The sequence below is a fragment of the Anopheles gambiae genome, chromosome 2, assembly GCF_943734735.2.
Source record: "Anopheles gambiae chromosome 2, idAnoGambNW_F1_1, whole genome shotgun sequence".
Lineage (NCBI taxonomy): Eukaryota > Metazoa > Arthropoda > Insecta > Diptera > Culicidae > Anopheles > Anopheles gambiae.
In genome coordinates, this window is record NC_064601.1 from 31,172,665 (window position 1) to 31,283,573 (window position 110,909).

The 110,909-nt window shown below is 46.1% G+C and overlaps 7 protein-coding genes across 30 annotated transcripts in view; 2 read left to right on the top strand and 5 right to left on the bottom strand.

Moving 5' to 3' along the window:
• LOC1272915 (organic cation transporter protein) overlaps positions 1–2,333 on the bottom strand; it is a 17,112-nt gene extending 14,779 nt beyond the window's left edge. Inside the window, exon 1 of the mRNA XM_311838.6 lies at positions 596–2,333. Coding sequence (XP_311838.5) covers positions 596–1,072 — 477 coding nt within the window. The 5' untranslated portion in view covers positions 1,073–2,333. The remainder of the gene's footprint in view (positions 1–595) is intronic.
• A 3,457-nt stretch (positions 2,334–5,790) lies between these two features.
• On the bottom strand, positions 5,791–40,773 carry LOC11175761 (organic cation transporter protein). 11 transcript variants are annotated; one of them, XM_061646646.1, is made up of 12 exons: positions 40,430–40,773; positions 34,257–34,685; positions 32,187–32,809; positions 13,180–13,634; positions 11,688–11,834; positions 11,206–11,461; positions 10,859–11,126; positions 9,207–9,507; positions 8,777–8,957; positions 8,546–8,691; positions 8,348–8,472; positions 5,791–8,274 (listed from the first exon to the last, which is right to left on the bottom strand). In XM_061646646.1, exons 3-12 carry the CDS (start codon positions 32,515–32,517, stop codon positions 8,247–8,249), a joined length of 2,238 nt encoding a protein of 745 aa, XP_061502630.1. In that variant the 5' UTR covers positions 32,518–32,809; positions 34,257–34,685; positions 40,430–40,773; the 3' UTR covers positions 5,791–8,246. The 11 variants fall into 11 exon arrangements, with proteins under 11 accessions (XP_061502630.1, XP_061502636.1, XP_061502632.1 ...); XM_061646652.1 differs by having other exon boundaries at positions 40,185–40,773; XM_061646648.1 differs by having other exon boundaries at positions 32,936–34,685; positions 40,185–40,773.
• Positions 40,774–43,129: 2,356 nt separating this feature from the next.
• On the bottom strand, positions 43,130–57,347 carry LOC1272911 (organic cation transporter protein). 2 transcript variants are annotated; one of them, XM_311836.6, is made up of 4 exons: positions 55,585–57,347; positions 44,848–45,220; positions 44,610–44,753; positions 43,130–44,516 (listed from the first exon to the last, which is right to left on the bottom strand). In XM_311836.6, exons 1-4 carry the CDS (start codon positions 55,658–55,660, stop codon positions 43,511–43,513), a joined length of 1,599 nt encoding a protein of 532 aa, XP_311836.5. In that variant the 5' UTR covers positions 55,661–57,347; the 3' UTR covers positions 43,130–43,510. The 2 variants fall into 2 exon arrangements, with proteins under 2 accessions (XP_311836.5, XP_061502641.1); XM_061646657.1 differs by lacking the exon at positions 55,585–57,347 and adding an exon at positions 50,705–55,466.
• An 805-nt stretch (positions 57,348–58,152) lies between these two features.
• LOC1272910 (ribosomal protein S6 kinase 2 beta) lies at positions 58,153–86,932 on the bottom strand. 3 transcript variants are annotated; one of them, XM_061646642.1, is made up of 9 exons: positions 85,355–86,858; positions 75,029–75,072; positions 62,844–63,458; positions 62,453–62,761; positions 62,210–62,371; positions 61,813–62,135; positions 61,452–61,737; positions 60,783–61,358; positions 58,153–60,697 (listed from the first exon to the last, which is right to left on the bottom strand). In XM_061646642.1, exons 1-9 carry the CDS (start codon positions 85,392–85,394, stop codon positions 60,353–60,355), a joined length of 2,700 nt encoding a protein of 899 aa, XP_061502626.1. In that variant the 5' UTR covers positions 85,395–86,858; the 3' UTR covers positions 58,153–60,352. The 3 variants fall into 3 exon arrangements, with proteins under 3 accessions (XP_061502626.1, XP_061502628.1, XP_061502627.1); XM_061646644.1 differs by lacking the exon at positions 75,029–75,072 and adding an exon at positions 74,119–74,204 and having other exon boundaries at positions 85,355–85,496; XM_061646643.1 differs by lacking the exon at positions 75,029–75,072 and having other exon boundaries at positions 85,355–86,932.
• A 207-nt stretch (positions 86,933–87,139) lies between these two features.
• LOC1272909 (RRP15-like protein) lies at positions 87,140–88,285 on the top strand. Its single transcript, XM_311834.6, has 2 exons — positions 87,140–87,294; positions 87,364–88,285. Exons 1-2 carry the CDS (start codon positions 87,267–87,269, stop codon positions 88,242–88,244), a joined length of 909 nt encoding a protein of 302 aa, XP_311834.5. The 5' UTR covers positions 87,140–87,266; the 3' UTR covers positions 88,245–88,285.
• On the bottom strand, positions 88,268–89,864 carry LOC1272908 (RAB6A-GEF complex partner protein 2). Its single transcript, XM_311833.5, has 3 exons — positions 89,633–89,864; positions 89,326–89,546; positions 88,268–89,262 (listed from the first exon to the last, which is right to left on the bottom strand). The coding sequence occupies exons 1-3, from the start codon at positions 89,758–89,760 to the stop codon at positions 88,322–88,324; spliced, it is 1,290 nt and encodes a 429-aa protein (XP_311833.1). The 5' UTR covers positions 89,761–89,864; the 3' UTR covers positions 88,268–88,321.
• A 487-nt stretch (positions 89,865–90,351) lies between these two features.
• LOC1272913 (ribosome-binding protein 1) lies at positions 90,352–106,322 on the top strand. 11 transcript variants are annotated; one of them, XM_001688295.3, is made up of 9 exons: positions 90,352–90,712; positions 98,700–99,337; positions 99,417–99,590; positions 99,685–100,596; positions 100,666–100,741; positions 100,818–101,203; positions 102,404–102,496; positions 102,665–103,249; positions 103,347–106,322. In XM_001688295.3, the coding sequence occupies exons 2-9, from the start codon at positions 98,867–98,869 to the stop codon at positions 103,467–103,469; spliced, it is 2,820 nt and encodes a 939-aa protein (XP_001688347.3). In that variant the 5' UTR covers positions 90,352–90,712; positions 98,700–98,866; the 3' UTR covers positions 103,470–106,322. The 11 variants fall into 11 exon arrangements, with proteins under 11 accessions (XP_001688347.3, XP_061502622.1, XP_061502617.1 ...); XM_061646633.1 differs by having other exon boundaries at positions 90,480–91,239; XM_061646632.1 differs by having other exon boundaries at positions 90,480–90,748.
• The last annotated feature ends 4,587 nt before the right edge of the window (positions 106,323–110,909 follow it).

The window sequence follows — 110,909 nt, forward strand, 5'->3', positions numbered from 1 at the left end:
TAAAGAAATTGGGCAATGCAGTCGTACTTCTGGAACTGCTGTAATAAGTGATCACATACTACAGTCTGCTCCCGAGTTACGCCGTTCTTGGTGATTTTAAATTTTTATAATCTTTTGAGCAAATTGTTCCCATCTGATGCATGATATTTAAAATGTTAAAATAAATGCCTTTTTAACTGGACAATATTTTTTTTAATGCTTTTTTTTTAGCAAAAACTCTGTCAATTAATTTATCATTAATCCTCATCATAATCATCCCTTAGTTAAACATATTTTAGTGGAAAATCACAATATTTGATTAATTTAGATATTTAGATAGTTATGCTAAAATCCCCAGAACGCATTACCCGTGAAACTGTAGAACCAAGTGTACCAAAAAGTAACCAACAAGGTAGGAATAACCATCAAAATTATGTAGGAAATATAATGATATTTTCCTCGATGAAAAATATTCAAATTATCATCATTAAGCATAATCTTGTCGTATCGTCCGTAACAATTTGATACAGATAAAAACTATTAAACGCACCGGGCTTATCGCTTATCTGAAACTAAGCACTCGAAAGGCAATGTCCTTCGCCCTATCTTCACTCACCTGAAACACCAGACAGAAGATGTGAAACGTCGTCGGTATCTGGAACAGGCACAGCAGGAACGTCCACCCGAACTGCCACCGGCCGTAATGCCCGATGTACTCGGATATGATATCGCTGTCCTCGTCGTTGGCCGTCGCGCTCAGATTGCTGCTGTTATCGCTCTTATCGTCGAAGGACGGATCGTGCACCTTGCCACAGGGTGCACTATTCGACGCCGCCGCCGCCGACGCCATCCGGCCACCCTTGCTACCCGCTCTGTCCGGCTGTTGGTAAATATTAACCGTGCCAAAGTCAACGGTGGACGCTTTCGGTGGCAGCTGCAGAACGGAGGTAAAGGTAGCGGGCCCGGTCGGTGGCACCTCAACCCGCGACGGCACCGTGACGGTGTAGCTGCCGGCCGTATCCGTGCCGGCCGATTCGTGGGCCAACCGTTCCTGGCTGTTCATTTTCTGCACGTAATAGTGTCGCTTCATCATTTTGCACCCTCACACAATCGGCGCATGTAAACACGCACGCAGCAGGCTGTGGTTGTTTTTTCTTCACCCGAGCAAAATTTGTTACATTGACACATACACAGACACACACACACGTGGGATTGTAAACAAACACGGGGTAACGTTTTTGGCAACTGCTTTACAATGAAGTGCCACTTGCACGGAAATAAAGAACACTACCGTCAAGCGCTACTACTGTACCGGTCGCCTTACCAACACTTTAACACCGAGCTTCGAAAAAAACCAAACCAAAGCTGCAAAAAGCTGTTTTCGATCGTGTCCGTTGGAGCACCGCGCACGCGTTCACCAGTCGACGGGCGAGTTCTAGCTCGCAGGAAGCGTTACTAAACACTGAGCGGATCGTGCGCATGGACGCAAAGTTAAATAGACTATCGTGGGCTGACGACGACGACGACGACGTTCAGCGATCTGTACCCGCGTACACGTACAAAGCGACAGCCCCTGCCGGCACACACCGTTTCGCGTGTGTGCGCTTTTCTCTACTCGCGTCAAGTGTTACGATCTAGCGGCGGCATCGTTGACATTTCACCACTATCATATGCGCCCGTCGTCCGTTTGCCGGTTGATCGGTGCCTGAAGGCGACCGGAAACCCGGCGGAGAAGTAAGCTCCCATTTTGGGCCGATGGGTTACCGATCGTTCGGAGGTTCGGGGTGTCGTGGCGCACCGCGGCAGTTGTTTAGAATGACCGATCAAAGCGAACGCGACGATTAGGGGTAATAAGGTGACCAGCGAACCACCAAACCACCCGGCACGATACAGCACCCGGGGGAGGGCGGACCATTTACCACCGGCAATCTATCAACTATTCTCAAGAAGGTGGAAGGGTCAGACGGGGGAGAGGGTTTGTAGGAAGGGAGTCTTACATGCACCTTTACAAACAGAACGCGCACCACCACCACCGGCGACTGACTGCACGGGGTGAAACGCTTAAAACGGTTGATTGTTTTCTGTTTCACTTCACACTTGCTACTGCTGCTTTGTCACCCTTGTTCGTTACATGGCAGGAACGATTAGTAGCGTTTTATGGCTTGCTGTTTTCCCTCCGGCGCTACAGGCATGTTTCCTTTTTCTTTATAAAACAATGACTGTGCCCGTCTTATTATTGTTATTATTATTTTTGTAAAAATAAGCTACCTCCCTATACAAACCGTTAATGGTCTCTGGGCGATAGTGTCGGAAGCAGTCTGGAGCAGTTCAGTATGAAGCCAGCTTACAATGTCTACTGCGAACTCACTGTAGATGGTGATTGCAAAAACGGCCTATCGAGACAATCATGCACGATGAACAAATTTAGAGCGATCGTGGTGCTAATCAAATGTCAACGCAAGCAAGCCATGGCGTGGCTGCCAAATCGGCAGGTGTAAAGTGTTACATCGTCACCTACAGGTAGGTAGGTAGGTAGTGATGAGCAGTTGATCCAGCTGTTTTCTGCGTGATGCTGGGTGAAGCGTGCCTTTACTTTGTTTTGTTTTGCAAAAAACTGAGCTAAAGCGTTTGGTTAAGTTGATGCTTACAGTCGTTGTATAATGCGTGTCGATTAACACATTGGTGGGGAATACATATTTTAGAAGCTACAGGATCGTATTATTTCGGCTCGATAGTCGCTTGCCTTGGAAGATTTTGGGAGTCCTTAATCAAGTTGTTGGATTGTTACTAAAAACCAACCAGTTTCCAAAAAAACAAAAGAAAAAATAGATGAACTAATAAATTAAATAAAAGAAGTTCGTCCCTAAGTCTTCAAAGATTTAAGTCTCGTAAAATCATTAATTTACAGACTAAGCCGAGAGATAGTAGTGTTTCAAAAATGTTTTGTGATGAAATGTTGTGTGATTTTTTGTAATTTTCAGATAAATTTCAAAAAATAAACAAAACACTTTGCTAATCTCTGCGCTGGGCAAGTAGCGGAACTTGGGGCAAGTGTGCCACCTTAAGCATTTCAAGCTATAACTCACTAAAACGAGTTTTTCAAAAGCCGATTTAAATCTCATAACCATTTTACATCTATTTCCTCACTTATAAATGAGTTTCGCTTGAAAAAAGTGCAAATAAAACAGTTTTTGAAGCGTTTTAAAAAGGGTCCAAAAAGACGTTGTTTTTTGGGCTATGGGGCAAGAGTGCCACTCGTATGGGGCAAGACGGCCACCTGGTTAAAATAACCATATTTCTTAGATAATAGGAAATAATTACGTTTGTACCACTAGTGTATGTATTCCTACATGTATTTAGTCACCAATGAACCCTTTTTGACCACCAACTGTACCACAATATGGTTTGTTACTGTTCTGTTTTTCTGGCGTGGAATCCGCTCACAATAGCGCACCATTCCGCAGCACGCTACAACAATGTTTACATTTTTGACAGCTCGCGCCTATGAAAGATGGTGGCACACTTGCCCCAAACAGAGATGGCACACTTGCCCCAAAAGTTGTAACTTTTTTGAAATTGAATTTTTCAGTGACAAAAAGAAAGTTTTTTTCAACTAACCCCACAAAAAATTTCACGTTTTCTCAGCTATACGGTGGTGTAAATATTTTCTCTCTTGATTGTTTGCTTGATTTTTGAGAGCTTATCTGATTGGATTCAAAAATTATAATATTCTGATCAATTTTGAAACTCAATATAAATCAGTTCAAAACAATGGGGAATATCGATTGGTCTATATGAAATTCGGCTCAGTATACCTAGTCATTGGAAAGGAACCAACTGTATACACAATTGATCATTAAACTAAAGTTTTTAAGGAAAAATGCTTGGTGGCACTATTGTCCCGTATGGCACACTTGCCCCAAATTCCGCTATTAGCTAGAATGCTTCAGATAAAATAAAAACAATATTTGGGCAAAACAAAACAATTAAATTGTCTTGTCTCCGAATCCCAGCATTATGATTTCCTCATCAAAAAAGGAACGCTATCAAACGAATATCTTGTTCGAATCTAAAACAATAACAGATTAGCCAAAACAACAACTTTACAGCTCTTTGTTTGAGCTGTTTTGTGTGGTTTCCTTTGATTGATAACTTCAATCGCGTCGTTGCAGCCGTCGACCGAAAGGAATGGCTTATTAAATTACCCACACGTGCCACTGGAGCCACCAGGAGAAACGGTTCTGGATAGAGCCTGGCGTGGCGGAAACCAGAACATATCCTTGAGCGTAAAGCCATTCATTTTCGTCTGTCCGAACATTGCTGGAGGAACATTTTGAACTGCAAGTGTTACGTCTCCCCATGCAAGCAGTGGTAGCTTTGGAGTGTCGGTTTACCGTACTGAACCACCACAGCCCAGCACCGTACGACATCCGACACGAACAAGGTGCAAATGTTCAAACCCAAATGTGGGTTTCGGGTAACACTTCCTACTGAGCATTAACGCTTACATTTAAATTATAGATGTGACGAGCTTGCTAAGAATAACAACTAAATACAACGACGAAAGAGAACGAGAACATTAATCGATCATTTGGTACATTTTATTCGCGCGCCTGTGTTGTGCTGTATCGTAAAGACAGCCGGCAGGCAGACAGAAACCTATCAGCAATTGGAAGCACCGTAATTGAAGAATTATAGTCTACCGGCACCTGTCCCGAGGTTTTGGCGGACAGAGCGCTACAGAGTGGATAACATGAGCAGGAAACGGTTGGTCGCCCCCTCGTCAAATGTCGATCCAATTCAATATCTGGGTCTCACTGCCTGTGTGTGTGTGAAGTAGTCGCTGAGTGGCTCGACTTTACCTCACCCGTTTATCAAGCAAAAGTTCGCCCCGGTGGTTAGCTTCCAGCCGGTGGTGACCTCCACGCTGGATCGGATGGGTGCGTTCTAGTGATCGTTCGTTTCGTTCGTTTTCAGCTCGATTGTATCCTGCTGGGCCAGGGCTCGGTTCAGGAATTTAGCCGTAACCTTCACCGTCAGCTCCCTACCTGTTGCAGTGCATTCGATTCTGGGCCAACGCATTCCCAGCCGGTATCGTTCCAATTCTACGCCAGTTCCCAAACGAGCATCGAGCACGAGTGGCTCGATCGAGCAGGAGATCCCACTTCGGCGGCACGCGGCACCACGGCACAACACAGAAGTGTCAACCGTGTCGCTGGTGGTGATCATTTCGTAGTGACCGCGTCTCTCCAGCTACGGGTATCCTCCGATCTGTTATTCTTTTTTTTTTTGTTTTACCACGCTCCGGAACATAGAAATCGTGACCGAGCAGGCTGCATCAATTAACATACAATTAACTTCCCCGTTCTTGTTGCTTGGAGGGGTTCTGTTGTTGTGTGGTTGTGTCTTAACTTTCGGACTTAAGTCTCTGCTGCAAAACACCGTGCTCTTAGAGCCTGTGCATTCGCTTCCACATTCACTTACCGCCAATTGTTGCTGTCCCACGTTGCCCGGTGGTGAGAAATTGAATTCGAAAGCGACACTCGGCTTGCACACGCGGACGCGAAGGTCGTTGGTGCGTGAAAAATGCTGGTGAATCACTGAGACCTGCAGCTATTAGACAATCGTTTAGGAAGAATGCTGCTTCAAATGACTCCGTACCCTCCGTCAAGCCGATTCTCATCAGCTGATGAGCAACCGAGTAAACTGTCACGTCTAATGTACTGGGCAACTAAAGCAAACCCGTGCCGCTGCCGTTTTTCGGATGGCTGTTAAACGTTGCCCAGTGGAGCACGCGAACTACACACACAGTACGGTAATTGTACCACATTTATTATCTCTAGCGTGTTTGGAACTACTCACACACTCGCCTGCGGAGCGGTTAACGACGAGGTTCGACACTCATTTACTTCGATAATGGTTACTCGCGCTCACTGTATCATCCTTTCGCGCACGCCTCTAGCTCGCCACCTAGTACTACTACTGCTCGTAGCTTCTTTGTTGGAAAGGATATTTACAATGATGATTCAACCACAATCACTTACACTAGCACCTAACACGCGTAGTAGTAGTATTTATCTGTTCCGTTTTCACTATTGTTCTTGATTTGCACTGCAGCTAGTGCTGGATCTTTGTGTGTATGGTTGTTTGACTGCTTGCTTGCTTGCTTTAATACTCAGCCTCAGGACACTGGCACACAGACTGCCGTGTCGTGGACATTTAAATGCTCTATTATATCTCCTTTTAGTATAGTATCTTTACAACTGCTGGTAAACCAAATTACACGATGCCGGCAAACTGATGCACTAACGGAGATAAGTGACACGAGGGCGAGGGGCCTTACTTTCCAAGTGGAAGCGAAACTTTCTTGCTTAAGTACGAGTACGAGCAAATAAATAAATAGAAAGCTTTTACACTCACACACGGCTTCAACAATAACAATAGACAGAACTGCTGCCCGTTGCAACACTGCGCTGCACCGATGCGGATGGTATTACTGTAACGCATCCCTTACACACTGTTCACTAAACATCTTCTCTACAACAACCACAAGATGTAAAGAAGATTACCTGCTTACATCTTACATGGTTTCTGTGCGCTAGCTTAGTATTATTTGCCCTAACTTTTTATCAATATATATTAAATCTCATTCAAATTCCGCCGACCCGATCTTCCTAACACAAACCTTATTTCAACCCGACCTAACCTTCTACTACAATTTGCTCAACATTCTCGCATTGAACTATTTACACGAGTTTCCTTTATTATGTGCGGGAGCTTTTAAACTACTGTCTGCCGGTGCTTGCCCTCGTTTTGCTTTGCCTTTTGGGTTGATCGTCGTCCATAAACAGGACTCTACATTGACACATGAGAATATATGACACATTAATTACGTTTAAGTACGGCTAACATAGACGAACAATCTTTCAGCGCGAAGGTTACGGAAACAGCGGTGCTAGGCCAGCAGATCTGGAGAGCTTTCGGGAGAGCTAAACTACTGCTCAACTGATCCTGTCTTGCGTGATTCTTTTGTGGGATATCTCATACTCCTCTGCTGTAATAGAAATTTTACAGAGAGAGAGAATGCGTGCGTGTATATAAGAGAGCCTTTGAATGGTTAGTATTCCTTTACTTCCGGTACTTAAATTAGTATTTCCCTTCCTCCATCGTTTCCAGTTTGATATATCGATACACCATTTTGATGCTCTAAAATACACCTAAAGCGTTGCTAATTCTGTTTTGTTTTTGTGTTTTGCATTCTTTCAACAATGATTGGCATAATAATATGTAAATATTGGATGCTGCTTTACAGATGTGTGATGCCGCTCAGGGCAAATGCTACTACACAATTTACCGTCCCATCCGAGGACGTAACGATGAGTAGCGGGTAACGCACGTGTAGGAATCGTCTAACACCCGAACCCTATCAATCTATCAAAGTTCGAAGATCGGCCCAATAATGCATGTGGCTTAGTGAATAATGTACAAAAATCTCTTAAAACTGTTGGATCAGTCCCAACACTATTGCTGGCTGCTACTGCTGCTGACTATAACTATTGTTTACTGTGTGTAAATGAGCGGAGTGCTTTGCTTTGTGAACCGGTCACAACGACATTCGCTACTGGGGGGCGTCGGGGCCTTTCCTGGAACCAGCCAGCCAGTGCCCAACATGACGGGACCCGCGACGTATCGAAATGTTTGCTTCCTATTGAATAAATCTGTTCCATTATACTTAATTCTTGCTTGGTTTAGGCCAAGGTTGTTGGCTCAGAAGTAAAATCATACTAAATGCTACCACAGCTATTTAGGCGGGCTGTTGGAACAAACCCTCCTCCGGAGGACACTCGGAAAGGTTGGCATTACAGGTACACACACTGTACCGTTACAGCGGTGCTTTGACGAACATTGAACCCCTTTTCAAAACTGTCTCATAAAATTGACCATTTTAGATATTAAAAAAAACAACCAAATCAACGACCATTGGTCGCTCTCTGGCGAAAGTGTTCGGTACAGGATTGAGGTTAGAGTTCGGTGCGCTTCGTGTACTACAAAACTCGATTAGGGAGTAGATATGGCAGTTGCAGTTGATTGATCGTTGATCATGTCGGTCGGATGATACTTCACTCCAGCTCCACTGTGGTGGTGGTGTGTTAGCCGTCGCGTAACAGTGGGTCCAGCTGAGAGAGGGCTCGCATCCACGCACTATACCAACCAGGTCTTGCCTCGGCAGAAGGATTGATTAGGGAGAATGAGTCGCACGGTTTCGCTTAAGCTGGTACCTGTGTATCGATTTCTCTGTGGATCGAATGTAAAAAAGCATCACAAAATTAAGAGTATGGCTCACGGCGGCAAACATGCTGCAACTTACTTATCCTCATCATGCTCCTCGTGCTCGTGGTGCTGCATTGCTTCCGGCAGGAAAATGATCACAATTGCGCCAAAGATACACCAGGCCGTTAGTAGCGTCATCAACAGATGGACTTCGATTTTTGTCTATCGAAATAAAAACTCACAGAAACGTTAAGATGCATCTAACAGGCTACACGATTAACGGTGTGCTACTTACCAGCAACGATAAGTATGGTGTCAGGACGAGCGCAAAACCAGCCGCCAGGTTACAGGCTCCGACACCGACGTTACGGATTGCGGTCGGATACAGTTCAGCCGTGTACACCGGCATAATGGTGTTACCGGCGCTGATGGTGAATTTACCTACAAGAGGAGGGTCGTTATTGTGTCAGTTTTTTTTTAATAAAAGACCTTCAAACAGTCGTTCTGTCTTATCGTCGATTCTTACCGATCATCACGAACGTAATTTTCATCGCCAACAACTCCGGTTTACCCTCGACGATGGCGGCACACAGGCAAGCAAGTGCGGCTGCAAAGAACGTCGCACAGAAGAGCCACTTTTTGCCGGTTCGATTGATGATGTACATGGCCAGTGCGATGGCGGGAATCTCTACCAAACCAGCCAGTGCCTAAAGTGGGTAACGGTACGAAACAAATCAAGTCAAGTGAACCGAGTTTTGCACGGGAAGCATTCGAGCAGTTCGGAGTGTAATGCGGATTGCAGCCCATCAGGCGTGTAGCGAATATTTATAGCAAACCAACTGGATTTACACCGAACTGCACGTACCCAACGCGGAATTGTGTTGTAAAATGAAACCTATAATTGATTTTCATCCACAAACCCCCTTCTCCTCCCTCAAATCACCAAATTGACGTACCGAGTTGAGATAAATGTTGCCGCCAAAGCTGTTCATGTTCAGTACCAATCCATAGTAGACGAGATTCATCGTGAACCAGATGCACAGGAAGCAAAAGGTCACCAGGCGAAGATACTTTGATCGGAACAGCTCGCAAACACCGGCCGCCGTTTCCTCCTCGTCCACCGGGGGCTTCAGCAGCTTGTCCAAATTGTCCGGTAGCGGGCGCTTGTTGAACGCGGCCGCCTTGCGGATGACTTCCTTCACCTCGGTAATGCGACCTTTGCACAGCAGCCAGCGGGGCGATTCCGGCAGGACGAACCTAAAATGAGCAAATTCTACTTTTAGGTCTGACTGTTTTTTTGTGTTACGGTGATGTTTTACCGATGTTTTAAACAACAGCTCACGTAATTCCCGAACATATTTAGTGTTCTTAGCCCTACACTTTCTCTAACAGACTGCCGCATTTCCCACAAAAGCTGCAGCCATTGCCAACCGACATTCCGATGTCAAACCACAAGCCATCGACCCGCGGTCGGAAGGATGCTTCACCAAGCACTAACCACTAATTACCAATTTGCAGTGGAAGCACAAAATTTCCCAACTCTGCGCTTCACATTACCTGCTCTCAGACAGATAGAGCATCGGGGTGTTCCTTTCACGTGTACCGGGGAGAAAGAGAAAGCAGCTCCTCAACTCCCTTTACCAACAGAAAAGCAAATGCCAAGCGTGAACCTGTGAGTGAAATTGATGTAAACATGGAAACGAGCCGAAGGTCGAAGCTATTTTCTACGCTTCACGTTGTTTGTCGTGTTGTGCTCGAACGACGAGGAATTGGAATTGTTTTGCAAGCTTTGCAGTTGGTGTGTCCATCTTCAACGGTGCTGACATTATTCGCACCAAGGACGGCGGGGAGCTAATCGAATTGGTTTTTATTTATTACTACAAAGGTCCCGTTTGCCATCCACAACACATCCTCGTCGCCAACAGGAACTAGAGGATTGTTGGGTATGGTTTGGCATCTCATTACTGGTGATGATTTTCGAGGCTTAATTAGCATTGTACTGACAGGCTGACAGGGTGCTCAGCAAATGTATAGTGCCACATGCGACACACACTCTTTGCGGGTCAAGACAGTGCAAAATACAAACAAACAAACACGCTCCCCAACATAGAAGGAAGCAAACTATTTTAAGCAATTATTTAAGCGCATGTTGTTTGCTTGAAGAGCTCGTGGGCGAGAGTACATTCTTTCCGGGCGAGCGTAATCTGATACGGACGTAAAATTAATGTGAACTCTGTGGTACGAGCAGCAACAGCAACCTGTTGCAACGGACAAGTTGGACGCTACGTACTGCTCATCGACCTTCAATGGTCTGTGAAATGGGACGTTTGCTTTAACAGGTGGTCCAGGTTCGTCAGTGGTTTAATTTATCACTAGCACTGCAGGATGAGCGAAATTTCACTCGCAAGAGGACGTACGTATGGGGTTATTCGCTTTCATTGCGTCGGAAAATCAAACACATCCAAAAAGAAGCAGATCACCGTTGCAGGGTGATCACTGCAGGGACTGAGAAATTACTTTTGATATCCTATATTGACCGTAAAGTGATTAACTTCATTACCACCCATTAACGTGACTTGTTAGATGGTTGGTTTTCATACATACATACCATAATAGGCACAGAAACACACCCGGCAGCCCGATGCACAGCTGCAGATTTCGATAGTCCTGCGTGAGGTACGCAATGCCGGAGATCATGATGTACGACACGGGCAGCGGGAACAGATTGTACATGCCGGCGATCGTTCGCCACTTGCCGTCCACGTACTCGATCGCCAGAATGAGCCCAGCGTATGTCACCGACACCGACACAATGCCCAGTAGCGCACGCAGCACCAGATAAAACTCGAACGAATCGGCAAAGTAGAGGGCTAATCCTGTGGATGGCAGCATAGAAAACAGCAGAAATTAGTAACACTCAGCAAACAGAGACGTTACACGATCCTTTCGTCTTACCAAATATCGACTGCAGGACGGCAGAGATGAAGAGCATCATTTTGCGGCCAAACTTGTCCGAAAGCACGCCGGACGTGATGCCGCCAGTTGCAACCCCGGCGAGGAAAAACATCTCGGCCACATTCTTCAGGTACTCCTTGTCGCAGACGAGATTCCACTCCGAGGACCAGGTGTTGCCGAGGTTGTCGTGCACGTCAAACTCCCAGGCGCTGCATGCAACCGTGTCGGTTACGTTCTTCGGCAGTGAAAAATTACTCTAAAATCGTTGTCCATAGTAAAGTTAGCTTTCAGTTATATCCTCAAGCATTTTCTTCTCCAACTGTTGTACTGTCCTTCCTATCCACGCCGTCTTATGCCCAATTGTTCTAATCCGCACCGCGGGGACAAAAACAATTTGCAAACGCAGCGGCAGAGTACGGAGTACGGACAAACAACAAAGGGCGGAAAGAAAGCATTACACAGCCAGCATTTTCGCTACTTACCATCGACAGCTGGGCGCTCGTTAGCGCATTCCAGTCGTAATTCAGCATCCTGCAATTTTCCACCGAACTCGACACGTTCCGCCACCGGTCGATGGGGACGTCGTCTAGATGTGTCGGCCGTCGGCACCAGAAGCTTTTATCTGCTGCCTGGGACGGATTGATTATGCGCAACATTAACCGGAAATGGGACACCGTATGAATATTGAAACGGTTTCTTGGTTTGTCCCTGTCCCCCGTACTCCGTACGGGCGGGAGACGGAGCAAAGTGGGAGAGGGGCGAGAGAGAAAGACAGAGAAAAGGCAGCAAGCGAGAAAGAAAAGGAGACAGGGCGAAACGCGCGGGCATTCAATTGGACTAATTATCGTGATCTGAATTCTTGGCATGCCGTAAATCTTTGTACCTGCTTTGATGGTTGGAAAAACGTGGCGATGGGCAAAAGTGATGGAGGGAAACAGGCAGGCTGGCATGGCTGTGGTATGCGGTCGTTTGAGGGACTTTTATCGGATTACAAGAGTGAACAACAGCACGACAGGATAGTAGTGAATGAAATTTGCTACTAATATTCTTCTTGCTTTGCTTCCATAGCGCTTCAATCTTCTTCTTATATATCTGAGACTAATTGGTTCACCCACAGCAGGACAGTCAGTTCTCATTTCTTCCAATTGCTCTGATTGAATTTCCCAGAAAATTAAAAGGAAACTATTCTGCAGCTGGAGATTAAAAGGATATTGGAGATTTCTTTTCAAATCATTTCTTTGTCAATTAAATAGCTTCATTCAGTTTGGCTTCTATAGCAGCCATGATGTTACTAATTTGTCTAAAGATAACTATTCTTTGCAGGATATGTCTGTGGGAAACAGTATGAGATACAGTGAACCCTCTCTTATTTGAGAGGCGATGGGACTGTCGAATAAGAGGGGTTTTCAAATTACAGAGGTGGAAAGTGCATGAAAGGTCCATCCAAACAAGAAAGAGACAGAACATTTAGTATGCAGCCTTAACTGTTGCTATAGGAAACTGCGAACAGGATTGCCAATTTGAGCATACATCATTCAATAACCATGGCAACACCATACACAAATAGAAGGGAAACAGATTTCAGAGGTTTTCCAAATTAGACGAACAAAAATGTACTGAAAATCAAGGGACTGTGCAAAATGTTCAAATAAGAGAGGTTTTTCAAATTGGAGAAGTGTCAAATAAGAGAGGGTTCACTGTATTTACGTTTAATTCCTTAGTTGGTGACTGAGGAAGCGAATTCAGTTACACTGGTAATTGGTGTTGGTAAGGACTTACGTATGAAATGAGCATCTATGGAGGTTTCGATTTGGACATGGATTTTGGAACTAATGCTGGGATGCAATTATGTTCTGTTAGAACTTCTATCGTTGCCATTATCTCTTCCCTTGTTTTTTCTCTCTCTTTCTCTCTTTCGCATCTTGCCCATATCTCTCCATCCGTTGTATTCCCCATTTCTTTCCCAAAACCTACCTGAAACGTTGGCGAGTAGATGTGGAACGTGTTCGGCACCTGGAACAGGGAGAGCAGAAACGTCATCACGAACTGCCACTTGCCATAGTCCCCGATCAGTTCGCCGATGATGTCGCTTTCCTCGTCCGAGCTTTTGCGCTTTTTCGCTCCCTTGGAGCCGCCCCCGTCACCGGCATTGCCCCCGCCCTTGCCGCACGGTTTACTGCTGGCCTTGTTGTTGCTGCTGCTGCTGTTGTTGTTGTTGATGCTTTTGAGCGGATTGGGGTGGCCGAGCGGGTGCGTTGCGGAGGGTGTCGGTGACGGGGTGGCGCTCGCTTTTCCCAGCATCGCGCTGGGACTGGTGGCCCGTGACGAGGGGTTCAGCGTGATGTGCATCCCGCTGCAGTCCTGTTCGGATTGGCCGGGCGGTGGGGACGGTTCGTTCGGGGAGGTGGTTTTAGATTTGAACATCTTCACTGCAAAGAAGGAAAACACACACACACACACGCACACAAGGGGGAATAAATAGTTGATAATATTCGAAAGTATAATAATTTTGGAAAAATCTTGGATGGTTTAATTTTTATTTCACGTATACACATCAAATAGTTTCGTTTCGTCATTTGAGAACCAAAATTCATTAACCCAGCACGAAGCACACGATACGCTACACTTTGGTCGCTCCACAACTCAAGCCCCGAACGGTGGGTCAACGAGTTTTACCGCACGTGCTCGTGCATAATTTATGTGTACCAATGCGCACTTAATCCCGATACCGTGCACGGACAAAGAGACCCATAGATAGAGAGAGAGAGAGAGAGAGAGAGAGAGAGAGAAAAAGAAACTACACATCTCCATTGTGATCTTCATGCATCTCACATCCAACACAACCCAGAATGGGGGAAGAATGAACAGAATGAACAGTGCACCTCTGTTTGCACTAACATGAGATGTCTTTGATGTTTTCACCTCTAACGTAAATGACGTCACAATTCGGCGACTGCTGGCGACAATTTGGTGACAAACTGCTTTAACACTTTAACTTCTCGCACGATCCAAACACGATCAAGTCTAACGCACAAATAACCGAATGGGTGTAACAGCGTCAATATTAAAAACTAAAATCAGTTATGTTATGTTACCACCTCCTCACAACCCGCAGTCCTGCCCCGTCAGATAGACATACCATAGATAGATGGCCTTGGCCTTGTCGAAGGAGAACAAAACGACTGCACTCGATTCGGTCATTCGATCGGCCGATCGGTTCGGGGTCGTCAGTGAAGCACATTTTACGGATTAATTTTTAATTTATCGTAAAGTACGGGTCGAAACGAATTTGCCTTTTTTTAATGCTTTAGTGTAGAGCCCACCAACGAAACTATTGGGGCAAAGTTGCATCTTCTAGTGTGATTATTTCTAGCTACTATAGATGCAAAAATCCTGCATTCAAATACAAATTGAGCGCTTGTTAAATGCCTTCAGGTCGGGCACAGGAACGAGCAAAGATGGCGGATTATTATCAAACAAGCATTACATTGAAGTAAACCCTTTATTGTACTGAATCGCAAAAAAAAACAACAATGTATGATTGCAAATTTAAATAATTTTACGATTAATCTCTCATAATCGATGTAAAACAACCCACCAGGCGCAACGAATGAACAATGGCGACAGGGCGTTCTGTAAGCCTGCAGCAATCTCGACACCGTTAAAAAAGGTGCCATAAATGTAATTAATTCGAATTAATAATTCATATTGCACGTAATCTAAATAGCTCTCTCGTACCTCTCCCTTTCCACGCCCGGTACAAAGCGGTACACAGCAAATAAATCGTACTTGTAACCCTTCCCTTGTTTGTTCTCCATTGCCCTGCCGTTCGGAGCGTTGAAATAATGTTTCAATTAAGTCACGTTCGGTGAATCCATCAATCAACACGGCAATCCACTCGACTCGCTTAATAACGATCGTTTTCACCGATGAAGCCATCAATTATGATTCAGTATCAGCGTGTTGTATAGCGATGTACTCGTGCGGGGAAAAGAGTATGAAAAAACGTGCCAAATTCGACGATAAATAAAACCTATAACCGCGATGTACAAAGGCAGGCGAAAGGGGTAAAAAATGCGACTTGTCACGCAATTGTACTCCTTTTTTTCTCTCTCTTTCATCGCCGGAAATTACATCAAACAAACCGGAATGCTGCGCACACTGTTTGATTGACGTTTGAATGAACGACATTACGCATCGCGTCCATCCGCCGACCGGGCCAACACTAATGGGAAGTGACACATCTTCAGAAGCACGGCCGGCACACGGTTAATCTCCATTCTTACGTCCATCTATCGCGTTCGGGGCGTACCCGGGCTGACCACTGGGGGGAAAAAAGGATGCCCCACTACCACTGGCAGTATAATGCAGTTCCATTAATCTTGTGTGCGGTTTCAATCGCCGTTTCGCGATCGTTAGCGATCACAAGCAGCGCGAGCCCGCCCTATTTATGCAAATTCCGCAAACAAGTTGTAAGCGTTCAACTCAAGTGCGATCGGGGCGGGGTAGCAATTTGATTGCAGCAGCCGCACAAATGGGAGGAGGTCGGAGGAGTTGGTCATGTTTGTTTCAGTGAAGCACATGTTTCCGCTGTTTTTTGCTTCCTTTCGTTTCGTTGCAAGGGGGTGCTTTTTTGTGTTGCATGTTGTGCCAAGCGTCAGAGCGTCATCCGAGTGGCTACAATGTTGCAACGATCGTAGATTGAAGCAGCTAAATATAATCATTAATGAGCGGGTGAGCTATCGAAAATACCATCACTGTGTAAGATACGAGCGTTTCAAGAGGTTGCTTTAGTTATTGCAAATGAGTACATGAGGAACAGATGTTTCTTTCACTGTAGCTTGATTCACATAAAAGCTACATAAAAAGCAAAAAAAAAACACATTATTCTCGAAATGTATTCAATTCAAATCAACTCGAAAGAAACACATGACAGTATCGACCCTTCATATATATCCCTTTGAATAAATATCTATCAATATGAAATTGAAGATCATCACTAATGTTTAGATATACTTTAACGTTTGCAGGTTACAAGGGTAAACATTATTAAAAGGCAGAGAGCAAGCAAATCGGTGCGCAATGTTTGCTTTCACTCATCAAAATCAAAATCAAAGTGAAAATTATTCGTCTTTAATCCTTCTCGCACCCACACTCCCCATCTGATGCCCACCCGTGATCATAGCGACAAAGTCAGCGTATACCGTTTCTTCATCCGCTTTCCCCTCCCCCCTTCTTTTAAATGCGCCACAACCCATTCAACCAGGTTGGCCATGGACGCAGCATAATCATAATCACCCGTCAAGCTTTCCAATCCAGCCGGCAGCCAGCCGAAGCAGGTTGCGCTCAGAATGTTGACTTTTAATTTGCTTTTCCTTCCAGGTTGTCCGCGGAATGGTATTCTGTGGCGGGCGCGATACACAGCTTACGCCACATCAAACGAAGCGTACGCAAGGAGGGAACTGTGATTTTCCTTACACAAGTGTCACTGGCGGCTGCTTGCGGTTTTCAGTATCGCTATGTCAATTGCAACCTCACTCGCCGAGCGATGGCTAAAGTTTTTCGCTCTAATTGAAAATGCGCCCGGTCGAGGTTGGAAACCCCAAGCGGTGGTAAACTAATAGATGTTTTCCTTAACGGCAGGGTTTGCTGGGACGTGTTGCTTAGTCTGGTGGGGCGACGTGCTAGCAGCCAGCTGATTTGCTATGGGAAAAAGTTGTTCCCTACCCCCAGCTGTATGAGGGGCAAGTAACAGGAGCAGAACTTCTCTTGGCCATACTCAAAGTGGGGGGGGGGGGAATGTTGCTAGCATTTTCGATTAGTTTACCACAGCTACCGCACCGAAGGGTTACCGCGCATCCTTTCGCGGGACATTTTTAATAAACATTCTGGTCTCGTCTCCGCTTCTAACCGAAACATTCCAACCTGAAACCAGCACGGCGTGTGAGGGCCAGGGACACCGGAGGATCCAAAGAAACGTAAATAAATATCATCATTCCGTTCGTTTCGGTAAACGCCTAAACCGATTTGGTGAAATTTAGTTAGAAATCCATTAAGATGTGACTTTCTGGTTGTGCTAACCCGGTTCCACAGCACGGCAGGACGTCCCGACGTCGGGCTGCAATCATAGCCCAACATCAAACGGGAAGGAAAAACCCTCGTTTGACACACACACACAACTGTCGAATCAAAAGTTCTGCAAAACCCCGTCTACGGAGGCAGGAAGGTCAGTAAGGACGTGCCAAATAGCGGTGGTTCTAGCAAGAATGCTTCTTCCGTACGAATCCGTACGATCTTCCTCTCCAATTTTGTCTGTGGGTGTGTCTTGGGGATGGTTGGAAAAGCCACAACCGCAACCACAGATAGGAAAGTAAAAAATGAAGCACACACACACACACACACACACACACATTTTGCAATCTTAATCATTTCCGTCTCGCGTACGGCACGTCATTTCGCACCACCAAATGTTACCACCCTGCGGAAATCCCAAGTGGCAACATTAACGTCTGGCGCTGGGTGTGAGCCATACCTTTCCAGGGCGCTCCTTCGTTGGTTCACGCGGGTACGTGACTTTTACCAAGCCCAAAGTTTGTCTTTGGCCGTCCCTTACCGCCACCCCCCCCCCCCCCCCCCCCCCCACCTTAACCAACGGATCCCAAGGATCGACGATTTCCAGCTTGGGAAAGCGGTTTCACCGAAATATCGTTTACGAATTTGCATCGTGGGAAAGTTTTCCCGGGTGCGAAAGAAAGTGTAGCAATACCATACCGCTAGCAGCACAATTTTGAACTTTCTCGATTTGCGCGAGTACCATACGCGACGGCACGTTTCGGCCAATTCGGCGAGTGTAACTGAGTGGCAAGAGAGGGCACAAAACCGTACGCCGGTTACAGTTTATCATTTTAATGTCGTGCCGGGCGGGAGGGAAGAGGAGGGCTTGGTTCATCCGGTTGGAGATACAATTTTGAAGCGTGCTTTTGGCTTTCAAACAACTACTTGCTGAAAATTCAATGCATGTCAATGACAGTGGATGGAAAACAGATTTCTTCTAAAAGGGAACGTTTTAAGTAAATTTTGCTGCTTGCTATTGAGAACATTACAGGGTTTACAAGGAGTTCTAATAGCTGTGGGACACTTAATTGACTCCTTCTTACGCGAAATGAACTTAATGTAATGGGAATTAAACTCTATAGCACCGTTGTCGGACAAATCCAATGGGAATTTCCAAGGAGTCCGTCCAAAAAACGTGCCATAGAGTCCAATTTCCATCACATGAACTTCACTGCCCATAAGAAAGAGTCAAGGAAGTGTCCCACAACTATGAGAACTCCTGGAAAACCCTGTATTAAGCGAATCGTGTAATAGGGGTGAATTTAAGCATCAGATAGTTCTGGTCACACAGCTTCAATTATTCCTCTGAAGTCATTTTCTGTCCTTATTCTTCATCTCAAGATATCGGAAGTCCTTAGAGAGGTTCTTAAGAGGTCACATGCTCTACTCATTGATACACATCGGATGTAGAGTGTAGCAGAAATCTTAAAACTTCAATTGATACTTCAATTAATTGTCTCATATCATTTAAACTAATTCATTGACGATGATTCTGTTACTTGGTTTTCAACGTCATCAACAACTAATACCTGTTTTTTGTAATTATATGCAGTGTCTCTAAACAGATGTCAATCATTGAGTATTTAATTGAATTAAATTATACCTATTTATTTAGACTTTGTTGCTACATACCAGTGCGTTCAACTTGCGCTGGTCTATAGCTGGATAGTTCACAAACTGAAATCCATACTAACCAGCTGGATATTCCCGCAGCGGGGGCAGCAACCTGATACATTCACGAAATATACACACAACAGCAACGAAAAAAAAGCATCTTCTTGCCAACACCGCCAGCGAGCAACGGGGATCTGTTGTGAAAGTTGAGAACGCTCGGCTAGTTGAGTTAGTTGCAAAGTTTGATTTATGATGGCCCCGCAACGATACCGATACCACGAATGAACACCGACACCGACGACCGAACCCGCGGTTACGCGGTTTGATGGATATCGTTTTATCCAGTTGGCCATAAATTTGGAAAGCGTACGGATTATTACCTCTTTTTCGGTAAAAGGAGCTTCCCTCGGGGGTGATGTGGATGTGGCTAAGAGCAGTGCGCCATAAAGTGGCACTCTTGCCAGAAACGGCTCTTTTGTTGATTAAATTTCACCCGTGAAGTGATGTGAGTGGGCAATGGAGAAATTTCATTAAAGTTTAATTTCGTTTAAAATGATTCTTACCCTTCATTAAAAGATATATTGCCTTACATGTAACGCAGCATCCTAGTGCGGCTGTTACTTCAAAACACACACACTCTCTAATCGATTCACAAAACCCACAAACAGGACTAAATCCTAGAAATACTAACCGCCCGACCAACCGACCTTCCAACAGCTGTCCTTTTCTCGAGCGCTTCCACATTGGGGAATGCAACAGTTTTGCTGTCGGTTGACTTCATTCCGGGCGGAAAACATCATCATCCTACTCGGTGACGCTGGAACATTGGGAAGGCGAACACTAATCGCTAGCAGGGCGGGAGGCAGAAGGGTTTGCTGTTTTACGAAAGGTCAGTTATTTCCGTGTTGAGGCAGCCCCGATAAAACGGCAGCCAGTGTGAGAACAGCTAGAGCAGGGAACATCCTTCGCAGCCTTCGTTGCTCTCGGGAGATGACGTTCTAAGGCGCATCCACTCATCCAACCTACCGTGTGTGTGTGTTTTGTTCCTCCACGTACAGACCAGTCGATGGACTTAGTCGATGGACGATTGATTGATTGATTGGCTCATCGTTCGCCCCGCCGGACGCTATTCTCGTCTCCCTGGGCGGGAGTGAGAGTGACATTAAGGATGAACGTCCGTCCTTTCCGATGTACGAACGGTGGACCGGATATACGTTTATGATGCTTCAATGCGGCATGACCTTCTACTGGATGCACAAACTGTTGAACAAACACATACAAACACACACACATACAGAGCGAGACGCTTCAGGTTGATGCTCACTTTCATCAACCAGGGCAATGGTTCATACATTGGCCACCTTCTTTCTGGTTTATGGCACATGTCAGTTGGTATTACGTGCACCGAGACTGAGAAGAGCAGCAGCGCTAGAGAGCAAACGTTTAAAATACTGTTGCAAAATAAAAGCCAATAGAAAGTGTCCTTGAACAGTGTTGGACAAACACATCCGTTGGTAAATAAATATCGTCCAAGCTCGGTGGACGTTGGAGGCGTGCAGTTATCCGATGTGGCACACACACATACAGATGCACTTACAGACGCAGCGATGATCCTTAAATCTTGCTCTACACTTTTCATTACAAATCTCCCTTTCCAAAGGAGGGTATATTTCAATTGACAGCTTCCCCGAGAAGGGTCGACGACAGGCGACCGAACGCTTTAAAATGAAAGGAAATGGGAATAAATTATTACATCCCACCGTGCTGGGCGTTGAAGGGCAGCCTCAAAATGGAGCAATAAAATTGTTGTTTGCCGTTTGGTTGAAAATAGATTCCACTGTGCTGTGTATGTTTGGTGAGCTTTACCGATTCAATCCTATTTTCAATTCTGCCCACCCTTTCCCCTTTTTGAAACGAGTCAAAGTCAAATCGTCTGCTGGTTTGCTATGACTCAATCCTGCCAGTCGAACGCTCTTGCAAGGACGGCCCTCTCGGACAGTCACCATTCCGGGCAATCGAATTACATTTCAGCAAAAACATGCATGCCTAACTCGGGGGAGGATGATGGGACACGATCCTAAAACGGTTCGGTGAGTTGATAGGTTTATCGGTTTTTGATACCACTAAATCTCGGCGCCCAAAAAGACCCCACATTGAACCTTGTTGGATGTGGGTGCATAAGGTGGAAAAATCGCTTTTAAGGGATTAGGGGTAGAATAATTTTACAGATCCCAATGTACCCTTTGCTGCATGGTACAGTTTCAGGAAAGGACAACGTAAGTAACCCATATATTTATGCTATCCGTAGGCACGACGTGCGAATGCGCTGTTTTTTAAACCACATAAAGCCTAATTTCCCAAACAAGTAAACTCTAGCGACTTTCTGTTGCTTTTATGCAACAGTTTTCTGTTTCACTTCGCCCTAGCATAGCGCTCAACACGCACGAAAACACACCTCCAGCAGTATCACCCAGCCGTGGCCACATCAACAGATATCATACGACTGTCGCTCCGGTTTTGCTGCCCCAATCCAATCCCGAACACAGGCGGAAAGTGGAGAGAAAAAGAAAACTTTTTAATCAACTCCTAACGGACGGGGCGGCATTACGCCTGGGTACGAATCGCTCCGAGCACCTGTTTTCCCGTGCCAGGAGACAACCTCAAATCACCAACAACACAGGGAAGTAGAATGCCCTGCCTAGAAGGGATGTTCAAGGACATGACAAAACTATGCAAATGTTTTGCTTCTCGGCTGAAGTTTTCACTTTGAATATTGACAGCAGCTGTCCGGAGACTGCGGGCGGTAACCCATCATCGCGCACCACCGGGCACCGGGTTGGGTTACAGGATCCTTTATTTTCGCTTTCGATTGCTTCTTTTCTCTCATTCATCTCGTTCGTGTGGTTTGATGTGTTTGATAATTTCTACACACACACACACACACCGGCGCGCACGCTTTTGAAGAAAGAAAAACTCATCATTGGGCATCGAACAGCGGCGCGTCTGTTTAATGTTCGCCTTCAAATGATGGTACAGTTTTAAAGTGCAAAAAATCGCAAGACGCGCTTAGTTGCTTCGGTCGGCTTGAGCTGTCTGGCAGATGAAATTTGCATACTAATGGATGGTGTTCAAGTGTTGCGAATATTATTACCACCACCGATTGCGGCCTAAGCGGTGTATCGTTTGAGTGATTTTCTCCCATGCCATTGGTTTTTCTTGCTTTCTTGTTTGAATTTGACCCGCCAGAAGTTCGACCTTCCCTCTTCTGTTAAACGGTCGTACCCGTGTTCTCAAGTGGACCAAAGCCGTTACCTCACAGCTGTAGGAACAGCAGCGGGGAACGGTTATGGAAATTCGAACGAAATAGGTATTTTATCGTAGATTATTCATGAGCATTTTGCAGCGTACTTTTTGTCGCGCCGACCGGAACCGCCGGACGCCTTGTGCAGAAACTTTTCTCCCGGCGACCTGGGACGAGATTGACAAGCAATGTTGGTGCGACCGGGCAAAAGTTTTTCAATCGGAAGGGTATTTTGAATTTTTGAATCATTCTCATCAAGAACCAGTCGAGGTGTAAAAGATTGATAAATCATTGGCCAAATTATTGGCCTTGAAAATGAAACCCGTCGCTGGGTGGCACATCATTCCCGTTAGTAGTGTTGTTACTTCATTCTTTGCTGTAATCGCATTTATTCATGAAAAACACATCTCGCGGCTCAGTGAGCTGGAGAAAAGTTATTTATTAATATACACATTGATTGTTTCTTTTAACATGTAAATCGATTTCCTGGTTCCATTAGCGAACTCTTTTTATAGCCTTGACTGTGCCACTGTCTAATGAAGATAGAGGACGACCTTACCGCAAATGAGGTTCATGTTTAGGGTAATAAATAGCAAGCTGATAACACGGTTAATCGGCTATTTAGTCTTAAATCTTTTTGGAGCCAATTTTAGAAACATTGCTTCCAGCAAATCATCACTCGTCGGCTGTAGCTCTTGCGAAGTGCTGTGCTATCAATGGCGCTTTACTGGGGCGTTTTGTTATTACATTTCTAACGCGCAATCGAAAGACAACATCCCTTCGGTGAGAATCAAGCGAAAAAAACCGATTCTGATTTTAAATATGATCTAATGACGCGTTGTAAGCTGTCATATCAACAGTCATAACATGTGTTCGGCTACGCATGTAACGCATCGTGTACGGATCATAAACGTTGAAGTTGGATGGCACGTGCCTGACAGCTATTATCAAACAACGGTAATTGACTTGTTTCACCATACTACACTTGTAGTTTGTTCAAGAAATAGTAAACCTGTTTGTTCGTGCGTGTGTGGCGAGGGGCAAAGGGCGCATTAGAATGAGAGTGATTAAACACATGGCTAAGCAATGTCGGTAATTTAATATTCAAGAGAAACGATTATCCATAACACATGTGACAGAAGATACTGCTCGTCAGTTGTTGTTCAATTCATACTTTATGGATGTAATGCATTTGCTCTCAGTTTCGCAGATCTGAACCACAATTAGTGAATGAAACATTAAATATTTTACGTTCATCGTTGTTTCGTTATCGTTTCGTAGTTCCAACGAAATTTGCAAGATCGTTCAAATGAAAGGGATGACAAACAATCAAGCGTATTAAATCATCGAAACGATTTCTGATGGTCAATTACGAGGAAAAACATCTACTCCCCTAACGTTCATAAACGATCCGGTAACATCGTCGAACAACTTCGTCGAACGTGGTGATGGTTACGTTTTCCCTACTGTATCCTCTACTCTGCCACCAACTATCGTCACGTAAATCTAGGAAAATTGTTTTTGGCGTCCTTTCATACCGTTCTTTATCTTACTTTCCGGTGCTAGAACCACAAAATGTGGCCCTTGTCCCCTTCCTCTTTCACTACCCCTTGACGCTACAAAGATGTGTAGAGCAAAGCGGAGGAAATAACACGCCGATAACCATTTCCCAAGCAGATACGTGTAGAGCCGTCCTGAGCGAGCATCGGAGGGGCGTTTAAGGCGTCATTCTACCGTGTAAGCAGCATCGGGCCGTATCGTCTGAAAAGCAATCCCACTATCAGATCAGATGCGAGATGAGCTTCGATCAGCCGGGCTCGGAATCCAATCGAATCAATGTCAACGGGCGCGATGTGTGACGATGGAATTTGCTGCACGATTTCGCAAAGCATGCGACTCCATTACGCGCACCCGCGGGTTTGTTGAGAAATGCTGTAGAGCTTACACCGGGGCTGGCGTACGACATAATCCCGCCTACCCTTTTGTCGATCCAACCTACCGGTGTCGTATAGGTAAAGTTCGTTAATATTTAGTGCGTGACCTTGGGCAAACCTTTCCACACCGTGTATTTCCTGCTTCGCTCGTTGCCTGCTAGATGACACTCCCATCAAAACGGGAGGACGAGCCCCCAAAAAGCACATCACGCCAACACGGAGCACACATGAAATGATGTTGTAAAAATATGTTTGCCTAACACGTGCGTGATGGCGTGTGCACGGCGGCGCGCTGCTTACAAAACTACGACCCAACGGCGTCGTAAACGTTCGGGCTGAAAGCGCTTCCGGGATGCTGAGGGCGCGCGTCGTTATCTTCATCAAATTCTCATTTCGTGGACGCAACAGTAGATCAATCTGCTAACGATTGGTCTCGTTTGTGCAGAACGGGGGCGAGGGTAATGTTCGCAATATGTGCCAGCTGTTTTTGAGCGACAGAAGCGACCGAATGTTCTGAATCTTCTTCTTTGTCAGCACCGAGGTTACAGCTTATTCTACCCACACAATGATAAGCTCATCAAGTCAACATATTGTCTGATTTTCTTTTTTTTATTAATAGAACGTTATGCGATCATGTGAGACGAGCTGTTGAGTGCATATGGCCATGTAATTCCGCGAAAAATGTTAACCCAACAGATACGGTAAACTCAATTTGCATTTAATTTTTGATTTCGCTCGATGTAACAAAATTTACATTTGCATTGCAAGATGTGGCTCGGTAGCGAAATGAATATTAAACTAATGAGCCAGCAGCTGTCGAGGTATGTATGTATGCTTGCAAGATAGACGAATAAAATGAGAATAATTTAAAAAAAAAACATCATCAGGAAAGAAGTCAGCTCTGATTGCTTTCCGACATTCAAGATGAATTGAAAAATTCTGCGTAGATCCTCTACATTCCTTTCCGACTACATGTGTGCCGTACGAATTTTCACAACCCCGCCGATTGCTAACAGAGGGGTCACGAAGGAAACGATTCCTAACGCGAACGGTGGACTAACTGACTGACGGACTGCCTCACTGCCTGCCTGTCTGGATTGACAGATAAATCATTCTAAGATTCGTGGGACGAGTGCTTCCCAGCAGATAGATACACCAGTAGACGAATAGGGTGGATGAAACGGTACTGATGAACCTATACTAAGCAGCAAGGCGGTACCTTGAGTTGTCAATGTCTGACTGATAGGTCGCGTTCGACGGTGGATCCGGCGAGCTGCTGGTGGTGGTGAATTGAAATAAAAATTTCCTTTGATTCGTTTCGTTCTTTTCGTTTGCTTTCTTAGATGACTCTGGCTCTGTGTTTCTCTCTCCCTATTTAGAATGGAGACGCCTGGTAGATGACACTGCCAGCGAAAAAACCAAAAACCAATCTAAAAGCCTAAAAGTTCCAAACAAAAAGAAACTTGTTTAAAATTCTGCGAACCAATAGCGAAATGGGTCGCTTGAATGTAGTGCGAAATGGTAAAAAGCGTCAATAAACTAACGGTACATCTGTTTGAAAAACAACTGACCGGAAAATGCAGTGCCTGTGTAGCTACTGAAACGATAAGCACCAGGAAAACTGTGCCCGGCTGTAACGAGGTCAGGGATTGAGACGGATTTGCATCCATTTTGGGGGGGGGACAAATCAGTTACATTTATTTGCTTCAAATCCGAACCTTCCCGCTTCAGCCATGTGGAAATGAACAGCTGCAATACTCTACCACGGTTATCTTGAGACGAGAACACTGTACTGTCTTACGGTTCGAGTTTCTCTTCCGGGCTGGCAGACTTCACCGGTTGCAAATTCAAAATTTGCTTCACTGACTTCAAGCTCAGCTCGGTGGCTGTGGTCCGTTTGCGATAGTGACAGCGAGTTGGAATTCTGCTCCCTCACTGATCACTACTGCCACTTGCCGAAACGACAAACTGCTATCGCTTACAACCATTTGCCCGGTGGTAAAGGGAAGGCAGTAGTAACGCAAGCATGCAACTGTTTGGAATCGTTTAGGAGATTCACCGAACGTTGCAGCATTATTCGGTAAGGAAGCCCGGTAAGAAAGCCAGGCGCCCCCGGGGGGAAGTTGTCCTTCACGTGATGGTGTTGTTTGAAGCCACACACATACACACACAAACGCATACACCGGTAACGAGATGCTGTCGTTATAAACGCTTTCCGTTGAGGAACACAATTTATCTAATGGCGAACCGAAAACGTACCAACAGCATAGCGAAGAATGGAAATGCCATGAAATAAGGTCCCTTTCGACTGTCCCTTGTGAGCATGGAGGGAATGCTAGATATGTATCCTTTTTGAGGATGTCCGGTTGTTTGCGTGCGTGTGTGTGTGTGCGGGCACCTGTACATGCGCTTACACAAATTCTGAAGCAAAATGAAGCGTAACGATGGGGAACAGGATAACAACAGCAAGTGATGCATTTTCTTCTGCACGGTTGCTTTGATGCTTTCCGTGCGTTTATGGAGCGATAGCTTACATAAAGAGAGAGAGAGAGAGAGAAAAAGGAGGAAAGAGAGACGCTTTGAAAGGGAATGGTAAAACAGATTAACAGGATACAATAATAAGATGTCCTTATCAACGTCAAGTCAGTTGCTGCGAGTGTGTTAGTACGAGTCACCCGTTCGACATGCAAACATGCTGGCATGCTGCACTCTAATGAGCGATGTATTTAAAAATTTATAAGGCTTGTTACTCAATTTACCACACTTTTTTGTTTTAGCTTTTGTTGCGTTCTATTCAAGACGCAATTAAATGCTGTAAAACATCCGTATCTAGCAGAAAAGCATATTTTTCCATTCCTCTCTGTGAATGTTCGTAACAGGCTCTTAGGTGTTAGCACACAGCAATACCTCTTTCAGAACGTTTTGATTTATTTGATAGACACTAACTATCATCCGCAACACATTTGCAGGCTTTCCACCAGAGCCACATGTGTGTGCCAAACGAATGAAAAAAAAAGAAACAAACGGAAAAACCACCCATTCGAAATGCAACAAAAAAAAAGAGGCGGATCTTCTCCGGCTGAATATTAATGTAAATCAATTCGCAATCCACAGTGGGAATGAAATGGATACTGAGAACCGGGGGCGAGCAATGGCTCGGCCCATACCCGACCATTAATGCAAATTTAAACATTTATTCGTAATGCTAGCTTGAGGTTTTGTGGTGCTTGTGTGTGGTTCTTTTTATGAGATTCTCGCCACGAATTTATCTACTTTTGCATCTTTGGCTTTACCTTACTGCGCCGAAAGCAGTACCTGCTTGCTTATCAGCCTTCCCGTTTGTTGCCAGCCGCTTTGAATGGAGACTTTACTGCAACACTTTAATGTGGACACAATACACAGACACACGCGCATGCTACAAAATGATACACAAAATGGATGGAAAAAAGTTAACACAGATCACTTCCAAGCATGCTGGCGTAAGGTATGTCACAAGACGTGGGCGATATTAAGTGAACCTTTGTCATTCAACTTTGCAGTTTTTGTGTGGGTAAGCAACGGTTAAAGAAATGTTTCTTGTTTCTCTTTCTTTGCAAAATGCTCCGAACATTAACTTCTTGGACACTTTCGACACTTTCCGTGCACGCTTTGTACGCGAGGTGGTACACCTTTGTTTTCCTCGCGTTTCAAACACAACAACACACACACACGCATACGTAATAATGACAAGTTTGTTATTCTTGCCCAGCGAAGGGAGGGGTTCATGGACATTGGTTCTTAAATTGATAGTGCCGCTGTGTTGTGCATCACACTTCTTTCACAATCTCGCGCGATCAAGCTGCGTTTAACAACGCCACCCCTCTCTCGAGCGCTTTCGTTACAGCGTCACGGTACCGTGACACAGCATGGAAACCGGTTTGCCGTGTTTTGCCGTGCGGCGAGCCCCTACTAGAGCGCGGCTAGATTTTCCACCACAACGCTACGCGCGAACACCGTTTGAACTTTGCTAGTGTTTCTGCCAAACGTTCCAAGTATATTCCTCTGCCTTTCCTTTTGCCCAGTCAATGGCGTCGCCGGTTTTCCTGTTTTTTTTACGGAAGATCACAGCATGTAACTGAAGGGGTTTCCGTGCCAATGCAGCACAGCTCCGTCGATCCTCATCAAACGGAACGGAAATTTCGTTTACTACAGGTACACACTAAAACTGTAAGGGGGGGAAATTAGGACGAAGCGAGGCAAAGCAGAATTGTTCGGAAACGCGCGTAAACTTTTCACACTGCCAAAAACGCGCGTTCACTTCCGTTTGGGTGGAAACATTCCCAGACACGTTTATGCTTGTGACCTCGGAACAGAAGGGAAACTTCTCAGCTCTCCCTCATCCTGCCGCTCAACCAAACTGATAAGCCTGAATACACCTGCATTGTAACGGCGCGTATGTATATGTGTGTGTGTGTCTTGTGTGTATGTGTGAATTGATAAACGTTAGAAAACCGCGCACCGTTTAAATGTTGCGGAATCGCAAACACGTTGTACCGCGCGCTGCACAACGAGATCAAACACTGCGAAAGGCCACCAACACCTGCTGTGTTGTGGAGAGATGGACGCTAGTGAACGTTTGCTTCACTTCTCGGCACAGCACGAGCGAACGAGCAGGCCAGCAGCAGGGGCCGAAATGCGAACCGCGACTGAAAAGCGTTTACCGCCCGCATCTGGAACCACTGGTGTGTCGTACCGTTTGGGTTTGTGCTAGACCGATCGGACCGATTTTCCCCGAGCAGGTCGTGTGTCGGGTGCGCGAAGAGAGCGCAAAAATAAAGCCATACTGACAAACATAGACACACACACACTTGCACGCACACATTTGGCTGGGGAGGGTTAGCTGCATGCGAGAGGATGTATGGCGCCAAACGGCCGTCGGAGAGATGCTGTACGGATTTGGTAGGAAAAACCCGTCAAGCAGACGGACTCCGTTCGGCTGTACTCCCACCGGCTGATGAGGAGAGCGCGCGCGAGAGCCAAAGTCATCATCGGTCGGTCGTCGGCAACAACGATCTGTCAAACGCGGTGGCAGGTGGTTCTCGTAACAGACATCGCAATGTAACGCCACTTGCGTTACTCTACTACAATCGCGCTGACTGACGAGCTTGTTGTAGCAGGAGCTGGGTTTTGTTGCGGTAGAATACTTACGACGTATTTAAAACGAAACTGTCAAACGCTTTGTTTAACATTCTTTTCGCATTCTGAACGGTTGCCTGATGGATGGCTCATTTGGAAAAGATAAACAAACGGCCGATTCTCACACAGCGGAGAGTTGTTGCGTATGAATAGTAGGCGATGGTGAGAAACGATACAATACGCAAGCAAACCCGCATGTTGCATCGGGTGGGGAAATGCAGTTTGTTACGCGTGAGAGTAAAGCGTTTGAATTTGATCCGACCGGCAGAAACGTGGTTTTATTCAAACTACCCGAAGCGACCGTTGTTATTGTAACGTATTCAATGTACATATAATTGAAATGATGATAAACACAACACGATTTCAGCAAAACTTTTGTAAGTTTGACTCTTGTAATGTTTTAATCTTATGGTATTTATCACAACATTATTAAAACAGTGATTAGAAGTAGCATGTTAGAGAGCAAATAAAAGCATTTTTTTTTCATTCAGTAGGAACGATCCAAAAAGGCTACATTGCGTGAAAGTTTTAGTTATATTTACCACAAAACTAGCTTAATTATGAAGGCTACTGCATCATACAATATAAAATTCCTCGAAATCAAATTAATATATCAAAAAAATTAAAGTGTTTTTGATACATGGGGAATGAACAAATATCTTTTTCTATTATAAAACATCTTTTTATCATTTTAATTTACCTTTATTGTAATCCACCAATTATTCCCCGTGAACAACCATGAATAGTAACTAATAAAGTGTTTAATTTGAATGAAAATCATGTTTATCCATTAAAGAGTTCAACTAACACTAGTTTGAAGTAAGCAATATTATATTTTAGCTTGTTTTTGTAATAAGTATAACTATAAAATCAACTTTACTTTTCTACTTTCACGCTTATAACTGCTTTATTCGTTCATTTGTCAGTTCCTAAGCTAAGAATATTAAATGCTATCAACTAGTATCGGGTCCTATGGTTTGAACTTTCGAAAAAATAGTTATTATTATCTTCAGGATAATTACACAATGCATAAATAGCCCAGCTTATGAGTGATTTATGGCAGGGCTAGACCAAATGTGGATGTTGCGACATACAAGAAGACAAAAAAGAGGAAGTTTTTTTTCATCTAAACCAGGGGTCTCCTAACTTTTCAGTCCGCGGGCCACATTGCTTCACAATCAAGATTGTCGAGGGCCATTTTGTCGCTACCTTTAGAATGAGTGGAAGTTCAAATCTCGTTTTAATAAGAAAATACCAACAAAATATATAAAATTTCTGGAGCTTTCTTTTATTGAATGTTGATTTTCGTCTTTCAGAATTAAAAAAATAAATTTTGATTGGTTAGTCAGAAAAGAAAACTATTTACTTTAACCTTTACCCAGTCATCGCGGGCCGCATTAAAGGCTCTTGAGGGCCGCATGCGGCCCGCGGGCCGTAGTTTGGAGACCCCTGATCTAAACAAATAGCTGCTTGAAGTAGTCTTTGCCAATCTCACACATACATCCAGGTGCGGATTCAGCACACCGCAAAACTAAGCGGCCGCGTGGGGACCCGAGGTCTCGAGGGACCCGAAAAAGAGGACTCATCCCCCGTTCACTAACAAACTTACTTCTCAATTCTTCTCTAGAAGAATTAGAATTCCACTTACAATTTCTCGCTCAAAACTTCAGAAAGGCCTAGATTTGTGTGACCGCTTAGGGCCTCCACTCGTGTTAATCCGCCACTACATACATCCGAATCTTACTGGACTTCGTGCAAATAGATCGTTCGTCCTTGAAAATGTTGCTTACGATAGTCGATAATTGCCAAGACGGTGTTTATCCTTAATTTTACTTATATTATAAATTGATAACGTCCCAATGTCGGAATGAGTAGTAATATGATGAGTTTAGTTTAATATCGAACAATTGTTTACCAATTTTGAAAGAATCTCAAACATTCGTGGCAAATCATATTGTTCTAGCAATATCCACATTAAGCTATAATTTTTAGACTGAACTTTTCTTAAAACCCTGCACCAGAGCCGATGATAGCTTCTCGCATCCAAACTCCAAACCCCACTTGCAACCCAGCACCATTTGCACCATCGTTCGAGCTACACGCCCCACGGTAGTATACCGTTCGGTGCGAACCTAGAAACACAGGAAACTAATCAACGCAATTTATTCGTAATTTGCATCCGTCGGCAACGGCGAATTGCTCGCGCAGCGATTGGACCGGGTCGCACGATGTATTGTCCCCGGGCAGTAGAGTTAAAACAAAACAAACAAAAAACGTGCCACCAAGGATGCGTCCGTCCGTCCGTCCGTCCGGCGTACAGCCATTGCTCAATAAGAAAAGTGGACAAGATGTTTTGTGTTATCTTATTAACGACACCACCACCGGCCGGCCAATGGATGCGAATCGCCGACGAGCTCGCAGCAAACAGCAAACTATGCTCCCTTTTCTATTAGGATCAATTGACGATGGTAGTTGGTTTGCTCCCATGGTTTGTGGTCTGTTTTTTTTTTCAACTTTAACTACACCTCAAGAATGACGAAACCTCGGCCTTCGGATGGAGGAATCCATCTCACACGGTCAATTTACAATAGGTACTGGTTATTCTATTTACTATTTAACAACAGATTACAGAGCAGAGAACATATTATTCATAAGATTTTCTTTTGTTAAACCATAAAAAAAGAAAGATTTATAAAAAGCGTTTCCAAAAACAATTCAAGAAAAGGCATTATTGAACGTTGTTCTTTTATGACTGAACCAATTCCGTTAAAGAAATTTCTAAACACAAGGCACATTACGCTCCTTCAACTAAACTTAAACTAACATTTGCACTATCGACTTACCTTTGGCGTTTCCATTCCATTTCCCCAGCAGTCGTTCACTCGCCTCATCCAACACCACTATCTCGTCGGTATCATCCCGCCCCGGCACAGGATCCTCTTCATCGCTCAACTCGACGTCCACCCGTGCCACCGGACAGCGACCACCGGAAGCGTTCCGATCCGCATGCTCCGCCTGCCGGCCACTAGCACTACCGTTCCGCGATCGCGAATGATCGCCATCGTCGCCAACCGCGGTGGCAGCGTCTGGCCGCATCAACATTTCGCACTCATCCACACTGCCGCCGGAACGCCGCCGGCGGCCAACATCAGGCGACTCCCAACGCACCGACATGCTGACGTACCCTGTTTATTCTAATGCTCCGGGATTTTATATCTTTCGCTGTAGGATCGGCTCACTAATGTAGCAAACGAACTACGGGGTTGTTTTTTTTTTCTTCTTGCTTCCTCCACTAAATGATCGCGATTTTACGATCGCACTAATGCGCACACGAATTGAACCACACCACAAACGTATCACTCACCACAAACGGCGCATTGTAAGCCGTTCAGTAACACACAAAATCATTCAAGAACACACACACCAGAAAAGCAAACAAACGTACGGAATAATCAACCCGATCACACTAATGCGCACCGAAAGAGAAAAAAAAAGTATACGAATCAACCAACAACACGCAAACGAACCACACAAACGAGAGATCGCGTTGGGTGCTCTCGCATTGATTCAATCAAAACTGATCATCACTAACCGGAAGTGGCGAGCACGGTGTGTAAAAAGGGCGGCGCTGGGTTTTGGGCGCTGGATGTACGCGCCAATCCCGCGATGAATGTTGTGGCGGCAATAAGCGGTGGAAGCGAACGAAATGATAGGAATAATAAAATAAAATCACTACTGCGCCCTATCGCCGAGCTAGCTTAGCAGAATCGTACTGCCCGCACGCACCAGGTTACACTCAAGCGGGAAGGTAACTTGCCGCTAGCTTGTCACTGCTGTCAAAAGCCACACGAAAAAAACACTATGCGGTCCGCACTGGACAAGCTGCAACTGGGCACTGAGCGCATCTGCCGATACGCTTCGCTTTCGCACACTGAGCACTCAAACGCGGAATGTTCCTTCCTTTTTTGGAGATCCTCTGCCTTATCTGTTTCGGGTAAGACTCTTCAGTTTCGCCTCATCGTCCCGGTACGATCAATACGACGCCCAACATTAATGAGCTTGGCGAGCTACCGTCGAGTTGCACGGGGCACGATCATGAACGGTCGGTGAGGTTGCACACGTTTCCCAGTGCGCGGTACGGCGGCGGCGGCGGCGGCGTCACCGAGGGTCGGCGTCACGCGCGCCATAAAACCCCGATGCCCTCCGATGACGACTTGGACGCTTGGTCGACGTCCGGCACTGACGTACGAGCGGTTTCGTGTGTTTGGGCTGCAATTACCCGAGGCCGGGTGTCAAACCTAATTGCGGCTCGGCCGTACCGCCGTAATGGATATGCAAAACTCCGCGTAATGCCTCGATTGGCACGATCCCGAGTGCCCGAGACGCGGGAGACCCGGTCAGCAGCAACGGGCACGGGTGTACCTAAACTTTGCTTCGCGATCTGTTTCACATGCCTTTTGAGCATCAGCCTGTCTTCAACTTTGGAGCTTCTGAGATATGGCCTGCACCGACGCGGTGACACAGTTATCCGAGCACAGCTTAATTCCCGTCGCTCTGCACCACTTCTGCACGTTCTAAGCAGCTACAGTATCTCACTTGCACACTTGTTGGACGAACCCGTTCATGCCACTTGCGCATACGATAAAGATCCGCATCAGATATGACCGGCTTTGGAGATGAGCTGCGAGGCGCAGCTGTACTGAACCTCGCTGGCGGAGATTATAAATTCTTCAATCGCGCACTGATGAAGATATCACGTATGGCGCGTGACTCGCGTGACAGCGATCCTACTCCCTGCGGGCACACTTCTCCCTTTCCATTCCCCTTTTGAAGATGGAATCAGTGCAGGAACGTACAAGAACGCAGGACAGCAGAATTTTAAACACTCATTGACAAACGCCACATTCGCTTACCCGCCGTGTTAAGACCCTTTTTTGGTTTAGATTTTCACCCCAAAAATAGATCTTCGTTCGCAGCCGTATCGCGTTACGGCTAGCGCGTGACGTTCCGGCAGCTAACCAACTTGGCCAACTTGAAAGCCGCGGCTCCTATTTCCGCTTGCCCGGGTGCGGGTGCGACACCGGCGGCAACAGTACGGTGCGCTATGGCGAAACACTCTGACTACACTGACGGGCTGGACGTGGGCCCGCGAAGCTCCATCACGATCATCGACAGCATCATCATTATCATCGTCGTCGTCGACGGTGGGTTCGCCCTCGTTGGTGCGATGGCCGTTATTGCCATTCGTGGAATCAAGCAGCTGCCATGACGCCTTGAGTCCGATGATTTGCGTGATTACGGTGCGCGTTCACAGGCAGGTGAACTCGGCGCCAGCTCGAGCACTGAAAATGAGGGGAAGAGTTCGTATTCGTGAGCAGCGTATTGTGGAAGACGCGGACGATCGAGATGAAGGTATAGGTTAGCATGGTTAGCAATTATGGTGCCGAAAAATGAAGTAATTGGAATTCTTCCCCAAATATATTACACTACAATCAACAACTACACTTGTGAGGGTGAGAAGAACAGTGCTCTAGCAAACCATTTAAAAACAGCTTAACACAACCGTTGATAAGAAACCGCTTCCAGCCCTCATCTGACCCTCTGGCTGGTCGAAACCCTGGTCCCACACAGCCGTAGCTACACCATTACGTTTCGGAGGTGTTGAGGTGTGTTATGAAGCGTTTGAATTAAAAAACAAACATTGGTGAGGAGCCACTGTCCACCCGAGCGCCCGGCTGGAAGCGGAAACACACCATCAAGCTCAATCATTTGTCCACCGGCTGGCTGCGAAAACAAATTGCCAATCAATATTTGCACGGGAATGGCATTAACCAAACCAAACCCAACGGCGAGCGCCGCGCCGGCGTTGATAAGCGATCCAGGGGGCGGTACCACGCCCGTCAGGCAGGAGTTCCCGCGACTCATCCACGCTCGGCTCGGCGTTTGCAAACGATTGCGACGCATTTAACGGTTGTTTGTTTGGTGTTTGAAGCGTTGTCCGTACTGTTTGAATAAACATTACACACCATCGCCATGAATCACAGTTGGGTGTTGCTTGTGGTATAATTACCATTAGGACTGTGGTAGATGGGTGTGCAATCAAGGCTCTGATCGGTTAAAATTTGCTTCTCTTAAGCCGGTCAGCTCATTAAAATTCGATCACTGTCCGGTTTGAGACCCCGTTCAGTTACGTGATCCCTCTAATGGTTTTACTGATGGTCCCAAACCAGACGGTGAGCTGCTTAAAGATCCGGCGCCGAGACAAGTGTGTCTGCCCGCAGGGGCATGGTTCTTGTGCGGCATCTGTCAAGTGATCACCTAACAATTGCCGCAGAACAGATGTACCGCGTCCTGATGCGGGAGAGAAACGACCGCAAACTGGGGTCCCAGTCCCAGATGCGTGACAACGAAGAATTCCAAGCATCACCAAAGCATCGGAGGGGCGCGAGCCGGGTGGGCTAAATTTAGCGCATGATGAGTGAGGAATGGAATTGGTTCAGGTTTTGTTCTTCGCCCTTTTTGCCCTTCCCTCCTATTCTGGGGTTTGAGCGCCACCTCCTCATTGAGCTGTCAGCGAGTATCGCCGCTGCTAATGGTTCCATTTAGCGAGGTGACAAGTTTGTTTCAGTTATTAGAGGATTATTTTTAGCTTCTCCCCCGCAGGAGAACAATACACACGTAAATAGCGTCTAATAGTATCATCACGCGTCGGTTCAATTGATTTTGAGCACCAGGAATGCAACCAGGGGGCCGTGCTAATGTGAATGCGCTCTCTCTCTCTCTCTCTGTCTTTTTCACGGCATTCAACCGAGGAAATGATAGCAAATTACTGTTTACAGTGCACAGTTAAGAACTGCACTTCGCACCCACCCCCCACACTATGGGCGTTTAATTCGTACAAATTGCTCCCCACTCGACACGGACACGTTTTGCTCCACGGCCTCGTGCAGGGGGCCCCACTTTGAAAACATGTCACTTTAATCAAACGCTGAAGCTTCGACCAGGGGTCACCCGAATTGGGAAGCAATTGCATCTTGCTCCACAATTGAACAGGCCACGCCGTGTCTTGCGCGAAATCAACCCCTTGCGCACACGAGTCCAAGCGCACTTGGTCTTGGTACTGCCCACCCTCCCATGCACCGATTGCAATATTTTAATTAGCAGTTCCGAACGAAACCGTTGATCGACGACGCTCCCCCCTCGCCACAGGAGAGTTTGCGTGCCGGGAAGGAGTGTGAGCTTTGTGCGAGCCCTTTGCTCTGTTTGCCGTCTCGCCGTCCCGCACCATCCCGCGCCAGTACCGGTTGAGTCGATGATTTACTTTAATTACCGGCAATTTAGATGTAAATTCCAGACGAAAACGGTACGGCTGTGTGTGCACGGCTTTCAGCGTGCGGGGCCCGGGGTGTGGGAGAATGCATGTAACGATCGTCGTCGCCGTCGTCGTCGTCGCCGTTGGCCAGAAACGCACCGGATGATGGGCGAGATGCGCATAAGAAAAACCGTAAACGGGACGGGACGAATGTAAAGCGTTAGACACACACATCGCTCTCCACGGCACAGCTAATGAGGAAGGCAGACGTGATGATAAGAGAGCCGTGATGGTTAGCATAAGCATGATGCTATGTTGCTTGGTTGGTGTGTTGGAAGGGGAAAATGATAACATACTTTGCGTGGAATGCAAATTTAGACCAACCATTGAGAGCGCAAACGTCTACGCGTAACAGCAGTGGCGCTATGCTCAAAACAATTGAAGGGACAGCTGAACAATTGCTGATACAATCGTTCTAAGTTGCCATTGGAAGGTGTGTTCTTTGTTACATTTTTACTCCATTTGTAATATCTTAATTGAATGATGAGCCAGGGAAGTCACATCTTCACTCGTACAAAACAAAAAAACGGCCGTCCACAAAACAACGCAACGCCTCGTGCCGCTCGTAACGCGCCAAGCAGCTGCCCGATCGCACGTCACCCTGTAATCGCAATCGCGAACATAAAGCAAACAGTGAACGAAATTTAATTAAAAACCCAACGACACTAATCAGCGCCACGATCGTCGTGACCACCCCACGATTCGAGCGGTGGGCCTGTGTTGGTAAGCGCCATCACTGTGCCAGACTTACTACCGGCAGACAAGTGCAGTTCCTGTACTTCCTTCCCCACCATCACCGTCACCACACCAGCAGGCGTTTGGTGACTTTCTCTCACCCAGCGGCCGGCCGACCGATCGGTGCAAGTGTCGGTTTTCGGGCGACGCCGTCACTCGCACAACATCGAGCGAATGACGTTGAAGGGGTGAGAAAAGGGTAGATCAATAGGTCGGGCACCATAAAACACGTCGGTCACGCGATCGCTACGGTACGACACAGATCCTCACGATCACCGATCAGCCACGGTTTTGTTTGCGGTGTTTGCGGTAGGAATCGAACCAAAACAGATGCTTGCTTGGCAGTTTGGTTTTGAAATCATTGCTAGAATTCACAGGTTTAGTAAGGTCAAAAATTGAAGTATAGTTTCAGAGCCAGTCTTTGGTGGTATAGTCGTCAACTCGTACGGCTTAACAACATACCCGGCATGGGTTCAAATCCCGAATGGACCGAATGGACCCGGAAGTCGGGGACTTGACTATCCTACTATGTGTAATCAGCAGTTTATTGAAAGATAAGCTCTCTCAATAGTGGCACAGTCAGGCCTTGGTTGTTGTGCCAAAAGAAGAAGAAGTTTCAGTAAAAAAAAAAAACAAAACGTTCTAAGCAAAATGCTCTAAAACAAAAAAATAAATAATTTATTGCGAATTCTCCTTTGATACGAGAATTTTACCCATGATTGGGTTGAAGAAAAACCTTGTCTGAATCGTCGATACTAATAGTAAACACAGCAGAGATAGAAAACAATCTTTTGACTCTAAGATAAAGAAGCATCATGAAGCATCTTGCTCCATGTATCAAACTTTCATCTCTCTTTAAATGGTTTTAAAATAGGTAATAGTTTTAGTTTTATAACATTTAACGCTATTTGGGCGAAATGTTTTTGATAAACATTTTCACATTGTTCCTTAATGCTACATATCAAGGGTATGCATTCGTAAGATTGCGTTATGGTAACAAAACCAATTGTTCAAAGAAACTGCATAATATTGCCACTAAGTACTAATGACATAATGAAAATAAGCAACTGAAACAACGAAGTCTCTACATAAGTTAATATTTACAGATCCATTCCCATGCCAACCGAACCGACTCGATCGACATCAGGATCGTTCCCTCATAGGCAGAAATAAGGAATGCCTTCTTTCTTCGCCCGTGCCATGGTTTCACGCTGTAAAATAGCCACCCAATTATGCTTCCCTCGAGCTCGTGCAACACACTCCCAGCCACACCTTTCTGGAAGAGTGCGTTACAATATCCCATTAGCGTTATCAACCGCATTCGATTATTACCTTTCCGCCTAACCGCCATCGCCTGTAATTGACCTTGCTTTTTCGTCCCAAAATTGACACCTACCTGCCAGGTTCTGATTGAGTCTTCATCAATCACGCACGCACACACACACTTTTGAAAAACCTTTGGCCAGACTCCTATATCAAAGCTATCACTTGGAGGATAGGACAAGCAAAAAAGAAAAACAAAATAAAGGAACCACCAAGTGTGGTAGCATTCCACAGCCCACCCCTGGCCACTGCCTGTTACAAAAGGGTAGGAAGGGCATTAAATTGCGCCCCCCGTTAGCTCCTTGTTTTTTGATATCAGTTCTCACAACACTTCACAACGCAACGAGCCCCTACTTCCCGCTCGGCTCTGCAATCATTCATGGGCGTGTTGGGTTGGCTGCTGTTGCGTTATTTTCGCTTTGCAATGCCCACTCCAGAGCGGATGTTATCAATGGAAGGTGTGGAACGCAGTGCAATGTCCAGATCGCGCGTTCGGCCCAAAACCACCCCTAGGGAGCTCTTTGACATTGTCGTCGTTAAGCTAATCAGTGCCGTCGAATGGACGGTGGGGAGGGGACGTTTTGCGTCCATACTAAAGCATCTTCTATTTACACCCGGGAGGGAACGGGTTTGAGGTTAGAACAGCTAGTGGTAGCTTCCCGCAATGGGGAGGATGATTGTTGCACTAATCGAACAAATGCGGGGTGGCTCAAAAAAAAAAAACAGATGGTTTTGTGACTCATCCGCCCCATGCATTTGGCGACTAACATTGAAGTTGCAATGCGATGTGCGTTTTAGGTTCAACATTCCAAGATGCTGATTATTTTTTCACCCAGAATTGCACTAAATTTACTTCCCAAAATCAACATGCACCAATTCCTCCTACGTCCTATTTTCACGTTTTACATTTACCTACTATGCCTTTACCTCAGCAGTTGGTCCATAGAAACCATAGCATACTACGCATTGCGCAAAAGTTGCTGGATCACCACACAAGTGGCAACGACGTACATCACGGTCAGTGAACGAGTGGGGTGGTTGCCTTGCCCACAGCCAATTTGTTTGCCACCAACCGCAAACCGCAAACCCGAGTGAACTAATTAATTAGTAATAATTGAACTAATTTAACACTTCGACACCCGGAGCCAGCCTCCAGCTGCACGGCACGGAACACGGAAAGAGTGCTAACACTATGTGTACCTCTTTTGCTGTATGTGACAGTGAGTAGCAACGGTGATAGTGGCCAGAGGCGTTGGAAGAAAAGAGATGCCTGCATTTGGTGCAAAATAGATAATAGTTCTCACACAAACAGTAGTAGCAACAACGGAAACCTTCCACAAACTGGGTATTGGAGGAACACAGTACTGAGGTTGATAACTATTTTCTTATCGAAGTGCAATCGGTGACTTACGGCAGTATTTTCAAACACGGTAGGACAGACACACGCGGTTTAATTGTGACAAAACTGTTCAATCGACAATGTATTGGATCTCTAATCCAAGCACTCCTTCCAAGCCGTCGTTCGTTGGCCTCTTCCTTGACACTCACTTCTTTTTTTATCGGTATGTAATAGCAGAGGTAGATACAAACCACACACACACACACAAACGCACACAACCTTTCTTTTTTTGTTAGCAAGTAAACAAAACCACGCACCTCAACATTCAATTTGCACACCTATCCTGCGCAGGTCAACCTGCTAGCCCTCGCTCACCCTCGGGTGGCGTTTGCAGTGTACCGATGGCTGTGCGCGCCTGTAATCCGAACCCAACCCAGCGAACTGTAGTGCGCAAGCAGTGTAATCCGCACGAACCGATCCGTCCGAGTGGCTGATTTGAACTGGCTAACGGCCAACCGATCTCGTATTCGCGCACCCTTCGCCCCGATAAGCAGGAGGAAAGCGACCAAAGACGACACGACACGGCGCGGCTGCTGCTCACGTTCTAACTAACTCACGCACACCACCACCTACGGGACAGCGCGCTCCGCAAACACGCTTGCTCAGTTCATCGCCGGTGTGGTGTATCGTAGGATGCTGTGGTGTTGTAGCGCTCGGAGGATCGGCCTCTCGCGGGGCCCAATGTACCCAAGTGCCATTTGTAGTAGCTGTCAGTGGGTAATGGGGCAAGAGCTTTGAGAGTTAAACGGTTTGCACCAAAAGCAATAAAGGAAGGTATTTCTTTCTTCTTCCTTTATAAACTGAATACAATGGAAAGAATAAAGTGTGTAGCAGAGCAGAAGCGAAGCGTACTCGCGGCGGAAGCGAGATGACAATGGTTATTTATACCTGGCCTGGAACGATACCAAAAAAGCGATCACGGAATTTAGGAAGGTGATTTTTTTTTTAATTCTTTTTGGTGCTTCTTTTGCGAACACGCTTCTGTACATCGTTTTGAAGCGTGTTTTTAGTCCCATTGTTGTGGAATTTAATTCATATACGCATCTATCTGCATGCAGTGCTGACAGGAAGATGTAAAGGAGAGTTTTTTTTATAGCACATTCCAAACATTTATCCTTTTATCCAGCCATGTCTACATCCCAAAATTATTGCATAACCGTGGCTGGTTCTATCAGGAACCGATCTGATGACTGCCTTAATCAATCACACTACTGATCGTACATTGAAGATCAGCTGCGATGATAATTGGGCCACTTCAGGTGAAGTGCTTTTTCCGCTCCAATAAATCGCTCTTCCTTTAGTTTATTGTTCGTGTTGCCAATGGGTTATGGGTATCGCTGGAAGATTTAACACCTTAACTTTGAGCCCTTTTACCTGTCTTTTATAGCGACTGAAGGGCCAGTGATTATGTATATTTATATAAAATAACTACCAATATTCAAACACCAAGGCACAGGTTCACGTGAAACGCTCCACCTCAGTCACGTTCGGACTTTGATAGCACTTCAGGGTAAATAGATGCTTCTTGACAATTCTTGACGAACCGGCGTGCACAGTCACCATAGATTGTAACAGTGAGCAACACTTGAGTAGATGCTGCTGTTGCGGCAACAAGTTGCCGGCGTTGAGCTCAATCGGATAAGCAAGAATGGTCACCACTCTGATGCTACTCCACTCCTTCACGGGCGACTCCCTTGATTACCGGCCGTACCACCGAGAGTCCTTTTGCTGATCCGATTCCGTTCTGTTAAGTACTATTTTTAGCCTCAAGTTCATCGTGGAGGACTCCATTGGTACCTGCACGCACCGTGCACCCATTTTGCCTGCCTTTTCGCTTAATGGTGGTCACAAACCGAATGTGGCACTTGTCAGTCCAGGACTTTAGATTACGAATCGAACGAGCAAATCATAAGTGCAAACTCCTCAAGTGTTGTGACAATGCTAACGAGCAACACCTTGGCGCGTTCGATCGATTGTTGATAAGTGCGCTTTGAAAGCGACGAAGGTAACGAACGTGCGACACTAGAAATGGGAAAGTGATGAGTTCGGTTGTTGGTATCATGTTGTTGTGTGCCTTAATCTATCAGCGATGGTTATGTCAGTTGAAAGGATAGTTTTGTATATTTTAACGTTCAATAGGAATACATAAAGATTCTGCAATATAAGCAACTTTCAAACACCTACCAAACAGAACAAAAAAGTTTTAGCACAGCAAATTCACCGATTGCTTAAAAATCAACACAAATGAAAGCAGAATAACTATGTTTTTGATAATTCATTTAAAGAATTTTGTTATTGTCATTTAATCAGCATGTAATATATCTATTATAAAAAAAAAGGTAGTGGCCAATAAAAGGGCCAATCTCATATATATTTTGATCGAAAAGTTACGTACATTTTTAAATGTAACATTCATATTAGTATATAATTAGACTTTGGTTAATTTTCTCACATTTTTCTCACACCAACCCTACATTTAACAACATTTTTAGATAGCTTAAACGACCTGCAGAAACATACCATAAAAATCAAATTTAAATATTCCACAAAACCCATTGTTTGTTCCCACCGTGCAGGAGAATGTGATGCGGGTTGCATACCTGCAGGAAAAGTTACACAAATGAGCAACACTTGCCATTTGTAGCTCACATTTAAATTCACAGTGATGGATCTCCGTTACAAAATTTTAATATAAGCAAATGTTGTCACAAAAAAGTTGTTTCATAAATTTTTTTAAACAACTTTACCAACCAATTTTGATCTGGTTTTTGGTATATTATATTTTTTTTAAGATACAAAAACAGAAAACATGTGATTGAAGATGAGATTGAGTGCATTTTGTTTTGTAAAAACCAACAGCTTATTCGGATTCCAGAAAGAGTTCATTTGAATGTACAACATAAAGGGACAATTTTTTATTACATCTGTGGTTTATATATATTTATCACTTCTCTGCGTTTTGATTCTTCTGCAATGCTAACAACTGAGTTTGGATCTATCGCTACATTGTCATTGTGAGGAGGCCCTGCGTGAGGTTTGCTGTATGCTTTCTGCCACTGCTTGTTAGAGCTACTTAAAGAGGTAATTTATATTTAAAAAAAACTCGTTTACATTTATTCGCTTCCACGCTCATAAGCGATTAGGACACATTCCGACCATTCCCTTTCCTCCGCAGCTACTGAACACATAGTGTTCCTTGGGAGATAATGCACTGTCACAGCACAGCGAGAGGTGCCGCAATGTCACATCCGAACGGAGGTAAAGAGGAACGGACTGACTGCACTATTCTAAAAAAAAATGCTACCATAGCTCATTCCCCATCCCACACAAACGCCAGCCTAGTGCTTGCCATTCTCAACACCCGCCGCACCGTTGGCAGCCGTCTGACGTTTGCCAAAGTTTTCCCCATCCTCCAGCGTCTCGGGCAGCGGATGGCCTTGCGTTTCGGGTAGGAAAAAGACGCAGAACGCACCGACCAGCGGTACCAGCCCGAAGATGCACGGTGGCAGCCAGTACGCAATCGAGCCCATGCCCGCCACGAACGGTGCAATCATCGAGCCGAACCGCGCAATCATCGATGCCGTACCGATGCCCACATTGCGCACCACGGTCGGGAACAGCTCGCCCGCGTACAGATAAACGGTGGGGAAGCTGATGCTCATGCCGATCAGCCCGACCGAGGCGAGGCCCACGTTCAGTGCGCTGGCCGAGCTGGGTACGAACGCGATCGCCAGCATGGAGATGCCTGTCAGCGTGTTCGAGAAGATGAGCGTCTTCTTGCGCCCGTACGCCTTCATCATGTAGATGCACAGCAGCGTGCCGGGCAGCTCGAGGGCCGCACTGATCGCCACGTTCGTGTAGATATCGCCACCGGCATGCCCGATGTACTGGGCCACACCGAAGAACGCCAGCCCGCACACGAACCAGTTGAAGCACATGTACAGCGTTTTGGCGCGCATGTTGGGCGTGCGGAACAGATCGAGCACGTTGCCCTTCGACGCGTTTGCCGATGCGTTGCGCGTCTTCTCCTTCGCGTACTGCTCGATGTCGTTGCGGATGGTGTCGGTCGGCAGGTTGTTACGTTTGGCCGCCTGCTCCAGCACCGTGACCGCACCGTCCACATTGCCCGACGTAAACAGGTAGCGGGGCGATTCCGGCACCAGCCAGTAGTACGACAGCATCAGCACGGAGAAGATCGACAGGGCGAACTGCAGCTGGCGCCACTCGCGCAGGAAGTAGGCGAAACCGGCCAGCGTCAGATGGCCCAGGTTGAACGGGATCTGGTAGAGCACGGAGAACAGTTCGCGCCACTTCGGACCGATGATCTCCATCACGAGAACGAAGCTGGAAATGGGGAAAAGGAACGGTTCCGTTAAGAACTGTCTCACTGTGCACGACGGACTAGAAGATCTTCAGCAATCGAGCTACAACACTAACCTCGTTACCATAGTGCCGCCAGTGGCCACGGCCGTAAGAAAACGCAGCACCACAAACACCCAGAACGAACCGATAACAGCAGCGCCAACACCCGTCACCAGCTGAATGATGACCGCAATCACCAACGGTGGTCTTCGTCCATATCTGCAAAACGATGGAATCGAAAGTTTTTTGTAAGGAAAAGCCGTGTACTGCACGATCCGCAGGGTGCGATTCGCATCCCACCGACGATACATACTTGTCTGCCAGCGATCCGAAGACGACCCCACCGACCAGAATGCCAAACATGAAGATGGTTTGCGAGAGCTTGACCAGGTTTGCGTTACCGCACACCAGATCCCACTCGCTGGTAAGGGTCGTCGCGAAGGTGCTGTTGTCGTACGTCCAGCTCGTACAGCCGGCATCGCACCGGTCGAGCGATGGGTCCGACGCACAGGTGTAGTTGACGGACGGGCCCAGGAAGATGATGCTCATCTGATGCCAGGCAACGGGGAATTTGAGCGGAAAGACGACGGCACAGACCAGTATGTGCCACCAGCCGAGCTGGCCCATCGCCCGCTGTATCGGGTCGAGGCTCCATTTCCTGTCCGACTCCTCCTTCTTGGCAGCGACTGTTGGGAAGTGAAGAAGAAGATGTTGAAATTTTGCATCAATTGTTGATCGTGCTGATAAGTATGGCATATTTTTGGGTAGTGAAAAAAGAAGAGCATAAAGTCTACCCCATGAAGTCACAACCAAATGTAACAATCGATCGACCCTTCTGCGCCTGCAGTCAACGTGAGCGTGTGCTCTCCGCCACCAACGTTTGCACCAAGTTCGTAAATTGGATAGCGTTTGATGTGGAGGAGATAAATTCACCGGTCCATTATTTGATGCTCTCCCGCCGCCGACGGTTCATCGTTCAATCAATCACAAGGCCACCGTCATTCAACGGTACAATGTATATAAACCCCGCCATACCAAGCTAAATGGTGGGGCACGTGCGGCTCTTTCGGCGAGAACGATCGCGCTGGCATGCGCACCACCCCCGGTGTGGTATTCGGAAATTAGTTTGGCGATCGTACTACCGGCTACGCTTGATCGCAAGCATTAAAATGTATGAATTATCGCACCACTTGCCGAGCTTGCGGCTTGCTGTGAGTCATCCGTTTTATGGTGGCAAAAATCGAAGCTACACTGCAACGGCTAGTAAATTAGCAGACTGCTGTCAATTTCAACCCTCGTCATCGGGTTGGCTTGGGCTGGAGTCAAAGGCTGCCAATTGGGGATTGTACAGTTCGAGCCGCCCAATTTTTTTTGGTGTTTCGTTACACTCCATTGCGGAATGGAGCTACACCACGAACAGGTTTTCTTTTCTTTTCCATTCACGGTGGCCACAAGAACAGGAACAAAGCTCAAACACTCTGCGGAATTTATGAATTTTTAAACAATTTATAGAACTGATTCTTTTTTCGTTTTGGAAAACCCCGCCTGACAAAAAAAGCGCTGCTTGGGTCATTTTTAGATCAAACGATACCACACGCTCGGGTGCAACTGGTTTAGCTTCAAATGTCATACCCGCGCCGGAGGTTCGCCTTCTTTTTCTCGCGGGGCTTATCCCGCGATGGGCGGGATGCAAAGGCGTTAATTGGCGAAGCGAAACAAGGCCATTGCCAAAAGCTTCTTTCGAGCTGCTCTTTGGGACCTTCTCGCATCAGCCCGCTTCAAATGCTCACATTGGAGCAGATCGGGCTTAGAGTGTCATACGGCCGTCAACAACAAAAAAAAAAATACTTCAAATGTACATTTCACATTCGATCGTGAATGATTATTTTTTACACATAGACATGTTTTTTTTTCTTCTTTCAAACTAACGCATCGCAATCACAGTTGCTGCCACCATTGGCAAAGGCGGCAAAGTGTTAATATTTGCGGTCAATATTATCAAACGCTCTCCGGCACGCATTACAAGTGATCGTAGCTGATCGTACAATCGCTTGTTTGAAGAAGAAGAAAAAAAAACACCCGGAAACGAGGAATCTGCACGGAAAGTGCTGGGCGGAATATTCAATCCACCATCATCAATCATCGATCAAACGAGCACGTGATCGTGTCAGCAAATTGCAACGGTAAATATGCGCCTACCTAAGTGGTACTTTCACCACCGTGGCACAGCCTCGGGAAGGGTCTAGCGGTGACCAACCGGGTAGATCCGGTAGCGCAATAATTTTTGATTAATGAACCAAGTGACCGAGCAAAGCGGTAAAGTTATTTATTTTTGTCATCGTGTGCATGAACAGTGATCGTGCTTAGTTTATCTTCTCGGATCTCCAATTTTGCTATGCTTACTTAAGCTTAAATGCCTCTTACCACTTTACCTTCCCAATAGTTTGCATAATAGTTGCATAATAGTTGCAAAACGCTAGTGTTGGAAGTGAAATTCCAATCAAAATCAATCTAAAATGAACCATTTTCACACAGAAATGGCATCAATTAATAGGAGACTCACAGCCGGCCGAGCCGCCCGGCTCCTCCAACAAAGCAAATTAACAAAACGATGCACTCATCCGCTTGGTCACTTTTTTTTTTCATTCCACTATATCTCAACCCCATCGCACCCAAGTGAAATCAAGCATGGTCCACAAAAATTGATTACTTTTGCGCTTTATCCCCATTCCGGTTTGTCTCACCGTGTGGCGTCGACCCATGCGTTATCCGATTATGCTTTGCGCGTATGCTTTAACGCTGCTCTTCATACTGCATCCCTTTCAACTGTGCTTGAACGAAGCGAAAGCAGATGGCCGAAACATATGTAATACATGTGTCAAATAAATTGTCTACATGCGAGAGCAACAACAACAAAAAATTGAATTAATCCCTCCGAACGTTTTGCAAAGGGGGGAGAAGGTCAAGATAAAAAAAAAACGCTTTACAAAGCTGCTGGCATGCCCTCCGCTCTCGTGGGTCATCGGGTCAGGCGATGGTGTGCTGGTTGGATAACCTCCATCACGATACGACGACACGCGACGACGCACGGGAGATTAATTCATACAGAAAAACCGTTTAACCGCATGTAATCTTCCAGCGCAGAGTGTAACGGGTGGAATGGTGTGCACACACACACACACAGAATGCCAACATCATTGCACATAGGATAAATTGTAAAGCAAAACCCAAAAAAAAACACTGGCTCTTATAAAATTGGCAAAAGTCACGCACCGAACCGAACCAGTCCGATTCGCAAATTGTATTTTAGCCTCAAAAACTCAAAAACTCCACTTCAAATCCACAATCGAGCACCTTGGCCCGTGGTTTTCGAGTGGAAGGGGAAGGCTTTGTACCGTGCCGTATGTGTCACAGCGTCGTCTTGGGCGAGTTTTTAAACATGTTGTCCCAATCACGCTGCCGGCACAGCATGACACGCTAAAGCAATGGAATGATGTTTTTTTCCTTCTCCTTCTCTCTCCTTTCCCCCCCCCCAAACCAGCTGTTCGTTTACAGCTTCATTTTTTATGCTGTCCTCCCCCTCCCTGCTCGCGTGCTGAATATATGAATGTGTAATCGAAGCCAATTTTGCCACCCATTCTCGACCCCCCCCAGGCGCCCACTGATAGACTCCCCCTTTGCGCAATAACGCTAATTTGCCGCCCCGACCAAAACCGTTCAGCAAACATCGAGGAGTATCGAGGAGTGTGCTTTCCTTCCATTTTTTTTATTGGAAAGCGGATGGAGTAGTTGTGACGGCTTATGAGGCCGATCACATCACAGCACCGAGTAGTGCCATCGTTGCAACACGTGCAGCAGCAGCAGCAGTAAAGGCGGATATTAGATCAAGTGTTCCGCAGCCTCGAGGGGAGAGGGCTTAAGATGACGAAAGAAAGTGTTTTGGGCGCTGACTGTTTGGCTTATCTTTTGCGCGCCCAATTCGATCCGAATGTGAAACAGTTTTCCCGGGCTGGGAAAGTGTTTTCTCCAAACTTAAATGGACCGTGAGGCCCATCAACGGAAACGGAGATGAAGCCGAGCCCTCCAATGGTGGTTTGTTGCGCGCTTTTACACCGAGCGATTGCGGTGTATCGACACTTTCGCAGAAGAGCTGCTTTTTGTTTAAAGCATCACCAGCAAAGCTTGAAGATCATTTTTACTAAGTAGCGTGGAGAGGGTGTTTTTTTTTTGGGTGGGCTAATATAGTTTTGATTATGGGGTTTTTGCTGTCCAGTTTTAACGCTCCAGAAAGGAAAAATCAAACGACCTTTTGTGCTGGGAATTCAAGACAAACCGAAATCGAAACGAAACATCAATGCGAGCACGATCGTTAACGTTTACACTGATCAAACAAATCAAACAAACGACACTGACACTGAGCTGAGGTTCGCTTTTCGCTTCCGATTCCGATGATTGATGACGGGGCAAACGACACATACGCGACCGTAAATGATTAGCTTCAGTGTCATGCGAGCTCGCGAGTGTGCTTTTGGCCCTTTGATTGCCGAACACAACTGTAAAGCCATCCCTTCCAATACTACCAGATATCCTGCTTTCCATGTTTTTTTTTGCAGAATCGCTTAAATTCAGTTCGCTATGTGCCGTGCATTAGTTGAAGAAGCAATCTCCCTTTAAACAGCTAACAAATCACTGTCGTTTTCACTGGCCCCCGCGCATCAACCGTCCAAACTCTAGCGCACTCTAGGTTCAAGTAGCTCATCATCTCACAATACACACACACACCGAACGTGTTAATGGGGTAAATTGCACGCGAAACTTGATGGTTCAAACCTTACAGTGGACCGATGAGAAGCCGAGCAAACACAAACAAAAAGCAAAACAAATACCGAACAATCTATCTCTCGAGGGAAGACATATTTTCACACTTTTCACCTTGTGCCGCGCCGTGTAATTGGCTTAAAGATTTCCCTCCTCCCGACCCCCAGTAAGCGCCCGTGCGCGCTCGGCTCACGCTACAAACACCACGCTGGGCCGTTCGTTCGCGTGCGTAAGAACGACCATGTGGTGCGGCGGCGTGTTTAGAAATAGCAATTCGCTGTTTACCTATATACTAGGCAGCACCCCCGTGTCGGGATACTCAGCTTCACACATGCTTCCCACGCTACACCGGGAGAGATGTTTCCGCAATTTTCCCGCTCATCCATTTCCCAATACGCACGCATCCTCCACGGCGTTCACCCATCCCCCCCCCCCCCCCCCCCTCGCATCGTTATCAGTTCACGGTCAGCGGTCAACGTGACTTACGCAGAAACATGCGCGTGTTTCTCGTTTTGCGTGCGGCCGCACGTACGGTCCGCTATTTTTGGACCATAACACAGACGGACCAGCCTCCGGATCGCAAGCCGGCATAGCGCGCAACGTAGACGCAATGGCACGAGAGACGGGCCCCGTACGTTTGACCGTGACGGTTTGATAGCTTTGTGCGGGTCAAAATTTGTGGCGCCATCACCGAATGCCCCGGCAGCCGGTTTGGCCAAAGCCGGAGTAGCCAACCTTGACATTGGCTATATTGATCCAACCCAGTTCCCATTCCCTTGGATAAGGGGAATGATTGTGTTTGCTCACCCTGTGTCTCTTTCTCTTTTTCTGTCTAATTTTATGGTTTTATAATACACACGGTGGTTAAAGCATTGCTTAAGTCGTTTTTCTGTCCTTTCCTTGAGCTGCTTTCTGATCTTTGGAAGGCTTGTTCGTCTATCTATTCCTAAGCGTCCTTCCCTAGGTTGCAACTGATTTAAATGTGCTACCTGTCCTTCTCACAAGCAATCGCTAATTTACTTCACGGATTAGTAAACCGCACACAACAATGCGGTTAGCTGCCTCGGGTGAAACTAATTATGCTCTTTGGAGCCCCAGCAGGAGCAATACAATCGCATTCATTGACAGTAGCGCGACCTCCGTCACGGAACTCAACCAAAGTGGGTCAAATGGTTTGCTCTTTCAAACAGCACTTAACATAAAAAGAATAGTTTAGGCTTAAAATATGCCACATGTACTGATGTGGATCAAATAAAACTTCTAATGATTATGAGGGTCACTTTTTCTTTAGCACTTTTTCTTCTCCCAACGCATTCATAGTTTGATTTAAGAAGAAGCATTCACAAACTTACATTTCATTTTTGTACACTTATTAGTCTCTGTTGGCTCTTTTCTTTAGCTGCTTGTAGAGTTCTTTTGTTCCAGCTTCCAGTTATAGTCTTTAAAACACACCAGTGCAGAACTGAAGTAACATAAATCACGAACCAATGTTTGTCGGTCAGTTCAACCAATCGAACAGCCCCTCTCTCTCTTGACACTCACGCACAATTGTAATAACTACTCGAAAGCCACTGGCAGTTCCACAGCTCCACCCAACTTTCGACTACACAGCTGGAAGCAGTTTCCGATCGTTTGTGGTCAAGGGCGCGCCACTCTTCCTGCGGGGAAACTGTAACTGAAAGCCTGTGCTGTAGCTGAGCTGTGCTGAATTTTCCTTTCACAATCTTCACTACTTCACGCCGAAAGGCTACGAGCTAGTTATGCTGGCGCAAGCAACAACCACAGAAAAAGGGGAAAGCACTTCAAACAGATGAGGCCGAAACGTCCGCTCTCGAAGCGATCGTGCGCCTAACTGTCACCGTTCGGTTTGTTTACGATCGGCTTTATACGGGTCGGTCTACAGCGAGCGGCAACACCGACGAGGAGCCATCTACCCGGGGGATTTCCCGCGCATTGGCCCGCGAATGGTGGTGGAATGGCGCGAAAAATGCTCCCACCCGCTGGTCCAAAACTCATCTCTCAGCCAGCTCAGCAGCCGCGGTTTGTGTACTTGCTAGACCCGCGGGTAGTGTGCGCGCATAGCCGTTGGAGCAAGTTTGGCAAGACGGAGAGAGAAATTCCAAGACACGGAGAGGAATATATCGGCTAGTGGAGCGGTCTTTTGAATCTTTCGGGTAGGGGGAAGTTGCATTATAAAGCCCTTTTGTAAACTATCCTGAGTGGGAAGTGTTATTCTTATTGCATACTACAATGTTTGATAGGAATAACACATAAAAATATATGCATTTCCGGAAAAAAATGAACAGGTGAGAAACACCAGAGACAAGAGTACTCTGTTCGGGAGAGAGAGAGAGAGAGGCGCCCTATTGCTGCTCGCCAAAGACGATCACGATCATTGTTCAGCCCGCTAACCAGACCCGACTACAGTTCGGTGACTTTGCTGACGTCGACGCTCGATGATCGGTAACCGCCGGAGGACTTGCGCCGTGCGGTTTGAAACTTGTTCGGCAACATAAACTGTGGACCTGTGTATGTGTGTGTATAGACTGACGGAGGCGCGTATTTTACCGGGGATTTCCCATGCTCTAGCCAAGTGCACACACGCCTTAGTGTAAAACCAGCATGCATATTTAATTACAGCAACCATTACATCCACCACAGCTTACTAACCTCTCCTTCGCTGTGGCTTACCCGGTTCGGTTTATCCAGCAAAACGTCAACGCGTGCTCGCATGATGATCACGAGGGACCCCCTCGAAGTACGATGGTGGGCACGTGTTTCGGAAGTTTGAACGATTAGCTAGGGCTGCTTATGCAATCCCATGGGTAAACACGCATGGAGACATTATTGACGACCCGATTGTGCTTCAAATTACCCACGGAATCAACAAGTTGTACGCTATCAAGTAATGCTGTTTTTCTTCTATTATGTTTTTTATTGAAAATTGACTATAACACATGTCTAGATTTTACCGGAACCATACCGGGGAATTAGAGAGTGGGTAATTCTGCCCGCTCCAAGTAGTGGAATGATACGCTAATGATCTACAGATAAGAAGAAGCCACTAGTTTTATAGCTTTATTACATCTCTTGGTTAAGATTTCCTTTATAACAGTCCTCTTATCGCTTATCGCGCTGTTGTATCAGCAATATTATTAAACAAATAAGAAGAAGAAACTATTCCACACCATTTACAGCTGGTTGAAACGGTAGCTAAACAACAACGAGCAAATGCCCACATCCAGACATACATGATGTCAGAGTGGCACAAAGTTCTGCGGCAATTTGTCGGACCTCATCAATTTAAGAGGACGTAATGCAATATCAGATCTACTGCCAGCGACGATGACGCTCCTGTTATCTACACATAACGGATCCATTAGCGCGCACCAAGCGTTTAGAATGGGTAGAAATTTGCACTCAATTGTAATGCACACATCCCACGCATGCGTAGTACTTTAACTCTTTCGAACATAAATTGTCCAATGGGCGCGCTATCAAAGTAGATGGATGGTTCGAGGTCATAGTGTAATGGATGTGAATAGAGACACACTTTCAGCACACTATGAGCAGTACAGGTACTAACCTCTCTCCACACAGAACGACGTCCTCCTTTCCAACCAGCAGAAGCAACAAAATCACCTCCCCATTTCCACATAAAGTCCCCGCCGCCTGCTGTTGTACTATTAATCATCTGACGTGGATCGGGTCACCGCATCATCGGCGATGGGAAACAACTATTCCATGGAACTAGTTTTAACCAGTTTCGAAACATCAGCGAAACATGAACCGTGCGTACTGTGCTAGACTGCCAACGCACTTGTACCAATTTTCAAAAAATGTGCAGAACTACCAGAACGACCAGAACTAAAAGGCCAGTTCTTAAGTGAAAGGCTCCCAATCGCGGTGGTTGCCGTAAAATCGTTGCGCTAGGAATGGGGTCCATCGCAGCAGCTGAAGGTCGCGCACCGGACCCGTCGCCACTGCTCACACTGCTCGCCGAGCGCGCGTACTTGAGAGGAGCGTGAATCAAGCTGCATCGGAGCATAACTATTGCGTTTCGGACCCGATTTGCACCTATATGCGGGCACAAATTTGAACGATCAATAAAAGATGAATCAAACATTTCGGGTTGTGCACGGGATATCCCGTGTGTTACTTTCGGGTACACGGACGACACCGAACCGGCTCTCTTTACTTCCCGTAATGAGTCACTGGCGCGGTTTCTGCCCGTAGGACTGTGCCGAAATTTTCACACCTTGCCGCATGGGTTGACACTTATCCGTGTGTTTTATTCATTCGCGTACGAGAGTAACACACTTTTAATCGACGGTTTGCTGCGAACGGTAATAAAAAAAAACCTTCAATACATCTGATTTCCCCCTGTATTGAACGACGACATCGCAGATTCACAAATGTACTATGCAAACGCAACAGCATTAGCGGGCCTGTGGACTGTGGTCAAACATCCCATTAACATTCCGTTGAAGGTTTCTTTGCCCAGAATTGATGAGCTTTTGCGTACGTTAAGGGGCAAATTAATTCCAATGGTTAATCCACCATCGATAGTAAATAATTGCACATTTAATTGGCAACTTTGCTGCGCTCAGAAGACAACCATTAAGCGTTTATTATCAGCATCAAATTCCGTACAGACTCGTACGGAGGAGCGCACAGGAGGAGACAAAATTATAATTTACAACAAACAATAAAATTAACTTCTATACAGCTCATAAGAATGGTGTCAGTACAGTGGAAGTGGTGGCATTGCGCAACCTGAATGTTGGTGGGATTTTTAGGCGATCAAGTGTTTAACAAACTTGTTTGATAATGCAACCACGATCGCCAAGTGATCGCTCTCAGCGCTTTGAAATACAAAGTTCCCAGTGGCTCGAAATGTAAATCACTCATTTAAAATGTTCTTTTCTGTGTCTTATGTAGAAAGTTTACTAGTGGACATGAGAGCTGCATTCGCTATGTGTTTGCGGAACCTTTAATATTTATAATTATTACAAATTATACAAATAGAACATTCAAAAACACACATAGCTGCATGTACTGAACTTCAGAACTCTTCTCAAGCTGATTATTTCTAAAAGAGTCGCCTTTAAATTATGAATTCCCGTCTATCAATCATGAATGAATAGATTGTTTCACTTGCTTGGATTGTAGGAAATTTAAAAAAAAAACCCCTCTGTGCTGATAAAGGAATTTTCTTAAGAGCACTTAATACCACTCCAATCATTCGTGTCCCTCATTGAGCATAGCGCACTCGCACGTAGTACACTATTCCCACTCATGGTTTGTTGGTGCATTCTGCTAGCCCTGATTGTCCGGATCAGATAATGCACTTACGTAAGATCACAAAAACACATTCCCAACACTATCGCTGCCCTCGGACAGAGACATTCGACTGCTGTTGCAGTATACGCACCTAAAACTGTGTGGGACCAACGGACAACAAATCAGCTAATTATGCTAACTGATTGGAATGCTTTCCCCTGGGCCGATAACGCGTACCAGGATGCGGAACATAAAAATGTGGTCTCTTCACGCCGGAGGGTTCAACAACTCAAGCTCTGATAACCTTTTACATGTTTTTGTACGAACTTAAAAAAGGGTCTCAAGGGAACAAAGTACGTTTCCAAAAATAATGCATCGCACTGATAAGCACTAACCGGTCACGGTGAATGCTTCTTTAACATTGAATTCCCCTGGCCGGGGGTTTGTGACATGCACATTTTGGATTCAACCCAAAGGTTGTAGAATGGAAGGAAGTTCAAAAAATAAACAAACAACTGTTTCGAATTGCGCATTCGCATTGCCATGGCAGCGCTGCTAGCAGCTGCCCTCGGCCAACTATGTTTAGCATCGATGCAGCTATAGACAGTTTGTTTATTTGTTGATTACAGTTTAGCTTCGTCGCGGTTCTCGGTGCGCCCGATAGCGCGTCGTGTGTGCGGGCCTACTACGGGCGAGCGAGATTTGGCAAACAACCGGAGAACACGATCCGGAACCTAATAGGCAGCACCGAACATGGCTGACCATGGCACCACAGTACTACATAGGTGCCGACAGCTGTCTGGTTGAATATTCAATTTCACAGATTCAGTGTTGTTAATTTTACATACAAAAAAAAGAAAACGAACATGCATACATACACACCGATTCAATAAAAACCGATACCGTCCCGCTCTCGGTTCGGTTGACTAGTGTTACACCCTTTCCTTACCTTTTGCCGCCTGCGCGTCTCGCTCGCTCTGATGTTCGAGTTCCATTCCTTGGTCGGGGTTGGTTTTATCGGCCATGGTACGGGCGCGGTGTTTGCACTTACGGGTTAAATTTGGAAGTTTATTCACTGCTTTTTAAAGCACAATACCATCCAGCTTGATTGCACACACACACATAAAGACACAGGCCACACAGGATCCGATTAGGCCACGAATATCTATCGCAACACAAACAATTTCCCGTGGATAGTTTACACTTGTGCGTTGCAAATGTCTTCCCGTGCCCGATCCGATCCCCGGATGACGCTAGAATGCCACGCCGAGCTGTGCGCACGATCCACCAATGGCCAAGGTCCGCCGACAAATGACGATTACCGACGGCTGGAACATCAGCGACAGGCTAAGCGTGTCTTTCTTCCCGGTCGCGTATCGCACCGCAGTCGCACTCGCTCCATATATTCCTGGTTAGTCCGCTGCCCATCACCCTCGCTCTCCCCGACTGGAGGATGAGGGTGGCGGTGATGACGACGATGTTGATGATGATGGTGGTGATGATAGATTTAACAAACCGCTGCTGCCATTTGGCAACAAAAAAACACTACCCGTTGGATGAGCTAAGGGCTACTGCGATGCGGAGTGGTGTGTTGCAGGCAGTGTAGATGCACTTGGTGGAAAGTTGAGCTGCTCTCATCGTCACAGCCGCACCGCAGATGTCTTCTATGCGCGTTTCGCGAAGGGGCATTCGTTTTGTTTGGTGTTTGGTCGAAGGCGAGGAAAAACTCATGAAAGGAGTTCGAGAAGAAGGACAAGAAATTAATAATTGGTATGCCCACTTGTTGCGTTGCCATGTGTGGTAGATTATCATTGTAAGTTACCGTAAATAATGCAACAATTGTGCGTTGTTTTGTGAAGGCGTGTTTGGTGCTGTGGAAATTGTATCGACGAGCTGTAAATGGCATTTGCTGTAATCATACACACATATAAAGAATCTCGTCGATGATGCGTTAAGTTCGCTAAGCTGATTTTGTCTTGCTCCGAAATTATGTTAACGATCAGGATTATTGCAATCATCGCGATCGTACAGGATGTTGAACTGAACAAGATAAGAGTTGTTTTAAACATTCTCTAGAAGTACACTGTACAATGTAAGAACTTTATACACAAAACCCCTGACTGATTGCTGTACGGCATAGGTTTGAATCCTACAACACGACACTGCTGAAAGAACCAAGCGCATCCGGACAATATCTGTGCATAATGCAAAATATGGAATACCAGTATGCTTGACAGACACCAGCACTACCTAAAAATCATCTACGAACAATCGCACATTTTGCCAACTAAATACGATACGAGGGTGCAACCCAGCTCCGTTAATTGATCCTCTGCCCCTTTAATCGTTCTCTTCCTGAGTTGTATTTGCCTCCCCGCACCGGACCTCTCAGAAAACGAACGGAAGCATACAACATATCACAATGCTGCCGTTAATAAACCTAAATCCCTTTCACTATATTAGCCCCCTTTGTGCACAGTTACCGGAAACATGAACTAATTCGCAACAATGTGCCACAAAGTCATGCATAATTTCCCGTTGGAAAATTAGTGTCACTGTGGCCAGAATAGCTCGCGCTGAATAAAGCCCCAATGCACCAAACAATCCCGAAGAAAGAAGGCACCTTATCGCATCGTTTGTTACCAGGCGCTGGTGTAAATTTAAACAAAAATCGCCGCCACTACCACGCCATCTGGGAGACAGACACGCACGGTCACGAAAGCAGTCCAACGACCTCACTAATACCCTACATTCCTCTCCATTTCGGTGTTGCGTTCAATCGAAACGGTAATTTGCATTCGTTATCCACCCCCCCGTCCCTGTCGTCTCCGCGCGCGCGCAAGTTAACCGTGCCGATAAGACGTACGAAGTTTAGTGGCTACATTTTGGCAATTTAACTCTATTTAAAAGACTGCGCCGTCCAAAAACCCACACGCCCTGGGGTCGGAGACATACCATCCGGAGGAAGATGGAAGATTACTCAATTGAACAGTGGCGGGGGCTACTACACGGGACGAATCGTTGGGATCGGCAACAAACCGGCGTACCGTTGGATAGCTCTGCCAGCGGTAGAGGAAATAAATTCGCCCGTAGTTCAAGGTCGTGCCCGCCATGCTGACCTCACGCATGGTGGGCGTTTAAGCCCGCAGTTTCTTTGTCGGTTAGTTTCATTTCATCGCCAACATGCCATAAACACTTTCCTATGGAAAGAAATCATCCATCTCAAAATACCGCCCTTGGTGGCGAACGATCGTTTCACTACACAATGATCATACTGAACATTAATTAAATCAGCAAATGTAAGGGTACATCACGCATTCCATTCTCCATTTAACGCACATTTTTGTTGTTTCAGAACGGTGATAAAACGACCCAGTGCGCTCGAAGCTAATAACAATTAATTATGTTTCGTTGCGTTTGGTACAACCGGTTATGTCGATTATTAGTTATCAACTGTCTGTTCCATGTCATCGATAAAATCGCCGCCAGCTAACAATTATGGAGTTAACAAAGTGTATACGAGTTAATTAAACATTTGTAGTAATTTATTTACTCTGTTTTGCGATCGTTCTTTTCTTTGCGTTTAATTTGAGAGAGAGAGAGAGAGTGTAGTATGTTCTTTGTTTTACTCGTCGTTTGTGGTTTGGTTTGGGACGTACTTCCAATTAATGTTTAGATTTCGGTTAGTCTGTTTCTCTTTGCACGGTCACCATTCAGAATAATGAATACAATTAACACTTTACTCCTTTGGAGCCTTAGAAACGTGTTCTTTTTTGTAATTTGTCTACAAGAGAGATAGTATAGGATGGTTTCAAGGTAGTGTTTCCGTAGCCCTGCCAGCGGTGTTGTGTGTGTTAGTAAAGTGGTTAGGGTTCCGTTTTAATAATTGTTGAATGCTCTAAGTCTTCTAGTAAAATGATAATGTTAGTGCGTACTTCACAGAACGTTTACCTCCGTGTACAAATATGTTAGAGTTTTATGTTGTTTTTCTTTTGACTGGTTTGGCCGGGAACGGGAAAGTAAATTGCTCCCGCAAATGCATAAAAACCCAATCACTGACATCCATCGTAAAATGCAAAAGTGTTGAATTATTGATAAAGCCAAACGCTTGATGTCGTCCCGTTTTGTTCACATATTCTACTGCTCAAGAGACACTCCTCCCTCGGTCCTAGCCTATTCGTTATTGTACGTTGAAATACGTTAAGAAATGAAACAGTTTGAAACACTGGAAGCAACAATTGCAGCACAACGCACACATCGACATACAGCACATCAGGTAGCAACGGTACATAGACAAAGCACTGTCCCTTGTGTGACAAATGGAGATGTACGCCTAGCGGTGGCCATCCCACGAACAACAACACCATATAGTTGAGCCAGCGGGCGACTCCTTTGTTCGCTGCTTCAATATATATGTATGTATGTATGTATATATATGTAGACCAGAATACACTATTACAAGGCTCGCCTGTCCTGCCAATATAGGTTTTGTTTTTCTCGTTTTTTGTCGTAGGTTATCACAATGATTACTTCCTTACACCAGCAGCTTCTCGCTTCGCGTCAATTAAATTCCATAAACTCCCCAGCGCACATTCTGTCCACACATTCAATGGCACGATACAATGTAAATATGGTTTTGTTTCCCCCTCCCTTCCGTCGCCGGATTAGCTGGCGGTTGTGGCTGGCGAAGGCGAACCCGTCTCTCGTCTGCAGTTTGGCGATACTATATTCTGTATATGTATATGATTGTATATGTTTTAAAGTATGTATATATGCATATGCGTACGTGTATATTATTATTCGATTTGTTTTGTTTGTTTGTTTTTTTTTTTTTCTAGTGTACCTAACGTAGATCAATTTATTGTTAGTTAGTTATACCCTGCCCACACGTTTACCTTGCCCATTTCAATGGTTTGAAGTGTAAACGATACCATAATTGAACTATACGCGCCTTTAACTATACGCCTATGACTTTGAAATCAATCCACACTACAACACACCATTCACTATTATGTGCAGTTTGCAATAAACACGTTAAATAGGCTTTCCACTTCAATTCATCATTTATGCTAAACGCTTGTACAATTAAACCTAACGCGTTTCAAACGAGATACTTAACATTCAAGACAGTTTCTTTATAATACTACGCAACCAATCGCATGGTGAAATAGTTGTTAAAAATATGTTAAAAGTAGTTAAAAGCACAAAAGGTATTGTTTAAAAACACAAAACAGAATAAGAACGATAAACAAACACGACACCTCGTACAAAAGCATAGTACAACCGCACTTTATAAAAGTGTACCGGTTCATTCTCTTTGCTACACCAGCTATTTCCGTCGCAGTGGTTTAGCATTGAAACGAATCGAACCAACCATTTTCCACACATACTTGTATAAGTTACACTCATCTATCGTCTGCTATAACCGTGTCGTACTGGAACGCTGCAACCATGCAACCTGGCCCTAATTGCTAGCACTGTTGTTCTCTGGCACACATGTCACTCTGGCACTGGTTGACGAATAAAATTATCAAAATCTTATCGTTTGAAACAAAACAAAACGTAACAGGTTAAAAACTAAATAGGAATAGCGCGAGAACGTATCCAATAAGTGACAAACTCTCTACAATCAAACACCATCCACTCGCCCATCGGCAATGGCGGCGTTGCACAGTCCGCCGTTTTGCGAACACACGGCGTACCTCGAGAAACCCTTATTAGGAATGATTCATCTTATCCATTCGCCTTCGCGCCAGATCAGACATTCCGACCGGTCCCAGATTGGCAGCCTGGGGCGATGATATCGCACGGAATGTTGCATGGACCGCTCCCTTGATGGCTTCGGTATTTACGCACGCCGGCTTTGTGTCCTGCGGTTCCACGACCATCGGCCGTTCGCTGGTAGCATGTTGGGTCCCTACCGTATTGTACATTAGTCGCGGACCGCTTCGCGATAGCCACGGATGTCGCAGGATTTGAGCGGCCGTTGGACGCCTCGAAGGTACGATGTGTAGCATCTGGCGCAGCAGATCCTTCACTTCATCCGATATCGTGGGCCATTTCTAAAACGCAAACGCAAATATGGTTAAATTACCACCAACCATCATCTGCTGGAAACAGCGCTTAATATGCTCGTAAGTTACTTACGCCCGTTTCTAAATCGACCTTGCCGGAACCAATTCGCGCTAGAATCATATCTGGCGAATCGTTCGGAGTGCTAGCAAACGGTGTCTTTCCATCGAGCATAATGTAGAGCAGCACGCCCAGCGACCAGATATCGCACGCCAGATCGTAGCCCTGTTTCTTCAGCACTTCCGGTGCGACGAAGTTGGCCGTGTAGCACGGGGTCATCAGCAGCCCATTGTCGGCTCGGAGTTGCTTGGCAAAGCCGAGATCGCACAGCTTCAACGATTCGGGCGTATGGTTGACCGAGGCGTACAGCAAATTCGATGGCTTTAGATCCCGGTGCACGACACCGTGCTCGTGCAGGTAGGCGACCGCCGACACGACCGTCCGCAACACGGCACTGGCCTCCTGCTCGGCCATAAAATGGATCGCCAGAATGCGGTCCAACAGTTCGCCACCCTTCAGCAGCTCCATCACCAGGTACACGTAGCTCGCATCCTCGTGCACACCGTACAGCGTCACAATGTTGGGATGATTGCCGTACCGAAGCAAAATCTCGACCTCCTCGCGACAATCGTGATAAGATTTGTCAATTATCTGTCGTTAGGAAAGCAAAATATTTGGAGCATTACAACACGAACCTTGCGTCCTATCTGTTACCTCCGTAACGTATTTTGATTAATGAATTACCTTAACCGCGTAATGCTTCTTCGTTGTGCGATGTTCACACATCCGGCAGATTGAGAACGTTCCGCGGCCAAGTTCCTCCATCAAGTTGTACTCGTCACCGAACGCGACAGGCTTCACGCCCGGTATTTCGTTCGAGAACGGTGACCGAGATGCGGGCTGCTGTTGCATCACCATGTTGCTTCCGTTGGCAAAGTTTGGCTGCTCGTCCAGCAGGCCCGGTGCGATAAAGCTAAAGCCACGGAAGATCTCATGAGCACTCGCACTGACGGGGCCACCGGGCGAGTCTCTGCGAAAGTAAAAGGAAACACACACATCATTAATGACAGTGATCGTCCCGAACGCATCGTGCTTTCACACATACTTTGGTGATTTGTTCGTGTATTCCGAGTCAAAGTAGAACGCATCGTCCCTCGAAACGGCAGGAATGAACGGTGGCCGAACCTCCTTGCGTTCGAACGCATCCCAATCGACGTTGGCGAAAAATTCGTGCCGCTTGATGTCCTCAATGCCGTTCGGGCCCGCCCCGAGTCGATTCTGGGGATTGCGTTTGAACAGGGCGCGCAGCAAACTTTGCGCCTCGGGACTTAAGTTTTCCGGCATGCCGAGCTTTGTTTTGAGGATCTGGTTCATTGTGTCATTTCGATTGCTACCGTGGAATGGTAGATTGCCCGTCAGCATTTCAAACTGTTTGCGAGTAAAGAAGATGTAAGAGGGTATATATAGGTATGGTTTAATCTTTAAACTATCCTACACCTTACCATTAGCACGCCGAAGGACCACCAGTCTGCTGCAAAAGTGTGTCCCTTCCGGTTGACAACTTCCGGCGCCATGTATTCCACCGTGCCGCAGAAGCTGTACGTTTTCGATCCATCCAGCGGTTGCTTCGAGAGCCCAAAATCCGTTAAAGCTATATGGCCGTCCTGGTGTGTAGAAAGTTGTTAAATTGTGGCATTAAAATAGATCCGCTGTCGTTTCGTGATCGCCCGTGCACACCACCCTACCTGATCCAGAAGAATGTTTTCCGGTTTTAGATCGCGATAGATGATGCCGATGCTGTGCAGATGGTTCAGCGCCAGGGCCAGCTCGGCCAGGTAAAACTTGACGTCTTCCTCGGTAAACATCACCTCCTTGCTCAAGCGCGTAAACAGGTCACCGCCACGCAAGAAGTCCAGTATAAGGTACAGCTTGCCGGGCGTCTGGAAGGCATAGTGCAGCTTAACGATAAATGCGTGGCCCACGTCAGCCAGGATGTTCCGCTCGTTCGTACTCCTCACACGATCCTTCACCTTCAGCGTTGCCTTCTTTAGTACCTGCAAATACGCAACCGATTGAGGTGAGATGTTTTGTCTTTGCCAACTACGCTAAGCAGCAAGCAGCCGAACCACCACCTACTTTCATCGCATACAGCGTCCCCGCATCGATGCCAACAATCTTCCGCACCAGAAACACCTTGCCGAACGAGCCTTCGCCGAGCACCTTCAGCAGCTCGAACTGTGACGGATCGGCCTTTTCGTGCCCCTCCCGTATAATGTCCTTAATGTCGATCTCATGCTCGTCCCCACCGTTCCCTCCCGCCCCTGCGTTGGGGTACGTGGCGTCGCCTCTCAGCTGTGACAGGTCACCACCTCCACCTCCGGTTACATCCAGATCCATTGCTTCCTCGGCACCAACAACCAAACCGGGTTCGGGCGAATCGCCACGATGGTAGCGATAAGTGCCACTATCAGCTACAACAGCTCCATCGAGCAGCGGCTCTTGCTGGCCAGCGGCTGTATGCGCCGGAGCATAGGTAACCATTCCCGCGGGAGGCACCGGGTGCTGCCGGCTGTACTGGTGCGGTTGAGGGTGGGGTTGATGTTGATGATGATGTTGATGGGGAAGGTATTGATGCTGTGCGGGCTGCTCCTGATGAAGCTGAGCATGGCGGTGGTCATGGGTAAGATGTTGCTGCTGCTGGACATCATAGCTATCGTCGATGACCATCTCTACATTGTCCTGCGATGCGGACTGCAAAAGAACATAGAACAAATGAAAATAAATGTCACGATGTAGCGACGGTAAAAAAGGGGCGGATGATTAATTGAACTCATGCAAGATGCTAACATGACTGTACAACAATTAGATCAAAGAAAATGGAACAATACAGTTTGATACATACGCTCTACTCTACTAACAGTACATTACAATAGGATCCGAAAAAGAGGCATAACATAGAGAAAAATATGCAAACAAATAGCTATAATGCAATCTGTATACATACATTCGTTTTTTAAAATTTTGTGTAGCACATTGAAACTAAAGTTCCTCTGTGTTTGCAAAACCAAAAACAAAAAACATTCAAAAACACTGCTCAATTTTTCAAGAATTATTGATTTTAACATTGCCCACTCACTGTATATTTTGTTCGGCGAATTTGCGGCCGGTCAACAAAACATCAAAGCAATTTTGCGCGCACCATTTTCGCCTGAATACAGGCACAACAGCGAACAAACAAAGTGTTTCTCTTTTTCCGTTTAGTAACATCGTGCTTGTGGTTCAAGCTTTGCTTTCATTTAACGCGTGCACAATTACGTTCAACGATGGCTACACAGAGCATCGCTAATCGGCATCGACGGTTCAAAACGTGGGTTCGCTTCCTCGAGGGCATGTGTAGCCATTCCTTTTTGCTTCTTTTCGTTACTCATCGGCCTCACCTAGTACGGTTTCGTAAACCACTAGGCGTCTCCATTGCACGTTGGAAAAACATGTACACACACCACTACGCGCCACGGCCGGAATGGAAGTGTGCCGAGTCTCAAAAATATTACACACATAATTCCACCAACTTTCGGAAAGTGTGGGATAATATTCCTAAAATTAGGGACCAAATGATGGGGGCGTTTCGTTCGTTCATGTGACCTACATACATACCGCAGTGGTATTGCTTTTATTGTAACGCAAAACGGCAGTTGTAATGTTGTAAAAAAAAGGGCTTTCTTTATTATTCAGTACAGTTTTATAATTTACCGAAATATAGTATTTAAAAACGCTTTAAACGTGAGAAAACTACACAAATGTCACTGTTGTTGATATTATAAGATTACAAACATCTAAAATTGGACTGGTTTAACGACTTAACAGTCTAGCAGCACTGAACCTAAACAATATGCCAAGAAACTGATAAATCAACGTAATTTGATAATCAACGAGCATCACCACCACAACCATTTGCGGCCTTTTTTCACCAGCCACGCCTATCAACGGTTCACACAGCCATGCAACGATAACAACAGGTGCGCTTCACCCCAGCGTTTGGCGCTGTGCCGGATAGGGGGGGAGGGGGGGAGACTTTTATCCCGATTTATTTTTCTGCTTGCACTTTCACCTCCGATGTTTGAACAATCGGTATAATTCCGTTCCAACTGATCAATATATTGTGGATATTTTTCATTCCCCATCAAACCCCATCTCAGACATGATTTTCTTTCACGATAACGCTCCTCTTTCTCGTCAGATGTGTCTCTGCATTCGTACACATTTCTTTTATTTTGTCCGTCCCTTGTTCGAGTATTTTCATGTTAAATCCGCTTAAAACGGCGGCCCACGCCCGTCAAAAGGCGTAAAAATCAGCCACAAATCGTATTACTGAATAATGCACACAGAAAGGAAGGTTTGGAAACACCAACCCTCCCTGAGTACAGAAAGTTCGATGAAGCGCGAAAGGATTGCGGCCCACTTGACTTGAATTGGGAGCGAATGCGGAAATCTTTCTTTTACTAAACCATTTCCTATCGTAACGCACGTATTCTTATCAATCTTGATGGGGTAAGGTTGCTCAATCCTATTAGTAGCATAAATCTTATTGTACGAAAATAAAACTGCTTTTTGTCTATTTAATAAATACTACAAAGGCTTCATAAACTCCAGACATTTGTTTTGGTAAAGTTTGGAGTAATAACACTTCTTAAATACACTTTTTTACTTCGTCTTGGCAATTCTAAACGCCAGATTCATCAAAAAAGCGATGAAAAACTCGTTTTGCTTTTCATAAAAAAGGGAATAACATAAACTTTCATTCGCACTCCGGAAGAAAGGTCATATTGCACAACGTATCATTATGAAGCAGAAGTAGAGCGCCAACCCCAAGAAGTTATGAAAAGAAATTCTGATTTAAACTTCAATCTCACTTTCCTCACACAGAAAAAAGACACCCAGACAGCCTTTTTCCGAGCCTGTCTAAGCATAGTAAGAAGGGAGAGCTTCTTTAGAGAAAAGATAGACTCTATCCGCTTCGAAATACGATACAAATTGAATAAAAAGTTTCAAACAAAGCACTCAATCATTGTGCTATTCGACGTAGATGCAAAATATTTTATTAAATCGTATTTGTACAGTTTAATACGACGAGCGTCGCCGTTTCAGCTTAAGGTCCATGCGTTTCCGAACCACCGACAAACACTGCACACTGTCCTGGAAACTTCGTGATAGCATTACTCCATTTTAGTAGAAAACTTGTGCAAAAGCACAGAAATAAACAACTGACTGCCGAAACCCATGAAAGCATGATATGTCCGATGGTCTGTGTGTGTATCTTCCAATTAGGGTAGAGTATTGTTATAACGCGCCATATGGCTACAGGCTTGCACGCAACACGCATTACGGTTCGACGATTATCGAACTGTTCAAACTTGGCGTGGGCATGCAAAGGACATGCTTCAATAAGTGAGTGTACCATGTGGATGTGGCTGCTGCTGCTGCTGCTGCTGTTGCTGCTCACGAATCGTTTTCTAACGAGAAAAAAAAGAACAAAAGAACATGAACATATCATGGTGCACAGCGTTGGATGGTCGAGCAATGGCAAAGCTCCACTCCCGCTAGAACGTATTTATTTTTCAAACCACTGAACTAAATAAACGAACGATCCCTCTACAGTCGGGCCTGCTGCAAGGGTGTCCAATGTGAAAGATCCTCGACCAAACCTCCAAGGCATCATGATGATGATAGTTGCTTGGCAATCGGGAATGATTCCTTCCCTTCATGGTACATAAAACCTAACAGCTCAAAAGGCGCCGATAATGATCAGTTATAGGTGCAACGTCTCGAAACGTTCGCCAATGCACAGCTTGTGTCGATGTAAAAATAAGGCCAATGATTGTGCCTTCCTTTTTTATTCTCAGCACTACAGTTGCTTGCACGTGCGAGTCACTTTCTTTTTGGTACCATATTCAAAAGTGCTCTCTTTACTTTTCTTATCAAACATCCAAATCGGACAAACCATGAAACTGTGCTTTTTCGGTAAAGTAAGATAGTGGGAAGGTAAAGTCAGGCTCGTGTGTTTGGCCTTCGAAGGTTTTGCAAATAACGTCACACACAAACACACAATACTTCTAAGGAACGCTCTTATCTCCACGTCCTGTTCAGGGAAGAGAAAATTATTAACACACCATAAACTTCTTGGAAGGTTTTGCCAGAAAAAAAGCGAAACATACATAACATCAGCGCATAAACGCAATGGATGACAATGTGATAGAGCTTTGGTCGAATGTATTTCGATACTTGTATCTGTATATGCTTCCATGTAATGAATACATTATTGCTCCGATAAAATCCAATAAAATGCTTTCAGCATTGTTTTGTTCTATGTTTGTCAAGGGTAGAGATACTTTCTCATAAGGATGGTATCACATCGCTCTGGAAGGATTTTTGTACGGACCTTTTTTACAGAATATCGTACAAGCAGCAACAATTTGTTATCGAACAAGGTTTACGCATCGCATTACGTTCTGGTTCCGATCGACGACAAAACGTTCTCAGTATTTACTAATCTGAGCACAGGCATAGGTTTCGATCTCCTGGTTAATGGTCCCTTTTCTTGCAATTTACTTGTTGTGAGAAATTGAATTTTAAATTACGTTCAAAGCCTGGGAGAGGTAACGTTTGCCATCGAAATTGTTTGAGCAGGTGCCAAGCTTGTAGCAATAAAAGCAGTAACTAGTCAATATTAAGACAAGCTGGTGAGCAAATAACAATCGAAACATGTTGGATCTACTGGAATGGGAGCGAATGGGACACGCAATATAAACACAAAACTTACAGATAGGCTGATGCGTTCGTTCATCTACCCACAAAACCAACTCAGCATCAAAGCAGAAAATCACCGACCCAAAGCACTGCCGAAAGCGGAACAAACTCGTTTACAATTTTGCACACATTCTCTGCTCGCAATCAAATTGTTAGCCAGGTCGGAAACATACCCAAATGACCTAGCGTCAATTTTCCGCGTAACATCCCATTCAGCTGAATTCTGCTTCAAGTCACATTAACGTTTGCTTCGCTTTGCTTCGTACGAGGAACGACTTAGCGATGCCATGGGCCATGCGTGTGCATCAGCCTATTGTGCAGGCAGCGGGCAAACGCCTGTGGCGATAGAAAACCATTCTCCAATAGAGCTTTTCCCAAGCAAACGGAACTGCGCTGCAACATTGTCCTCCGTTTCCGGGGGTGAACGGCTCAGCAGAACCGGCTGGAGTTACTGGGACCGGTGGCGGCAGCGGACATTATTTCATCTTGTGCTGTGCTTCCCCCCCATCGGAAGCCGAGCGAACCAAATGGATTTAGCTTTAATTTTGCTTCCTGTTTTTCGTTCCAAGAATAATAGCGCACGAACGTTGTTGCTGTGATAAAGCAACACACTCAAAGCCAGTTCGGTTGCTAAGGAATTGAGGAACGGCAGTAGGGGAAAGCGGGGCAAAATGGGCATGTTAAGCAGTTTACTGAATATTCCTTTGAATATGCCACAAAACACAATTTTTCTTTCATTATTGTATGCCTCCACCATTTATCTATGGATTAAAATTGCCACATAGAATGAAAACAACTCAAAAACAATAAAATAATGTAAAATAAAAGTTGATGTTTTACGAGAAGCTATTTTGACACACGGGGTAAAATGGGCATAGCCCTGGGGCAAAATGGGCATATGTAAACAAACTGTGAAACGTCAGAACACTGGGGTAAAATGGGCCACAACAACTGCGCTTAGGTAATGGTCTATGCTTTTGCGCACCGTTTCGTGAATTGTATTTTCGTTCTATCTTTTGTTTTGCTGGTCAGGAAAGCCCTTAAAATTCTTCCAAAAATATGTTATCAAAATTATAACAGTTTTTACACGATTAAATCTACAAAATCGATTCTTGTGAAGCTGTGTCTGTTATCATTATTGAGGCGACAAATATAACACCATAGCCTCACCAAACGCCATTTGTCAAAAGTATCTGCCCATTTTGCCCCAAGCGTAACTGCCCATTTTGCCCCACGTGAAGCATTTTTGTATTTTATGTTATATTAGTAAAAATACGCATTCGATCGCCTTGCTTTCTTCAGACAAATTGTATAGAAATATCACATCTTTAATAATATATAATGTAAAACTTCAACGCATCCCTGTGACACTGGGTTAAGCTTATTTTCGAAGTGACAAAAATTACATCAATATGCTACTAAACCTTATTTTGCACTTTTCTTGGTTATTTTTTGTGTTAGCGTTATGAAACTTACATGGTGTTCATAAAACACTCTAATGAATACATTTTGAGCATTGGAAAGTAGCTTTGTAGTCAAATAATGCTTAAATAGAGGGTGCCCATTTTGCCCCACATGCCCATTTTGCCCCGCTTTCCCCTACTAATTCTACGAAGGGCCGGCTAGTGTGCTGGAAAATCTAACATTACGTGGAAACTAAATTAAAGATGTAGATGCTAACTGTCAGTTTTGTAGGGCAGACGACCGAAGCAAACGAGGTAGTAAAGGTTGGACCGGTTTTCGTTGGGCCTAATAATAACACCCGCCGTTTCGGTTTCAATGGATCGAGCCCCCGTACCCAGATAGTGAGACTAGTTCATTGATGTATAATCGTTAATGAGTAGAAGACAAAAAGCAAAACTAAGAATGGTGGAGTATGTAATTCAGCGTGGAAAACATATGAAAGCTCTAAAAGGTTAAAAATATGCATTAAATTTAATCCTCCAAGTATTTTGCAATTTTGCTGTCGTTCGATACCTAACCTTGACCTTCTAGAACAGTAAACGCCTTTCACTACAGGAAAAAAAAACAAACAAGTGGCTCAAGTAGTGAGACTTTCACATACTCAGCAGAAGTGAAGAACTCGTTTTCCTCCACCGCGCACCGACATACCCCACAACTCAATTCCATTCTTAAGGACCCTTTTGCTGGCGATAAGAATTTTGCTGCTAAAGGGCAAGAAACGCCAACGACGGGGGCCGTAGAAAGTGCGTCAAATATTTGCTGAAAGGGCCGCAAGCCGCAAACAAGCTTTCGTGCATGAAATGAGCTTGAATGGGCGCAAATGAGTGTGCCAACCGTGTGCCAACCGGTGCGAACACGACAACGATGCCGGCGAAAAGGACAAGCGTGCCAAAGGCATGTAAATAATAGATTCCGTCGTTCTCTGCCGGGGTTCGGGGGGAGTGTAAGGGCTTGTAGATCTAATCAGCTGAGGTGCCACCACCGTGTGTGTGTGTGTGCTATCGCAAAGGTGTCTCTAACGGGCGCGCAACAGTTGCGCCTTCGGAACATCAGCGCAAACAATCGAGCGAAAGCGAGCGGAAGCACTTTAAGCTTCCACCCTCTACGACTCACAGTAGCCACCCAGGAGGGATTAGGATAAAACGCGAGCGAGCTATTGACATTCGCACTGTAAAGATTAACAAGGTTGCTGTGGAGGGAGCGCTGTGGAAAAAGTCCCTTTATATCACACAAATTCAAGCGAAAGCATAGTGTACATTAGGCGCACCATTGGACAGATAATTTTTTTCCCTTGGTTTGGCATTTCGTCGTACATCAAACAGTATTATACATCACTGGGAGAAAAAAATATTCGGCAAACGATGTACGTTAAGATCGTGCAGAACATCAGACAGCAGCGGTGCAACTTTTGCGCTACGGAGAAATTAAATTTAAAAGAATTCAAAACCGGCACTCACGCACCGAGCATTGGCGGCGGAAGATAGACAAGAAATTGCGTATTCCATCCCACGCAACTGGTACGGGAGGAGAATTTGGTAAAAGCATTCCAAGCGAGCAGCAGCAGCCGCAGCAGTGCCCGATAAGCACCACCGAGCTGAAGCAACCGCTAACTCGAACCGTATGGCAGCACACGGCAAGCGAACTGATTCTAAAGAATATCCATATACAGGCCGACCGCGGAAGCGGCAAAAAGAAAAAGGGCAGGAAAGTGGGTACGGTTTTCCGAAAATGATTTTTCCTCCGTACGACGATGGCTTGTTGATTTTTCACCGAAGATAAAACGATCTCCCTTTCTATCACTAGCTCTTCACTTTCAATGCAAAGAATCGGTAGAGAAGTGGGGTTCGTTTTCGTAGGAATAGCTTTCGTCCCTCGATGTGCACGGATTTTGCACAAATGTCTCTCACAGCTGCCTAGCCTAGCTGAATTTCGCTCCATATCACGGTTACTCAGCGAGCCTCAGGGGCATTGCCCTTACGATTTTTTTTTCACTTTTACCGAACCAAATTTTCATTTTTCATTCTAACCGCAATTAGAGAGCGCCATTTAACGACGGTCCTCCAAGGGCCAATACAGCACACAGTCCCAAATCATTTGGCGACAAGATTCGACAAAAATACAAACACACACATGCACGACTAATGGAGTTTTGCGGAGCATGTTTGTGTTTGTGCAGGGACGCACAACGCTGATCGATCGGAGACATTTTCTTAACCTTTGTAAAAAGGAAATGCCAAAAAGGCATTATTATTTCAAACACACAAAGAAAATGCTACACAGAAACAAAACCGTCCCGTTTTGCCTGCGTGAAAAGTAACCCTCTGAAGTAGTGATGGATGTAAAGTTGGCAAAAATCCGAAGTCGAATCCAAAAAGCCAAGGTAGGTCCGCCCAGCATTATCCGGAGTCTTCAGGAATCACCCGGAGTCGTCCGGAGTCGTTTGACGTAGTTTGGAGTCGTTCGGAGTCGTTCGGAGTTGTTTGGAGTCGTCGTAGTCGTCCGGATTCGGCTGGAGCTGGAGTCGGCCTTCGAAACAAAGGCCTGTATACGAAGTGCACGCGCAAAGTGAAAGACAAAACACAACACAATGAAATGTATGATCACGACCACATTATACCGGACGGCTCCTGTTGACTCCGACCGACTGCGATTCCGATCAACTCCAAACGACTCTGGACGACTCCGAATGACTACGACTCCCGTTGATTCCTGCCGACTCCTGCCGACTCCAGACGACTCCGGACGACTCTGGACGACTCCGGACTCCGGACGATTTTAAACAACCCCAGACGGTACTAGTGGTTTGGATTTCGCCTAAGTCTGAATCGGACTAACAATAGTAGGAGTCGGATCGGAGTCGTGGGTGCGCTCCAAAGAGCACATCACTACTCCGAAGCATTGCTCTTGGTATCATTCTTTTAACCGGGAACATTCGCTTCGTTATATACTCCACTCAAAGTAAATCATCTGTCACACACGCAGAGAGACAATAAGGTAAGCAAGGCGTGTAACTGCCACCAAAAATGCCACCGAAAGGGCGCATCCATGTTTTGGTTGATTTATAGGAAGCAACCGTCATTTCAAAAGCCACGTGGGAAAATAATTCATTCCTTTCTATATGCTAATGTGGTCCCGCCACGTACCTTTCGCGCGATGTGTGCGCCTTCCGATCAATGTAACAGCTAGCACCAAAACATTTGTAAAGTTACAAAAACCCAACACATACAAACGAAACGAGCTATGATGCTTATATGCTTCCGAATTGCTCTCGGTTTTTCTTTTGCTGCTTGGACACATTTGCAGAGCAAAGATTCCCATTATCATTGATAATGATGTTGAACGAAAATAGTGCGTGAGATGAGCTCTCGGGCAACCAATCAACATCACTCAACACGCACCTCTCATCCTTCCTGCGAGCCCCATCAATCGGCCCGGGGTGTAAAGAAACAGCAGACATTGACGCTAATTAACGTCAGCGCTCTGCCCACGTACCCAGCGAGCACTGGAGTGCCGCACGTTCACAGAACGAAGAAGCCTTCGAGAAACCTCACCCTGTCCTGCCGCTCTAGCTGCTATTCCACTGTCAGGAGGGTGGTGGTGGGTGCCTTTACCGATCAATATACGTGCGGAATTTGCCGCCACATAGTCACAGTTGTTTCTTTGTTTCTGGCGCAAACCGTATCTACTGCTGTAGCATGATTAATCTGTACGCTGCTCTGTCTGATCGACACTTCACGGTCATAGTAGCAATAGGTCCTGTTTCCTTGGCGAGTTACAGGTGCCAGTAGCACAAAAGAAAGTCACCCGGAACAGGGCGGAAAAGAGCTTTTGGCTTCTTCCACGAAAGCGAAACTAGTCTCGTCCCGCCTGGGTATACCTGGCGTAATACACAAAGTTGCTGTATTGTTGCTTTGCGGTAACTTCAAGAGGGGGGTTTTCGCGTGGAAAACTTTCCCCACACAAACACACACACACAGCCACACGCACTCATAATGAATATTGATGAAGCATTTATTATTGGGCAAGCGAAACAGCCGATGTCGATAAATATATCAAAACATCTACCACAATCCAACAGTGTTGCTCCGTCGTGGTGTCATGAAACATTGTCAGCAGTAGTACAATGGTAACGCCATTTGCCAATTTTCTACTTCACATTTTCCCGCACGAAATGCAGAATGCTGCCCACCCCTGCCCAGATGTCATGTAAATTAAAACAATCCATCTAATGTGGCCATCCCAGCCAAGGGGGAGTGTTGCAGTACCTGCGATGCAACTGGTAGTTACGGAACGGCCCCTCGTGGCAAGGCACATCGGAAGGCAAAGCCTGCCGCACTGTGTAGTTAGCGGAAAAGGCCACTATCCAGCTACAGTAGTGGCAGTCAGGGTCGCGGCTTATCCGAGCGTCAAATGTAGGTCGACTGGAAACCTGCAACGGGAAATGATGATGATGATGATGATGATGATGATGATGATGACGATGATAGCAAACCATAGTGCAAACATGGTCACCCCTTTTGCTGCCAACGCACGGGAAATGGCACCACGGTATGGATGGCTGTACCAGCACGTTCATGAGTCCACACTCCCAAGGGCATTCAATTACACGGCACTGGAATGAAGAAGCCCTTGCTACGCAATGGGAGGAACGAATGTGATGCCGCCGCTCGTGCCAATTAGCTATCGATAATACTCGATCACACTACATGGCTTGGTGGTGGAGTGGATGAAATCATCCCCATTGGCGTACGATTGATGTTTTTATTTACAGTTCAATTAATCGACTCGTTTGGGGAATAAGATAGGAAATACGGCGAAATGTAATCCAAACGCTACATGTGCTGTTGTTGTGCTGTACAGTTTGTGGCACGTTTGGGTAGGGATTTGTGTGGTTGTTGTAGTTAATATTAATCACGTTTTCTAAGGAACAAAAAGCATTATAACCTCAACAAAGAGCTAAACCACACAACGCCACACACCATACCCTTCTGGCTGGTTGGTTAGCAAATAATGCTTATCGTTGGAGTATCCATTTAACCACACACAAACATGTACAAATGCGTGTTAAAAAGCAGCTTTGCGTCAAATGGGGAAGGAAAGCGCGGCATCAACACATCGTCTTAGAAATATTTGTTTTACTTACGTCTATTGCATCGAGCAGTACATAGTTGTTAAATTGCATTTGGTTTCAATAGGAAACGAGACGAATCATAGTTTCATGCACATGGGCTAGAAATAAGTCAAGTAAAGATTAATGCTAACAAACTCAGTTGCTTCATGCTGTGCGAAAACGTTCATTGCGATTACTCATTCAAACATGCAACATGAAGACACAAAAAAATACGTTCTTGTGGTATTGGGTTTGGAGTAGAACAAAATGACTTAAAAGTGTTGCTTTTTTATACTTCGCAGGGATTGATGAAGAGAAAAAGTGCTTGCATAAAATATGGTAATAAGTATCAATGATATGTAACACACTGGCAACAAACATCGTCAATCGAAACCAAAAAGAGAGAAAAAAAAACATAGCAATACTGTTTACCGTATGATAATGAATGAGAGAATGGGAAACAAAAACGAGAGAAAGAAAAACAAAACACAACCATTTATCAGAGCGAAATGCATACATTTAGAATAGAAACGGAAAGGAAAAGGTCACACATTCATTCCGAGATCTTCATTCCATAGGCAAGGCATCGAATTGACGAGAGGGAGAGAGATTTTTTTAGAGCAAACGCAAATGTATGACTCTAACGGAAAAGGTAATGATTTGCGAGATTTATTTTAATGAAATGCCATTTTTGCAGTAGCGTGTACAAAAACAAATCCAATTGTTTTGTTAAATATCTCGCAAAAGATTAACAGAAAAGGTCTGGAGACAAACGACACAAGGCAAAAGGAAAGAAAACGAAACCCAAGAGGACACAGTTGCAAACTCTAACGTATGTGGTAATAAAGAGAGCAAACAGCACGCAAGTGCTACGGCACATTTGGCCCCACACGGGGCACGTTGCTATTTTGTTTGACGCATCCAAAAACAAAACAATACGTACAGAAACTATCCGGAGCCCTGAAATCGAGTTAGACACTCCGTGCGCTGCAAGAAGAAAAAAAACGACACGAAAACAGAGAGAAAGAGAGAGCAGTGAACGACAGACGGAAAGAAATGTGATGCACTGTGATGGGCAGAGAATGGGAGTGTGATGGAAACACAATTAAAGGAAGAGAATAACACACAATAGGATAAGCAAAAGGAAACGATAGATAAAGAAAGTAGAACGCAATTGGATGACAAAGAAATAGTGTTAAAAAAATCAAGAAATCAAGAAGAGAACTGGGATAATGACATAAGAGATGGTGGTTTGAATAGCAATATTGTAGACGCAGGACAGGGCAATAAACATGGCGGCGAACAGAAATTTGTAACAAACACGAAACATCATCGTCAGAACCATTGGCACGCTGTTGTCAATATTTAAACACTAAAATTTGATTTCGATGAATTGTATGATAACGTAAGAAGTGTGGAAGATCCATGATTGGAATCAAAATAAACATGAAGCAAAATAACAACAATTTGGACAGAAAATAACAACTCTGGTAAAATTTGCACATATCGCTATTTCGTAAACATTAGATGAAGCGAATCTGACTATTGCACTGATTTTCACTATCCCAAACACAAATCAACTAGGTCATCAAAAAAGGTGTATAAAACGACTGCTAAAATTGGAAACATTTTTCATCTTAAACAACACAATGCAATCCTTTTCATCATACTCATAAAATCGTACAATTAGTGTATGATTTTATGAGTATGATTCTAGTGATTCAGTTAAACCATAAACATCAACACTGCCGTAAATCCTACAGACAGCAAAAAGCATCAAAATAACCAGTGATTCATGTTGACAACATGTTGACTATGCTAACATTGATATCGTCTATCATCAATAAAGCACACACACAAACTGTCATAATAGCGTGGCAGTTTTAAAATCGGTATGGACGTGAAATGTGAATAGTGATGTACCGATACGGTATGTTGCCGTTGTGCCGCAAGCTAGTGCCTCACACATTTTCAATGCACATGGATAATATTTGTTTTACATCAAAATGCATCCTCTGTCTGTTCTGTTGTGTTCTCCCATGGGGAAATCTGTTTAAACATGAAGCTATTTATTTTATTTAGTCCGTACACTTTTGGAAACGATAACACAGGTGCGGTAAAACCTGTAACACAAACAATTAAATGCAATTTATTTATCAAATATGACAAGCAAGCAACACTGCTGCATAAACATCAGATATAGCATAGAGCTATAGCAGAGGAATGCACTATATTTGGGTTAGGGATGCGGAAGTGATCCGGCGACAGCAGGAAGCGTTTAACTTTTAAATTATTTATTCCTTTTACTTGGCCAACAATAATCATCGTTCAGTGACCAGATTGGCTTTCCCATAGCAGCACAATTAGTCCTATGTTCGATCTACTTAGTTTCTACTTAGCAGATAAGTGTCTTACATAAAACAAACAACAAGCCAAAGGACCAGTGCTGCAAAATGTCACGTCAATATCATAAAAAATCTGACTGAAACCAAATCCATGTCAGCGTCACGTACTCAATTGTGATAATCAGAGGAGATACTCAAAACGATTGGTGTACTCAATGCATTCTTCATGACATTTTTGCGACCATCGCTTGGTCAGTTACTATGTCATAACTTTTTTTACTGTGATCAGTTCTGCAAAATATCACTGACATAGTCATGACCAATGTCGGCTGAAACAAAATAATGTCAACGTCACGAGCTCTACCGTGATGAACAGAGGTAAGACTCAAACAGTTGGTACGACCATCACATGCTTGGTGACATTTTTTCAACCAATTATTGGTCATTCATATGGTCACGACATTTTCAGTCGGTGATCATCCCCATAGTCATGGGAGATATGCGGTGCGTGCGTGTGGTTCCAAGAAACAAAATGAGCATTATTTCACGCTCTGTTTAACCCGACAGACCATCAAACCAGACAGAGCGAGAAAGCATGCTCATTCCAAGAATGTCGAGATTATCACCGATATAAAATGTCGTGACCAAGTAAGGGATTAAGAGTTGGGTGCTAAACAAAATGTCATCAAGCATGTGATTGGTCCACCAACTGTATGAGTCTTACCTTTGATCATCTCAGGGGTGTACGTGAGCTGATTTGAGCTACGTTGAGCTTGATTTGAGCACTATTCACAGCCAGAAAAAGTCATGATCATGCTTGTGACGGCATAAAGCTTAGCTTGTGAGTCAGAGTTTCGCGGTTGACTCAAGCACTCGCATATCGTGTTCGGCATGTCATCACGCACTTTCATTGAGTATCAGCAACGGGCATCAAGCTTCCACGGATATGTTCATTGTTTTCTTTGGTGAATATCTCGTGATGATCATGACATTTTACAGAGCTGTAAAAGACCATCTAATACGAATGTCTATACAAACGATCAGCAACACAAGCTTAAGATGATCACAACATCAATGTAAATACGCTATATACAAAAAATATAAATCTAACGGAATATGCATTCAAATCTTGCATTCAAAGTATTTCAACATTTTCCAAATATTTCTTTGTGCACTTTTAAACTTTTAATCCAACACGTAAAATGTTTTAACAACACACACACACACACGCACGCAACACCCCTGATAAAGCAGCTCTAGCGTGAATTGATGTCGGCATCGCCCTAACACTAATCAGTGTGCTGTGGGTTTGTGGTTTTGATAATTGAACTTCATCCACTAACCACAAACCACATCCACTACTAACACGTATAAGGGTAGTTATGGTCGTCCAGCAGAACGTGTCAAGCCAGACACATTAGCATAAATTTGCAAATACACGAGCGTGCCGAACCCGAATGCTAGAGAGTATCCAATTAAAACAACACACTTGGGTACATTTGATTTTGTAATAATTGACCAGATTATATGCGTTTGTGTATGATAAGAAATAATACAATCTCAACTCCTTTGTCTATTACATCAAAACATTAAAAAAAAAAACATCAATTTCTCCTCTTTACTACAACCAGAAATGGATCTGCTTCTGTTCCAGTGCTGCTCGTTCCCAATGGGAACAAGAACAGTGTAACATGATTTGTTAACGAAAGCACTGCTAAGCGGTGGAATACAAAGATTTGACTTTTTTTTTGGTTCTACGCGAACACATCATCCTGAGTGAACAAATTATTATTCGACAAAGCGTGTACCACCAAAATCGTCTACTCCCAGCGGTACACGTGTATCATATATCATGTTGAAAAAGGATAAAATTATCCTCGCATGCTTCATTTTAAACTGATCGACATGGCCATCATTCCTATTTCATTTTGCATCACTACCTTTTTATTTTATTAACGAACGTTACTTGGAAACAAACAAACAAAAACGGATTATACATCCTATGTAACATGTAATCAAACGAGTTTAATTAATGCAGCCACATTTTTATGCTTTTAGCCCTTTTTAAATACAATCACGCGTACATGAACACCATCTAGATTCTACAACATGCAGAAAGAAAATCTGTTCCACCATTTCCATAACACACACACATACTCACATTCCGGCAGTGGTTGACAATCTTGGGCGTTTACACGAAAAAGGGCACACACGATTCGCGTGTTATATCCTATTTAATATTCATACGCAAAGCACATCCCGCCCGAAAGACACTCCTTGGTTTGGGGGAAATACGAAACCACGAACCATCCAAGCACCAGTATGTACCCGAATGTAGTGAAAATTGTGCGTGGTAATATCCATTTTTTCTTCTCTTTCAATGTCTTTGTCGCACGTCATAGCACATAAATCCATTTATTGCGTCGGCATGTATAGGAGCAGAAGATACAAAAAACTTGCTACAAAAGCTGTTGAAGCTGTACTTTCCACACGAGCCAGCATAAATAAAGGACATTTGGCTTCATGTCTCACAGCCATCAACAGAGCAATGGATAAGGATAAATCACACAAATATAAAGGAATTAAACTGGGCGTTAAATTTCGAATTTCGAGGGGTTCTGATCTCTTTTGAGAATGTTAACTAGTTGTATCTATTTATTCTGAACGACGATAGTCTTACTAGTGTTACTCTCCGTTTCGATTGTGGTATGCAAAACACAGAGCACGATATCCAAGACTCTCCTCCGTCCTAACAACGGTGTGACAACACTGGTACAAAACTGGTTAACCTTCTGCCGTACTCTCCAAACACAGAATGTCATACCAGTCCGTCGTGCGTGACGGTCATCCCGCAGCGACCAACAACAAAGCTGACTTTATACGCCGGTTTCGTGACGAAAGCGGACAACGGATCTATAAAAGCAGCGTCGCTCTAGCGTCTGCAGCTATACCCCTGCGCACAGTCCTCCCCGGGGACTGTCCCACTATTTTGCACCGTTTGCTACCGACCAACATGCGAAGATGATATTTAAATTCCCCCATTCAGAGTGAAATCCATCACCACGACAAATGTAACCGTCCTCTGAGCGAACCTGTTCTTGCTTCGGGCACAAGTGTTGCTACTAACGTGTTTTCAGCTACGCGAACTGTAGACGTTCTTACGGTTACGGTGCTATGTTGCGTACTTCATTTTGATTGCAAAAAAAACACACACACACAAACAATGGTTAATTGTGCAAAGCAAAGTATTAAACAAGTAAATCTAATTGCTTTTGCTACAATTTGCATTGGCGTGACGAAACTGTGTTAACAAAACGCTGTAGCTAGCCACATGTTTCTAGTCCCGTGCCTGTAGCAGCTCCCCGTGCTAACATTCGAAAGGTAATGAGTTCGAAACTAATCCTGCTCGACCTTCGCTTTACCAAGATGTTTGGAGTATTCTCCTGCTACTGCATGGTGAATCGAGGCCCCCGGATGTCTAAATATATACTTTTATCTAAAAGGATTAAGGGCACCCTTAACAAGATAACGACGTGCTCGTATCCTACACACACACACACTGTCTGCCGGAACAGCAATGACAAGTGATGAACGGTGGAGACAAAAGATTAGACACGAACTTTTACCATATGCTGTCAGTTTCCTAAGGGCCGGATACAACAATCATCAGTAAGGCGTGGGGCAACCAGCAACAAAACAGTTTATGATAGTTTGCCCGAGCTATTATCGCTGTGGTTGTAGATCTAACGACAAAATCTGGTTGAGAAGATTGCGACAGATCAGAGAAGGAATCTTCCCTGCATGCCTTTGCCTATCTGGCAATATCCACCTCCTATCACTCGCTTTCTCACACATCTTTGAGAATAGCAAGTTGACAGTAATTACGATGTATTTTTTTCCAACTTTAGCGCACCAGTATACGTATTATTTACGATGCAAAATCCAGTAAACAGTGTCAAATCTTCAAACAACACGGCGCTATGCAAAACCGTATGGTCTGGTCGCTAGCCTAGCTGCCTTACCGATGCATCGCACACCCAAAGTGCAAAGTGCATACAAAGTGCCTGGATTACATCGATGATGTGTCTCAACGCCACTTTATCCGATAACCTTTGCCGTCCGGGGTGATAGCAATCTCTCAGCAGCCCGGCCAAAGCCTACCAGCATACACGCGCAGTGGGCCCAGTTTCAATTACAGTCGATCCCGCGCGAGCACACACGTTTGGCCTACCATCCAAAGTCTTCCAGCGGCAAAAAAGGCAGAGGGAATCCCGTGACTACCTACTACAGGAGGCGTACATAAACCGGGCTCCATATCAGAGGTTTGACTAAATCGACCTTCACAATTCTTGAAGCAAACTTTCACCGCACAACGGCTTTCTGGCGCGGAGGAAAAACACTCACACCGAGAGCGCCCTTCGTTGAAACGGAATCACAATTAGACTGTCGGTTTTCATTAACAGAATGGCTTCATATTGAACTTACTGTGCGCGGGTCAAGGGTCAGCACCATCGCCACCAGCACCATTTCGGAGCTCAGCGGTTTCTGCTGCTCACGGGTAGGTTAGATGAAAGACATGCAAGTAATTGCTAATAATGTGGCACAATTACGCGTGCACACAGACTCGCCGAGATAAAATAAACGGAAAAGTGTGTGTGTGGGGGGGGTTTTTTTGGCCTTGTTTGGGTTGAGCAAAATTGAAATTGAACCAGGGCTCCAGCCGGAGAAAATCGGAAGAGACAGGAGCAGCGAAAGGAATGATGGCACGTTACCGAATGGGAGGACAGAGTTTAGGACAATCTGCTGGGATGCAGGGTGGAGGGATTAATGTTATCAATTAAATACGTCCACATTGCTTGGGTGTGCTTGCAGCGCAAAAGCGTTCCGAACAATGCTGGCTGAAGAAAAGCGGTCTAAAAATAGTCTTTGAAAAAACCTAAACACCACAAAGTGTCACATTAACCTGTTGAGCATTTGAGAGGTGGTGAGCTTTTCCATTGAAAGGAGCAGCTGGTAAGCACACTAAAGGATAACTAAAGACATTTAGTCAATCCAGAAGAGAAGATGAAGGATGTTACTGTTACAGTAAGCTTTTATGGAATATTGTAATACATGAAACTAATAAAAAAATAATACTTGTTGTGCTAAACAACCGCAAACGGGCAACGCAACCCCTTTTGCCACATTTCACCCTGTCGAGCCGTTCGCGTGTCAAAGTATTCTAATCAACTCGCCAGATAAACTAATTTACGTCAACAAGATGAAATGAAATGAACAAATGAATGGATGGAAAAGCAACAGCAAACAGACAGCAGAAACCCGTCAACTCCGCCTGTGAACGTGGCTGTTTTTTGTTGTGTCTTGTTTCTCACTAACGCCTCATATCCTCACTCTCCTGGCTGGCTGGCGGGCCCCATGTACGGCCAGGCTACCAGGCTCTACTAGCAGCATGTAAGAGAGCGCGCGCACGACCCATTGGCATCCACCGCCGACATCAGCAGCGATGGGTTTTTTTCCGTCGAAGAAGCTCGTCGACAGCAGATCGTTTCATAAGCGAATTATCGGAGCGCTTAGAGAGAAGGGGAGCGGCAGCAACGCGGGAAAGCGCGGAAAAGAAAAATGTAGCCCGAGTGTTATTGGCTCGTGTTCATTTTTCATTTCATTTGTGACGGAAGCGTGGCACAGCACAGTTACGGTCCGGTATCCTGGAATAGGATCATCGCTTTGCGCCGGGCTGGGACATCGTTCCCCTTTATCGGCGGCATGTAACCGAGAGCAGAGCTTCGTCGCCGGGTTCCACCGTGTGATTATCGATTGATCCAGGAAGGAGGATGTATGTGTGAGTGGGGGGGGGGGGGGGGGGCAGGTAATTTTGATTGATTTTTACCATTCCGTAACAGTGTGATGACGATAGATCGGAAGTCATCGTGTGTAGCACCAAAACATGCCTAGGTCAGGGACGGAAGGCACAGGCCTGAAGGCATAAAATGCAGACATCAATATCAATCGGTTTGAAGCTGACTTTTTTTACAAACAACTAAATCAGTGCAAAATACGCGAAACTCACGCTTATTTGTATGGAAAATAATAAAGCCGAGAAAAATAAATAAATTAATCTGATAATTATCTACCTATTAGTGAGCCTTTGTTGAATGTTCCCATTGCACTGGGTAATTCCTTTTCTAAGAACAATGCTCGCTTGTAATACCCATAATAACTCATTTATGCAAATACACAATATATCCTTTCGCTCCCTTGTTGTTTGCATAAAAAAAAAACAAATAAAAAACAAAATTACGCGAAAAGTAGCACACCATTTTTATCCCAATTTTCCGATCATTTCCCCAACAATAGCGATGCTAGCGCCCACGCACCTCGAACACATTTTCGCTTTAATGCTCCAGGCCAGTGGTCTCCAACCTCTGGTCCGTGGCGTTAACAGACGTGGTCCGCGAAAGAATTTATTTTTGAAAAAGAAAAGCTCATTATTATACACATCGTGCATTTTTCCTCCACAATCAAGATCAAATCTGCAACAGGCATGTGTATGATAAGATTTAAACATATTTTTGATTAAAGGTCGTTGAAATAAGTCTAAAAAATGTATGTTCTCAATTGATGTGGGCCGCGGCAAATGTATTTTCAAAGCCAAGCGGCCAGCGAACCTAAAAAGGTTGAAGAGCACTGGCTTCAAATATAGGCTGATTTTAAAATTTGTTTACCATGTTTTCAGCCTTCAGTGCCCTTTGATCCGGGGCAGAAAGGGAATGAAGCCTACTATTCACAAACCGGAACCAATGACCACGTGTTGCTTCCCTGGCAAAATCGGGAAATCAAGCGGAAATGCATGAAAAGTTTGCACAATTCTAGGATTTGTTTTCCCATGATTCTGACCAAAGCAAATAGCCACATCATGTCGTTTGCCAGGCGCACAAGGACAACGAAAACGTAAGGACAAATCCGACAGTATTTGATTTTTTTAGAAAATTTTATTTTATTACTTTAAAAATTATTTAAAAACAAATTACTACTCAGAGCAGTATTGCACACAACATACAAAGTATATGCTTTTACCCATCCGAAAGGGTTGTTCTTCGATTACTGTGGTTCGTCGAGGACTGAAAATCGATATTGAAAACCAGGCAAAGCATGGTGCGACGTTCGTCCGCCTACGCCTCACCTTCCCGGTAAAGCCGCAGTACACACTGTGCCACTGGGCAGGGAAAACGTTTGTTTACCGCTACACCGTTTACCTTCACATTTTAGCGATTATGGTTGAAAGTGAAAATGGTTGTACGATGCGCTTTTAGACGAGCGTGTTACCGTGTTACACCTTCTGCTTCGACTGCAGGCCACTCCGTCGCTCGTGGCACAATAAGAAAATGGATCGATTTCGTACAGGCCCGTAAGGTCCGTGGTTTGGTTAACGTAAATTCACACAAGATAAAGTTAGGTTTACCCCTTAGTATTTTTCAGCAGTACATTCATTTGAAAAACGAGTATCTTTCCCACAACCACTGGACCAAACGTAACAAAGTGTGCCCTAATTCGACCAAAACTGAATTTTTTGCCCCCAAAAATAACGACATTGTGCACCACAGTGATGTGACTTCCTGTGCTGTCATACTGTTTGGTACGTCTAGTAAAAAAAACGGTAGCATTAAACAAACGAGTGCATGGGCATCGTGAAGGACAAATTCAATTAGTGGTTCATACGCATGTAACCTACCGGGCGACCTGGTGGTCACAGTTAAGCCCTTCCATTACCGGTCTTTCCCATACGAAACACACCTCTTAAAAGAGCTCAACATAAGGAACGTAAGTGTGTTTGTTTATGATAAAACGAGGATAAACATGATGCAAACAGTTGCATTACGCGCTTTGGGACAGATAATCGATACGGCTGATAAGAGGGCGAGAAGACACGGCTGAAGATTTAGGCCAAATGGTGACTAATTTTTGCAAAGCAAAATGCAAATATGTTGACAAAAAATAGGAACATTCAATCGGGAAACCTCGAAAACACGAAATGTAAAGTTGAACCAATCATAAAAATAGCAAAAAAAAAAAAAGGAAAACAACCTCCCAACAAATAGAAACACGTACATCCATCTTCGCACACCACATTACCACCACAAAACACACCCAACTGATGCGCGATACTATGCTGGTGAGGAAGAAACGGCACAAAACAACGGATACAAAATCGATAACGCCAAAGCCGATTAGAAAAGAAAACGATTAAATAAATAGAGACAAACGACTATTGTGAAAACGGGACTGCCAGCCGGGGGGGGCCTGGGCGTATGCAAAGAAGCGCCACCACCGAATATTAACGATGCAAACGATGGCAATGACGATGAGAGGACGGCGATGACGAAGACGACGATGACGACCGGCCAATCGTGGGAGAAAACGAAAAGGAACGTAAAGCGAACAGTGTTCGAAGAAAGGGTTATTTAAAAAATGAAAAACTAAAACATAACACAGGCAAAGCAAACCAACGTCAACGGAAGGGGAACCGCGAACAAATCATACCATTAAAAGCATAGAGAGCATAGAGAGAGAGAGAGCATACAAAAGATGGATCCAATTGCAGACGCTGGGTAAACAATACAGGTATAACGAAGGGGGGGTGAGGACACACCCGTACTGCGGGGTGCAGCACGCGGGAAACTTTAATTAACTTCCTGGGAACGAGGAGGAACGGTGAGGGGGAATGGGGGATAGCTACACTAACGGAAAGCGGAACCATGCAGTACCAACTGCAATCTCCTGTTTCCGCCCAGTTCCGCCCGGATTCGCGCTAGGAGGTAGGAGGAGAATGAAAAAAATAATAATAACAATAAACAAAATTATACAGGAACGGGTGAGGGGGGTGGATTGGTATTAGGGCGGGTGGTATGCCAGCAAAACGGACCTACCTCGATACCGACGATACTGATTGGGACTTTCTCTCTCCATGGGTCGATCGAGTTGGCTAGCGGCATCCTCCAGCTTTGAAGCGTTTGCAGGGACGTGTGTGTGTGTGTGTGTACTGAACGATATCGGGAAGGTGTTGGCGTGTTTGTTTGTACGCTCGGTGTACGTGTTCGCTAGTGGTGAGTGTCCTGTATGAGAGGCGGGCAGCGAGATGTCCTTGTCCGCTGGGTTCCCTTTGAAACCTTTGCGTTCTGGTTGGATGTGTGTAACTGTTGCACCAGAAAAGGGGAAACAACTACTCCCGCTGACAGATGCTAGGAGGACCCGCAGGAAGGGTTAATTACATGCGCTCTCCAAGCGATCCGGGATGGAACGTACTGTGCCTAGCAGGTCCGGTCGATGACCTACTTTGTTTGCCCGATGCTCAATGCCAATTTGCTACCGTGGTGGTGGTGGTGGTGGTACAGCAGCGTTACAGAACCAGGGAGCAGGAGCACTTCTTCTTCCTTATCTGTTGCTAAATATCTCGCCTTGATAGCGGCCGCCACGCTAGCAAGGGAGAAAAACACTCGCACACGCACACAGCACACAAATTGCACCACATTCACAGGGCAGGGATTTGTTTGCCCATTCGCTTGCCCGCAAATCTAAATCCAAGTAACAACTGATCGGCAACGTACGCCGGAAACAGGTGAAAATGATTTATGTCATCGATGTTTTCCACTAACTGATTGCCTTACTGCCGCCGCCGCACTACCTCGTTGGGGCGCAATTTGGACACTAGAAGATGTTTTGCATTTTCACACGGGGAAGGGGACGTTCCTGCAGACCGCTCGCGTTTCGATGTCTCTCACCTGCTCCAACAAACGGTCCGAGCTGGGAGGGATTATTAGCACTACCTGGGGTTTGCTAGGTTGCGAGCCGTTGTAGCTCGGTACGCTGGCCGATGTGCTTGCTAGGCTCCCTGTGTACAGGGGGGGGGGGCTTACTCCACAAGGACGACTGGGCTGCTACCGTGGCGGTGATGATAATGCGCCAACGCAAAGCAACCACCACGACAATGATGATGATGATGCGCTATTTGATGGAATGCAACTGTCGGCTGCCGTTCCCGTTCCCGTTCCTGTTGCGCGGGAGATGACCGGACACACACACTCACACACAAAGACAGCTGCTGCTAATGTTTTGCGAAGTTCACCCCATTCACGGGCATCCGCCCATATGCACTGTACCGAGCAGCAGCAGCAGTAGGACCACTCCGTACGAATTGGGTGGCCAGTTTTGCATATGCACACAGGCACACACACGCCGATCCGCAGAACAACACGCACGGTGTGATGCAAAGCTCGACGCAAGATTCGCTTGCCTCCGTCTCGAACGATGCCGTGATGGATAGCGCTGGCGAGCGACAAGTAGGACAAGAACAAGGGCACACAACGCGCAAGGGTCGGTCGGTCCGTGAAAAACGATGCACGCACTCAAACTGTGCACTGGCGAAAGGTGCTGCCCGTGCGGAACATTTTGACAGTTGTTTTGCGGGAGAGCGGGAGATGTCATGAAGTTAAATATGACACATGGCTGTAGACTGTTGCAAAAATGTTTATTCTATTTTCAACACCTTTAAAACTACTTTAATACAGAGCAGAGAGTGTGTAAAAAAAATGAACGGGGTTTTAAATCACAATCAAACAGTTGAACTATTTTCCAACAAGAAAAATTCCACAACTATCAAGCTGACAATCGTAGAGTTGAATAAATGTACCAGCCTGGAAAGCCATCTTGTTGAATGTGTTTACAACTGTCAGCGCACGAGTGAGTAGGTGAAATACTCTTTGTTTTGATATCGGCGCCGCACGTGTATTACTTCGCGCGTACTGTTTTGCATTGAAAGGCACCCACTAAACGCTACACAAAATGTTGAAACCAGCTAGAAAAATGAAACGTAAGTATGATTGTTGCTGTGCAAATGCTGTTTTGTTCTGGCAACATTGTTTTCCCACACTCCTTGCAGAGGCGGCACTGCCCGCACCGGCTGAAAGTGATAGCGATTCGCTGGCGGATGATAGCAGCGGATCGGACGACTTTCTATCCGACGAGGAGTACCCGATGTCGGAGGAGGAGCTGGACTTGCAAAACGAAACTGGCGACACGGAACCGTCCGACGAGCCGACGAAGTGGGCCAAAGCGATGGCCAAGTTTCTGCGCAAAGCCACCGACGACAGCATTCTGTCGAAAGCGGCCACAGACGAGCAGAAGGAGCGCAAAAAGCAGGAAGCGAAAGCGATCGACTTTGATGTGGTCAGTGCGGAGGGCACGGTAAAAAAGGAACCGACACCAGGAACCGACAATTCGGAAGAGAAACCGGACGAGTTGAAGCTGAAGAAGGAACTGTTGCGACAGAAGGCAGCACTCAGGAAGCTGCGACAGAAAGACATCCTCGGTCTCCGGGTACGGCCCACGATACATGATTACGAGCGCGAACGAACGCTGCGCAAGGTGGCCACCCGCGGTACGGTACAGTTGTTCAATGCCGTCCGGCAGCAGCAGAAGACGGTGCACCAGAAGCTGGAGGAAGCCGGCAAGCTGGAGTACAAGCGAGAAAAGGTGCTCAAGAGCCTTAACCGGAAGGAGTTTCTGGACGTGCTGATGAATGGACCGCGCGCCAAGTCGGAACTGGTGGATAATTTGGTGAAAAAGGAGGAGGACGAAGAGGAAGGCATCAAATCGGAGGTCGATTCGGATGACGAGCCGAAGTCTACGTGGGGCGCGTTGCGAGCCGATTTCCTTACGGGGAAAAAGTCCGGCTGGGACAAAGAGGACGGAGAGGACGAAGTGCGCAAAGTTCCGGACGATCTAGACGAGGACATGGATTCGGACGGTTCGGATATGTAGGAGAATAAAGTTTGTACACCATCTTCCAGCGCCACAGAAAAGGACTTGGTTTATTGCACGGCAGCCGGCACAGAACGTTACTTAATGTTTAGCTTGTACTCCCCACAGGGCTGCGGTATTTGCAGCGGTGCCGTCGGGTAGATCGTAATCGGAAGGCTCCAGATCATCGTCTCGATCGCAATGTCCGTCGGTGCGACCCACTCCAGCCCTTCCTCGCTTTCGGCGGTGCGATCGAGCAGCATCTCGCTGCTCAGCTCCGCGTTCGTGCTGGTCACGAACTGAAAGTGTAACCGCCAGCTGACCTCGATCAGCTCCGTCCGGAAGGTGGGAGTGACGTGCAGCGGGATGGGCAGGATCACTTGCGTCTGCAGCATGCCCAGGCACACTTCGTGATGCTTGCTGTAGTTGGTCACGCGGGAAATGTTCTTCGGCCGTTCCGGCTCGTTCGCACCCTCGGCGGTGCTCGAGGCAACATCGGCACTGTCCGCCCCTTTCGAGTCTTCCTTTGCACTGGGCGTACCGCTCGGCGGTGAGACGGCACCATGCAACAGCTCCGTTTCTTCGCACTGCAACGTGACGGAAAGCTGCACACACTTGATCGTACCGCAGCTAAAATCGATCGTGGCCACGATGTCCTCGCCGAGCTTGTACGCCGACTTGAACAGACAGAACCGGCCCACTTTGCCCCATTTGTTGTTGATCATGAAGAAGTTTGGCCGGCGGCGTGCGGTCACGCCGCGCAAGTAGTGCAGCGCGTACTCGATGCGCGACGGCGGCCGCTTCTTCTCCAGGAACGGGTTGTTCGGTGCCAGATCTTCGTTCGACTCATCGTTCAGGGTGATCGCTTCGTCGAGATCGCTCTGGGGCAGCGGGAGCGGGAGCACGCGGATCGGAATGTTTAGCGCCTGCACGGTTGAGCCTAGCCGTTGCGTGGCAACCGTGATTTTGTAGTAATACTTTACGCGAATTCCACGGTACGTAGGCGGCGTATTCAGTGGCACGGTTTCACGATACAAAACTAAAGAGAAAGATGCCATTAGACAGCGGGGGGGGGGGGGGAAGGGATTGAGCGAGAACGTACATTGTTTTGCTTCTCCCGGGGACAGGCGCAGATCGCAGAACAGTATCTTCGGTTCGGTCGAGTGCAGCACCTCTCCCTTGAGCTGGTTGCTGGCGTTTAGCGACGTGCTGCCGCCAACGTTTCTGTTCGCGGCAGCATCATGCGGAGCTTTCTCGTTAAACGAGGCGTTGCAGTAGCAGTGCAGCTGCACCGTCGCCCAGGCAAGATTTTCCAAAATATCACTAAAAGAAAAAGGGAACAAAATCGGTATGCAGTGCCTTGGCAAAAATTGGACAGCAGTTGATGGCTCCGTGCCATGTTTTCTCACCTATTGCTCTGTGAAATCTTGTGCTCCGGTAGCGATGGGTGAATGAAATCAATTAAACACTCCACCACCTCACCGCACATAAACACTGCACTTTGATCTCGCAGTAATTTTGCATTAATTTCTAGCATGTCTCTGGTTCCCCCTGGAGAGTTTCTGGTGTTCGTGTTCAGAATTTGAGGAAAACAACAACAAACACCCGTCAAACAGTGTTGCCAGCAAAGGGATTTAGATGACGATGGCAATTCGGGATTCAAATCGGATGATGGCAGATGGCAAAGGGTTCGTTTGTGGCAAAACGATAATCTTAAAATTATTGTACGATAATGAGAATCAAATTGCGTATAATTCAAATGGGAAAATAAGCCACAAAAAAGACCAAAAGTGAGAGAATTATCGGGGATTCAAAAAGACTGTTTTGAACACCAATCATTCCTTAACCTTTATGTGCACACATTACCAGTCGTAGTGAAGGGTTAATTGTGTGCTCAATTTTGCTAAAAATAAGACACTTCCGATGAATAATACAATTGCCATACAGCTAAAAAAGACAGTAAACTACATAAAAACAACCATAAATGCTATTTTATGAACGAAAAGTCAACCGCCAACGGCAAAAGACTGTCAAGGCTCGCCCGTACAATATGGCCGACCGAACCGGCCCTTGAGCCACCTGGCCCGTGCCCATGTTCATTGACCTCGCCATCTCACGCACACACTGCCCGCGACGAACGCTCGCACGGTGCATCTCGCTCTCGCGTGCGCCGAGCCGCCTCGGCCCAGCTCGCTCGCACACCACCGTACACGGTGCGTGCCTGTGCTGGTGTGCGTGCGATCGGGCAAATTTTCTGCTCTCCGTTCATTTCACTCCATTCTGTTCCTACGTGTTCAATTTACAGAGAAATTTGTCACTGGCGGTTCACATTCACGTCTCACGCCTGCCGACTCCGTTTTCGTGGTGCCGTCGTCGTGGAAGTTCCTGTCGTGCGTGTGCGTGCGTGCGTTCGTGTGTGTCAAGTTTGGTCGGAAAATCGGTTGTGCGTGCCCGTGCGATATCGCCCATCCCCATCCCCGCACAGTCCGGTTAGTGTTGCCCGCTTTGTACAGCCGAAATTGCCCGTTTGTTTCAGTTTTTTTCTTTCCATTTTTCCGCTTTTCCCGTTTTCCGCCGCGCACGCACATACACGCACACACACACATACACACGCACATATCAGCACCGCTAGGAAGGAGTGCGTGCTCGCGGCTGTCCGGTGTGTGTGTGTATGTACGTGCGACAGTATGTGAGCGTGTGTGTGTGCGCGTATGTGTGCGCTCTTTCGATTCGTTCTACCCCGTACGTGTGACGTGTTGGCGTGTTCGGTTCTGGTGGGTCTGCGATCCGCTCCCACACCTCTTTCAAGGCGTTTTTACGGGACAAGTGCGCAAGGGGGTGCCACCAGGATGGAACAAGAATCTCCTCCATGACGGGAGCCGGGTGTATCGACTCTTAAGACGACAAACTCTTTTCTGCATTTCTGGTGCTGACCGGGGAAATCAGTCTAATTGGCCGCTGCCAGAACACTAGAGGAGCTGCTATTCGCTTCGGTATCCAATCTACCGTTACCCCTGTGCGTGTACGTGTGAGTGTGTGTGAGAGAGAGTCAGTGCTTGTGTGTGATTTGGTATGGGTCGCGGAACGCGGGTGCGTGCTCTTCAGCGACGAAACACAAATGGCTAGAACGAAGGAATACGCCAAATCTAAGCAAGGCCTCAGCCCAGCAATTGTAACCGGAACGCTGAGATACACAGCATTATTGTACAGCATTCATAAATGTCCATCAAAGTAACACGAGAATCTTTGCCCGTGTCGCAACCATGCAAAAGAGGGTACAAGTGCGATTGAATTGAGTTTTGCGGCAACTCGAGGAGGGGGGGGGGGGGAGGGGATATATTGTGTGTATGTGTGTGTGTGTGCAAAGATGGGGATTTATTCTACCAATGTCGCTGGAGTCGCCCGAATGCCGTCACCATCCGGATGCGTAACTCTTTCTTTTCCTCTGCTTCCGGCGGACACACACACACGCACTCATGGTGGAAGATAATTTCGATGCACTTTCACTGTGCACTCAGCATCCACCTCCCAAGCGTCAATTCCTGCCGAAAAGTCTCGTTCCGCAATAACCCCCACCGGGAGTGACGAGTGTGTGTTTGTGTGCGTGTGCTGTGTGCACGAGCGCTACGTGGACAACGCTTCTCGATGAATGCATCCTATGCCCAGACACACACACACACACACTCTACGAAGGGTTACGGGAGACGGGTAGATCTTTAGTAGTAGCGGCTCTTCCCCTCCCCATGGTCCCTTTTCTCACCGGCAATGATGCAGTGCCGTTGCATGGTTGGTTGGAAAATCTGTTCACAGTTGTGTGTGTGTGTGTGTGTGTGTGTGTATGTGGGGAAAGCTTGGGAATCTCCCCCCACTCTCCTTCCCTTCCACCGCCCCAACCCAACCCAACCCAACCAAATATTTCAACGCGAAGTGTGGAAAGTTGGTTTTAATGGGTTTAGTGGTGGACGACATTCCCCCCTTTTTATAATCACAACCTACGGGAGTGGTAGTAACCTAGGTTCCATTTTTTGTGTACAAACTACGACAAAAGAGCACGTTTTTTTGTTTGGTTCAACATCGATTGATGTATGTGCAGTGGATCAAATTAATGCTTATTTGACCAGCGTACGAAAAACACATACACACACATACACACACGAACAATAAATCGCAAATCGCCACCTTTAAGCACAGTGCTAGAATGGAACCGTTTCGGTCGGTGTAGATTTTCCTAGGTTTTCCCAGCCCCGGTCAGCCGCTCGACGAAAACCGCCCTTCCTTCTAATCCATACGGCGGCGGCGGCGGCACACATTGGTGCTTCCTCCCGGTGAGCATAGTGGACCGAGAATAAAATAGCTCACATCCATCCGCTGACAGAAGCAAGTGGTGTTGGACCCCTCCCCAATATCATTAGTTCTAGCCGGGGATGGGTGTAGTGGGGTAGTATGTGACGGGCGCATTACCCCATCCCTACCCTACCAATCCGGGGACCGGTCACTGATCCGATGGGAAGGGGACGAAGCGCACATTTCTTACAATGTGTGTCTCTCTAAATTTGTGACCACGGTCGCTTCCCCATCACATTAGCGCTTAGGCGCTTATAGTGCGTATGCCTCCTTCGCCACAGTCCCTGCCCTGCGTGCAATTGAACTCTCTCTTTCTCTTTCACACAATCTCTCTCTCTCTCTTTGGGGTTTTTAGTTCTCGCCCTCGCGCAACCCCGGGGGTTTATCATCATCCGGTTTCGGTCGGGTTATTCGCGCGGATGGCCACATCGCGCTGTGCACTTGTCAGCAACACTTGAACAAGCAAATTAGAAAACGCGGTGGTGCCTTGGCATGATCTTCGTGTTCGTCTCGTCTGGTGCGATACTCCCCACTGCCCAGACACGGGAAAGGCCCAGCGTGCGTACTACAAAGTTCGTGGGCAAGAGAACATTCTGAATTACTCCCCTCATTCCTTCCCAAGCGATGTGTGTACTACTACGATGGTGATGGGGTAATGATGCTGGGTTTAGGGTACGATTTTGACAGCGCTCTCGAAACCCGGCAAAAGCGTGAGAACAAGAGAGAGAGAGAGAGAGAGAGAGAGAGAGAGAGAGAGAGAGGACGATGAGATTTTTGACTGACACGAGACGCATCCGTCTCCTTTGTAAAAGAATCTACTTTTTAATAGATTTTAAGCCATGTGGAGCCGATGATGCAGTAGTGCTTGATAACAAAAAACATGTAAAAGTAATTTCGATGCAAATTTGCAAGTTTATAAAAAGTATTTTTCAGAAGAAAAAAATGTGAAAATAATTTATAATGGCATAAAGCGAACAGGTCATCAGACAGACGGGGGCAAATGGAAGAGAAGAAACAAAGTCGTTGCTATGCATCCCCTATTGGTACGATCTTCTGTGAGACACACATGCTGTGTAGAAGAAATGGCAAACCGAATTCTTCGTTCATCAATTTTGCTTCAACGAGAGAAAAACACATAAAAAGGCCAACCAGCGAGCACAATAGAGAAGCTAACCTGTGAAGGCACCACTAATGAATGTGTGGATGTGTAAAATAGAAGAAATAGAGGAGACAAAGACACGGCGGACGTCTCGCCAACGACGACCGACCGACCACCAAGGCGATTCAATGTACTACACGCTTATGCACAATCGCGGCGCGCCCGGCTTCTCCGCAGAAGTCCGCCGCAAAGGTCTCTGACGATCGCAGATTAGTTGCCAGCCGGCGAGATTGTATTGGTTCTGGCCGGCCGGCCGGCCCAGTCTGCCTGCGTGGACGACGTGGTGATTTGCCGCGCGCTAATGATAGAGTAAGATGGCACGAAGATGATGGGGTGCGCGAGAGATGATGAACTCGCTCACCCGCAAGCGTGGCGGCATGAGCAGTTTGGCTCAAGCAGCGCTCGGTAAGAAAGGGAACCAACCGATCGAGCAGAAGGGAATGCTACATCCACACCACACATCCATGCACCATCGCTGCGTTTGGGCGTAGGAAATGATGGTTCTGTGGCTGGAATTGGTGCGATGAAGAGGGAGGATGGTGTATCTATCTTGTAGTTAAAGCGATGCAAAGGCACCGGTCATGGTGGTATGGTATTGGGCATTCAGCAAGAAAGCATTTTAAAGTATTCTCTGTTTTCTTATTTTTAGGAATACGTAGTAAACCGACGACTTCTGAACATATTCTGAACGGGTGTCAAAAAAGCTTTCCCTAAGTTATGCCGCCGCTACCAATACTTTCGATAAGAAGAAATAACATTTCGCTTAAAAAGATGTCTGGCAAACATGTTCGCATTGTCTGTTGTTGCCCTCCCCCAGTGCAACGAGTTTCGCCAACTCCCATCGCTCGTCCTTTTTTCTCCTTCGCTTCGCGATCACTTTTAGTCGGAGAGTCGGTGTAATGTCTAGCCTTGAGTTTGAGGACCATAAACGCCATGATGGTGCCTGTTGTCGTCTGTACCCTTCGTCGTCCAATAACGATCTACACACACACACATACATGTATCCATTTGTAATAAGAGTACTCTCTGTGTAATTTATCCACGATCTTGCCGTGACGATCGCGATGCTGAGGTGGCCTCTACCATTATCGTTACTGGCAGCATCCTGGCGAAGCTGAGAAACTGCATCCACACGATTGCAACCAACGGGAGGGAGAGATTTGGACGAAAAACACAAGGCCCTTTGCTGGCTTGAAAATTGCATTTTCCACTGCATTTTGTACTCCATTTTCCTCCCCCTCTGTTCCACGATTTGTCCCGAACTTCCCGTCTGGTGGGATAATCAGCTATCTCTATATCCCCAACGCAGCGTTAAACAGCCACAACCATAGCGTGTAGAGTGCCGATCTTGCTTTTGGTGTGGTGGGGCAGCCTTTCTGCCTTTGCGATCGTCACGTCCCTGTAGGGTTGGGGAACGCGAACGGCCGTCAAAAGCAAAAGCGGAAACAACGCGCACATACACTCCCATAAACACACAAACACACACACACAGAGGTGTGCTGGAACTGGTTTCATTTCTTTCCTCTCTTTTGCCAGCACAGTGCTGGCCAAGAAGAGATCGCGCTCCGTCCTCCTACCGCGGGATGGTGATGCATCTCAAACACTGACGGGTTTCCTCTGTCTCCGCCACTGCTCCAAGTGTGCGAGTGCGCCGTGTAAAGTTGGCAATGTTTAAAACCCCTCCCCGGGGACACCAACTCCCCTCATCTACCCCAGCTGCCGTCAGTTGGCAGCAGTCGTCAACTTTTACGCACACCGGGACCAGTTCTCGCAGCGATCTGTGACCTTCAGAGGCTATCCGCGCTCTCCCACCATTGGATATTCCCGTTGGTTCGTAGCGCATAAGGACGTGGCGTCATTCGGCGTGTTGGTGGGAGATGAATCTTTCGCTTGCAGCATCTTCGCGACTGCAGTTTTGACCCCAGCAGCCTTTTCCTTTCCCCTATCGCAATCCAACTCCTTTGGACCGTTTCTTCGAATTGTTCATGTGGCGCCGTGACGTGCGCTTGCCCGATGAAATGCTCTTTTCGCTGTAAAATGCTGTTCGAGCATTGCTCATATTGTTCCGTCAAAGGCTACACGACGTGGCATGAGATGATCTTTGTACGATCGGCATTGTACGGGTTTGTGTGTTAAACCCTGTAACCCGTGCAACGTTGCAAGCCAACTCAATTCTAGTTTTGGAGTTTATTTTAGTTTTAATCTTAACTGCATAAATATGTTCTCATACGATATAATCAATCGTAGTTGAGAGTTGAAAACAAAAACTAATAATTAGTTTAATGATTGTTACAATCCCCAATACACAGTCCCGACGTCAATTACGCACCATGACTGTCTCGAAAGTATGGTCCCCCTCTGACAATGGAGAGTCCGAAAAAAAAGATAACAAAAGCACAATTCGTAAAAGTAAAAAGAGGGATTGCTTCTTCCACTTCTCGCCACCAGCGAGCTCGGTTGCGTAGATGAGAAATTCATCTATGGTGGTGGTCTCGTGCAGCATTGATTTTACACTCTCTGCGCCCAGATCAAAGCAAGCCCGGCAAACGCCGCTTTCCGCGCGAAAGGCTTTTTGGATTGATTTGATCAGCGCATTGGAGAAAATGGAGAAAATAGCGTAACCAATTTGATCTTTTACCATTTAAACACTGGCTGTGTGAAAATAAATCGTTCATTCAGGGGTGTTTTGCGTGACATTGCGTTGAAATTGATTGATGATGAAGGTGCATTTTATATGTATCATGAGTAATTGTAAACATCTACATATTCCCATACCTTGCGTTCGTTGCAGCACAGTTCGCAGTCGACGGATGTGTGTTGCCTGAAATGATGCAATCCGATGCTCCCTGCTGTGTCACTACGAGGGGAGGGCATGTTCTTCCCTCCTGGGCTGTGGATGGGTTTCCAGTTTAATTCCCCAAAGCTCCAATTGCTCGATCGAAACGCGGGCGTGCGCGAACGACAAAAAAAACGGTTTTATCTGTTATCGGTAGTACCCGGCGGCAAAAGTCAGCAACGCCGCCGATCGTTCTACTGTGGGTACAGGCACACCCCACACTTGCTGCTGCTGCTGCTTCTGCTGCTGGCTTCGGTGCACTTGGGTTAGCAAGAGCGCTCATTCATAAAGGAATTGCTTGATAAGCGCCTAACACGCTTTGTCGCCTTTGCCGGCCCCGCCACCGGGCTGTTCCTCCGGGCGCGCCTCCCTTTCTTCTGGCACACCTCCATTTGTGTGTCGATCTCTTCATTACGATGGCGCGTTATGGTTGTTTTTTCGTGCCTAGCCTGCGATAAGAAATCAGTTGCGTTCGCTAGCGCAGTTGCGTATAGCAAGGGGCAAGCGTTTTAAACAAACGGATGGAAAGGTGGTGCTGGTGGTGGTGGTGGTGGTAGTGACCCGATTCTCTCCGGCAGTGCTGCTCGTTGGCAAACACACCAAAAACACATCTCCCATGGCTCGCCTGTGAAAAGTGAGAGTATCTTAACGCCAACGTCACCAACCATCTTTATGACACGTTTATATTGCGCCAGACCGTGTAGCATATACCCCAGTGCGTGTGTGTTACTCTGGTACATTGACTTTTCGGCTTTCGGGACCAAAAAAAAAAAACAATGCTTCATATCTCGGGGCGACGCGCAGCTTTGTGATTTTGCCTTCCCGCCACATACAGTAGGTTTCTCATTTCGGTTCGGATGTATGTAGCCGCCGGAAGCAGCAACAAAGGCGCTCGCACGGCTTCCGTTGCCTGAAGAAGAAGGAAAAAAAAGGGTTTAGTAAAAGAAAAGCAAAAGCGAATCAGCGAACAGCATGCGTGACTCACCTTTCTACTTGTCAACGATCTAAGTACTATTCACACACTTCAAACAATCTCGGGGATATATTTAATCTGTTTGTAAACCATCCTATCCCTCTTTCTTCGCCCGGCTAAACAGTCTTTTGTCTATTGAGCACAGTACGATTGTGCGCGAAAGGTGGTCTTATCGATAAGTGTAGTCCGCAGAATAGACGGAACAGAGGCGAACATTCCGGAAATTTCATCCAAGTCATCCGTCTGCCCCTCACCACGCGACCAGAAAGTCCAGATTGTTTGTCTTCATGGATCACTTCGATTGTATCACTTCGAAAAGTGTGGCCCCCTCTTGTCGCTTCTGTGGCAACCGATGGGGCAAAGCGTGTTGTGCTATAGCCAATTTGTGTTTCTACTAGCAGCGTCAAATTAATCAAATTGCTACAATTAATCTGCCATGTTGTGTGTCGCAAGTGATCCGACTGCTCACAAGAGCCTATTTTAATTGAGACACCGAAACAGTATTGCGTGGTTTATGTGTGCTTCTAATCAAAAGGAGCGAAAGCGTGTTATCAACGCAAAAGAGATGCAGAGGAGGGATCGGTCACAACTAGCATGCCAGCAGGCGGATGCTGCTGCTAGTTACCCGGTGTCAAAGTACAACGATCACTTAAGCATATCTCCTGTCGTCCACACTACTGTGGCTGACGCTCTGCCACGTCGACACGCTGTTTTTGACACGTTGCTGCCCGTAGTCCAGCGCCCGGTTGGCAAGCATCGTCTTCCCCGCCGCCGTACGCTATTTTTATTACAGCGATAAATGAGCGTACCAGACACGTGCTTTCCGCTGAGAGTGGCTTCTTCGTTCGACGGTGTCATATTGAATCGCTTTTCTAATCGCTTCTCTCGCTCTCTCGCACACTCGTGCCCCGGCGCGTCACAGGTCCCTCGCCTCCTCTAATATTCATATGCTGAAGCATCGTTTTATTAATTTCTGCTGGTAGCCACCGGCAATGTTGATGCGCAATTGTGTGTGTGTATGTGCGTGTCTCTGATGGTAGATGGACGCGTGCCCGAGACCCGACCGTCATATCGCGCCGACGACTACAATTAACGCGGCTAGCAATTGTTTCTGCTCGATGCGCATCCATTTTAATAAAAATTCTTTCTATTTCATAATTACAGCATCGCTCGACTGTGCCAGCTGTTTGGAGTGAACGCGCCGCGGCAGTAGTAGCAGCAATCACAGCGTGACCCACACACACCCACACACACACACACACATCCCCTTCACCGGCTCTCTCATTTCCCGTGCCCGTGGATCGTCTGCGTGTGCAGCAAATCATGCAAAAATGGATCTGACTACATTGTCGTTCATCGTAATTGTGCTCTTCTTTTCCCTGATGTCGATGCTGTTTATCAGCCGCTTCCTGCCCAAGGGCAAATCGTTCGAGGAGATGCTGAAGGAGAAGCGCGAAATGCGTGAAAAAATCCTTGGGCTAACGTCGCCATCCACCACCACCGGATCGTCCTCGACCAAGTCGAGCAAGGAGTCGGCTAACAAGCGTACGAAGAAAACGCATGCCGGCGGCGGCAACCAGAACCAGAAGAATCGCAATGCCAAGCAGCAGCAGCAGCAGCACCAGCGCGTTGAGGTGGTGGAGAAGGAAAGCGATGGCAATTCGTCCGAGAGTCCGCTCGAGGAGGAAATCAATCCGCTAACGTACGGTGCTAAGAAGCGCACCGGGCAGGCCACGAACCTGACGGTGGAGTACGCGGAAACGGAAGCATTTCCGCTGAGCGAGAATGCCGGTGGAAATAAGGTAAGGTTTTTGCTGTAACTCTTCGGTTTGTTGTAACCTTTGCTGAATTGTTTAATAATTCTGTCTATCTTTTCTATAGAAAAAAGATAACAAACAGCAGCAAGGTGGCAAGAAAAACAAGCAGAAATCGGCTGGTGGCATTCTGGTGAACAAATCCGAGCCGGTTCTGGTGAAGTCGGTCGAAACCGTACCGGAGATGAACCATTTCGCCGAGATTCACCCGAAAGATGCGTTGGAAATTGCACGTCAGCAGGTAAGACCGTGGTGAAGATCAGTTCGCTTGGTTGAATTGTATGCATTGTAAGCTTTACAACCTACGTTTTATGAACCTATTCTTCCATCACCAGAAACACGAAGAAGATACCAAGGGTGGAAAGCATCCGGCACCAAAAGAGCAGCGCAATCGCAACAAGAGAGATAATCAGTCGAAACAATCCCCTAAGACCGCAGCCGGTGGTGGCACCAACAACGCTGCAGAGTCGCAACAGCAACAGCAACAGCAACAGCATCACCACCATCATCAGAATGCCCCGGCAGCGAATGTGGCCCACGCAGGGGAATCGAAAAAGAAGCAGCACGAGGCAACGGCCGATAACAACAAATCCTCCACCGCCGTGGCAGCGCAGAAGGACAAATCGAACAAGAAGAAGAAAAACGAACTGATCACGCAGGAGCTGGCAGTGGAGATGGCGGACGCCGTGAACGTACACTCGCTGGTCAACATCCTCAACAAGACCGATCTGCCCCGGAACGATATTCAGATACTGATCGACTTTCTGCTAAACAAGCAGCAGGACACGCTGGCCAAGGATCCGTCCGAGTGGAACGATCCGTCCGACCCGCTGCAGAAGCTGAAGAAGCAGCTGCAGGAGAAGGAGTCGGCCCTGCTCGAGGAGCAGCAGGCCGCGGCCGGCCTGCAGGCCAAGCTGAAGGAGCTGCGCCAGGAGCTGAACGGCGAGAAGATGCACACCGGGGCCGTGCTCAAGGGGTACGTCGAGGAGCTGAACAACAAGAAGCAGGAGGTGCAGAATCTGTCACAGGAGCTGAACATGCTCCGGGACAAGCTGGCGAACGAGAAGCAAACCATGTCGATGCAGTTCCAGCAGCTGCAGGCCAAGTACCTGCAGTTGTCGAAGGAACACGCCTCGACGCAGGACCATGGGGCAACGATCGCGCAGCTGAACAACGATCTACAGCTGCTGCAGCAGGAGCTGATGGCCAAGAACCAGCTGCTGAGCGAAAAGCTACAGTCCGAGGAGGTAAGCTCGATAGCGGTTTGACCACTGAGCCTTACCTTGACATATTTATTTCGTGTTCCCCCCACACAGGAAATGATGAAGAAAAAGACTGAGTACGAACATATTTTACGCAACAATGATGAGCTGATGAGACAGCGCGTACAGGGTAAGGATACATTGCTATGGACAATGGTTCGACCATAACCTCTATAAAACGCTTCCGTTCGTCCCTTCCCTTCCAGAGCTAACTGCGTACGAGAACGATTTGCGCCAGCTGCGACTCGAGCTGAGCCAGAAGGACGAGCTGAGCCAGACCTGCCAACAGCAGAGCTACGAAATCGAGCAGCTGAAGGCAGAGCTGCAGGCAAAGCAGAAGCAGGCGCACGCGGCAGCGTCGGCGGCAGCGGCCGCCGCCCACACCCACAGCCAGGCGGACGAAAGCAATCGCGTCGAAATCCGCAACCTCCAGAATGCCTTAGACTCTACCAAATCGAAGCTCGAGGTGTACCGGAGCGAGCTGGTCGAGTGCAAGAGCCTGATGACGGACTACAAGCAGCAGGCGAACGAACTGAAGGCGAAGGAGGAACAGCTGCAGAAGCAGCTCGAGGAGCAACGACAGAAGAATGACGTAAGTAGTGGCCAATAAACCGCAGGCTCCCATTCTCCTCCCATCGGGGGGACCCTTTGAATGAGTGGGGTGTGCGTTGTGATTGTGATTCGTGTGTCCCATGTGTGTGTGTGCCTTTCCGGTGTGTTCGATTTTCATTTCCTTCGCCTTTTTCATTAGAATGTTCAATTTTCTATCGCTCTATTGTGTATATATTTTCCAAAATTTTATGTGGGCAGTTTCATTACCGGTCAGATTGTTATTTTCTGTTAAAATGGTTATTAAACAGACGAGACGAAATATAAGAAGATATGTTTGCCTATGACTCATATCAATGGGGAATGGGTTGGATGGCTCAAAAAAGGCTTCAAAGGCATGACGCTTGTCTTAAAGCTTAATAATAGGTTGAAACATGCTTGCCTGTAAAAATATTCATATTATCCTGCTATCTTGTTAGATTACATGTATATCCCGTTTGATTTAAATATTTCCAGTAGTAATCTAATTCGCATAATTCGAATAGGAAATTAATTGAAAATGATCGTTCTATTTAATCACAAATTTGACGTTAAACATAATCAACTCATCAAACCCGTAGTGGCCATGTAACAAACAAATATCATCTCCGTTACCCTCTGTGCACCTCCATATATCCAGCATATAAGCGCACTTGCGTGAGAATGGCAAAATTGCACCCAAATCACTGGCCTCCCACTGTTGTGCTGTGTTGTACATTTTATCGCTTCATTTTGTCAGTTTAAAATGATTATATCCTACCCTAAAATGCCCTAAATGCCATTTTCGTTTACGCTGTGTTTGTTTCTTCTTTTTTTTTCTTTCGTTCTTGTTTGACGATTCGTGTGCGCGCGCGTGTCCCCCGCAATTCCGTTACGTTGCGTTACCGTTTGTCCTTAACAACGCACGCCATGTAACGCAATTTGAATGCGTATGCGCGCGTGACCTCACCACCAACACACCATGGTTCCTCCTCCCTTCTACACATCCCTTTTTCCCGGATCGCAACCCATTTGCTTGATCTGATGTCCTGCATCATCCTTTCTTACTATGTATTACTACTACTACTACTACTACTACTACCAACCACCATCAACAACACCATCACCACTGCAATGGCATTGCGCGCATTTGCACCTTGCTCTCCTCCGCGTGTTGCTGCCTGCGTAACTGCGCAAAACAAACGCAAACCAAAAATACGCGTAGAATTTGCGAACGAAAAACTGGAAGTTGGTTGAGGCATTGCAAGATGCCGAACGGCGAAGAGGACCGACGACACCGGCAGCCGCCAATGATGTTGTAAGTGGAAAGCGAAGTGTGTTCTGCCAAACGCTCTCTGCTCTCTCTCTCTTTCTCTAATACAGTATCTCAAAGAGTGTGAATCTGATAATTTGTTTCGGAAAAGAACGAACTGATTGCACATTAAGATATCTTTTCTATTTCTCTATCTTTCCTGCCTAATTGTAGGAACAGCAGCAAAAGCTGGCCAACAGCAGTGCAGAGAAGGTGGACGTCGGTAAGGTCATCCTGGAGGAGCAGAACCGAACGAAGGATTTGCTGGTGCAGCTGCTGCAGCCGACCGGTGTGGTGTCGGCCCTGCCCGTCGATGCGACCGATTTCCAGAGCTGGCTCGAGGCGACGGTCGGCTGCATTAAGGAGCAGTACGAGCACCTGCAGCAATCTCACACCACCACCACCACCACCACCACCAGTAGCAGTAGTACCAGTAGCGGCAGCAGCGGCGTTAACAACGCGTCGGTGGTCACGAACAGCCACCCGGAGCAAAGCTCTGGCACTGCCAACAGCAACAACAGTGACAGCAGCAGTAGGCTTAACAGTAGCAGCAATATAATCGCTAATAATAATCTTAATACCAATAGCAGCGTTAATAGTAGTTTACACGAGCATGCGAACGACGGTGCGGTGGTGAACAAGAACGGTGCCACCGGCGGCAGCGACAGTGGCGCCGAGGACGACCAGCAAACAATGGCGCTGCGGTACGAGCAGATGCAGAAAACCGTCGATCAGTATAAGACTATCATAGCCGACACGGTACGTACTTCTATGTAGTTGCACGCAGAGCAAGCGTGTTTTTGAGATACCCTTTGGTCTCACTATCGGTTTGCTGTCTTGTCTCCTCATCGCACAGGAAAACATGCTGAAAAACCTCGAAGCGAAGGTGATCGAGCAGGACATCCACTGGCGCACGGTGGTGCAGGCGAAGGATAAGGAGCTAACCCTGCTCAAATCAGCCGGTGCCGTCGGGCAGTAGTAGGATGGGTGGCGGCGGACGGTAACCAACCATCAGCAAGGTCCGTGAAAAAAAGTGCGTGTCTCTGAACCACCACCACCACCACCATTCATCACCCTCAACACCAACACACGAGTGTTGTTCCGAACGCTGTTCAACAACCTCTCCCCTCTCGGTGCGCAAGGACATACACGCACACACACACACACCCCCTTGCAGGTTGGGGACGATCAAACGAATCGGAACAGCAAGCAAGTGTGATGCAAAAGGATATATGGGAAAAGGGGTAAGAAATGCCGCAGAAAAAGTGTCCAACATGCCGCTTTCTCTAAATTGAAGAGGCACTGGAGGGAGAAGAATAACAACAGAAAAAGGGCAGGGAAACGTGTTTTGGATAGGCAGCGCAACATAAACAAGGCAGAGGGGACAGGACAGGACAGGACAGTAGTTGAAGGGGTAGGAACAGTAAAACGGCGACAAATCTCTCGATGCGCACGCGGTAGATTGAGATCGTATGCTGCGGCAATTAATCTGCCGCCACACACACACACTCACTACCACCTCCTCCGTCAAACCGCAACTCTCGCAACAGTTAACGTAACGTAAGCAGCGGTGTGTTCCCACCCGAAAACGTGACATTAAACCGATCGGGAGGTTGGTAAAAAGGGGGGGCGTCCGGAAATTAGCCGACAGGAAGCCGAACCGAATCCTCTATTGCATATATTTATATATATACATATACTTTTACTTTAACGTACATACACACACACACATACATACTCGCTCGATCGGTCGCGTTCGCTCGCATATTCGCTCGCATATTCGTTTATCTTTTTACGTTGTCCTATTCGATCCATTTGATCCGTTTCTCTCCACCACCTCCTTAACATAGCAACGCACAGTGCGCGCGCACTCGCACACACACAGAGGCAGCGGAAGCGTTGCACACTTTGATAATTGGTACTATGTATAATCGTGTTACAATTGACTTCTTTGAAAAGAGTTTGTGTTCTTCTTTGTTTCTACATTGTGTCAACTGACCAGGGTTTTTGTTTACATCTCTTGTAATATTTTTGTTTTGTTCGTTTACGCATTTCGCGTGCGCTTGAGTGTCTGTCGTGAGTGCGTCTGTTGTGTTGTGTTGTTAGTGTGTGTGTGCGTATATTTAGCCTAGAGACGTCCTACATTGATATCTGTGGCCAATAGATGTTTTGCAATTGTTTTGGGACAGTTGCATTCAAATACACATTCTGTACCAGCTGTAACGGAACGTGAACGGAACATTTGTTAAGCATTATTGTGGTTAACGTCGTGTTGAAGGATTCCGAAGGAGGTTTTCGATTCTCAGTTCCCTCTCCCCTCCTCCCCTTTATAAAGGTGCTCCGTATGCGGTAAATGTATCAACACGCACAAATTCCTATGCATTTATACCTTCACATCAGGCTAGATGTTTAACGGTCCTTTGTTGTTGTACGCATTCAACCCCCCTCATCACCCCTTCTACCGACCCCATTATTTGCCTACCGTACCCATACCTGTACCGGAATTCGTTTGCTCTCAATCAAATCAAATGAAAGGATTTTACAATGCATGAATCTAATACACCCCTGGTGGTTTTGGTGGTGTGTGTATGTTAATGAGGGTGATCGCGCGATAATGATCAGCGGGGTTAGATTGAAAATAGGTAAAAGAAAACGCCCCAAATCCTGCTCTGTATGGCTAAAGAAACGAATTAAAAGGAAAAAATGATTAAAGAGAACATCCCCGTACTCAATAAGTTTATACATTGTGTGTGTGTGTGTGTGCATGGTGAGACGTGAGAAAGGGTGAGTGCGAAAGAGAGAAGACAGAGAGAAAATATGCATAACTTGTTTCTTTTTTTTGTTCTATTATATTTAAAAAAAGAGCCGAGCAGGAAGCAACATAATAATACGACGAGCCAAGGGAGCGAGTATGTAATAGGTTCAATAGTGAAATATGGAATTATAGAAACGAAGGAAGAGAAGAGAAGGAGGGGGGAGGGGGCTTATAAAAAGTGAAAGATAATCTATAGAAGAGAAAGAGTAATAGGAAGATCAATAATAACAGGATAGGGAAAATAAATCCGATAAAAAAGGCAAGAGAATGCAAGCAGCAGGGCGTAACAATTGTACGACATAAAACAAAAAGAACAGCAATATTTATGTATAACTTTATTGTATACTTTATTTTACGTTTTCCATAATTCAACCCTTTATGTGTTACACTGCGGACGTCTGCCCCCGCTGGCTCCGCTGGTCTTGGCATCGTGGACAAGGTACGGCAAAACGGCGCAAAGTGTAATGGATTGTTATTACGTTAACATACGAAAGGTAACATTGGACGGACCCCGTACCCCGTACCCATAATTCTCTCATAATCTTTTTTCCCATTTATCCAAATCCTGCTCCTTCCATTATGAGGTTAAATTAAGTATAACTACCACCAATATGCGGGTGCGCGATTGAGAGAGAGAGAGAGATAGAGAGAGAAATAAAGAAAACATGCATTTGATACAAAGACAAGGGGAACGATAACAAAACGTGTGAGAATCACGGACCTCGTGCTAAAAGATAGAAACTGAAACTGAGAGGGATCGCAAGGGAAGTGGACGGTACGCCGTGAAACTTTCCAAGCACCTCTATGCTTATAATTCAGAGATACACACACTCACACAAACGCAGTGGCAGAGATTGACTAGAAAGCCAGCCTATCGGAAGAGAGTATGTTATCAGAAGGATGAAGTAAAATGGAACACACTCCCTTGAGGGGGAAGAAACAGACGGGAAGAAAGCTGTACTGGGAATGGAAAAAATTTGAAATAAATGCAGAATAATATATATGGCCCAAGAACAAGGTGTATAGTGGATTGCGTTTTACCGAAATTTCGAAAGAACAACGTGTCCACGATCTCCCCGTGGTGTCTGCTAGCGATCAACGATCAAGCAGAGGAACGAAGAGCCCTGCTCGCTTAGGGTTGTGTATATTCCAATTCGGACCGATGTTACGAGTGAAAGCAGCGCTAACCAAATCTAGTAGGTCAGCTACAACAACACAAAATGCGATGAGTAAAATGGTATTCCGTAGGCGGCCTACGACACCATAGACCGGAATGAGCTATGGAGCATCATGCAGCGGTACCACTGCCCTGGGAAGTTGATCCGGCTGTTAGGGACCACCATGAACGGGGAGCAATGCAAGGTGAGAATATCAAACTTGTCAGAATCTTTCGAATCTCACAGGGGTCTAAGCCAAGGGGACGGTCTACTCCTGTCCGCTCTTCAACATCGCCCTGGAAGGTGTCATTCGAAGCGTGGGGCTAGACAACGACATCACGTCTCTCCTTCGCGGATGGCATTCACATCATCGGCAGGACAACAGTGAAGCTGTGTGGTGAGGCGTACACCCGACTCAAACGCGAAGCAACAAGAATTGGATTGAGAATGTGACGAAGACGAAGTATGCACCTGCTTGCCGGAGACTCTGACCATCTGAGAAGCAGTGTATTTAGTTGACGGCGGAAATCTCGAGGTAGTAAATCTCGTGAAATCTGCTATCTCGTGACGGTCGTTACTTCGGACCACGACATCAGCAGCGAAATCCGGAGACTTATTGTGCATGGGATGCACGATTCTGGACTATGGACTTCACCGACTGCTGAGATCCAGAAGACTTCGAGCCCGCACGAAATGTGAGATATATCGCACATTGATTCGCCCGATGGTTCTCTATGGACACGAGTCCTGGACCATCCGAGCGGATGATGCAAATGTAGGAACTTGTTGTTCGTACGATAGGAAAATGCAGACTGCTTTATTCTCTATTTAACTAAAGCCTACTACACTCCGTTCAAGCTAGCGAGGTTGCTATGATCACAATACTCCTCCTCAATCTCGGCTGGCTTTAAACCAAGTCGTAAGCACATATTCTAATTATCGAGATTGCTATGATCTACGAGACACGCTCTGAAATTCATTATTTCTAGGTATGGACTTCTCACACCTTCCAAACATATCTTTTCCATGACATCCAACCCAGGTTCGAGAAACTGATGACGGACAATGTCATCAATGTGATCTTTGCAATGTACAGAAGAGCATGACTCACCTTTTCGTAACTCGCTTTGTCTAAGCTCACCTTTTCTAAGCATCAGTCTCTCCTCCTCTCATCGTTAACAAAACATTGTTAAGAGTCACTCTTGATGTTTTACCCTCCGGAGACGTCCAGCACCACGAAACACGACCGATCGATACACATATGCAACGTTGCTCCTGAATCAACGATCCACGAATTGGATGTAAATCCACGCATCGTGAACGAATATTCCTGCTTTAGAGTTTCTTCATCAGTTGTTTGCATACATAACTGGTTCCGTTTCATACCATGCCGGCCTTCCGACTGCTTAAAATCTCTGGACCGCTTCTCCATTAGAATCAGGCAATCCTTTCTTTTATGTCCTGGTTGTTGACAGAAATCATATAAAATTTGATTCTTCTTAACAATTGTCTTGAGTACGAAATCGCAGCAACCTCTGTTTCCCCTTTTGGCTACTTCGTCCACCACCTTGGTTTTCACCAAATCCAGCGTAAGCTCCTCGTCAGACCTGCTTTCCAACGCTGTGGTCAGAACCGAGAAAGATTCCGGGAGACTTCGGAGCACCATCGCCACTTGCAGGCTCTTGCTTAGCTCCTCACCGGTCAATGTTAGCCTATCGAACAATTCTTCCATCTCGAAGATATGCTGCTCGATATCCTCACCGTCGGAATAACGCTTCTCACATATATTTTTTTTAAAATCGACACCTTCGAAGTTAGTATGGCCTTTTCGTAATGTCCTCGCAGCTTTTCTCACGCCGCTTTTGCCGTCTTGCAGTTCTTAATTAGATTGAGTTGGTTATCTTCCAGTAAAAGACCGATTGTAGCTCGCGCCTTCTGATCACCACTCTTCCATACTCCGATGGCTTCGGTGGTGGGACTGGCCGTCGTGTTACCCGGTCCATCGCTGACCACATACCGCCACAAATCTTCTCGGATGAGGAGGAATTCGGCCTTTGTCTTCCAGACACTGTAAACCTCCGTTGAGTTTTACAATTCCCAATCGTTCCATTTTGCTCAATCTTTCTTCTGGTTACAACGTTTTAAACGCCACTAATACTGGACTGGGAACTTCTTGTTCGTACGAAAGGAAAATGCAGACTGATTTATTCTCTAGTTAACTAAAGCCTACTACACTCCGTTCAAGCTAGCGGGGTTGCTATGATCACAACAGCAAACGCTCTGGGCGTGTTTGAGCGACGCGTCTTCCGGACAATCTTTGGCGGTGTGTTCGAGCATGGAGCGTGGAGGAGAAGGATGAACCACGAGCTTGCTGAGCTGTATGGCCAACCGAGCATCCTGACGGTGGCGAAGGCTGGGGTATGGCATGATGATGTCGGACTCATGCCCCACCAAGAAGGTGTTCGACAGCGATCCCCAGTTCGGCATAAGGCGTAGGGGAGCACAGCGAACTCGATGGCTGGACCAGGTTAAGATGCGATGGAAGGCTGTAGCTAGGGACCGAGCATCCTGGAGAATGATTGTTGACCGGGCCATGTCACATCGACGTGCTCTATCTTGAGCAGACCAACAAAAGAAAGAGAAAGAGGGGGGGGGGGGGAGAGAGAGAGAGAAATAGAGAGAAAATGGTATCCCATCAACCGTCTTGGTAGCTGCTGAGCCACCCTGTAACACGCTTGAACGATTGTACGCCTAAAATTATGCAATACCATGAAACAAATGCACGCTATTAGAAGTACCGAGTGAAAGTCTATGGCACGATCAACATTAGTGATGGGAAAAGTTGGCAAAAATCCGGAGTCGACTCCGATCCGACTCCGATAAATTCGGAATCGACTCCGGAAGGTAGGTCTGCGCTGCAATATCCGGAGTCGCCCGGAGTCGGAGTCATCCGGAGTCGTTCGGAGTCGTTCGGAGTCGTCCGGAGTAATCCGGAGTCGCCCGGAGTCGGAGTCGTCCGGAGTCGTTCGGAGTCGTCGACTCCGGACGACTCCGGACGACTCCGACTCTTGGCGGATCTAGTGGTTCCATTTTGCCGGAGTCGGAACCGAGCTAACAATAGTCGGAGTCGGATCGGAGCCGTGGGTGCGCTCCATACAGCACATCACTAATCAACATACTAAAAGCTACAGCAACAATTGCTCACCAATCATCTAATTTCTTTCACCAAAATTTACATCTTTCAATATTTATGGACACCATGACGAGATTCTTTACCTTCACATTTTAGTGCCACCGATTGCCGATTGCGGCTCACGCAACAAAGAGCTCCCGACGGAACCCGACTGTTGGGGTAGTGAAAACGGCAATCGACACTCCCGGAGGCACATGCACACACACACATTCGTTACATTTTTATTAGCCAAGATCAGCCCTTTCACACACGTCTCACAGCGCCGATTAATGTTATTCTTCTGGCTCTGCCTTCCAGTTTCACACTTCCTCCCCAGTGGTAATCTAGGGGTTAGAGGCGGCTTCCTTGATTCTTTTCCAAACTCCATTTGCGCTTGTTGTGTTGATCCTCGACACGTTGTCATCCTTATTTTCTTCCAGTTTTGTTGTTGTTGTTGTTGTTGTTTATTATGTTTATTAATCATGCTCGTGTGTATTATGTGTGTTTGTGTATGCCTAGATCGTGGTACGCGCATTGATGCTACTCCTCTATTTGTTGCCCACTACAGCGTTTTATAATACTTCGTGGACGGGTGTGTCCCCAGTTCTTCTATGCTATCGTGAGCGTTGCACATTATGCTGCTCCTTTAGATGCAATTGCATCATGAGATGCCCTTCCTTTCTTAGACATTGTTTCTTCCATCCGGCGTTCGACACGCCAAGAGTATCGAGCACGTGCGCTACACCAAGGGCTTGTGTCCACACTGTGGCTTATTTGTTTAATCGCTAACCATTCCCTATGTAGCCTGTTCCGAAGTGTGCCGAATTTCCTTTCCCATTTTACCTATAATATGCATGGCGCCCATTCACACTCTCCCCGTACGGGCACGTATGAACTGGTTTTGCACAACAATATGAACGGCGATCCCCGGGGATTTAAGTGCAGCGCGTGCTCGCGTTCGGATGATCTCAGAGATCGGTTGTAACTGGTGGCGCGGCTTTTTGCAGCGGAAGAAAGCACGCTTTTAGCTGGGCTTTCACCGCATCAAAACGCGCCAGTACATATAGTTTACGGTTCCTAATAGTCTCTGATTCTCTCAAGCAGTAGTTGTTGATCGATCACCATCGCCGATCGCCACCACACCCCTCTTGCAGCATGTCCCCCCTTATGCTGCGCCAAAATAACGACAAGGACATAAAGGAATGATGATTTTTACCTCATGTGTGGCAAGTGTTTAACGGTGTGAAAGCGGAGTGCGAGCTAGAGTAGCAGAGT

Excerpts from the sequence above, each read along its gene's own strand:
- LOC1272910 (XM_061646642.1), bottom strand. The coding sequence starts at position 85,394 with ATGGAGAGAGAAAGTCCCAATCAGTATCGTCGGTATCGAG. Across the intron at positions 62,762-62,843 it reads GGACGCTGTATGCGATGAAA|GTACTAAAGAAGGCAACGCT; the intron begins GTAGGTGGTGGT and ends GCGTATTTGCAG. Across the intron at positions 62,372-62,452 it reads AAAACATTCTTCTGGATCAG|GACGGCCATATAGCTTTAAC; the intron begins GTAGGGTGGTGT and ends TCTACACACCAG.
- LOC1272909 (XM_311834.6), top strand. The coding sequence starts at position 87,267 with ATGTTGAAACCAGCTAGAAAAATGAAAC. Across the intron at positions 87,295-87,363 it reads ACCAGCTAGAAAAATGAAAC|AGGCGGCACTGCCCGCACCG; the intron begins GTAAGTATGATT and ends CACTCCTTGCAG.
- LOC11175761 (XM_061646650.1), bottom strand. The coding sequence starts at position 32,517 with ATGTCGGTGCGTTGGGAGTCGCCTGATGTTGGCCGCCGGCGGCGTTCC. Across the intron at positions 13,635-32,186 it reads ATGGAATGGAAACGCCAAAG|TGAAGATGTTCAAATCTAAA; the intron begins GTAAGTCGATAG and ends CCTTCTTTGCAG. Across the intron at positions 8,692-8,776 it reads AATTACGTTCGTGATGATCG|GTAAATTCACCATCAGCGCC; the intron begins GTAAGAATCGAC and ends CTCCTCTTGTAG.
- LOC1272913 (XM_001688295.3), top strand. The coding sequence starts at position 98,867 with ATGGATCTGACTACATTGTCGTTCATCGTAATTGTGCTCTTCTTTTCC. Across the intron at positions 99,338-99,416 it reads AGAATGCCGGTGGAAATAAG|AAAAAAGATAACAAACAGCA; the intron begins GTAAGGTTTTTG and ends TCTTTTCTATAG. Across the intron at positions 103,250-103,346 it reads AGACTATCATAGCCGACACG|GAAAACATGCTGAAAAACCT; the intron begins GTACGTACTTCT and ends CTCATCGCACAG.
- LOC1272908 (XM_311833.5), bottom strand. The coding sequence starts at position 89,760 with ATGCTAGAAATTAATGCAAAATTACTGCGAGATCAAAGTGCAGTGTTT. Across the intron at positions 89,547-89,632 it reads AAGATTTCACAGAGCAATAG|TGATATTTTGGAAAATCTTG; the intron begins GTGAGAAAACAT and ends TTTTTCTTTTAG. Across the intron at positions 89,263-89,325 it reads CCCGGGAGAAGCAAAACAAT|TTTTGTATCGTGAAACCGTG; the intron begins GTACGTTCTCGC and ends CTTTCTCTTTAG.
- LOC1272911 (XM_311836.6), bottom strand. The coding sequence starts at position 55,660 with ATGGCCGATAAAACCAACCCCGACCAAGGAATGGAACTCGAACATCAG. Across the intron at positions 45,221-55,584 it reads AGACGCGCAGGCGGCAAAAG|TCGCTGCCAAGAAGGAGGAG; the intron begins GTAAGGAAAGGG and ends ACTTCCCAACAG. Across the intron at positions 44,517-44,609 it reads GGCGGCACTATGGTAACGAG|CTTCGTTCTCGTGATGGAGA; the intron begins GTTAGTGTTGTA and ends CCCCATTTCCAG.